This window comes from Trachypithecus francoisi, unplaced genomic scaffold (genome assembly GCF_009764315.1).
Source record: "Trachypithecus francoisi isolate TF-2019V2 unplaced genomic scaffold, Tfra_2.0 Lachesis_group21, whole genome shotgun sequence".
Taxonomy (NCBI): domain Eukaryota; kingdom Metazoa; phylum Chordata; class Mammalia; order Primates; family Cercopithecidae; genus Trachypithecus; species Trachypithecus francoisi.
Window position 1 is genome coordinate 45,124,969 of NW_022681467.1, and position 107,443 is coordinate 45,232,411.

The following is a 107,443-nucleotide window of genomic DNA, read 5'->3' on the forward strand; positions in this document are numbered from 1 at the left end:
ATCAAAATCAATGACTTTGGGCAAGACCTGTGAACTCTCAGAGCCTGTTTCTCCATCTGGGGAACAGGCAGGTAGGACATTGCCAGCTCCCTGTGAGTGGGGGCCACTTGTGGGAGGAGATGGCCCTGGTGGCCCATGTGATGAGCAACTTACTCCTCCTTCTGTCCCTGGAGAAGTTCAGGGAGATGCCAGTGTGACCTTAAGGCAATGCTAACACTTGCTTATCTCGTTTTGTAACAGAGAAGAGATAGCTCTCAGCCTTGGCCACACCAGCATGAAGCACCCCTCCCCAGTGAATTTATTTTTCTTTTTTATGGTCACTTTATATTTTTGGCAGTGAGTGATACATGTTATCCACTATTGGCAGCAATTGGGGAAAAAAAGTTCCTTTTAAAAATGAAGTTTAAAAAGCAAGTCTGTTTAAAGGAGAATATTCGGTAAACAACAATATTAAAATATAGCAAATAATAGTAATAATAATCACAGTGGTAAGGAAACACTTCATTAGGTCAGCTTAAGAGCATTTTATTCTTGGCCGGGCGCGGTGGCTCACACCTGTAATCCCAGCACTTTGGAAGACCCAGGCGGGCGGATCACAAGATCAGGAGATCGAGACCATCCTGGCTAATACGGTGAAACCCCATCTCTACTAAAAATACAAAAATTAGCCAGGCATGGTGGCGGGCACCTGTAGTCCCAGCTACTCGGGAGTCTGAGGCAGGAGAATGGCGTGAACCCGGGAGGCAGAGCTTGCAGTGAGCCGAGATCACTCCACTGCACTCCAGCCTGGGCGGCAGAGAGAGACTCTGTCTCAAAAAAAAAAAAAAAAAAAAAAAAAGAGTATTTCATTATTGCTACTGAGCTTAAAAAAGAAAGAAAGAAAGAAAGAAAAAGAAAGAAAGAAAGAGTATTCCTAACATATGTCCAGCAATTTTAATTCTTAAGCAAGGGATGAAGAAATGCAATGGCATCCAGGTACCATCCAGATGTAGCAGGTAGCTAACCCACTCATCTCTCCCTCTTTTCTTTATAGCTTCTATTTTTTTTAGGAAAAAAAAAAAAGAAAAAGAACGATTAAAACAAGGGTAGGTTTAAATCATCGTCTCCTGAGCTGCACTTCAGTATCTCAGGTAACAGCTGGAGCTGCCTGGTGGGAACACGTCTTTTCCTTGAGTGTAATTCACTAATGACTGTGGCTCCAAGGAGGTGTGACCTTTAAAGGGGATTGGCCCTTCTTTGAAGGCAGGTGAGAATCTAGTCTCAGTGACAACCCAGCCTGATTTGGAAAGGGGGAGTCATAAGGGTTTTCCCCCAGCACACCAGGGTTGCAGCCTGCGCAAGACCTTCCATAGCTATTTCTGCCAGCTTGCTTCCTTCCCTTCCCAGCCATGATGAGGTAACTGAGGGTTGCCAGGGAAACCGGCTCTGTCCTCCCACTGGAGGCTGCCAGCTCTGATTTCCCGCAGAGTTAAGGAGGAGGCGGCAGTGGGGGTCACCCAGGCGTGACGATGGGTTTCCCTGGGGATATCCCGCCTCCTGCCAATCACAGTGTCTCTCTGGGAATCCTGGGGGTGCCTGGAGGTTGAGGCCCAGGGAAGCCCCCAAACCCCAGTGCTCCTCTGAGAAGAGACAAGCCTCCGGGACATTCAGAGGTCTAGGGTTCTTTTCTCTTCCTTCAGCTAAAGCTCATTATGTGTCTTACGATATGTGCCCATGTTTAGGTGCCTCTGGCTCTGTCAGCTCTCTGAAGCCAGAAAGAATTGCACCATCACCAGCCCCCTTGAGCCCAAGGAACAGGAGTTGCCTATCCAGCATTTGCTCCTGGGACAGTGAATCTGCCTGCTGAGTTCTACAGCTTATGAATTATGTGGCCCCAGGCAAGTCACCTCACCTCTCGGTTTTCTCATCTATGAAGTGGGCACAACCCTCCTTCTCTTCACAGAGATGCTGTGAGGAGTAGAAATACTGTCTATGGGGCCTATCGCAGGCATTTAAAGGGCCTCAACAGACAGGACCTTATATTAATAAAACTAGGATCATAAAAAATGTTTGCAGGCCATTTTTCTCTTTAAGCTGTTTTTTATTTTAATTAATTAATTAATTAATTTATTTATTGAGACAGAGTCTTGCTCAGTTGCCCAGGCTGGAGTGTCGTGGCACAGTCTCAGCTCACTGCAACCTCCACCTCCTAGGTTCAAGCAATTCTGGTGCGTCAGCCTCCCGAGTAGCTGGGATTACAGGCGCCTACCACCACACCCAGCTAATTTCTGTATGTTTAGTAGAGACAGGGTTTCACCGTGTTGGCCAGGCTGGTCTTGAACTCTCGACCTCAAGTGATCTGCCCACCTTGGCCTCCCAAAGTGCTGGGATTATAGGCGTGAGCCACTGTGCCTGGTCTAGGCTTTTTGTTCTAAAGCTGGGGCAAAGGCAGATTTTCATCACTGATACATTTGTTCAAAGGGTGGTGCACTCAGGCTGGGTTGGACCAATTAGCTGGTCCCCACCACCTCTTACAATGTCACTTCTAAGAGTTAGAACAGGGTCTCACACTCAGATGCCTTCAGTGCCAGGAGGTGCTGTGAATGCAGTAACAGACCCGGTCAGAACTCTGGTGAAGCTGAGAGCACGTGTCCCATGTAAGGGAGGCAGCTGCCATTCAGGTCTGGCCAAGAGTTACCCTTGGGAATGTGAGCCCAGTGTGGTCAGATAAACCAAGTTTTCAAGAGACGTTTTGAATGAACTCTCCCAAAGATGATAACAACTAAGGTATTTTCTTTTAAGTGCAGTACAAATAAAACAGGTCTGCAGACTGGATTGTGACCACAGTTGGGGCTTCTGCACTAGAATGCATAAAATCGGCACCTTCTTTTTTAGCTTGACATGTCTAAGGAGTCCTGGCTGGTTCCTTCCAGCCATCTTGTCTGGGTTGTGTCTTCCTTAGCTCCCTACCTGAGTACTGACACTGAGAAAGCCCATCCCATCTGGTGCCTGTCACTCTAGAACAGAGAACTCCACTCCTCAGAGCCCAGGGTTTGGAGGGTGTCCCTGTTCTGTGCTGGGAACGCATCAGCCTTGGGGGAAGCTCTCCTACATTTCTCAGGTAGTGTGAGCAGTGGGGCAATCCGGCAAATGGGGCCCCCAGGGAAGCAGATCTTCTAAAGGACTCCTTTGGCTTTAGCTGGTTGAAGGATGATTGGGGGACTGACTGCTGAATGACATCAGTGGATAGACTGCTAGGTCCTGAATGGCCTTTCTGTGGCCAACATCTGCTTTGACTGGATAAGGCCTGGGCCATGCTAGCTGATAAGAACGGGGAAGGTGTCCCCTCCAGGAGTTGGGGACAGAGCAGTGAGGATTCCTAGTCCTGCCTTGTCTGAATAGCTTTTCTGGATATCACGAGGTGAGAGGAACGAGGTGAGTTGGGAACAGACAAAGCCTGATTTTGGAAAGAACTTTGCAGCGGATAATCCATAGAGCTTTCAATGTCTTTTCTTTGTTCACCCTCTCTTAACGTTTCCCTCCTCTGGACCCAGTCTTCTGGGAGAAAAGCAGGGAAGTGGTAATGCTAGCACCTGCACCCAAGCCAACTGTGCACACAGAAAGCTGGGAGGCTGGGGCAGGCTGAGCAGAGGCGAGCACGTGGATCCATCTGCTCCCTGTCATGGGCGGATGCGGTAGCGGATGGGCACGTCATGTTCTGGCTGCATCAGACCGAAGCCATACCTGCTGAGGTCAAACTCAGGGATCTCCACATCTGCATTGATCAGCTCCAGGTCCAAGTGCACCAGCACGAGGAACACAAATCTGCAGAGAGATGGCATGGAAGGTGTGAAGGAGAGGAGTAGAGCAGGGAATTATTGGGAATAAGGTAGGGGAGCCATGGCTGCCTCCTAAGTCTGACACCAACTTTGGGAAAAAGCAGAAGAAGAGAGGCGTGAGGAAGTTGAACAAACGCATTTGCTGCTCACCACATTTGCCAGCCCCCTGTAAGGTTAAGCAGACCCATGGATGAGTTCTGGTGAATGGGCTGTGTGCAGAAGTGGCCTGTGCCACCCCTGTGTCAAAGCATTCACGAGCCAGCGTGTGGCTCTCCAGCTGTCCCTCCTGCCTGGCAGCCATGCAGGCTTCATGTTGACGTGGTGGAGCTGAAAGAGGGAAAGAGCCTGGCCCGAGTCTCTGCACAGAGTGGGGAAGCCCCCCAAACCCACAGCTGATACCGTGTGAGTAGACCTACACCTCTGTTGGTAAAAGCCACTGAGACTCGGCAGGTGCAGAGCTGAGCCTATGCTGATTAATACAGCAACTCCTCTGGATCCTCCAGTCCACGCCCTTCCCTGCCTTTCTCCAAACTCCTGGAACCCTCACTGTCTATCTTGGCCAGGGCTGCTGCTAACCCTTAGATGTCTCTGTGAGATTAGATACAGGCATCGCTCTCTCAAGACATTTTACTGCCATCTCCGAGAAAATTGTCCTAAATAGACCAACTTTGCAAGAACAAGTGCTCTCTACTGCCATCTTCTGAGAAAACTGTCATACTAAACATTCGAAGCTGCCATGCCTATGATGTAATTAGTGCCCCCATAAACATGGAGCCAGCCCTACGGATGTCAACAATTGCTGCCTCCCTGCCTCATCTTACAATGCCCATGTTTGTAAGTGTCAGGAGAATGTCTCATAACTCTTTTCCCACCACTATCCCTACCCCAACCCAGGTGCCCAATGCAGGACTGAGCACATGGCGGGGATTCTTCTGTCTCACTGAAGGAGTGAAGAAGAGGGCAGAGGAGGAGAGAGGGGGGTTAACACTCTGGACAGAAGATCTGGGCTGTGCCGCTTATGGGAATGTGGCCCTCGCCAAGTTCTTTCCCACTCTGGGTCTCGGTTCTCCCATCTGGTCAAAGAGGGGAAAGGCAAGTTGAGTCTTTTCCAGCTCTGAGGCTGTAGGATACTAGAAGGTGAGTTTCTATGGGATGGCAGTTTTGTGCCCACCCCTGGATTTGAACCCCAGCACCTCCACTTTCTGGGAACACGGCAAATGATCTGACCTGTCTAGACTCAGTTTTAGATGGACCAGCAGGGTTGTCATGACAATTCAGTGAGATAAAAATAACAACAAATTAGCTAATTTATTGGAACACTGTGCGCTAGGCACCAGCTAAGCATTTAGTACCCGCTATCTCTTCATATCTGTCCAAAAAGTTGATGAGGTAGGAACGCCAATCGGTTCTGCTCTAACACTTGTTTTGAACAGGTGAATTTGTTCCAATAGGATTGATATATTAGGGCACCATTTGAATATAATGCAAGTTTCACATTTGCTCATGTGCAATTTCACTTGTGAGAAGCATGAAGTAAATGCAAAAAACTGCACTCAGCTGAACCTGGCTGTGCAGAAATCCATAAAACATACACGTGCACACAACTAAGCATCGATCTACAGCCACAATTATTACAGCACTTACATAGTTCTTAGCCATGAACATGTGTAAAACTTTACTACCATTTTTTACTGGGTTCTTCTCTCTTTTTTTATTTTTAATGTGTCACTGATGAGGTTTTTGAGTGTTGGGCCCCAGTCCCCCCTTTCCCCTAATCCCTGTAGGTTTTTCTTTTCTTTTTTTCTTTTCTTTTCTTTTTTTTTTTTAGATAGAATCTCACTCTGTCGCCCAGGCTAGAGTGCAATGGTGCGATCTTGGCTCACTGCAACCTCCACCTCCCAGGTTCAAGAGATTCTCCTGCCTCAGCCTCCTGAGTAGCTGAGATTACAGGCATGCTCTGCTATGCCCAGCCAATTTTTGTATTTTTAGTAGAGATGGGGTTTCACCATGTTGGCTAGGCTGGTCTCAAACTCCTGGCCTCAAATGATCCACCCACCTCGGCCTCCCAAAGTGCTGGGATTACAGGTATGAATTCCTGCAGTTTTTGTTGCGTGATTTCATACAGCAAGGTGATTTTTAGGAATGCATATGAGCTGTATTATGCTCATAATCAACTCCATTTTCTTGAGGAAACTGAGGCCAAAGGTCAATGTAACATTCCCGTTCACTTAGCATAATGCATGCATATTCATAATAATAATAATTATGATAATAATTAACATTTTTCAAATGCCTGCAATGAGCCAGGCAGTGGGTTAAGAACTTAGAAAGATCCAGCTCATTTATCCTGACACTCCTGGGGTGTAGTTATAATCAGAACCCTCATTTTACAGTTGAGGAAACAGAGGCTCAGAAGGTAACCCAGCTTATGATTGCACAGGGGCTGGACGGAGGACAGGGCAAATGTCATAACCCCGGTCCAATCTGTTTGTGATGCTGGTGGCCAAAGCTCCTGGAGTTCAAAGGAGATAATTTATGAGACTTTCGGCCCCACAGGCATTAAAATAACCAACTGGGAACAGTGAAGTTCGGCCAGTTCCTAACACAAAGTTCTGAACACGCAGCAGCAGCTGCAGACAGACAGCTATGGTCAGCTGAAAGGAATGTCCAGTATTTGGAATCCGGACACCAGTCTTGGAGGGAAGAACCTCCTGCCAGATCTGATTATTTCCAAAAGAAATCCGAAATCTGGCTTTTTTACATGAGCTCTTCTGATTTAAAGCACACAGTTGTGAAACCACAAATAAGAGATGGCTCACGGGCTGTCCGTGTGGAGCCTCTGCCAAATCATTCTCCTGGCTGAGCCTTCAGTCCCAGGAGAGAAGGGCGCGTATCAACCAGGGGATCAGGAGCCACCCTGGACCCGCCCTGGGCCCCACTCACTGTTTGATGCTGTTGACTGCGTAACTCCTCCCCAGACAGTGATTGTGCCCCGCTCCCCAGGGCATGTTGTAATTCTTCAGCCGTTTCCCATCCTTGTAAAAGTCTTTCTTCTCTGATCCGTCAGGGTTCAGGAATCGGTTGTATTTAAATACCTGAAATAGGAAGAAGGTCCTCTTCTGACCCCATTCCCAGAACAAGCCCACGCCAAGAAAAATGTTTGAGGATGTTCATGGCAGTCAGGTTTATAGGAGGGAAAATCTGGAAACCATATACAGGTCAATTGATAGGGGATTGGTTAAAAAATTATGGCAAAAGGTTTGTGTGTACTGACATGGAAAGAATTTCTACAATTGGTTGTTGAGTGAAAAAAGCAAGTTTCAGAATAGTATATATTGTATGATCCTATACACACACCAGTCTTTTCATGGTCTGTGAATGTGTTGTGTGTATGCCTGTAAAGCCATGAAAACAATTCACAAGGCACACTCCAAACCGTGGTTAGAGAACTCTGTAGAACTGGAGAAGAAGGGAAATATATATTTTTCACATTAAAGTATCTATTTCTCTGTATTTCTTTATACTCTATAATATATATTACTTCTGTAATGTAAAATAAAAGAAATTAAAATATTTTTAAAAGAAAATGCCAATTTCCTTTGGTTACACTGCACAGTGGTAAGGCAAGGTTGTACCTGAGCACAGAGCTTAGCATGAAGTAGCTGCTGACTGAAAGATGGGTGGAAGGATAGGTGAAGGAACCAGTGGATAGATTAAGAGATGGAAACATGGATGGAAAGATGAATGAATGGAGGGATGGATGGATGGATGGGTAGATGGGGTGGATGGACAGATGGGTAGATAGGTGAATGAATGGGTAGATTGATGGGTGGATGGATGAATACATGGATGAATGGACAAGTGGATGGATGGATGAGTAGATGGGTGGATGGGTGGATAAGTAGAAGAATGGGTGGACGGACATATGAGTGAGTGGGTGGATGGACGAATGGATGGGTGGATAAATGGATGAATGGGTGGGCGGATGAATGGATGAATGAGTAGATGGATGAATGGACAGATGGATGGATAGATGGGTGGATAGATGGATGGATTCATGGGTAGGTGGGTGGATGAAAGAGTAGCTTGGTGGGTGGATGGATGGATGGATGGGTGGGCGGATGGGTGGATGGATTAATGGATGGGTAGATGGGCGAGTGTGTGGACGGATGGATGGATGGATGGATGGATGGATGGATGGATGAATGGATGGACAGATAGATTAATGGATGGATGGGTGAGTTTGTGGATGGATGAATGGATGGATGGATGCATGGGTAGATGGGTGGCTGGATGGATAGATGAGTGGATGGGTGGCTGGATGGATAAATGAATTGGTAGATGGGTGAATGAAAGGGTAAATTGGGTGGGTGGATGGATGAATGGATGGGTGGATGGATAGATGAATGGATAGGTAGATAGGTGAGTGTGTGGCTGGGTGGATGAATAAATGGATAGACAGATGCATGAGTAGATGGGTAGATAGATGAATGAATGGATGGATGGGTGAGCATGTAGTTTAGGGTCTGACACACAGTAAGCACCCAATCTGTTAGCAATCGTGAAAGTTTACTTCTTCTCAAAGTCTGGGGAGAGGGAAAAGTGTTGAGAAACTGACACTATAACATTCTGAAATAAGGAAAATGGCTCAGCTATCACAAAGCACTCAGTGTGAATGAACATCCCCTCATGTCCTACCGTTCCTCAGAGACCCTTGAACATGAGGGGATCTGAGTCTGCCTCCAAGAGAAGCTGTGAAAAAAGGTAGGAGCCAGAGAGATATCAGAAGGCTGGGGAGAGAGTGGGGCCATCAATATCTACTTCTGCATGATCCCATTTAATCTTCCTATCAATCTTACAAGGCAGGTGCTATGACGAGGTCCATTTCACAGGTGAGGAAGCAAACACAGAGAGGTGAAGCAATCTAGGCCATGTCACATAGCAAACAAAGAGCAGAGCCAGGCTGCCACTCAGATCTGGCTCATCCCAAAGTCACTGATTTTCCTCCCACAGACCCCATATGACCAGGCACCCCTGCCATTTACCTCTGGGTCTGTGTAGATTTCTGGGTCTCTCTGGGGGCTCAGGAAGGGGAAGAGGAGAAGGCGGTCACCACGTCGCAGGTTGAATTCTCGCCCGTCTGCCATGGGCATGGCCAGGTCCACCACAACCTCGCGCGTGATGAAGGGGGCAGCTGTAAGCCTGAGGCTCTCACTCAGCACGCTGTCTGCATGGGGCAGGTGCAAGGAAGGGTCAGCAAGCTATCCCTTCACCTGCTCATATGCCACCCCCGACTCTTATTTTACAGAGGAAGATGAAGAGGCTCAGAGAGGGTGCCTGCCTCGTCCACACAGTCACACAGCAAGGTGAAAAAGGACACATGATGACATGTGGTCTCTGTGGTCCCTCAGAGACCCTTGAACATGAGGGTATCCAGGTCTGACCCCAAGGTAAGTTGTGAGGGAAAGTGGGAGCTAGGGAGATATCAGAAGGCTGGGGAGAGAGTAGGGCCATCAATCTCTGTTCCTGCCTTCCCGGCATATATTTCTCTTCTGAAAACGGGCCCCTGGTTTTCCTCTAGGGTCCACCCCTCTCTCACTCTCAGGGGTTAGACTGCTGATTCTATGCTCAACTCCTGGGATGAGGCTGTGACTGGCCAATCACAGCATCCCTCTGAGCCCTGTGATTGGTTCAGGATGGACACATGACCCAAAGAAAGCCAATGAGATACAGTCTTGGGACTCTTGGTGGGAACATTGTAAGAGATGCAGAGTCTCACAAAGCCAGGAGGAAGTCAGCCTTGAGCTGCCAACAGCTACTGCCAGCCTGAGACTGGGGTCAACCCAGTGGGATGACAGGTGGAGAGGAACTGAGTAGTCCTGACAATATTGTTAAAGTGCCTGGATCCACCTGTGCCTGAAGCCAGTCCTTTGGACTTTTTAGTGACATGTCTCAAAGTACCTTTTCACCTCAGTCAACTGAAGTTAGGCTTTCTGTCACTTGACCCCTAGCTGAGACTGGAGTATGGAGATGCCAGGTGTGTGAAGATAGGAGGCTCAGGGAGACCCTAGGTTGGAGGACACTGATGGACTCTGGAAGACAGGAGCCCATGTTGGGGAGGATTTTGGGGGTCCATGATGATGCAGTCTTAGGGGCTATCTTGGAGGGTGTGACCATCTCACCAAGCACAGGCGTGCCATCTAGAACCTTCTGTGGGAGGGTGGTCATCTGCGAGACAGGCTGCTCTGCTTGCCAAAGGATACTCTCGAGCTCTCCGCGGACAGCAGCCAGGGCTTCCGGATTCTTGAGAAGGAAGAGCAGGAGCCAGAAAGCAGCAGGACCCATATTCCCCTGCAAGGAGAAGGGCCCCTGTTATGTCATTATGAGGGCAGAGCTGACTCGTCTCTGCCAGGGACACGGCCCAGGCCAAGACAGAGGGGCCAGTAGACCTGGGTTCCCACTACTGCCAAACACCCGGGAATGACTAGTGTCTATCTCCAGCCTCAGCACATGGCCAAAACTACTCTGTGGCCCAGAATACCTACTTCAGGGCCACTCATGGTATCCCTGACTGTGTGCGAAGTCACTAATTCTAGGTCACACAGGGAATCTTCGTAGCTAATCAACAAAACGGTGTCAGTAGTAGGAACAGCGTGTATCAGTTAAGACTGTTCACAGCTGAGAATGATCACATTGTTGGCCCCAGTTCTTCACCAATCCCAGAATCCCCGCTCCTTACCATGTGACTTTGCTGTTCCTCCCATTCAAGAGCCAGAGTGTATTTTCCTTGTCCTTTGAATTTATGCTCAGCCGTGGACTTGCTTTGGCCAATAGAATGAGGTGGAATTGAAGGAACAGCCATTCTACGCCTAAGCCGCGAGAAACTTTGTGTTTCCACTTGCCTGACAAGCCCACTGATCCCAAGAGGAGGATGAGAGACTCATGGACAGAGCTGGGCTGCCCCACTGAGCCAGACCCACAGACCCGTGAGTTAAATAAATGCTGATGGGTGTATGCCACTGAGTTGCTGTGGATGTTTGTTAGGCAACAATAGCTAACTGGTGCGATATCTAAAGATTTGCTTCCAAATATAATCATTCTCGATGTAGTTTGGGATGCAAAAAGTTCTCCATATGCTATGCTTTGTATCTTAAAATTCTTTCAGTCACTTGAAGAATAAATGTGTGCGTGTTGTGTACATATAAAAGAAAGTGGCAATCATCATTGATGACTGAAAGCTATGAATAAAAATTATTTAAACTTCCCAATAGATAAACACTTAGGAAAATGAGTGGAATTTCTTGCTTCGAGGCTTCAGTCTTAGCTGAACATTTTCATACACATTTTAGCTTCAGCTCTTTGGTATGTGGCTAAAATGTCTATATGGCACCCTTTACTGATCCAGACATGGGTAGAATACCAACTAATTTCAATTTGGGGGAAGGTTTTTGTCTGCCATGACTATCCTATTCAATCATAATAATGGAATATTAAATCATCATTAAATATCATGTTTACCCAGTAATTTCATTACAGACATAATTGCACACGGGCAGAAGGACATATGCACAAAGATAATTATTGCAGTGCTAATGTAATAGAAAAAAGCTGGAAACAACCTCCATGTCTATCAATAGGAGATCAATGAGATAAATGAAGATCCAGCCATTGGATGATGATGCAGGAAGTCATTAAAAAGGAGCCGGCTCTGTGTGTACTGATGTGGGACTGTAGCCAAGACACACAGAAGCATGCAAACAGCAAGGTGCAGGATGGTGGCTCAGCATGCTGCCATTTGTGTGTTTGCTTAAAGAGAAATATACATGAAGAAGCACAGACCATCCCTTTTTTTGAGACAGGGTCTTGCTCTGTCACCCAGGCTGGAATGCAGTGGCACAATCATAGCTCACTGCAGCCTTGACCTCTTGGCTCAAGTGATCCTCCTGCCTTAGCCTCCCAAGGAGCTGGGGCCACAGGCACATGCTACCCAGCTAGGTTTTGTTGTTGTTGTTGTTGTTGTTTTGGTAGAGATGGAGGTCTCCCTATGTTTCCCAGGCTGATCTCAAACTCCTGACCTCGAGCAGTCCTCCTGCCACAGCCTCCCAAAGAAGCACAGACCATCGTTAAGAGATACCAGAAACTGGTAACTGAGGTTACCTTGGGACAGAAGCTGGGAAGACAAGAGGATAGGGAGGAAGGAGGCTGATTTTCCTTCCAAATACCCTTTTAAACTGTTCAAAATTTTTTAATGGACACACTAATTTTAAGTGCAACAGAAGGCACCCAGGCTGGAGTGCAGTGGCGTGATCATGGCTCACTGCAACCTCTACCTCCTGGGCTCAAGTGATCCTCCTACCTCAGCCTCTCAAGTAGCTGATACAAGCATGCACCACCATGCCCAGCTAATCTTTCTATTTTTTTGTAAAGATGAGGTCTCACTATGTTTCTCAGGCTGTATTCAAATGATTTCTATAGTGTTGTACAATGTCATGAGAAATGCTCATGTTACAGTATTAAACCAAATAGAAGGTTAGATTAAAACAGCTGCATGATCTTAATCACAGAAGAAAAACGTACTGGGAAAAGCTGGAAAGAAATGCACCATAGCATCAATGATGGTGAGATAGATTGTGCCTTCCTCTTTAGTGCCCATGAGGCCAGGAGGCACCACACTCCTCTGCTCAATACTTTCATCATGCAGGTGCCATTATTAGGCCTTACTGAAAAGGAAAACGAAGTACTCCCTGGTCGCTACCCACTGCCCAGCATATAGTGGAGGCTCACTGATATTTGTCAAATAAACATCTATGTACCTTTGGATCAGAGGTGGAGCTCCAAGACAGCCTGGGAGGTGGACTGGAAGATCCCTGGACTGAGAACAGGCAGAGGTGGGTTCAAATCCCAGCTCCCCACTTTCTGTGACTGTGGACAAGTCATGTCCCCCTTTGGGTCTCAACACTGGGGGTAACATTGCCACCTCCTGGGTGGTCGCAAGGGTCCAGTGAGGCTGAATGCAAGCAATCCCACACGTGTTGTGCCCAGAGTAGGTGCTCAGAAGTGGTTACCTCTCCCCCACTGGCCCCTCCCCTGGATTTCAGAACAAGTCAGTGGGGGCCTCCGGCCCTTTCTGAGAGTTCTGCCAGCACCTCAGGTCCAGCTGACACAGCGAGGTCACTTGCTGTCCATCACTTAAATAGCCAGGCGAATGTGGGTGATAAATAATTCAGCACTGGCTTAGCTCAGCGCCAAGGCCATTTTATCTGGCCCAGATGGTCAGATGGGGGCCACCGCTCATTAATTACCAAGCAGGAGTGGAACACATGGGCCCTTGGCTATCTCTGCTTGCAGGAAAAAGCTGTGGCAAGTTAGGGAGGTGACCGAGACCGCCTTCTACCCGACTGCACAGATGTGAGTGTGTGTGTGTGTGCACGCAACCATAAGAGATCCTGAATTTGCCACCCTGGAATTTCAGCTTTCACCCATGGAGACTTGCCTCCGTTTACTCAGGAAGACACTTCTCATTTGTCCTCATTCCCTCCTACTGCAGCCAAAGGCCATGACCCAGCAGTGCCACCCCCTGTTCTAGCTTTCCCGTGAATGGCGGCAGCTGACCTCTGGGGGGCACTGACTGCGGGCCAGACCACACCCTTGGGGATTCACATGCTCCTTCTTGTCGCCTCCTGACCACATGGCCCATCAGTGGGAGTGGAGGACTCCCACTGCCCGTGCCTGCCTGCATCCACTTCCTTGTCTGTGGGTAATAGCACCCCACTTTCCTTCGTAAAACCACCTCCTCATAAATCTAAGTCCGTGTAAGTCATCCAGGACTGACCCATCCTTCCAGACTTCAAGTGTGGGCATGGGACCCAGGCAGAGGTCCCATGAGTGATCCACGCAGAGGGGGGCATGTGACGTGGGCTGGGCCAGTGAGTATCAGGCTTGGGAGCTGTGCTAGAATTTAAGGGAAGGGACCCCTCCTCCACAGGATTGCTAAATTGCATGGAGCTGCTGGAGGCCATTGTAGCCACCCGCCAGGAGACCCTCTGAGGATGCAGCTCGGCAGAAGGAAGACCTGAGGGATGGGGGTTACATATTGTGTTTCTTTTAATTTTTGTGATTTAAAAGATTCCAACGGAATAAAAGAATATCCCAAGTGTGATAATGATGTGTTAGTGTAGGTCATAAATTGTAACAAATGTGCCACTCTGCTGAGGGACACTGGAGATGGAAAGGTGAGACACTGGGTCCTTGCACCTTTCCTTCAATTTTGCTGTGAACCTAAACCTGCTTTAAAAATAGAGTCTATTTAAAACAAACAAACAAAAGCCCTACGTGAATGTGGGATTGTGGATTGGCTCCTGGAAGAGAAAAAGGATATTAGTAGAAAAACTGGGGCAATGTGAATAAAGTTTAGTTACTAGCAATGTCCCAGTGCTAATTTCTTAGCACTTGATGAATGTATTGTAGTCATGTATGCAACATTAGGGAAAGCTGGGTGAAGAGTATTTGGGAACTCCCTGTACTATCTTTGCAACTCTTTTATAATCTAAAATTATTTCAAGATAAAACTACTGAAGACAAAACAAAAACAAAAACAAAAAAAAAAATCCAACCCTCTTTACAGATGGTGAAACTGAAGCCCAGAAAAGTGACTTGTTTGAGGCCACACAACTAGTTTAGTGGCAGAGCTGATATTCCACCCAAGTCTGTCTGACTCTTAATACTGTGGTTTTGCTTTCCACCCCATTGTCAAATGCTTCAAGGATTCTTCTCGATGATCATTATCTCAGTGGAGCTATCTGCAGGCCCAGCAGCTCCCGTGGCCCCCTCCCCTACCTCTCAGGACCACCCAGGAGTTTCCAGGGATGTGTGGCTCTGGCTGCTGAGGATGTGAGGGGGTAAAGGCCAAGCCAGATATGGGGAAGGAAGAGAAGGATCAGATGTGATGGATGGGGCTGAGGGACATCATGACAATCAGTGGTTTCAGTCCTGGCATTGCCAGAATCAGTGGGCTCAGAGCTGGGAGGGAAACCTGTCCTGTGTTTGCAAACTCTCCTCCATCTGCCCCCCACCACCCCACCCCACCTTCCCTTAGAGCCTCCTCTTCCCCCTGGCTGGACCTTAGGTCTCAGCCCACAGGGTCCTCCCTGGATGCCCAAGCCTCCCACTGCCCCTTCCATCACTCTCGATTCCAGGTTCAGGGGTTCTGGATTCATGAAGCTGTTGTGAGGATCCTATAAGATGATGTTTGCAAAGTGCTCAACAGGATGCTTGGCCCAGGATAAGTGCTCAGTATCTTTTGCGATTATTATTCCTGACTCATCATCTCCGACCTGACAGCAGCAATCACAGCTACCATTTTTCAGCCTCTCCGCAGCATCTGACCCAGCTTCCCACTCCCGGCTCTCCCCCCACCTTCCTGGCCCCTCCTCCTCACCTTTCCCACCACTGGAGAGCCCCAGGGACGCCCCCTTCTTCACCCATCCTTGCCTGCAGTATCTCTTCCAGTCCTGAGGCTTTAAACTCCTCTGTGCTGACAACTCCCAAGCCTGGACCTCAAACTTGAACTCCAGACTCTCTTCTCCAGGTGTCCACTCCCCAACCTCCATCTCAAATTCAGCATACCCAAAGCCAAACCCCCAATCTTCTCCCTGAAACTTCCTCCTCCCGCCATCTTCCTCATCTGCCCATGGCTCTGCCATCCCTCCTGTCACTCAAGCCCAAACCTGGAGTCATCCTTGATGGCCTCCCCCAAGGTCCTATCCAACAGTAGATCCTGTTGGCTTTACTTTGGAATGTGTTCAGATTCTAATCACCCCCGACCCTGGCCCAGCAGCACCCTCTCTTGCCTGGATCCTGCAATGGCCTCCTCCCTGCTCTTCCTGCCTCTGCTTCCCCACCCCCTACAGTCTCTTGTCAGCACTGCAGCCAGAATGATCCCTCTAATGCGTTAAGACAGGCCAGGATTTTCCTCTGCTCAGAGCTCTCAGCAGCACCTGTCTCACTCAAAGTAAAAGCCAAAGCCCTCCCCATGGCCTACAGGGACCTGTGTGGTCCTGCAGCTCTGCCTCCCCACCATGTCACCCTCAGTCCTGCCTCAGGGCCTTTGCACTTGCTGCTCCCTGCCTGGGAGCCTTCACTCTATATATTTGTATGGTTCACCCCTCACTTCCTTCAGTCTCTGCTCAGATGTCACCTTTCAGTTAGGCCTTCCTGTGCCTGCCTTCCTGCTGCATCTCTTCTCCATAGAACACATTCCCTCTAAAACTTTTTTTTTTTTATTTGAGACAGAGTCTTTTTTTTTGGAGACGGAGTCTCTCTTGTCGCCCAGGCTGGAGTGCAATGACGCGATCTCGGCTCACCGCAACCTCTACCTCCTGAGTTCAAGTGATTCTCATGCCTCAGCCTCCCAAGTAGCTGGGATTATGGGCCTGTGCCACCATGCCTGACTAATTTTTGTATTTTTAGTAGAGTCAGTGTTTCACCATGTTGGCCAGGCTGGTCTCAAACTCCTGATCTCAAGTGATCTGCCTGCCTCGGCCTCTCAAAGTGTTGAGATTACAGGCGTGAGCCACTGCGCCTGGCCTCTAACACATTTTAGATGCTTACTTGTTTGCTTGTTTATTTATTTATTTATTTTTTTTTTAGACAGGATCTTACTATGTCACCCACGATGGAGTGCAGTGGCACAATCATGGCTCATTTCAGCCTTGACCTCCTAGGTTCAAGCAATGCTCCTGCCTCAGCCTCCCAAGTAGCTGGGACTACAACTGTGCACCACCCCGCCCAGCTTTTCTGATGGGGTCTTGCTATATTGCCCAGACTGGTCTTGAACTCTGGGCCTCAAACGATGTTCCTGTCTAACCTCCCAAAGCACTGTGATTACAGCTTATGTGTTTATTAATTGTCTATCTTCTCCCACCAGAATGCCAGCTCCCTAAAGGTAGGGATTTTTGTCTGTTTTGCTCTCTGCTCTATCCCTAGCTTCTGGAATGGGGCCTGGTCCACAGCAGGCACTCTAAATATTTGCTGAAGATGTTTATTGAGCACTTGTTATCTGCAAGTCACAGTTACAAAGTTGCACATGTATTCCTGCCTCCTTTCATCTTCATAACCACATCTTAAAGCGAGTGCTACCATCTCCATTTTACAGATGAGCAAACTGAGGTGCTCAGAGGTTAAGTGACTGACTTGCCAAGAAGTGTCAAAGTCAGGATTCAAATCCAGGCAGGGAGGTCACAGAACCTGTGCCAGAAACTTCTAGACCAAGTACCTTCTTGGCTCTGCTCCCAAAAGGCTCTTGAAAAGTTTTCCCACCTGCTTGAATTCTGGACGCTGTCAACGACTCAACCTCAGAGGACATCTTGTCCCCAGCTCCTGCCCAGCTCTCCTGGCCCTGCCAAAGGCTGTTCCCTGGACTTTCTGCCACTCAAGCCCCTCAGCCAGCATCCAGTTTTGCTGACACAGGTCATTTCCACAAGGGTTCTGGGGACACTTTGGAGCTCCAAGTCATCTCTGCACATAAATATGTTATTAGGCATTGATGTGGGGGACAACTGCCAATTAATCCCAGCCCCCACCCCTTGCCAGTCTCTGCCTGCAAGGACAGTTAATGGCTCTGAGAGGAAACTAAAAATAAGCTGCAAGTCGATGGGAGAGGAATTACCCAGAAATGTCAGCCTATACAACTGTCACTGTCGAAGTGGGGCCAAGAGAAAGATGGGGAGCTTGGAGATCAGGAAAGAGGGCAGGATCCAGGCCTGGAGCCCTGCAGCATCAAAGGCCACCCTGTTTCTCTCACTCCAATATCTGGTCCATGACCAAATCCACTGGCTCTGTCTTCCTGAAATTTCCAAAATCAATCCACGTCCTCATCACCTCCATGGCCACCACCTGACCCTGCTACCACCTGACCCTGCCACCACCGTTTCCTCCTTGGTGCCCTTGCTTTTGCCCCCAAGATCCTGTCCCTCCTCTGCTCGGAACTCTCCTAGGTCCCCATGTCACCCCCCAAAAAAATCCCAAGTCCTCACTTATGAGGACCCACAAGGCCCTCAGTGACCTCTTCCCTTGGTCTCATGCTCCCTTCCTCACTCTGCTTCAGCTGTGTGATCCAACTCTACTCTGTGTGATCCAACCCCAGGGCCTTTGCACTTGCTGTTTCCATTATTGGAAGCTTCTATCCCCACATCTTCTCCAAGTCTCTGAATCTAGCTTTCTTATCATCCAGGGCTCAGCTCGAATATCTCAGGGAGGCCTCCCTGACCACCCTGGCTAGAGCAGACCCGAAAGTCTCTCTATTCACAGCCCTGTTTCATACTCTAAATATCATCATCTAAAACGCCTTGTATATGTTTCCTTGACTCTCTGCTCCCTGTCCCCCTGACCCCCCAAATGGTAATCAACACAACACAGAATCTTTGAGGTCTATGGTAAGTACTCAGTGGATTTTTTTAAAGAGGTGGGATCTCACTATGTTGCCCAGGCTCGTCTCGAACTCCTGGGCCCAAGCGATCCTCTTGCCTCACCCTCCCAAGTAACTGGGATTACAGGTGCACACTACCATGCCCAGCTTCTTAATGGAACTTCTAAACAATTCTTCAAAATAGCTGGTCTGCACACTTCAAAAAATGTAAAGGTCATGAGAAACAATGAAATGCACAGAAAATGTGACAGATTAAAGAAAACGGGTCGGGTGCAGTGGCTCACACCTGTAATCCCAGCACTTTGGGAGGCTGAGGCTGAGGCTGAGGTGGGCGGATCACAAGGTCAAAAGATTGAGACCATCCTGCCAACGTGGTGAAACCCCATCTCTACTAAAAATACAAAAAAATTAGCTGAACGTGGTACATGGTGGCAAGAGCCTGTAGTCCCAGCTATTCAGGAGGCTGAGACAGGAGAATCGCGTGAACTCAGGAGGTGGAGGTTGCAGTGAGATGAGATCGTGCCACTGCACTCCAGCCTGGCGACAGAGCGAGACTCCATCTCCAAAAAAAAAAAAAAAAAAAGAAAACTGAAGAGTCAGAATGACTAAATGCAACATGTGATTCTGGATTGGATGCTGGACCAAGATGAACCAAAAAGGACATTATTGAGACAACTGGCAAAACTGGAATACAGACTGTTTATTAGATAATGATCATGTATCTGGGCTCATTATCCTGAAATTGGTTATTGTGCTGTGGTCATGCAGGGGATGTTCTTGCTTACACTCAAGCAATTAGGGATAAAAAAGCATGATATCTGCAACTTATTCACAAATTATTTCAATAAAATAATCCCACTGGGGAAAAGAGAGCGTAAGAGAGAGACAGAGAGAAAGCAAAGGTGGTAAAATGTTTAAAATTGGGGAATCAAGGTGAAGCATATAGAGGAGTTCATTAAACTATTTATTAAACTTTTTAATAAATTTAACATTTTTCCAAATTAAAACAAAACAAAACAAAAAGAGGCTGGGCATGGTGGCACACACCTGTAATCCCAGCACTTCCAGAAGCTGAGGCAGGCAGATCACTTGAGGTCAAGAGTTTGAGACTAGCCTGGCCAACAGAGTGAAACTCCGTTTCTACTAAAAATACAAAAATTAGCCAGGCATGGTGGCAGGCAACTGTAGTCCCAGCTACTCAGGAGGCTGAGGCATGAGAATCACTTGAACCCGGGAGACGGAGGTTGCAGTGAGCTGAGATCGAGCCACTGCACTCCAGCCTGGACAACCAAGTGAGACTCTGTCTCAACAGAAAAAAAAGAAAAGAATACTGAGTGAATTATTCTGTTCATCATGCTGTTTGACAGTAAAGGAAGTCAGGGAACGGGGGTGGGCAATGGGTATGTGTGCACACACCCACACTCAACATCAGCACACACTCACAAAGGCACACCTACCTACACATGCACACACAGGTATAGTCATGTGCACACCTGAATACGTGCACAGACATGCACACCCCCATGCACACACACGCATTCATATCACAACCACACATGCATACCTGCACACACCCACTTGCACACTCACACCCACCTGTGTGGCCCAGAGCTGCAGCACCAGGGCCCGTGCCTGCATCTCCTCTGACACACCCATCTCCTCCAAGTGCAGCAGGTAACTCTCCAGCCATTTGCTCCTGTGGGCCCGTGTGGCCAGCCTGGCTGGGGACAGCAGCTTCCACAGGCGACTTTTGACACTGCACATGTGGTCCTTGTCCCCTGCAGGGATAGAGCACAGAGAGTAGGGGTTACAGATTCACCACCACACCCAGGGCTGACCGGGCATGACCTCCCATGAGGCCAAGGGTCTTCTGAATGTCACTCACTGAGGGTGGGGAGTTCCTGTGGGAAAGAAGCTGTAAGGACAGGCCCACGGCGGGAAGCTCTTTCACTACTGACTTGCTTATTATCTGTCTTACCCCCAGTAAAAAGAAGCAAGGGGTCTTGTCTCCTGCAGGTGGGATCCCAGTCACCTCTATGTCCCCAGCACCCGGCCCGTAGTAGGTGTTCAATAAATATGCATTGTACTAGTCTGTTTTCATGCTGCTGACAAAGACATACTCAAGACTGGGTAATTTTTTTTATTAAAAAAAAAAGAGGTTTCATGGACTCACAATTCCATGTGGCTGAGGAGGCCTCATAATCACGGTGGAAGGTGAAAGGAACGTCTTACATGGCGGCAAGCAAGAAAAAACGAAAGCCAAGCAAAAGGAGAAACCACTTATAAAATCATCCAATCTCGTGAGACTTATTCACTACAAGGAGAACAGTATGGGGGAAACCACCCCCCACGATTCAATTATCTCCCACCAGGTCCCTCCCACAACACATGGGAATTATGGGAGCTACAGTTCAAGATGAGATTTGGGTGGGGACACAGCCAAACCATATTAGGCATTAAATAAATGGCATTTCTTTCCAGAGCAGGAGAAGGAACACTAAACACTGAACAGCATTCTCCCTCCCCAGGGTCCAACCCCAGAGCAATGCCAGCCCATGTGCATGAGGAGGAGGGCACTGTGAGCAGGCTCAGCACAGCAGCAATCACAGAAAGACATCAGCAACAACCTAACTGACCATCCAGAGAGGGCAGATTGGGCTGGAGTCTCAAACTCAACTCACTCCAGAGAAGGCAGGCCAAGTAAAAGAGAGAGGAGGCCAGAAAGGGGCCATGGCACTTAGCCCACCGACCAGCCCCCGGCAGGAGAGAGAAACACCCCAGCGTGGCCAGAGGGCCTGTGCTTTCAAAGGAAGCTGAAAATTCACACAATTATGTATAACCGTCTGATATTTTTTAAGGTTAGCATCCAAGTAAAAAGTTTTTAATCACTGTGCAGACCACAGAAGCATTTCTGAAAGTCAACTTTGGCCCACAGATCACTAGCGTGCAATCACCATTAAACAGACAATGGTGTGTTTATGCTCTGGAAAAGCCATACAGCAGTGAAAGTGAATTAGTACATTTTACATACAGACACAGAGAGTTCCGAAGGGCAGACTGGTAAGAGGATAAAGCTGGGCACTGAAGAATGATACTATTTAGATATTGTTTTCTTTTCTCCTTCTTTTTTAAAAAAATATTTTCATGAACCATACATGAGACTTAATATATATTGTTTTAAAGCTCCAAGGTAATGCTATTTATATGCACAGATATAAAGTTTAAAACAAAAATATAAAATATAAGATTTGATATTCTCTGAAATCACCCCTTGGAAAACGGAGTCACCTTGGATTGCTCTGAAGTTTCAAAGTATTGGAAACTCCCTCACTGACTCTTCTGAACCACAAGCCATGTTTCAGGAAGACTCGCCCCAGCAGTGATTCTAAACCTGGCTGCACATCACAGGGTGTTTGAAAGGGTCAGAAATGTAGGCTATGTTTTTTTTTTTTTTAAGTACTTTGGCTTCATTTTCAAATAATATGCTGAATATGTTTAACTTTCAGACTTCAACTTGAGCTCATTGTTTTACATTGAAATGAATGTGTCACCATTTCGGGTGACATTTCAATGTAAAGCAATGAGCTTACGTGTTCAACTGAAATACATTATCGTCGTATGTTTCTCAACTTTTCAGGCTCCCTGAAGAATCACCTGGGAGCCCTTAAATCTCGGGATGCCCAGGTGCCAACCCCAGATTGATCATGTCAAAATCACATGGGTGGGAACTGGGCGTCCAGGGGTTTAGGTCTGCAGGGCACGGGCGTGTTAAAACCACCTCAGCTGATGCAAACTCTGGATACTTCTAAGCATCATCTGATGGGATGGCTAAAAAAAGAGGCAAAGAAATTTAACACAGCTTTAGAAATAACTGGCATTCTTTAAAGTCTGACCACACAACTGCAATCTTGAATATCACTGTAAACACGGCGTTTACAGATGACTTTTAAAAGCAAGGCAGGACCATTCTCCACTTTTCCCCTGTACCTAGAGCAGTTCTGAGTACATAGGAGGCACTCAATATTTGCACAATAAATGAATAATTAAGCAAAAAAGCTAATGCAGTTTGAAAAGACAGCTGACAGAATGTGAGAAAATATTTGCAAATAATATATCTGATAAGGGTCTAGCACCCAAAATACATAAAAGAACTCCTACAACTCAACAACAATAAAAAACAAACATCCTGATTCAAAAATTGGCAAAGGACTTGAATAGATATTTCTCCGAAGAAGAGCTACAAATGGCTGATAAACACATGAAAAGATGCTCAACACCATTAGTCATTAGAAAAATGCATATCAAAACCACTGTGTGATACCATTCACAACCATGAGAATGACTACTATTTAAAACACAGAAAATAAGGGATGGTGAGGATGTGGAGAAATTGAAACCCTTATGCATTGCTGGTGGGAATGTAAAATACTGCAGTTGCTATGAAAAAGAGTTTAGCAGTTCCTCAGAAAGTTAAAGAATTACCATATGATCCAGTAATTCTAGTTCTAGGTATATACCCCAAAGAACTGAAACCAGAGACTCAAACAGATACTCGTGCACCAATGTTTGTAGCAGCATTATTCACAGTAGCCAAAAGGTGGAAACCAGCCAAGTGTTGGTTGATAGGTGACTGGATAGATAGAATACAGTATATACATACAATGCATTCAGTCTTTAAAAGGCATGAAATTGGCCGGGCGCGGTGGCTCAAGCCTGTAATCCCAGCACTTTGGGAGGCCGAGACGGGCGGATCATGAGGTCAGGAGATCGAGACCCTCCTGGCTAATACAGTGAAACCCTGTCTCTACTAAAAATACAAAAACTAGCCGGGCGAGGTGGCGGGCGCCTGTAGTCCCAGCTACTCGGGAGGCTGAGGCAGGAGAATGGCGTAAACCGGGAGGCGGAGCTTGCAGTGAGCTGAGATCCGGCCACTGCACTCCAGCCTGGGCGACAGAGCGAGACTCCGCCTCAAAAAAAAAAAAAAAAAAAAGGCATGAAATTCTGACACATATGCTAGACGTGGTGGCTCATGCCTGCAATCCTAGCACCTTGGGAGGCCAAGATGGGCAGATTTCCTGAGCTCAAGAGTTAGAGACCAGCCTGGGCAACATGGTGAAACCCTGTCTCTACTAAAAATACAAAAAAAAAAAAAAAAAAAAAAAAATTAGCCAGACATGGTGGCATGTACCTGTAATCCCAGCTACTCAGGAAACTGAGGCACGAGAATAGCTTGAACCTGGGAGGCAGAGACTGTAGTGAGCAACACTGCACTCCAGCCTGGGTGACAGAGCAAGACTCTTGTCTCCAAAAAAAAAAAGCAAAAGAAATAGATATTCTGTCACATACTACAACATGGATGAACCTTGAAAATATTATGCTAAGCCAAATAAGCCAGACACAAAAGGACAAATATTGTATGATGCCACTTACATGAGATTCCTAGAACAGGAAATTCAGAGACAGAAAGTAGAATAGAAGATATGTCGGGCTGGGAGGAAAGGCAGGTGGGGAATTATTGTTTAATGGGCACAAAGCTTTTGTTTAGAATCATGAAAAGTTCTTGGAAATAGATAATGGCATGGTTATACAACACTGTGAATGTATTTACTGCCACTAAATTGTACAATTAAAATGGTTAAAATAGTATATTTTATGTTATATATTATTTTAGCACAGTTTTTTTAAAAAGGTATATGAAGATCACTTGGCAAAAATAAGTCAAAGATAGTGTTGTATAACAAAGAATTTGGATTCCAGCTGGGCGCGGTGACTCACGCTTGTAATCCCAATACTTTGGGAGGCCAAGGTGGGCAGATCACCTGAGGTCAGGAGTTTGAAGCCAGCCTGGCCAACATGGTGAAATCCCGTCTCTACTAAAAATATAAAAAAAATTAGCCAGGCGTGGTGGCGGGCAACTGTAATCCCAGTTACTCGGGAGGCTGAGGCAGGAGAATCGCTTGAACCCGGGAGGTGGAGGTTGCAGTGAGCTGAGATAGAGCCACTGCACTCCAGCCTGGGTGACAAAGCGATACTCAAAATACAAAATAATTTGAATTCCAAGGTTTCAGTCATCCATGGTCAATGATGGTCCAAAAATACTAAACGAAAAATTCTGGACATAAACAGTCATAAGTTTTACATTACATGCTGTTCTGAGTAGTGTGTTGAAATCTTGTGCCAGCCTGCTCTGTCCTGCCTGGCAAAAAACAAAGGATAAAAATATAGCAGTGGGCTGGGTGCAGTGGCTCACTCCTATAATCCCAGCACTTTGGGAGGCCAAGACGGGCAGATCACCTGAAGTTAGGAGTTCGAGACTAGCCTGGCCAACATGGTGAAACCCCATCTCTAACAAAAATACAAAAATACAAAAATTAACCAGGCATGGTCGTGGGCACCTGTAGTCCCAGCTACTCAGGAGGCTGGGGCAGGAGAATCACTTGAACCCAGGAAGGGGAGGCTGCAGTGAGCAGAGATTGCACCACTGCACTCCAGCCTGGACAACAGAGAAAGATTCTGTCTCAAAAACAAAATTATATATATATATATAGCAGTGATTGGATCACAAATCAAATCAGTTTACACTTGTATATCCCTTAGAGCAGTGCAGAGGACACACTAAACCTTACCTGAGAGTTATCTATTGCTATGATATGTTGTTAGCACAAAGCAAAGTGCCAGCAACCACATGTTTATTATGCATTTGTGGAAAAAAAGAAAAATAAGAATATAGTCACATTCACTTGCACTTGTCTGAAGGAACTCTAGAAGGATCCATTAGAAACAAATAAAACTAATCGATTATAAGCAGTGGGAATTGGTGGAAGGGGATGTGACAAGAAAAGGAAGGAGACTTACCACTGTTACTAATTTTTTTCCAGCCTTACTGAGGTATAATTGACAAATGAAAATTCTTATTTAAGTTGCACAACATGATGTTTTGATACACATACACGGTGTGAAATGATTGCCACAATCAAGCTAATTAGCATATCCATCACCTCACGTAATTACATGCATGCTCACATGTGCATGCATGGTGAGAAGACTTAAGATCCACTCTCTTAGCAAATTTCAAGTATACAATACATTGTTACTAACTACCATCACCATTCTGTATATTAGGTCTCCAGAACTCATTCGTCTTATAACTCAAAGTTTATACCCTCAACCAACACCTCCTGAGCCCCGGTAACCACTATTCCACTGTTCCTCTGAATTCAACTTTCTTAGCTCCCACATACAAATGACATCTTGCAGTATTTGATTTTCTGTGTCTGGCTTATTTCACTTACAATAATGTCTTCCAGGTTCATCCATATTGTTACAAATGGCAGGATTTCTCCCTTTTTATGGCTGAATAACATTCTATAGTGTATTTACATACACAGCAGTCCTGTCTTATCCACAGTTTCACTTTCCAAGGTTTCCGTTACCCATGGTCAACCATGGTCCAAGAATATTGAATGAAAAACTCCAGACATAAACAATCCCTAAGTTTGAAATCGCATGCCAGTCCGCGTAGCATGATGAACTCTTGTGCCATCCTGCTCTGTCTTACCTAGGACATGAATCATCCCTCTGTCCAGTGTATCCACGCTGCAGACCACACCTGCCCATTAGTCACTCAGGGGCCACTGTCTCGGTTATCACATCAACCGTCATGGTATGGTAGGATTTGTGTTCAAGTAACCCTTATTTTGTTTTTATTACAGTATATTGTTATAATTGGTTTCATTTTATTACTATGTTGTTAATCCCCTACTGTGCCTCATTTATAAATTGAACTCTATCAGGGCCGGGGGTGGTGGCTCACGCCTGTAATCCCAGCGTTTTGGGAGGCCAAGGCAGGCAGATGACCTAAGATCGGGAGTTCGAGACTAGCCTAACTAACATGGAGAAACCCCATCTCTACTAAAAATACAAAATTATCTGGGTGTGGTGGTGCATGCCTGTAATCCCAGCTACTCGGGAGGCTGAGGCAGGAGAATCGCTTGAACCTGGGAGGCGGAGGTTGTGGAGAGCCAAGATTGCACCATTGCACTCCAGCCTGGGTGACAAGAGCAAAAGTCCGTCTCAAAAAAAAAAATAATAATTAAATTCTGTCATAGTTCTCTATGACAAAGACAAAACAGTATAAAACAAAACAGTATATACAGGGTTCAGTACCACCTGTGGTTCCAGGCATCCACTGGGGGTCTTGGAACATATCCCCTGAGGTTGAGGGGGGCATTGTACCACTATCTCTGTATCTGTTCATCCACTGATGGACACTTAGTTTGTCTCCATGTCTCAGCTGTTGTGAATAACGCTGCAATGAAATGGAGGTGCAAGATATCTCTTCAAGATAGTGAGTTCGTTTCCTTTGAATATATACCTAAAAGAGAGATTGCTGGATGATGTGGTAGCTCTATTTTTGATTTTTTAGGAACCTCCCTACTGTTCTCCATGATGGCTATACCAATTTACATCCCACCAACAGTGCGAAAGAGTTCTCTTTTCTCCACATCCTTGCCAACACTTGTCATCTTCTGACATTTCTAACGGGTGTGTGGTGGTATCTCCTTGTGATTTAGATTTGCATTTTCCCAATGAGTAGTAATATTGAACACCTTTTCATACCTGTTGCCATTTGTTTTGTATGTCTTCTTCGGGAAAAATGCCTGTTCTGGTCCTTTGTCCATTTTGCAGTCAGGTTATTTGGACTTTTTTTTTTTTTTTTTTTTTTGAGGCGGATTCGTGCTCTGTCACCAGGCTGGAGTGCAGTGGTGTGATCTCGGCTCACTGCAACCTCCATCTGCCGGGTTCAAGCAGTTCTCCTGCCTCAGCCTCTGGAGTAGCTGGGACTACAGGCATGCACCACCACACCCAGCTAATTTTTATATTTTTTAGTAGAGACAGGGTTTCACCATGTTGGCCAGCATGGTCTCGATCTCTTGACCTCGTGATCCGCCCACCTCGACCTCCCAAAGTGCTGGGATTACAGGCGTGAGCCACTGCGCCCAGCTGTTATTTGGATTTTTTGGTATTGAGTTGTATGAGTTCCCTACATATTTCGGATTTTAACTCCGTATCGGGTATGTGGTTTATAATCTACTTTATATTTTTAATGTTTAAACCATGTGAAATAATTTTTAAAATAAAATAATAGAAAATCTGGCAAACCCTCAAAAAATAATTTCCAGTGAAACATCATATACTGTAGAGATTCAAGGAGTTCAGTGCATATGTGAGTGAGGAAGAGAAGATTCTGGAAAACTGAGCTTGGTGGCTCAACCTGGGGCCCTGCAGATGAGCCTTGGGCAACAGAGTGGCCATAAGCCCCAGGGGGTTATGGAGCATTTGAAATGGGGCTGGCTCAAATGCAGCCACGTTTAATATAAGGTAGGGTAGACACTGGATTCCAGAGTCAGCATGAGAAACAAAACATAAAATGCCATATTAACAATGTTTAACATTGGTTACATGCTGAAATACTAATAATGTTTTAGATATATTGGCTTAAATAAAATGTATTATTAAAATAGATTTCACCTCTATTTTTTCTTTTTTAATGTGTCTGATATAAACTTTTTTTTTTTTTTTTTCTGAGACGGAGTCTTGCTCTGCCGCCCAGGCTGGAGTGCAGTGGCCGGTTCTCAGCTCACTGCAAGCTCCGCCTCCCGGGTTTACGCCATTCTCCTGCCTCAGCCTCCCGAGTAGCTGGGACTACAGGCGCCCGCCTCGTCGCCCGGCTAGTTTTTTGTATTTTTTAGTAGAGACGGGGTTTCACCGTATTAGCCAGGATGGTCTCGATCTCCTGACCTCATGATCCACCCGTCTCGGCCTCCCAAAGTGCTGGGATTACAGGCTTGAGCCACCGCGCCCGGCTGATATAAACTTTTAAATTACAAATGTGATTCCTATTATATGTCTATGTACAGCACTGTTCTAGAAGGATAACACCAAACTGATAGCAATAGTTACCTAGGGATAGATTTAGAGGGAATGTGGTCAAAAAAGAATTTTCCTTTTTGTAATACGCAATTTTTTTTTTTACAAAAGTCAGGGGAGCCCAGTTAAGAGGCCCAGCTCTGTAGCAGAGTGCCTGACCTTGAACAAGTCACTTCACCTCTCAGCACCTCAGTTTTCTTGCCTGTAAATTGGGAGAATAAAAGTACCCACCACAGAGGGTTATACACAGATCAAATGTGTTAACATCTAAAGCACAGAGATGCCTGACACAGACCTAATAAGCAGCTATATTATTAAATAACAAATCTTACTGAATGTTAGCAGATTATTAGCCTAAGGAGACACATGTTCATGAATTGCTTCTATAATTAAGAAATAATAATAAATTGTGAAATACAGAGCACAAAGTTAGAAGAAGAGGGCACTGAAATCCCAGCTCTTCCCTTCCTAGCAAGATGGCCTTGGCCAAGTCACTTTGCATCTCACAGCCTCAATTTCCCCCATGTGTAAAATGGGGCCATCTAGCTCATAGAATGGTTAGGAGGATTCAGAAAGATCACACACAGAACACACTTGGTATCGGTAGAGGTTTGTAAAATGCTACTTGCTACATTCTCTCCATTATTATGAAGTATTTCTTATTGGTGCAATGACTTGATGCCATGAATCAGGGCTGCCAGGCCCACGGTGATTGGCAGCCCACCAATTTAAACCAGATTGGTGTATCTGGCTTAAATCCCAGAGTCCCCATGCTATGTAGCCTCGGCTAAGCCCCTGCCCATCTCTGGACCTCAGTCTCTTCATCAAAAAAAATGAGGATCCAGACTGGAGTACTTCTCAAGTTTTTTCTGAGAAACCCCTCTAGGTCCTCTAGATTTGGGGGCACAGTACAGAGAGGTCCCCAGGAGACACGTCTCTAAAGTCTTGTGTTTTACCTTTGAAATGCATCAGAGTTTTGCATCAGACTCTGATTCTTTGATATAAGAATGCCTTTTTCCCCAAAACAATGTTCAAATAAACAGCCCCCAAAGTAATCCAGTAAAATAAATGTTCCAGGCAGAAGCACTATGCTTAGCTTGGGGGCCTGTTTAACTGTCCCCTGCTCCCAACTCCCTACTGTATGAGAAACACCAGACTCAATGATGTAAGTGTCCTCAAAGGATTAACTTTCTTTTAAAATATATTTATACTTTAAAAGTGAAGGAAGAATAATGTATGCATACAGAAAAAAATAAGAAAAATAAAGAGTCTAAGAGTTCAAATCCACATATTGTAAAAAATTATTTTCTCTCTACCCCTTTTCAGCCTTCCCAAAGGCAAAAATCTATACATACTCCCACATTTTAAAAAATGGCCAGGTGTGGTGGCTTACACCTGTAATCCTAGCACTTTGGGAGGCTGAAGCAGGCAGATCAATTGAGGTCAGGAGTTCGAGACCAGCCTGGCCAACATGGCAAATCCCCATCTCTACTAAAAGCACAAAAACATTATCCAGGTGTGGTGGTGCATGCCTGTAATCCCAGCTACTCGGCAGACCGAGGCAGGAGAATTGCTTGAATCTGTATATATGGTGACATAGTATACTCTCTGCCTGCACCTTGCTCTTTTTTTGTGACAGTAGATTTCTTTCACTACCAGTATGTTCCACTCTGTTTTAGATGCATGGATGGCCTTTAAATGAATGCATAATTTATTTAGTCAGCCCTTACTGATGGACTTTAAATTGTTTCTAGCATTTGCAATTATAAGTAATGTGACAATGAATATGTTTGTGTACCTGTAGAAGTGTGCAAGCATTTCTGTAGGATAAATTCCTAGAAGTGGAAGTACAGGATCAAAGGAATGTGCATTTTATTTTATGTTTCAGCAGGTTCTGCCAAAAGAGGCTGCAATGCTTCAAGCACCCCATAGCAAGGTTTGGGGGCTGCTTTGCCCATATGCCTCTGGTGCCAACTAAGATGAGAAATCACCATCCCACATTGCCACCTGCTGCTCACATTGAGAAATGCATCCTTCCTATAGCCAACCCAGGGCTGCTCCCAGAGTAATGGGGGTAGTTCCTCTGTGTCTAACCAGACTCCTCTGGAGCATCTGTATGGAGGAAATGGTAATGGAGAAACCCAGTTTTTCCTGGGGAAACAATCAGTGCTAGGATGCAGCAGGTGCTTTAAGCACAGGATTTTGCAGCCAGACAGACCAAGTTTCCACCTACCAGCTACATGTCTATGACAAGTGATCTCACCTCTCTGAGCCTCAGTTTCCTTATCTGCAATATGGGTATGTTAATAACAACCTTCCAGCATGGATGGCAAGATTCGGTAAGATCAAATGAGTCCCTCTAAAAAGATAATAAAGGACACAAACAGCTGACTCATAAAGAAGGAATGCAAACGGCTACTGAAACACAAAAAAATACAAAAATCAGCCAGGCCCAGTGGCACGTGCTTATAGTCCCAGCTATTGGGAGGCTGAGTTGGGAGGATCGCTTGAGCCTGGGAGGTCAAGGTTGCAGTGAGCGAGATCTCGCCACTGCACTCCAGTCTGGGCAACAGAGTGAGACCCTGTTTCAAAAAAACAACAACAACAAAGAAAAAACCACACACACACAGAGATGTTTCATCACAGTAGTAAGAGATATGCCATATAGAGTCAGATGTCCTTTTTTCCATCAGATTGGCAATTATTTAAAGGCTGATAACTGCATATTGGCAAGGTTGTGGTAACATGCAAATTAAAACAATAAATTACCCACCTCTGCCCATCAGATTAGCAAACAAATGGAAAGACTGATGGCATCTGGTGGAGCAGATTTCTTCCCTTTATGTAGGTGGATGAATTGCTCTGTGGTTTTGGAAATGACGTGGCAGCAGCAGATAAAAATTCAATGTATAGGGCCTTTGACCTGGCAAAACCACTTCTAAGAAGTGGGCAGAGAGAAATGAAATCACCAGATGGTAGAATAGATACAAGTGCAATGAAATGGTACAAAAGCAAAAAGACAGACAGACAGAATATTGACATCTATCAGAGGGAAATGGCTAACTACTGAAACAGCCAAGTGAGGGCTAAAAAATGTCTTGGTTTTTTGTGTTTGTTTTTGTTTTGAGACAGAGTCTCACTCCGTCGCCCAGGCTGGAGTGCAGTGGCGCTATCTTGGCTCACTGTAACCTCCATCTCCCAGGCTCAAGTGATCCTCCCACCTCGGCCTCCCAAGTAGCTGAGATTACAGGCGTGTGCCACCATGCCTGGCTAATTTTTTTGTATCTTTGGTAGAGATGGGGTTTCGCCATGTTGGCCAGGCTGGTCGTAAACTCCTGACCTCAAGTGATCCACCTGTCTCGGCCTCCCAAAGTGCTGGGATTACAGGCATGAGCCACTGTGCTCAGCCAGATGTCTTGCATTTTTAATGTCAATTTCATATCCTTCTACTTTGCTGGATTCATTTATTGCTGGAGTTGTTTTATTATTGATTTTCTGGGGTTCTCCAGGTACAATATCAGATCATCTGCAAATAAGAATAGTTTTACTTCTTCTTTAACCATTCTGATGCCTATAATTGGTTTCTCTTGTTTAATTGCATCAGCTAGTATCTCTAAAAGATGTTTATAATAACAGAGAAGAATGTACAGCTATATTGTTAGGTTAAAAACAGGTTGCAAATAATGGATACAATTTTTCTTTGTAAACACAGAGACTGTAGATGTGTAGATGTGTATGTGTAGATGTATAGATGTGCATTTATCTCTAGTTGTAAGAACATACAAAACACCGTGAAGGGATAATATCATCATGTAACATTGGTTTCACAGGAAGCTGGGCTTGGAAGAAGGGGTATTATATTTTATACAACCTGTAACTCTGAATTGTTAACCACAAGATTATGTTTCTCTCATAATGTAAATAAAATCAATAATGTGTTAAAGTTTGGCTTTTAAAAATACATAAGCAAAAGGAAATGGGAGATGCAGTGTTTGAGCATTGACTATGACAAGGCTTAACCTCGTATCTGGCACATAGTAAGTGCTCAGCAAACAGTGCTTTTTCTTTTTCTTTTCTTTTTCTGTCGCCCAGGCTGGAATGCAGTGGCATAATCTTGGCTCAGTGCAACCTCCGCCCGCAGGGTTCTAGCAATTCTCCTACCTCAGCTTCCTGGGTAGCTGAGATTACAGATGCCCACCACCACGCCTGGCTAATTTTTTTGTATATCTAGTAGAGACGGTTTCGCCATGTTGGCCAGGCTGGTCTTGAACTCCTGACCTCAGGTGATCCACCTGCCATGGCCTCCCAAAGTGCTGGGATTACAGGCATGAGCCACCGCGCCCGGCCACAATGCTTTTTCTTGTTACCTCAGCCAATTCTAACAGCCGCCCTCTAGGAAGATCCTGCTGTTCCCCCTGTTTTACAGATGAGCTCACTGAGGCACAGAGAGAACACACAGATGCAGGGATGGGGAGCCGGTAAAGCTCTTCAAGCCCTCGCCACTCCCCTCCACAGTCCCTCCAGAGAAAGGAACTGAGGCAAGTAGAAGTAACTTGCTCCGAGTCACCAGCAAGGAAGCAGCAGCACAGGAATTCAAATCCAGGCCTCTGCTGCAAGTCTCTGAGCCCAGCACACACAGCACTTCCCAACCTTCTCAGGACACTTGTCAGGCATGCAGTTTTCCAGGCTGTCCCCTGGAAATCTGGATTCCTACGACCTGGATGGGGCTGAGGGACCTATGTTAGGAACAAGGGCCTGAGAGGATTCTGCTCATCAGGGAAGTTAGGGGCACATGGCCCAGGGAATGGCGCCGCCCAGTGGTTCCTACACACAGAATCAGCCAGGACACTCTACCAACACTGAGTCCACTCTGCAGCCACAAAAACAGCTGAGGTAGATTTTTACAAATCGATGTGAAAATACTGTACACAGGGAGTTGAGTGAAAGCTGTAAGTGGTAGAACAATTCTTCTAGAGCCAAGATTGCACCACTGCACTCCAGCCTGGGTGACAGAGTGAGACCCTGGTTCAGGAAAAAAAAAAAAAAAAGCATGGTGGCTCACTCCCATAATCTCAGCACTTTCGGGGTCCAAGGCAGGAGGATTGCTTGAGCCCAGGAATTCAAGACCAGTATAGGTAACATAGCAAGACCCCCATCTCAAAAAAAATTGTTTTTAAGACATAAATAAATAAATAAATACAAACTGGATTGTGGATCCATATAACAACCTGGATGAATCTCCCAACACTACGTTGAGTGAAATAAACCAGACATAAAAGGGCATATACTGTGTGATTCCATTTCTAGGAAGTTGAAGAACAGGCAAAACTAATTGGAGGTAAAAGAAACCAGTATAGTGGCTACCTCGGGGGGTGAATACTGGCTGGGAAAGAGCATAAAAAGTTTAGATCTACCTCTCAGTGCATTTATTTATTTATTTATTTATCTATCTATTTATTTATTTATTTGAGACAGAGTCTGGCTCTGTCATCTAGGTTGGAGTGCAGTGGCATGATTACAGCTCTGCAGGTCATTGCAACCTCCAGCTCCTAGGTTCAAGCTATTCTCCTGCCTCAGCCTCCCGAGTAGCTGGGATTGCAGGTGTCTGCCACCACGCCTGGCTAATTTTTGTATTTTTAGTAGAGATGGGGTTTCACTATGTTGACCAGGCTGATCTCGAACTCCTGGCCCCAAGTGATCTGCCCACCTCGGCCTCCCAAAGTGCTGGGATTATAGGCGTGAGCCACCACACCTGACCTCTCAGTGCATTTAGATGTGGGTGCTTTCCTGTATATAAATTATACCTCAGTAAAAAACATGAAGTTAAAAGCCTCAAAAATAAAAAACAATAACAATAACACACAACTGTGTGTGTGTTTAGAGAAAGTGCTCCCAGGATGTACTCCAAGCTAGTGATGGTGATTGCCTCTGTAGAGGGAAGTGGTGCGCTGAGGCTGGGGAGAAAGTGGAGTGCTCTTTTATTCTTCCCTCTAAATTATTCTATATGGCTTGAAGTTTTTGTAATCAGCACAAACTACTTGTAAAAACGTTTAAAGCAACTCAAACCTTAAAACAAAAAAAAGAACACACACACACACACACACAGAGATTCTCAGGCCCCACTCCAAATGTGCTGAATCAGAATTTCCACCAGGAACCCAAGCTCTCCTCCAAGCCCTGGCTCCCCACCATTGCGCTCTTGCATACCCCCAGGGCTGGGTTCTTACTGCCTCCCAGGGCATTGGATGTCCTTCTGCCTGTGTTGCCTCTGGTCCTTCACCTTGAGTTGGGCTCCCCCTCTGGGTCTTTCCATCTTCCCCATCACCCACTGGGGCCCCCATGGTGCTCACCTACTGACAGGGAGCCGCGGGCCAGTTTGGGGAGCAGCCGGTCGAGCTGGCGGAAGGTGTGGAAGACATCAGCTGAATGGACGCGGTCCTGGGCCTGGCTTTGATGGGTGCGTGGCAGCGCCTCGATTCCATAAAGAGTCAGGTAGCCGGCTCTGAGGGCAGCAGACAGAGGGTCAGGGGTCCTCCTGGGACACTCACACATAGCCACAGCTACTCACAGAAGCTTCGTTCATACACCCAAGAGCACCTACTAATCCTACTGTGCACCAGAGACCATTCTGGGCACTGAACAGTTGGCAGTGAAAAAAACAAAAATCCTTGTCCTCAAGGAGCTGACCTCTCAGCACACGGAGACAGACAACAGACCAGAGGATGAGTAAAATGAGTCATGTGCCAACTGGTGCCCCACGGCACTGTCAGACACAAAGCTGGGTAGCAGGATGCAAGGGCGGGGGCTGTGGTGTCAGATGCCAGGTGAGGGAGGGGCTGGCATTAAGCTGACAGCTGAAGACTGAGAAGGAGCCAGCCGTGGGCAGAGCAGAGGGAGGGGTCGGAAGCAGAGCAAGCACCAGGTGCGACGTCCTGGGGCAGGAGGGGGCCCGGTGCTGGGGAGCAGCGAGGAGGCTGATGAGGCTGCAGCAGAGAGCTCGAGAGGACGGGGCTGAAGTGGGGGCACAGAAAAGGGGAGGAGATGCCTGCTCCCGGGGAGGGATTCAGGGAAGACTTCCTAGAGGAGGGAAGATCTGAGCTGAGATCTGCAGGATGATCGGGGGAAGCAGAAGAGGAACGTGTTTAGGCAACAGGCACAGCCTGTGCAAAGGCCCAGAGCTGAGGGTGCAACCCTGCCTGGTGGGAGAGGTGCCAGGTGTGGCTGGTCCAGGCACTGGAGCTGGGGTGTGAGGCAGAGGGTGGGAGGGCCTGGGGCTGTCAGAGCTGGTCACGCAGGGCAGGGCATTTGCAACAGTAAGAAGGTTCTGCTTGACCTGAGGGGCTCTGGGAGGCCTGAGAAGGAGGTCAGGGCCTGGTCAGGTGTGAAAAAGAGTAAGACATGGGAGCTAGCATGTACTCTCACGAGGCACACTTTTGCGCATGCACACACAGGACGGCGCTCAGAGGACACGCCTTCACCTCCAGCCCCCTTTGGCTGCCCCGGGAGTCCAGCCCCAGCCCAGCCTGCTGACCTCAGTCCTGGGAGGGAAACTACAGGTTTTCATTTTGTCCTCAAGGGCTGCGGCCTCAGCAGAGAGTTGCAACAGAGATACGCAACCAAAGCCCCAAGGCCTTACCCTCTCACCCTCCCCTTGAGCTCCTGGGTCCCTGTGCAGACAAAGACCAGGGACCAGGATCTCTCAGGAGAGGGGTTTCCCCAGATGAAGAGAGAACAGAAGCAGGAATGAGGGTGGGTGGGGGCTGAGAGAGGCCTGCGTGGTCCGGGCTCTGTCCTTCACCTGCACAGTGGTGGCAGAAGTTGTAAAGGTGCAGCCCACACACTGGATTCAGTCCGCAAATGTGTTTTATCAAGGGAGCTCCTAAAAACAAACTAAACCTTCCTTCAGACATTTGGGGAAACTCACATAAAATCCGGACTTCCCACTCGCCTCATCTTGAAAAAGGAACCAGCTGACCTGCGGTCCCACCTGGAAACCTGGCAGGAGCAGAGTTGCAGCCGCCCCTTTTAGACAGACACGGGCTCGCCAGGCCGCCGCGATACTCCCAAGGCCCTGTGGTCTTGGTGACACTGCAGTTGACACTGGTCGTCATTTACCATCACACTTGCACTGTTGTTTTTTCCTAACTCAGAGAACCATTTCCCTGTACATGTATTTCTACCAAAACAGGGAATGAAAAATAAACCAAAAAAGTAAACTGGCCGGGAGGGGTGGCTCACGACGGTAATCCTAGCACTTTGGGAGGCCGAGGCTGGTATACCACCTGAGGTCAGGAGTTCGAGACCAGCCTGGCCAACATGGTGAAACCCTCTCTCTATGAAAAATACAAAAAATTAGCTGGATGTGGTGGCGGGTGCCTATAGTCCCAGCTACTCAGGAGGCTGAGGCAGGAAAATAGCTTGAATCTGGGAGGCAGAGGTTGCAGTGAGCAGAGATCGCGCCATTATTGCACTCCAGCCTGGGCAAAAGAGCGAAATTCCGTCTTAAAAATAAATAAAATAAAATAAAGGAAAAGAAAAGAAAAGAAAAGAAAAAGTAAACCCAGAGGACCACAAGGTTTTGCTCTGTGGAAGTGAAGCCGGCAGTTTCATATCAAAACAGCACGGCTGAAGACAGGATAATCCCATATGTAAACACACCCAAGACCCACAGGCGGCGCTAGAGTCATAAAGAAAAATAAAGCCGAACCGAGCGGGGTCACGGGAGAGAGCCATCACGAAAATGGGACTCAAGAAAGACCTCTCTGAGCAGGTGGTGCTCACGATGAGGCTTGAACGAAGTGGGGTGGGAGCCGCGCAGACATGTGGGGAACAGCATTCCCAGGCAAGGGAACAGAAACAGCAAAGGCCACAAAGAGAGAGCGTGCCCGACCTGCTCAACGGGCAGCAGAGAGGTAGGTGGGAGGAGGGGAGGCCAGGCCTACAAGGTGAGGGCAGAGGAGAACTCTGGATGTGACTCCGTGAGGCCAGGGCCAACACAGGCCAGGCTGGTGGGTATAAGAGGTGGCACCTCACAGTTCGGGCTGCCTGAACCTGCACCCCCTTCACCTCTGTGTCCCTGCCATCCAACTCACCCATTCCCTTTCTATTTCGGGGGCTGCCGATAGCAGTGGAAAGGCCTACAGCTGCCAAACCAGAAGGCAGGAGCTCCAGCCTAGGCCTCAGGCCCTAAAGACACAGTTACGGATTTACAGGTATGGATTTACATCTGATTCTCCCTGAGTTGATTCCCCCGTGCCTGCCTCCATGGAGCCTAGCCAGACCCAGCTGCCCCCCAGCCTGCCTCTCTGACTTCTTTGTCTGCACAGGGACCGGGAGCCAGGAGGCCTGGGAGGATCCCTACTGTGAACTTGCTGGGTAGTTTCAGCCGCCCTCTCTGGACCTCAGTCCCCATCATACAATGACAGGGTGGACCAGACAAGCATCACCCACACCAATTACAGCCCTTGACACTGTTTATACCACCCTAGGGTGAAACAAAAAGAATGGGAACGGTTAGTGTGCAGAGGGCTGTGGCTGAGGGTGCAGACTCCGGGGCCAGCCCTGTCCTGACCCCAACACAGGCCTCTGGGCAAATGACTCAGGCTCTCCAGGTCTGTTTTCTCATCTGTCAAATGGAGTATGTAAAGTCCTAGCCTCCTAGAGCAATTGTGAGCATTAAATGAGCTGAGACACACTGAGTCTACACATACGCACACACACGTCATAAATGTACCCACATGCCCGTATGTGTCAACGAATGGCTGCCCTTTATCCTAGAACTATGTTGCTCTAATTTCTTGGAGTGGTTGAAAGGTCCTTTTTAAAATTTAATTTAAATTAAATCAAATTCTGGTTGGTTAAGGGCACCACTAAAAATCAGGGAGCTGTCCTTAACACCACTCTATGCCTCCCGCCCACGCCCATACTCCCCCATCTCCGCTGCTGCCCCAGTCAAATCTTCCAGCAGAGCCAGTGAACTCTACCTCCAAAAGCTACCCAAATTCTCACCACCTCCCTGGGCCACCATCATTCTCTCACCTCGGTGACACCTGGCAGCCTTCTACTGGGTCCTCCTGCCTCCCTCTCCACCCCTCCCTACCCCTACAGTCCATCCTCTATCCAGCAGCCAGAGGGGCCTTTCAAACTAAGTCTAATCATGTCCTGCCCCTGTGCAAACCCCTCATGTCACCTGATCTTACTCAGCCTAATTTCCAAAGCCTTCCTTGGCCTTCCAATTGCCTGAGGCCTGTTTCTGCCCATTTCTCTGACCTCCTCTCCGCCTTCCCTCCTTGTTTAAGCTGTAGCCACACTGGACCTCTCGCTGAGCTTCCTCCCACCTCTGGGCCTTTGCACCTGCCGCTTCCCCTGCCTAGAGTCTTGGCATGGTGGGCACTTTGCAGTTAGGTCTTGGCTCAGAAGCCAGACCCCCAGAGTGTGACCCTGCCTTGTCAGTCGGCCTAAGAAAGCCCCCCAGATGCTGTCACCCCACCTATGGATCTCTGTCATTGTGTTTATCACTCTCTGACCTAACTCAATTCAGCCTCCCCCACTGGAGTGTCAGCCGAGTGAATTTGGGGACTTCATCTGTCCTGTTCCCTGCTGTATCCCCAGAGCCTGGAATAGTGCCTGGCACTGCTGAAAGAAGGAACGTTCGGTCATGTAGTTTTTAACATACATTTACAAGACCGGATAAAAGGTTAAGGTCCCAAGTTGATCTCCCAAACATTTTGTTTTCTGTTCTGTGAAATCCCGAAGTCTGGAAGCCACGGGACAAGACGGCCTCTGAAGTCTTGCTCTGCGACTTCCTCTCTGATGACCTGTAAGGTCCCATTTCCAGCCAGGGTTTCCTTTTACAGTTCATGAGCTAGGTCGGATGAACACCCGGGGCCCTGGTGCATGGCATCTTTCCTACAGTGCTTGCTTTGGGCGTCTCAAATTTCTTCCCCCACCGACAGAGTTCTCTCGGTTCCCTTGACCACTGCTCATGGCTGACACAGGTCAAAGTGCCGGGCCCTAGCAGGAGGGTGGGGGCTGCACAGCCTCACCTGAGCAGGGAGCTGTAGGAGAAGTCAAGGAGACCCATCTCATGCCAGCCACTGCCCGCTTCCGTAGCGTCACCCAACAGCACTGTGTGCAGGTTCGTATACATGGCTTCTGTGAGCGCCTGGAGCTCTCTATGGAGAAGAGTCCTAAGGCAGGAAACAAAAGCATGAAAATTCGGCTCCAAAGGGAAATACACACCTACAGGCACCTCCCTCCCCAAACCTCAGGGTCCCAGAGCTCAAGTTCCCCATTGGCAAAGAGGTCCTGCGGAAGAGTAGCTTAAATAAGAGAGTATTATCATGAATGTCATCGTCAACAATAGTCACCATCTGTTGTACTAAGCATAATGATCTCATTTCATCTTCTGACAAACCTGGGAATAAGAGTTACTATTATGACTCCATTTTACAGATGGAGAAACTCAGAAACAGAGAGGAGTGACTTGCCCAAGGTCACACAGCCAGTAGGTGATATAAGCGGGACTGAAATCCCTGGTCTGCCCAACTCCAGAGTCTGAATTCTTAACCAGGAGAGTCTGTCCCTCCCCAAGGCACACAGCTTGGATAAGGGACCCATAGCGTTCTGGAAGAGAAGGAATTGAAAAGCAACTCATCTCTCCCTGAAATCTAAAGACAGGAAGATCTGTTGGAATAGTTGTGGTGTTCCCTGACTCAGGTCTGTCAGTAAGATGTGACCCTGGCCAGGCATGGTGGCTCCCATCTGTAATCCCAGCACTCTGGGAGGCCGAGATGGGAGGATCGCTTGAGTCCAGGAGTTCAAGACCAACCTGGGCAACATAGTGAGACCCCCATCTCAACAAAAAATAAAATATTAGCCAGGGGTGGTGGCTTGCACCTGTAATCCCAGCTACTTGAGAGGCTGAGATGGGAGGATCGCCTGAGTCTAAGAGCTCAAGACCAGCCTGGGCAACATAGTGAGACCCTGCCTCTGCAAAAATAGAATAAATACATAAATAATAATTAGCCAGATGTGGTAGCAGGTGCCTGTAGTTCCAGCTACTCAGGAGGCTGAAGGGGGGAGGATTGCTTGAGTCCAGGAGTTCAAAGCTGCAGTGAGCTACGATCACACCATTACACTCCAGCCCGGGCAACATAGCAAGACTCTGTCTCTTAAAAACAGAAAAAGAAGGCTGGGTGCAGTGGCTCACGCCTGTAATCCCAGCACTTTGGGAGGCTGAGGCGGGCAGATCGCCTGAGGTCCGGAGTTCGAGACCAGCCTGGCCAGCAAAGTGAAACCCCGTCTCTATTAAAAATATAAAAATTAGCCAGGCATAGTGGCACGCGCCTGTAATCCCAGCTACTCGGGAAGATGAGGCAGGATAATTGCTTGAACCTGGGAGGCAGAGGTTGCAGTGAGCCAAGATCGCACCATTGCACTCCAGCCTGGGCAACAAGAGGAAAACTCCATCTCAAAAACAAAACAAAACAAAAAATTTAAAAAAAAAAAAGAAAAGAAAGAAAAAGAAAAGACATGACACAAGGAAAAAGGATGTGGGCTGGGGACCTGGTCTCATTGTATGGACCTGCACAGAGTGAGGAGATGTCTGGGACAGTGCACGGCAGAAGCTGGAAGCTCCCTTGTACTGAGCCTCCATGACACGAAGTCTACATTGAGTCACGACTGAGGATGTGATTAGAGGCCAAGAAAAGGAGATCCTGCATCTAAGTCTAAGGCCCCTCTGCTCCTTGCATAGGATCTAGACCAAAAAGGATATCCCTATAGCAAGTGAACCAGGGTGTCCATGGGAAGTAGGATGGACACCTTTAGACTGAGTAAGCCAGGAGTGCCTGGGTAATCCATCAGGGCGGAGTCTGCACAGGGTGTCCATGAACTCCCGGGTATGAAAAGGTTTGGGATGTTCAAGTTGGAACATAGTGGGGAAAACGACAGACAGGGCTCATGACTCATGTATGACAATGCATGTGAAGGGTTCTGCACGGTGCCTGGCACATCGTAAGTGCTCAATACATGGGATCTGGCCTTCAATGGACCCTGACCCAGTTGTTCTCCCCACCCCACTCCAAGCGCTGGTCCTCAGCAGAGACAGGCCTTCAACATATGTGGCTGCTGTGCCCAGAAGACATCACGCCAGCTTGTAAGAAATCCAGAAAATTCCTGAGGCAAACACTGGAGGAAACTGGGATCCTCCCTGGGTAGCAGGGGCAGATTCAGTGAGCTGTGGATTCCTGTTGCTAGTGGGATCCCCAGGGTCCCCCTGGAATGTCAGGACCCAAGACACTCAGGCTCCAAGCAGCTGCCTCCAGGCCAAGGTTCAGAGCAGGCATCACATCTCATCAACATCCACCTCATCATGCTGGCCTTGCTTCGACCTTAACTATCCTGCAAAACAGGTTCCTAGTTGCCCTTCCTAACCTCCACAGGATATTCTTCCTGGAGACAGATCACTGAAGACTGTCATTGGACTGCGTGAACTCTGCAGGGGCGGACACAGGGTCTTATCTGCCTTAGTATCGTAGATGAAGGAGAATGGGCTGTGAAGTCAGCGGACCTGGGTTCAAATCCCAGTCCTGCCACTTACTAGCAGTAGACTTTGAGCAAGTCACTTCACTCCTCTGAGCCTCTGTGTCCTCATCAGTAAAATAAGGATAAAAATGCCCACCTCTTGAGGCTAATGCACAGATATGAAAGTGAGCTTATCAGACACCTGGCCTATAATAGCTGCCTTCAAATGGTGGTTGGCATCATTCTGCACACCTTGCATCCAGGGCAATGACCAGGGTACAATGGGTCCTCAGATGTCTGCTGAATGAATGCAGAGCAAACATGTTCATCTGTTCTCTTATTGATATGATTACTCCATACGTGGCCGGGCACGGTGACTCACGCCTGTAATCCCAGCACTTTGGGAGGCTGAGGCGGGTGGACCACCTGCGGTCAGGAGTTCGAGACCGGCCTGGACAACATGATGAAACCCTGTCTCTACTAAAAATACAAAAATTAGCTGGGTGTGGCGGCGCGTGCCTATAATCCCAGCTTCCTGGGAGGCTGAGGCAGGAGAATCGCTTGAACCTGGGAGGCGGAAGTTGCAGTAAGCTGAGATCGCACCACTGCACTCCAGCCTGGGTGACAGCAAGAGATTCTGTCTCAAAAAAAAATAAATAAATAAAATAAAAATAAATAAAATAAAAAGATTCCTCCATATGTTTCAGGAGCTGTACCACTTCCAGCTATGTGGCCTAAGACAAGTCACTTATCTGAGCTCCAGTGGCTGCATCTATGAAATGGGGCTGTAAGTTACTTAGTCTCCAGCATTGTTGTGAAGACTAATGAGATAATGCACGCTGCCTGGCACAGAGTACGGACTCAGAAATATTCATCATCCCACCTCTCTCCTTCATTTTACAGAGGAGGAAACAGAGGGTCAGAGAGGGAAACAGGTTTGTCCAAAGTCACAAAGCTAGGGAGTGATGGGGCTGGGATTTGAATTTAGGTGTGGCTGACCCAAATCCTCTTACTAAAATCAGGGCTGCTTCCAAAAAAAAAGAAAAAAAAAAAAACAAAGATGAGAAACAAAGAGTTCTTCTTCCACCCAATTCTTTTGTGTTGTTTTTTGTTTTGTTTCTGTTTGTGTTCTCAAGATGAAATGTCTTTACTGGACACTTGCTTTGGAACCAAGCATGACTTGGGCCACATGGTAGAAGTGAGTCGCCCACCCTGGCCCACCCACAGGTGCCATCTCCAGCCACTCACGGTTTCATCCTGGCCTTTTCATCACTGGGGCTGTAATGTGGAAGCTGCACATCAAAAATCCTCTCCATGAGGAAGACAGCATAGGCGTGGAAGTCGAGCCTGGTGCGAGACTCCCACACCACCGCGTCGTAGGAGTGTGGGTCCAGGAGGACGGTGACATACCTGCCCCCAACCAGTATCTGTGGGAAGTTGCCAGGGATAGAGTGAAGAGTGTCACTGTGAACAGCAGCCACTCTCAGTGGTCAGGGCCTTACTATGTGCCAGGCACTGCCCCATTGAACAGTAACAGACTATGTTCTCTTATCTATACCTCACTACCACCTACCACCCTGTGAGGTAGGGACCATCACTCACCCATTTATAGCTGAAAAAGTGAGGCTTAGAAAGGAGATGAAATGTGCCCAAGAGCTCATAGCTGAGAAATGGCAGGGCTAGGAATGGAATTTGGGAATATTGGGGCTTTTTAAAAATCAAAGACTGTGTTCTTTACCACCTCACTCTTAAGCACCTGCCATGACTATCTTGGTTGTTGCCATATCTCCAGCAGCCAGGAGAGAAGGCAGCAGATGGATCCTGTGCACATCATGGATGGATGGATGGATGGATGGATGGATGGATGGATGGATAGATGGATGATGGATGGATGGATGGATGGATGGATAGATGGATGGATGGATCGATAAGTGGATGGATGAATGGATGGATGAATGAAAGAATGGATGCATGCATGGATGGATGGATGGATGGATGGAAGAATGAATGGATACATGGATGGATGGATGGATGGATGGATGGATGGATGGATGGATGCTGTTGGGTAAATTCCAGTGGGTGGATTGTAGAAGAGTAAATGGGCAGATGGATGGATGGGTGAATGGATAAATGAGTGGAAGGACGGAAGGAAGGAAGGAAGGAAGGAAGGAAGGAAGCTGCTGGGTAAATACCTGTGGACAGAATGTTACGTGGATAAATGGAAGGATAGATCAATGAGTCTATGTTGGATGGAAAGATGGATGAAAGGGCAGCTAGAGATTGGTTGGAAACCAAATGTACGAATAAATGTTGGGTACATGGATGAGAGAATGCTAGGTAGATACTGGGTAAAGTGAAGGATGAATGTTGATTGGATGGAAGTTGGAAGGATACATGGAAGGTGGATGGGTGGGTGGTGGTCATTTGAATAGATGTTGTAAGGATGGATGGATGAGATATAAATAGATGTATATCCAGTGGAGAGACACTGAATACTGAATATAGCTGAGTGTTGGGTGGATAGTGGCAGATGAATAGAAAGATGCATAGATAAATAGAAAAATGAAAATTGGTGGGAACTGACTAGTTATCCCTCGGTATCCATGGAGGATTGGTTCCAGGACCTCCTGCAGATACCAAAATCTATGGATGTCCTTGATGTAAAATGGCATAATATTTGCAAATAAGCTACATGCATCCTCCCATATATTTTAAGTCATCTCTAGATTACTTATAATATCTAACACAATGTAAATGCTATATAAATAGTTGTTATACTATACTTTTAGGGAAGAATTACAAGAAAAAAAGTCTATAAAAGTTTGGTACCAACACATTTTTCCCCAAATATTTTCAATTCATGGCTGGCTGAATCCAGTGATATAGAACCCACCCATGGATACAGAGGGCCAATTGTATACGGATGAACGTTGGATGAATGTTGGATCCATGAGTGGAAGAACGCTGGGTAGATCTGGGTAGAGAGATGAAGGTTTAGAAGATGGCTAAATGAATTGACAGATGTTGGGTGAATCTTTGGAAAGACTGATGGGTGAGTGGATAGACGGAGGTTGACAAATGAATGCTGGGTGGATATAAGGATGGAAGGATGCTTGGTAGACACCAGGTAGACAGGCAGAAGAATGGGATGGGAAGATGGATGTTGAACAGATGGAAATGGAATGGATGGATGGAAGTCAGCTGCAAGGATATACAAGTACTGGAAAGATATTGAGTGACTACATAACTCCACGCTGCGAAGAGCGAGAGGGAGACTGAAGGGATGATGTTAGGTCAGGGTTGGGTGTGCAGCTGGACAGGCAGCTGGATAGAGAGTTGGCTCAACCACTTGGATGGATGTTGGATGGGGGGTTGGCATAGGGACAGATGTTGAAGGAATCAGCAGAAACCAGATATGAGGCTCAGCTGCTCATCCCCATCCCTCCCCAGGCACAAGAGGCACTTACAGTAAATATGTCACCGTGCTTCTCCTTCATCCTTGTGAGGAAGCTGGCGGCATCTTTTCCAAAGTCCAAGGCATAGCCCAACCAGGGGATGCTCCCCAGGTCCAGCGGAGGCTCACCGGGTCGCCTACAGAAGCCATGGAACTTGTCACCATTTGATGAGGCAAGGAAGGGCATAAAGAGTGTAGGTTGTAGGGTCTGATTTTGAATGGAGCAGTCAGGGACGTAATTTGAATGGAGCAGTAGGGGACATAATTTGGCTCAGGTTTTTGCAGGATCTTTTTGGCTGTGGTACAGAGAATGGACTGTGGTGCATGGGAGCAGAGGCTGGGGGTCAGCTCATGTCTGGTACATGGCGTGGGTTCCATTAGAGGTGGTCATCTCTCTGTGGGTGAGGGGCCTCCCAGCACCCAACAGTGTAAGGACACAGAGTAGTCTGTGTGAGCCAACCTGGGCCAGGGTTTGGGTCACCCCACACTCCCTGTCTTGCCCACAGAGAAAGGATGCGACTGGAGGGCACAATTGGGTGGCAGAAGGCAGTGAAGGCACTGGCTTGATCACCACCCCGACCACCCCTCTTAGTTCAGAAGCTGAGGTTCTTCAGGTAGCAAAAGGCCAGGCTGTAGCCTGTGGAGATGTCCCCAGAGCACATGAGTAGGTCAGCACAGGGGGTGGGCTAGGTGCATATGTGATCATCAAGGTCAGGGTCATCTGTGAAAGCAGAGGAACTCCTCTGAGAACGTAAGAACAATATTTCCAGCTCACCGAGGTAGGCGGAACTCTACGATGACCCAGAGTGACCCACACCCTTGTATAATCCTCTCCACTGATTAGGGGATAGATGGTACAGTTCACTTTAAGAAAAAATTCTTCTCCTTAGTGGGCCTGACCTAACAGGTGGCAGGGGGCCGGGCTTAAAAGAGACAAGGCTCTTCCTGGCAAAAGAGATTGAAAGCATGAGAGGGACTCAACATACGGGAGAATCTCTCTACTGGTTTTGAAGATGGAAGAGGCAACGTGGCAAGGAATCCAGGTAGCCTCTAGAGCTATGAGGGGACCTTGGCTGACAGCAGGCAAGGAGACGGGGACCTCAGGACCTCAGTCCTACAACTACAGGCAAATGCATTCAGCCAGATTCCTCCCGAAGACTGCCCAGTAGGAAGACAGCCCAACAAATACCTTGATTTCAGCCTTGTAAGTTGAAGTGCTGTGGGGCTATCTCGGCTCCACATCTCGGTGCTATCTGCACCTCCGCCTTCTGGGTTCAAGTGATTCTCCTGCCTCAGCCTCCCATGTACTGGGATTATAGGCATGCGCCACCACGCCCTGCTAATTTTTTTTGTATATTTAGTAGAGACGGGGTTTTGCCATGTTGGCCAGGCTGATTTTGAACTCCTGAGCTCAAGTGATCCACCCGCCTCAGCTTCCCAAAATGCTGGGATTACATAACCAAAGAGCCCTGTCACCCGCGCTGGCCTTCTGATCCACCGAACTGAGAACTAGTAAGTGGGGACTGTTTGAGGCTGCTTCTTGTATGGCACCTTGTTATGCAGCAATGAACAACGAACGCATGCAAACTTCCAGCGTGCTTGTACCGCACACTGCCCCCAGCCAAGCCTTGTCTCATCCTTACCTACCACCCTGTGCGGGAGGGGATGTCAGTTCATGAGAGCTGCAGTCAGAGTCATCAGATGAGCCTCACGGTGTTCCAGGGCTGCTGCTCACGGTGGGTCTTTTAGAGGTCCCTAGACCCAGGTTATGATCCCTGTCAGAGCCACTGGGATGCAGAGAGCTCCCAGATACACCTCTTCTAAATGAATGAATGAATGAATGAATCATCACATCTCTTCTCACTATGGATTCATTCACTCATTCACCAAACATTAACTATGAAGCAGGAACTGTCCTGGGTATCAAAGATATAGCAGGGAACAGGGCAGACAAGATCCCTGACCTCATGGGGCTTAGCTACTAATAAGGGAAGCAGACAAAACATTTAAAAAGCAAAATCACATAAGAGAGTGAGAATTGTGGAAGAAAATAAAAGAGATACAGTCCAACGGTGAAAAGAGGAGTAACCTAGTTTTAAAATGCACAAGGAATTTGAATAGGCAGTTCTCCAAAGAATATACACAAATGGCCAGTAAGGCCAGACATGGTGGCTCATGCCTGTAGTCACAACATTTTGGGAGGATTGCCAAGGCAGGAGGATTGCTTGACACCAGGAGTTCAAGACCAACATAGTGAGATCCTGTCTCTACCAAAAAAAAAAAAAATTTAATTAGCTGGATGTGGTGGCACACACTTGTAGTCCTAGCTACATGGAAGGCTGAGGTGAGAGGATTGCTTGAGCCCAGGACTTGGAGACTGCAGTGAGCTGTGATCACACCACTGCACTCTAGCCTGAGCAACAGAGCAAGACCCTGTCTCTTTAAAAAAAAAAAAAAAAAGAAAAAAAGCTGGGGGCAGGGGGGCTAGGCCAGGCATGGTGGCTCACGCCTGTAATCCCAGCACTTTGGGAGACTGAGGAGAGCGGATCACCTGAGGTCAGGAGTTCGAGACCAGCCTGGCCAACATGGTGAAACCCCATCTCTACTAAAAATACAAAAGTTAGCCGGGTGTGGTGGTGGGCACCTGTAATCTTAGCTACTCAGGAGGCTGAGGCAGGAGAATCGCTTGAGCCTGAGAGGTGGAGGGCCACTGCAAGACTTCGTCTTAAAAAAAGAAGAGTAGGGGGTGTCAATAAGCACATGCAAAGATGCTCAATACTATTAGTCATGGGGGAAATGCAAATCAAAACACAATGAGGTATATGAAAGGAAAATAAAATCTCGGAACCCCAGTTCACTATGCCAAAAGGAACAAATTAAGCTAAAAGCTGAGTTGTGCAAGAAACTGTCTTTCCTTTTGTTCCTAAGCAGAGAGCTACAGATAAAAGGTTCATATCTCCACAGGCAGCTACTCACCTTATCTTACATAAAGTGCCCATTTACTGAGCGCGAGATGAATGCATCATTGACTACTGCCTCACCTGCTCCCTTTCTCTTGTAACATGTGGATGACCACACCCTCCCTCTTGCCCCTCCAGCCCACTTTTCCCCCTTTAAATACTGAAACCCTCAAAGTCATCTTTGAAGAAAGGCATAGACCACAGACTGTTTCTGCGATTCTGTGGTTTTTCTTCTCCCTGGCATTGTCCTTAACCTTGGTAAAATAAACATCTAAATTGATTGAGACCCAGCTTAGATAATTTTTAGTTCACAAATTGGCAACCATGAAGGGATTCCATGGAGGTGGTCCTGGCCTTTGACAAATCTCCCGTTGGTGTTTAGTAACGGCTTGGTATCTGTCTTCATTGGTCAAACCAGTAGGACAATTTGTTGAGGGCTGGGAGCTCCCCCCTGCAGAGAATCCCGGATCGCTGAAAATTTGAGATCTATGAGAGCTAAAATTTGAGAGCTAAGTTTTATTTTGTTGTACAACTTCTTTTCTGGACTTTCACTTGCTTTCAACAAGGAAGGCAACTTTTCCTGCCTCCATGACAATGGAGAGCAGGTAACTCCTTTCTGGAGTTTCAACTCACTTCCAACAGGGAAGGCAAGTTTGAAGTTTTTTTCCTGCTTCGTAGATGCTAAAGTGCAGGCCAGGCACAGTGGCTGAAGCCTGTAATCCCAGCACTTTGGAAGGCCAAGGCAGGTGAATCACTTGAGGCCAGGAGTTCAAGACCAGCCTGGCCATCATGGCAAAACCTCGTTTCTACTAAAAATACAAAAATTAGCCAAGCGTGGTGGTGCATACCCGTAGTCCCAGCCACTCGGGAGGCTGAGGCAGGAGAATCGCTTGAACCCAGGAGGAGGAGGAGGTTGCAGTGAGCCGAGATCGGTCAATTGCACTCCTGCCTGGGAGACAGAGGAAGACTCTGTCTCAAAAAAATAAAATAAAAAAAAAATAAAATTTAACCTGAAAGACTGGTTCAGGCCATGGTGGGAAGTGGGGGTTTGACATGACTCATTATACCCTGCGGCATTCATATCAAAGCAGATCTTAAGTCTGATAAGAAACCTTTACATCTATTCGCTTTGAAGCCTGCTACCTGGAGGCTTCGTCTGCATGAGAAAACTTTGGCCTTCACAACCTCTTACTATAACCCAGACATTTCTTTCTATTGATAATAACTCTTGCAACCAATTGCCAATCAGAAAGTTTTAAAATCCACCTATAACCTGGAAGCACCCCCCACATCAAGTTGTCCTGTCTTTCTGGACTGGACCAACGTATATCGTCAATGTATTTGATTGATATCTCATGTCTCCCTAAAATGTATAAGCCAAGCTGTGCCTCGACCACCTTGGGCGTGTGTTCTCAGGATCTCCTGAGGCTGTGTCATAGGCCATGGTCACTCATATTTGGCTCAGAATAAATCTCCTCAAATATTTTACAGAGTTAGACTCTTGTTGTCGACAGTGTTGATGTATGTATATGTGTGTTTATGTGTGTGTATGCATGTGTATGTGTGTGTATGCATGTGTGTATGTATCTGTGTGTGTATCTGTGTGTGTTTATGTGTGTATATTCATGTGTATGCATGTGTGTGTATGTGTGTGTGTATGTGTATGTATCTGTGTGTTTGTGTGTATGCATGTGTATGCATGTGTATGTGTGTGTATATGCATGTGTGTATGTATCTGTGTGTGTATGTGTGTGTGTTTATGTGTGTGTATGCATGTGTGTATGTATCTGTGTGTGTATGTGTGTGTGTTTATGTGTGTGTATGCATGTGTATGCATGTGTATGTGTGTGTATATGCATGTGTGTATGTATCTGTGTGTGTATCTGTGTGTGTATTCATGTGTATGCATGTGTATATGCATGTGTGTATGTATCTGTGTGTGTATGTGTGTGTGTTTATGTATGTGTGTATGCATGTGTATGCATGTGTATGTGTGTGTATGCATGTGTGTATGTATCTGTGTGTATATGTGTGTGTTTATGTGTGTATATTCATGTGTATGCATGTGTGTGTATGTGTGTGTATGTGTGTGTGCATGTGTATGTATCTGTGTGTTTATGTGTGTGTATGCATGTGTATGCATGTGTATGTGTGCGTATGCATGTGTGTATGTATCTGTGTGTTTATGTGTGTGTATGCATGTGTATGCATGTGTATGTGTGTGTATATGCATGTGTGTATGTATCTGTGTGTGTATGTGTGTGTGTTTATGTATGTGTGTATGCATGTGTATGTGTGTGTATGCATGTGTGTATGTATCTGTGTGTGTATCTGTGTGTGTTTATGTGTGTATATTCATGTGTATGCATGTGTGTGTATGTGTGTGTGCATGTGTATGTATCTGTGTGTTTATGTGTGTGTATGCATGTGTATGCATGTGTATGTGTGTGTATGCATGTGTGTATGTATCTGTGTGTGTATATGTGTGTGTTTATGTGTGTATATTCATGTGTATGCATGTGTGTGTATGTGTGTGTATGTGTGTGTGCATGTGTATGTATGTGTGTGTATCTGTGTGTGTATGCATGTGTATGTGTGTGTATGCATGTGTGTATGTATCTGTGTGTGTATCTGTGTGTGTATTCATGTGTATGCATGTGTATGTGTGTGTATATGCATGTGTGTATGTATCTGTGTGTGTATGTGTGTGTGTTTATGTATGTGTGTATTCATGTGTATGCATGTGTATGTGTGTGTATGCATGTGTGTATGTATCTGTGTGTGTATATGTGTGTGTTTATGTGTGTATATTCATGTGTATGCATGTGTGTGTATGTGTGTGTGCATGTGTATGTATCTGTGTGTTTATGTGTGTGTATGCATGTGTATGTATGTGTATGTGTGTGTATGCATGTGTGTATGTATCTGTGTGTGTATCTGTGTGTGTATGCATGTGTATGCATGTGTATGTGTGTGTATGTATCTGTGTGTGTATCTGTGTGTGTATTCATGTGTATGCATGTGTATGTGTGTGTATATGCATGTGTGTAGGTATCTTTGTGTGTATGTGTGTGTGTTTATGTATGTGTGTATGCATGTGTATGTGTGTGTATGTGTGTGTATGTATCTGTGTGTGTATCTGTGTGTGTATGTGTGTGTGTTTATGTATGTGTGTATGCATGTGTATGCATGTGTATGTGTGTGTATGTATCTGTGTGTGTATCTGTGTGTGTATTCATGTGTATGCATGTGTATGTGTGTGTATATGCATGTGTGTATGTATCTGTGTGTGTATGTGTGTGTGTTTATGTATGTGTGTATGCATGTGTATGCGTGTGTATATGTGTGTGTGTGTGTGTGTGTGTATGTATGCCTTTATGCTTTCTTTTTTCTCTCCTAGGTTCTTGTTTTTTGAGAAAAAAATTTTTTCTTCCCAGTCGACTGATTCTGTTTTCTCCATTTACTTCTGCCTGTCTCTCCTTCCTCTCGCCGCCCTCTGCTGCATGAGGGACCTAAAATAATTTCTAACAGCCTGGGATTCCTTAAAGAAAACAGAGAAGGCGCCAGACTCCTTCTGGGGAGAAACTTCTGTTTTTCCTTATGGAATCCTAAGAATGTAAAAAGACAAGTTCCTCTCAGATCTTAAAATGATTGTTTTTGTATTGCGTTATCTGATTTCTTTTCTTTTCTTTTCTTTTTTTTTACTAAAATAGTTATTACTACAGGGTCTACTCTTGTGTATTTAAGAGAGGGAGTGGTGTCTTTGTAACAAAGTGCACTGTGAAAGCATTACATGGCCTAGTCTCATGATATCTCTCTCCCTTTGGAGACCCAGGATTCAGTGTGGGCTCTGCCCAGAGCTCAGAGGTCCAGTTAAAAGACAGAGACTAAATTTAAAACTACCTATCTAAATAAAATTGGTCTCCTCATAAAATCCTACGGTAGATTCCTATAATTTTATGTGTGGTTTGTGGCTTGGCATCCATTTTTAATCTCCCTCTAACACATCCAGTCTCTCTCTCCTTCTCTCTGGCTCTCTCTGGCTCTCTCTCTCTCTCTCTTTAGAGATATACATTTCCCTATCTGATTTTCACCCGAGTTGTTCCTTTAGTATGTAAGTTTGGTTGACAATTGCCTAGGGTAATGAAACAGGTTATCACGAAATTGGAAGTCTAAGCTAGTTGTCCTTTTTAGACCCAGGAGTCAAACCCCTATAACTTAATAGTACCAGGACTTAAAAGCGATACAGAAAGTTACATGGATGTAATAACTTTTATTTAAAATTGTTTTATATCAGCTTTCCTAGGCAAATAAAAACACAAAACAACTTAGACATATTAAGAAAAGCCAGGAGCTTTATAATAGGAGAAAAAAGGGGTCTTATGAATTTTATCAGGTCTACTTCTGCCTGTCTAATATGTCTATGGATTTATATGTCCTGTATATAATGTCTCACTACACAAAAATACATAAAAGAGGTCCAATTGGCTTAAAGAAAAAAAATCAAATACTTTATCAGAAAAATAGAAACTTTAAGCCCAAATGGTTTTTCAAGCTCACATGACTTAAGTAAATCTTTAACAAATAAGCGGGTTTCTAAATTATTGGTAAAATAAAATTAGAAATGGTTTCAGCATTGTCAATATACATTATTTATTGTTTATATTTATTAGTCAAAGGGTTTTATATTTATCTCTGCTAGATATAGGTGACAAAATTTGGCATGAGGATTATGAAGCTATAAATCCAGCCCAAAAGAGAATTATCGTTGCATAACTTTTTGATAAATAAGGCATTTAATATTGTTCCTTTAATGAAAACTGTTAAATCCTGAGTTATTGGCAAAAAAAACAAAAACCACACATGTATTTAACTTTAAGGTTCTTACTTAAGTAAACATCTGAAATTCACAGCTATAAAAATGATTAACAGGGAAATAACTTTAAATAATGACTATCACAGTTTTCATAAGTAATCTAGGTAAACTATTTTTAAAAATAAACTAGGTAAATGTAATGAAATAAATGCTTATAAATAAATGTCATATAGTTCAGAATCTAAAGTGATATTAAATTAAATAATAGATACCCATTAAATGTCTGGGTCTTTTCCAATTTTTCCTTAAAAAATTATAGAAAAACATTTTTCTTAAAAAAGTGTTCTTATTAAAAGGAAATAGTTTTGTCTAATTCAAAGGTTGTTTATTAAACAAGATACAAGGTAGAAGTAAATAAGAGAGATGTAAAGAAAATTATAAAGGGGTATCTTTGGCAAGAAAGGTTAAAAGAAAAGTAATTACATATGGAAAGAATCCTGTAAAAATTTTTTGTCCTAAAATAAAATGATTGATCATTTACAAAAGAGAGATGTTTAGGATAAAACAGGAAGCATGTTGTAAATGGTTTGTGTAAGTCATAATAAGGTTTATAAAAAGAGAATTTATGAAAAAAACTTTATGTGATCAAGTTGACTATAATTAAAAGGAAATTATTTATAAGTCTTTCCAGAGTTTGGGTTTTGATATTAAAAATGCACTAATACCCTAAAGAATTGGTTAGAACAACATTTTCTTAAGGTGTTGCTTTACTCTTAATAAAGTTACATGAGATTTTAATTTTTTAACCCAAAAGTTCAACTTTTATTGCATCTTGCTATTTTCAGCTTTCTCTCTCCTTTGAGAAGGACTGAGAGAAGAATTCTCTCCTTCAACATTTTCTTCAGCTCATATAAATTTTTTCCCTCAGATCCTAACTGTTGTGGCCTGATGCTAAAAATGTTTGATCATAAAGGTCTAAAGGAAATGTTTTCGTCCAATATAACATTCTGTGCTCCTGGCATTTCTTAATATGTCCAAATTGTTCTGTGTTTTGATTTGCCTAGGAAAGCTGATATAAAAATTTTTTAATGAAGGTTATTACATCCATGTAACTTTCTGTAATGTTTTTAAAGTCCTGGTGCTGTTAAGTCAGAGGGCTTTGACTCCTGGGTCTAAAAAGGACACCGAGTCCTGCAAAATCTTAAACACTGATAGCGGTTAAAGCCTCATCTTCAGACCTGGGAGATGACATTCAAAATAAGCTGCATTTGTGAGACACGGAGCCAGAAATGAAAACTATTCAACCTCTCTAGGCCAGGGACTATCATGGAAGAGGTGGGCATATGAGATTGTAAGGGCTGATTTTGAGAGATTAAATTAGTTCAGAGTTTCTCTATTAATTAAACATTAACATCAAGGGCACACGGATGCAAGACCAGCATCTGGGCTCCTGTGTCAGATTAACAAGGTTTTCCTGAAGCATTATCCCACCCTGTAATTAAAAAATTATAAAAGTTTAGAAAACGGTTTATGGAAATTACATCTTAGGGTCAAGATGATTAAAATTTAATAGATTTGTTTATAAGATTTGAGAAACAGGATTTAATTGGCCTCATGCTGTCTTTATTAGAGCTTATTATTTGGGAAATTAAGTCTCCTCTCTCAAAGAATAAGGTTTTTAGGCCGGGTGTGGTGGCTCATGCCTGTAATCCCAGCACTTTGGGAAGCTGAGGCGGGTGGATCACTTGAGGTCAGGAGTTCAAGACCAGCCTGGCCAACATGGGGAAACCCTGTCTCTACTAAAAATACAAAAAAATTGGCTGGGTGTGGTGGCAGGTGCCTATAATCCCAGCTACTCGGGAGTCTGAGACACAAGAATTGCTTGAACCTGGGAGGTGGAGGTTGCAAAGAGCCAAGATAACACCACTACACTCCAGCCTTGGTGACAGAGTGAGAGTGTCTCGAAAACAAAAAAGAATAAAGGTTTTTGCCTTTTTTCTGAAATCTCTGAGTTATACTTTTGGCTAAATGAATGACTTATTTTATAATAACCTGTGATCCTATTTTGTGATATCAAGTGTTTTAAACTTTCTGTATTTGACAAACTTTCCAAAATAAAACAGTAAATTCACTAATTTGACCTCATCAATTTTTCAGCATTAGTCCTCTGAAGTCCAAAAAAGACACATTCGGCTTATTTGGTAAAATAAAATCATATAGGAAGCACTGTCAAATATGAAATGGTGTTTAATCTTCTTTGGATTATATTTATATAAATTAGTTGTTTATGTAAATGAGTATGTGTTCCAAAATTGTATGAGATTCCTGTGATTCTGATATGTCTTAGTATATATCCTCAGTAGTAATTATGATTATTATGTAAAACTATTGTATACCACAGAAGTAACCAAATTTCCTTGTCAATCGTGTCTTTATGGCTGTTCTAAGACTTCCGTCATCAACAATTGTTTTAGTTTCATCCTTTTATAGGTGATTTATAATCAGCTGTAGAACTCTGAAGAGTACTCTTTTTTTTTTTTTTTTTTTTTTTTTTTTTGAGACGGAGTCTCGCTCTGCCGCCCAGGCTGGAGTGCTGTGGCCGGATCTCAGCTCACTGCAAGCTCCGCCTCCCGGGTTCACGCCATTCTCCTGCCTCAGCCTCCCGAGTAGCTGGGACTACAGGCGCCCACCACCTCGCCCGGCTAATTTTTTTGTAGTTTTTAGTAGAGACGGGGTTTCACCATGTTAGCCAGGATGGTCTCGATCTCCTGACCTCGTGATCCGCCCGTCTCGGCCTCCCAAAGTGCTGGGAAGGAGTACTCTTAAATACTCTTCTGACAACCCTAATTGTGCCATTGGAATAGAGAGAAGAACTTCCTGGGCTGTCATGGAGAGCTGATGTATTCATGAGGATTGTTAATCCAGTCTTGAGCACAACAGGAGTTAATCGCATGAACTGAACTAACAGGAGATTGAAACAATCTTTTATGAGTTTTTGTTTAAAACATTTATTGATTCTTTTTGTTTTGTTTTACAGAGTCAAGAAAACTTTCTCTTCTAAGTTGTTTATAGCTTTTAGCAATTTTATTGCTAAAAGTTTATTGCTTTTATCAATTCAGTTAGCTGTTTATAGCTTTTAGCAATTTAGTAAAGTATACTCTCACGAGGAAAATTTAAAACAGAATTTCTTTCTCTTTACCTATTTTTCCAAAACTTGGAAACTATTTGTGAATATTCTTAATTTATGGCAATGTAGTTATTTGTGTAAGTTCAATAAGTATCTTTTTTCTTTTATAACAGGGTATAATTGAAGACACTGTTAATTTTACCAAGGCTTTAACTGGAATGACATATTTTCAGACTTCTTTGAGAAAATGAGGCTGAACTATAGAGCCAATAAAAGCCCCTTGGAAAAACTGGCTTCATATACCCTGTCCTTTACAGGGTCCTGACCTGTGGAAAGTAAAGAACGTCACTTTCTGAATTCACTCAATTCATACAGGTATCTGCAGGCACAGATAAATCCTTGGCTGGGTGTGAGGCTTTTAAAAAGGTCTCATCTTAGATTCCTTGCGGAAAAGCTTCCAGCAAAGCCAACTTTAAAAAGAGAGAGCCCATATGGCAAATGATTAGTCTTGCTTCACTTTATGCAAATAATCAAGCCAAGTGTAATAGAACTAAAATTTATTTTACAAATAAATTGGTCCTACTGTGATTTTGTCTTTAATAAAACTGGGGAATTGGAGAGAGAAAAGTCATGTTTCAAAATTAACTATTGTACACCTGTTATTAGATTCTAGCTTTGTCTAATGTTTTTCAATTTTTATTATTTTCTACAATTTGGACTGAATTCTAAAACTTCTCCTGGCTACAGTTCTCCAAAATAATGTTTCCAATGTTTTCCCTTCTTTCTTTTTTTTTCCCCCTCATTTTTTCTGATGTGAAATCACTGAAAGTTAAGCTGTGCTTTTCTTAAAGCCCTATAAGCTGAACTTAAACTTTGGAAGAAAATAAAAGCAATCTCTTTATATGCATAAATAATTTTCATACCTGCCTACTGATATATGGACTTGAGAGTAATATGGCCTCTATCAGTTTTCCAGGCTTGTTCTTTCTTTTTTGTTTATCTGCTTATTTCCTCCTTTTTCCCTGTTTTCTTTCTCTCCTCCTTCCCCTATATTTTCTTTGTGCAATGTGAGACTTCACAGCCTACTAAAAATGAGCTTTCCTAACAATGTGGGACCTATTTGTCTAGAAATAAACCATCCTAGACATGAGAGATCAGACAAAAACTAACACCAGACACTCATTTTCTTCTAAAATGCTTTCTCCAAAAGATCTTAAATAGAAAACGGGGGCAGGCATACATGGTGGTTCATGCCTGTAATCCCAGCACTTTGGGAGGCTGAGACAGGAGGATCACTTGAGCCCAGGAGTTCAAGACCAGCCTAGGAAACAGAGTGAGACCCCATCTCTACTTAAAATTTAAAAAATTAGCCCAGCATGGTAACACATGCCTGTAGTCCCAGCTACTAGGGAGGCTGAGGCAGGAGGATCGATTGAGTTTGGAAGGTTGATGCTGCAGAGCAAAAACCCTATAGGAAGAAAGAAAAGAAAAAAAAAAGAAGAAAAGAAAAGAAAACCAGGGAGAAAAGAAAAGAAAACCAGGGAGAAAGGAAAATAAAAACTCAGGACACCAATTCACTCTGCCATAAGGAAAAAATTAAGCTGAAAGCTGAGTCATGCAAGAAGCTGCCTTTCCTTTTGTTCCTAAGCAGATAGCTACAGATAAAAGGTTCAGTATCTCCATAGGCAGCTACTCTATGCTCACCGTATTTTATGTAAAGTGCTAATTTACTGTGCATGAGACGAATACATCATTGACTATGACCCTACCCGCTCCTTTTCTCTTGTGACATGTGGATTACCATACCCTCCCTCTTTCTCTTACAGCCCACCTTTCCCTCTTTAAATATTGAAACCCTCAAAGTTGTCTTTGGAGAAAGGCACAGACCTCTCGTCTGGGCATGTCCTTAACCTTGGAAAAATAAACATCTAAATTGATTAAGACCTGTCTCAGACACTTTTTCGTTCACAGGTACCACTTCACCCACCAGGATGGCCATAATAAAAATAAAAATTTTAAGAAAGGAAAATAAGGCTGAGCATGGTGGCTCAGGCCTATAATCCCAACACTCTGGGAGGCCAAAGTGGGAGGATCACTTGAGCCTAGGAGTTCAAGACCAGCCTGGGCAACATGGTGAGACCCTGTCTCTACAAAAAATACAAAAATTAGCCAGGTGTGGTGGTGTGCACCTGTAGTCCCAGCTACTCAGGAGGCTGAGGTTGGGGGATCACTTGAGCCTGGGAGATGGAGGCTATAATGAGCTGTGATTGCGCCACTTGACTACAACCTAAGCAAGAGAAAGAGACCCTGTCCCCACCACCAAAAAAAGGAAGAAAATAAGTGTTAGCAAGGATGTGGAGAAATGAGAACCCTCATACATTGCTGGTGGGAATGTAAAATCGTGCAGCTGCTTTGGAACGCAATCTGCCAGTTCCTCCAAACGTTAAGCATAGACTTACTACAAGACCCAGCAATATACCCCAAAGAATTAAAAACGTTTGATCTTATATAAATGTATACACTATTATTTGTAAGCAGTGTCAGAGGCGTTCAAACCAGAGCAACTCCATGTTGAATAGGAGCTGGGTAAAATGAGGCTGTGACCTGCTAGGCTGCAATCCCAGAAAGAAGTTGTGCATTCTTTTTTTTTTTTTTTTTTTTTTCTGAGATGGAGTTTTGCTCTTATTGCCCAGGCTGGAGTGCAATGGCACGGTCTCAGCTCACTACAACCTCCGCCTCCCACGTTCAAGTGATTGTACTGCCCCAGCCTCCCAAGTAGCTGGGATTATAGGCATGAGCCACCATGCCCAGCAAGTTTTGTATTTTTGGTATAGACAGGATTTCATCATGTTGGTCAGGCTGGTCTCGAACTCCTGATCTCAGGTGATCCACCAGCCTCCACTTCACCAAGTACTGGGATTACAGGCGTGAACCACCATGCTCAGCCAGGGAACTAGGCATTCTTAATCACAGGATGTTTACGATTAAGGGAACAGGTTAATAATGCTTACCTCACAGACCCAAGACTTAACAGATCCAGGACTTAACAGACCCAGGAAATGTTCTGATGTCCCGATATTTTATGAACAAAAGCCTTCTTAGTTTAAGAATACGTTTTGCTTTAAAGATAATAATATAGATTCTTATGGAAGACCGTAGGTAACAATCCTTTGTCACCAGCCCTTGTGGTAGAGCACATCTCTCTCATGATTTTTATCTTCTATATAAACAAGAAGAATTGTACCTAAGGCAGACACATTCCTCCTCTTGCCTTTGGGAACGTCCTGGTCTGTCTATGGTGTGGCCACTCTCGTTCCTTTACCTTCTTAATAAACTTGCTTTCACGTTACTCTGTGGACTCACTCTAAATTATCTCTTGCATGGGATCCAAGAACCCTCTCTTGGGGTCTGGATCAGGACCGCTTTTGGGTAACAGCAGCATTATTCATAATAGCTGAAAAGTGAAAACAACCCAAGTGTTCACCAAGTGACGAATGGATAAACAGAATGTGGTGTATCAATGCCATGGAACGTTACTCAGCCACAAAAAGGAACGAAGTACGGATTCATGCTGTGATGTGGGCGAACCTTAAAAACATTAAGCCCAGTGAAAGAAGCCAGACACAAAAGGCCACATATTGGATTAATCCATTTATATGAACTGTCCAGAATTGAGAAATCAATAGAGACAGAAAATAGATTAGCAGTTGCCCGGGACTGGAGGAGGGAGAAATGGGGAGTGACTGCTAATGGGTACATGGTTTCTTTTAGGGGTGATGAAGATATTCTAGAATTAGATGAGGGTGATGATTGCACAACCTGGTGGATATACTAGAAACCATTTAATTATATACTTTTTTTTTTTTTTTAGATGGGGTCTCGGTCTGTTGCCAAGGCTGGAGTGCAATGGCACGATCTTGGCTCACTGCAACCTTCACCTCCCAGGTTCAAGCAATTCTCTGCCTCAGCCTCCTGAGTAGCTGGGATTACAGGTGCCCACCACCAAGCCTGGCTAATGTTTTGTATTTTTAGTAGAAACGGGGTTTCACCATCTTGGCCAGGCTGGTCTTGAACTCCTGACCTCGTGATCCACCCACGATCTCAGCCTCCCAAAGTACTGGCATTACAGGTGTGAGCCACTGCACCCGGCCGAATTACACACTTCAAAAGGGTAGCTGGAGTGCAGTGGCATGATCATAGTTCACTATAACCTCAAACGTCTGGACTCACGCAATCCTCCAGCCTCAGCCTCCTGAGTAGCTGGCACTATAGGCACATGCCATCACACCTGACTTTTTTTTTCTATTGTTTATAGAGACAGGGTCTTGATGTGTTGCCTATGTTGATCTTGGGCTCAAGCACTCCCTGCTTGCCCTCCCATAGTGCTGGGATTACAGGCATGAGCCACTATGCCCAGTCCAAAAGGGTGAACTTAATGGGATATGAATTATATTCCATTAAAGAAAAAAGAAAGCAGAGTGGTGTGAGACAGTGAGGGGGGCCAGTTTACAGAAGGTGGTCAAGGAGGGCCTCCTCAGGAGATGCCATGTGAGCAAAGACCAGAAGGATGTAAAAGGAGTGCTCTGGGAGGGGCAGGGAGGACAGTGTTACAGGCAGAGGCAACAGCAAGTGCAAAGGCACTGGGGTGGGAGCATGCTCGCTGAGGTTTTCAAGACAGCAGGAGCCAGCATGGCTGGAGTGGAGAATGTGGAGGCGAGAGGTAGGCAGTGATGCCGGAGATGACCTTGGGACCACGAGGCCAAGGTGAGAATCTGGCTCCTCTGACACGTGGGACAGGGATCCACTGGAGGGTTTGAAGCAGGAGCCAGTAAGTGATGTGACCACACCTTTAAAAGGTCATACCAGAGAAAGACAAGAGGAAGGAAGGAGATGTGTCAGGGAACTACTGTGACCCCCCAGGACAGCAACATGGTGGAAGCAACGGCTATGGTCCCTGGGGAGCCAGACCTGACATCTGAGTCTCCCACTTTCAGCACAGGGGCTTTTGTTTCACACCCAGCAGTTCAGGGAAGCAGCCACTTCTCTTCCTCCTTTCCCCTTCCCTCTCTACCTCCTTCTGCCCCATCTCCTGCTCCCACTTTCCCTCTACCTGGCTGCTCCCAATATAACCCAAAGGGTGGGACAGGTGGTGGACAGGAACAAATGGCCAGATTTGAGGGCCAAGGCTGGGAAAGATGGGAGCAGAACCAAAGACGAAATGTGAGGGCCTAGGAAGTGCCTCTCCCAACCATTCCCTCCTCTCCTCAGCCCATCCCGGCTTCTCTAGTCAAAGAGGAGACTTGCAAATTTGGGCTCTATCAGTCTAAGGAGGTACAGGGCCTTTCCTTGCCCCTCATTTTCTTGTGAGCCCCTGGGCTGAGGCCACTTCTCCTGAAGCCTCCACGTGTCACGCTGCCCGAGTAGCCTTGGAATAACTGGTTCATGCCAGCCCCCTTCCAGCCCAGGTCAGAGCCTGGCAACCTGGACTCAGGAGCAGTCATTTTTCCATAAGAGGCAGGAGGGCATGGTCATGATGAGCCCGAACTTTAGCACCATACTTCCTGGCTTCAAATCCCAGCCACGCTTCTTGCTGGCTGTGTGACTTAGCTTCTCCATGCCTCTCTTTCCTCATCTATAAAATGGGAGCAACAATGCTACTGACAGCATCAGGCTGTGCCAAGAGTGAGGGGAGTTACAGAGCACCTGGCACCTGGCACCTGGTAGCTGCGGGGCAGCTGAGAAGCAGGAGCAGTAAGATTCCGGGGCACCATTTACCTAGTGCCAACTACACATCAGGTGCTATACTTGGCATTTTCCAAACATTTCCTTGCTTGGAAATAATGGCTAACATTTAATGAACCCTGATGGTGTGAGAGACACCACACTGAGGACTATCCCAGTGACTCAATGAATCCTCCCCTAACCTTATGAGGAAGCAATTATTACTGCCAGGCCCATTTTACAGAGGAGGAAACTGAGGTGCAGAGGGCTAAGTCACCTGCCAGAGGGCCCACCATAGAGGACTTGGGTTTCTAATCCAGGCAGGTCTGGCTGCAGTGCCCCACCTCTTGATACTACCCTGGCCCCCAGTCACCCTAAGTGGGCATTTTGCAGAGAGATTTCAGAGGCCTACTCAAATGCAGGCCCTGAAATTTTCTCCTAAATCATCTTTGCAGGTGGGAGCGGGCTTCCTTTCCCTGCCTTTCTCCTGGCCTGCGGCAGGAGCTCCCCAGTGAGCCAGGTGTTATTCCTGGCAGCTTTCCTCTTTCCCCAGAAAAGTCCCAAGGAGGCGTGAACAAAGGCAGGAAGCCCGGAGCCCAGGCGCCTGACCCCTGATGCTGGCTCTTCCAGCCTCGGGCCCTCAATCCAACTCAGGCTGTGGCCACATTCCAGGGTGACTCAGCCTGTGGCCAGTGGGGGCGAAGGAGGCTGTTTTGGGGCTGTGGGCTCTAGCCTCACCCACAGACACTTTCACTTTTTTAAAAAGGCACTGCCAGGCCCTGGCTGGCAGGGCGGTGGGCCCTGACCTTTCCGTCCCCGGCTCCTGCCCACACAGCCGGTTTCCTGCCCACCCTGGGTCAGATCCCAAGGCATCTTTTCTGACTCCCCACTGGAGCCCCATCATGTGGCTTCCTCAAAAAACTGCCCATTCCTCACTCACTGACCCCACGGCCACCCCTACCGTCTGCCCTGGATCTGTCTCCCACGTGACCCTTTGTGAATCAGGGAGAGGAGTCAAGGACGGGATGTCACCCGCCTCCGTGCTCCCTGAGGTATCGCATCTTCACTAGATGGAAGAGCCATGAAGGGAGGACGTGTTGTTTACTCCAGCACTCACAACAGTGCCTGGTCTGAATGAATCATGTATGCAGTCACTGTTCAATGGGCAGCACCTGCCTCCCACAGTTGCTGAGAGGGTTAAGAGAGCCAGTGCAGGTTAAGTGCCTGACACAGAGTCCATCTTCTAGATTGTCCAGAGCAGAGGTTGGCATGGTTCATCTGCGCAATGTTGGGTAGACTGCCCAACCTCTCTGTTCAATCATTTCAACTTAATTCAGGGCCTTAAGCTCTGGGAGGATTTGATGGGGAACAAAAGGGTTGCTCCAGCTCAGCTGTTAAACAAAATTCTGTTTAACCCGCTTAACCCATTCTTCCCCCAGGGCTCACCCACAGGCCTCCAGGGTTTTCAGTCTGCCATTAACATGGTTTCCCAGATGCTCTTCCATACCTGCCCTGCACTGCTACCACTGTGCAGAAAAAGCACATGGCCTAGCCCGAGTTTTTATTTTCTAGCTTTTGAAATAGATACAGATTCACAGAATTATTTCTCAGCATAGGAAACAACAGCAGAGGAAGTAGAGTGGTAACTAGAGTAGCTGCATGTTGGAGAGGCAACAGGGAGTAGTGGAGACTGTGGCAAGGTTTAGAGAGGGTGCTACCACTGAGTCCCAGGAAAGTATTGCTAGATCTTCCCATTTTTCACAATAAGTTGGAAATCTAGATTTTTGTGTATGGAATCCCCCCATTTTCTCCTCTTGTCCCACACAGCACAAACCTAGCCCAGGGCTGAATCCAGTCATGGACCACCTCTGGTCAGTGCATGTTGGAATGAGACAGATTTATTTGTGCCTATAAATTCTGCATCTTGCAAGGGCTCAGACCAGCCACTGGGCGACAGGGACCCTCACTTGATGCCACTATGCCTTCTGGACCCCCAGAAAAGGAGCCTCCCAACCAAGAGATCCCTCTCAATGCTCCCCGTGGTGGTCACACAAGCCCAAAGAAAGAGATGCAGTAGCCTGGTGACATGGCTGGGGCTTGAGAGACCACCTCCATGAGCCACCTCAAAGTACAGATAAACTGAGGCCTGGGAAGCAAGAAGAATGTTTCTGATACTCACAAAGCAAATCAATTAGCCTCAATGGGCCCACAAGCCATACTCCTAACTCTCAGCTCACCACCCTCATGTTCACTGAATGGGGCTTGAAAATTCTCGCTGTAATTGCAGAAATTTGAATTTAAACTGGTAACTAGATGATATTAAGAATTATCTTTTTATATTCTCAGGCAAGAAAATAGAATTGTAGTTGTCATTTTTTATGCATTCTGAAATATTCAAGGGTGGAATATCATGACATCTAATTTTTATTATTATTATTTTTGAGATGGAGTCTTGCTCTGCTGCCCAGGCTGGAGTTCAGTGGCACGATCTCGGCTCACTGCAAGCTCTGCCTCCTGGGTTCACGTCATTCTCCCACCTCAGCCTCCCGAGTAGCTGGGACTATAGGCTCCTGCCACTGCGCCTGGCTGATTTTTTGTATTTTTAGTAGAGATGGGGTTTCACCATGTTAGCCAGGATGGTCTTGATCTCCTGACTTTGTGATTGGCCCACCTTGGCCTCCCAAAGCACTGGAATTACAGGCCTGAGCCACCGCGCCTTGCCTACATCTAATATTTTTTAAACAATGTTAATGACTGTCAAATCAAGGTATCGGTACATGGGGGTTCTTACCGTATTCTTTTTCTTTTTCTGTATAGTTGAAATGTTTCCTAATTTAAAAGTTTTAAATTAAATTCTAGAGGTACAGATGGAGTTGCTCACTCCCAGAAGCAGTGGTTTCTTGCTGGGATGAGCATGAATGTTGGAGGGGCCTAGATGTGGAATACAATTTTTGTATGACCTTGGGAAAGTCACTTCATCTTTTTAAACCTCAGCTGTATGATAAAGGTGGTGGAAATTACCTCAAGCCTTGGTCAGGATAAAGAAATGAGACAAGGGAGCTGCAGAGCCTTGCTTATTTCAACCCAAACTGGATCACCATTCACAAGGCATCAGGGTCACCCACTTGTTCCACTTGTTTGTCCTTCTTTAAGAATCTTTTGCTTGTAGTTGCATCTCTTAGTATCTTAAGGTCACACAGTTCTAAGACTTTTAAGTGTTCAGATTACCAGTATAAAGTGTGGGAAGAATGAGAATTCATTCTTCCTGTGAATTAAAAATTCTTGCAAAGCCAGGCACAATGGCTCACACCTGTAATTCTAGCACTTTGGGAGGCTGCGGTGGGAGGATCACTTGAGCTGAATTTGAGACCATCCCGGACAACATAGCAAGATGCCATCTCTACAAAATATTAAAAATTAACTGGGCATGATGGCACACACCTGTAGTCCCAGCTACTGAGGAGGCTAAGATGAGAGGATCACCTGAGCCCAGGAGTTCAAGGCTCCAGTAAGCTATAATTGTACACTGCACTCCAGCCTGGGTGACAGTGTGAGATCCTATCTCTAAAAATAAAAGCTAAAAATTCTTATAGCCCAGAGTTTTAACCCAGACAGATCTTGAGCAAGTTGCTTAGCCTTTCTGAGCCTGTTTCCTCCTCTGTAAAATGGAGATAACCAGAGTGTCCCTAGCTAAGCTGGAAGGAGAAAGTGAGATTAGGGATCTAAACTGGGGTCCCCAGGGTCCATGCACCTGCCTTCAAGCTGCCAGTGACCCTCATTCCCACACTTCTCCCCACTACCCACTATTGACCCTTCCAAAGTGCCCACAGATATAAAAATCAAAGGCTCAGCAGGGCACAGTGGCTCACGCCTGTAATCCTAGCACCTTGGGAGGCCAAGGCAGGCTGATCACCTGAGGTCAGGAGTTCAAGACCAGCCTGGCTAACATGGCAAAACCCCATTTCTACTAAAAATACCAAAAAAATTAGTCGGGCATGGTGGCACGTGCCTGTAATCCCAGCTACTCGGGAGGCTGAGGCAGGAGAATCACTTGAACCCGGGAGGCAGAAGTTGCAGTGGGCCGAGATCACACCATTGCACTCCAGCTTGGGCGACAACAGCAAAACTCCATCTCAAAAATAAATAAATAAATAAATAAATAATAAATAACAATTTTAAAAAACCAAAGGCTCATCCCCAAAGATAAATTTGCTCTTCAGATTGATAGTTAGCAAGAACTAGCCAAAATAATTTAAACTGGCATTTCTTCTAACCCAGCGACCCCACTGTTAGCTACTATGATCATCATCTCCATTTTAAAGATTGGGAAACGGAGGCAGAGAACAGTTACTCAACTTGACCACATTTCCACAGGCTGAGAATTTTCATAGGTCAAGAATGCCGGGCTGGACACGGTATAGCTCACGCCTATAATCCCAGCACTTTGGGAGGCTGAGGCAGGCGAATTACTTGAGGTCAGGAGTTCAAGACCAGCCTGGCCAACGTGGCAAAACCCCTCTCTACTAATAATACGAAAATTAGCCAGGCATGGTGGTGTGCGCCTGTAATCCCAGCTACTCCAGAGGCCGAGGCAGGAGGATCGATTGAGCCTAGGAAGCAGAAGTTGCAGTGAGTGGAGGTCATGCCACTGTACTCCAGCCTGAGTGAGAACACAGCACATTGAAGTAGTAGAAACACTGGAAACAACCTAAGAGTCCATCAAAGGGACAAAAGAAGGCCAGACACCGTGGCTCACGCCTGTAATCCCAGAACTTTGGGAGAGCTGAGGCAGGCGGATCACCTGAGGTCAGGAGTTCAAGACCAGCCTGGCCAACAAGGAGAAACCCTGTCTCTACTAAAAATACAAAAATTAGCTGGGCATGGTGCCACATGCCTGTAATCCCAGCTATTGGGGAGGCTGAGGCAGGAGAATCGCTTGAACCCGGGAGGCGGAGGTTGCGGTGAGCCGAGATTATGCCACTGCACTCCAGCCTGGGCAACAAGAGCAAAGCTCCATCTCAAAAGAAAAAAAGAGCCCACAACTTATTCACATGATGGAAGACATTCTCACAGAGAGAATCAAAAGAATGGATTCGATCTCAATGTATCAAAAAGATCTGCTTGTAGCAAAAAGAACAGATGTCAAAACTAAAATCTGGAGTGAAAAGAGCAAGCATAATGTCTGCAAACATTTCTATACAGTGTATTGAGAAAGCCTGACAATTAGGAAAAATAATTCATTTCTTCACTGAGACATTTATTCACTGTCTTTTTGTCTTCTTTTTTTAAGGCAAATGATTGACTACATAGTTGTAAAGATGTCTGGAGTTTGAAGAAAAATACAGTGAGTTTATTGTTTGAATATTTAACTAACATATTGTTTAAAAATCAAAAAGTTCCCAAGGTTTCCGGAATTTTCAGACACAAATGTAAACTAACTCTCTCTTACGTGGCTCTGTATTAGCTGCAAGCTCATGTCTGTGTATGTAAGAGTAATTTTTAAAACATCCGGGAGACTGAGGAGGTATGAAGACTAAAGTCAATGTGATAACTTGGGGCCGGATCCTGGAACAAAAGAGGACGGTAATGGGAAAGGTGATAAATCTCGTAAAGTTTGAAGTTTAGTTAAGAGTAATGGACCAGTGTTGGTTTTTAGTTGCGACAAATGTCCCATAACAACGTAAGATGTTAACAATAGAGCAAACCGGGTGAGAGAAATATAGGAACTTTTTGCACGATCTTTGCAACTTTCTGTAAATCCCAAACTAGTGTAAAAGAAAAAGTATATATATTTTAAATATGGAAGGTTCTACCCAGACTGAGCATCAGGAGAGGCCCAGAAAGGGAGAGAGGACTGGACTTCAGGGGCTGGGGGAGGGTTAAGGGGCTTCGGTCTTATCTATAACAGGATAAATATCTGTTTTAAGTCAAATATATTCAGCTATACCTTGTGCAATTCAAGTTAATTTAAAAAATATTTTATAAAAAGGAGAACTACAGCTATCTCCTTGATTCGAGGCTGTCTTTACTTTTTTTCCTAAATCACAGATGCTCAATGGAGCTGGGAAACGTTTGGGACCAGGAGGCTGTGACATCTGGCCCTGGCTCCGTTCTGTCCAGGCTGTGGGACCTCAGGGGAAGGTAGAGCCCTTCACAGGCCTCAGTTTCTCCCTGGCAAATGAAATTACTAAGCCCACTGACCCCCCTCTTCCAGACAGGGAATCCGGGGAGGGTGATTCCAGGGCATGATCAGGACATCCCCCAGGGCTCTGCACTCTGCTGGCTCAACACTCCCATCTGTGTAATGGGTTGAGGAGCGAGGCCACCCCTACAGGACTGCGGAAAGCAAGGCAGGGTTTGACAGCGCGTGGGTGGGTGCCGGGTGCAGGCGGAGGCTGAAGAGTGGAGAGTGCTTCTTCCACCCGGGCCACGCCGAGGCTGTCCCCGCACCGCTCCCCGCCCACAAACCCTAGGTCCTCACCTGAAATCCCCTCCCAGGTCCCTGCCGTCGCACTGAGGGCCAGACCCGGACTTGCCGAGGTGGGTGATTCGCCCCGGGGGAACTACCGGACCCCGGACCTTCCCAACTTACACCTTCTTGGCAGGGGCCGCACTGCCTGGCCCCTCCCCCGGGTGCGGGGCCCCGGGATTCCCACTTCCAAGGGTCTCGCCCTGCCCGGGATACTGGAGTGGGACTCGGGCCGGGCTGGCGGCGGGCTCCGAGACCCCCGGGCTGCAGCCCGGGCGGGAGCCGCCCCCTTTGTCTGACGGGGCCGAGCGGAGCAGGACACTCACCGCGTGCGGCGGCGGCTCAGTAGCAGCAGCAGCAACAGAGCGGCCAGGAGGCCGAGCAGCGCGGCCCAAGTCATCGCGGGGCTGGCAGGGCTGGCGGGGCTGGCGGGGCTGGCGGCCTGGCCGACTCCCAGGTAAAGTTCCCCGCCCCCACCCGCCGCGCCCCTCCCACTCCGCCCACCCCGGCCCGCTTTGGGGCGGGATGGTGGGGCGGGATGGTGAGGCGGGGCGGGAGGATGGGGCCCTCCGAGGTCCGCAGGGGTCGGCCCAGGGCGCTCTGGGAGAACCCCTCTCCCCGCAACTCAGGCCGGGATGGAAAATGTGGGAGGGAGGGAAGAGGAAAAGGAGGAGGAGGGGGGCGGAGGCGATGTGGTGGGCTGGGGAGTGACCAAGGGGTAAGGAGATTGATGGGGGACAGAGGGGGAGGTGGTGGACTGGGGGGTGATGGAAGGGAGGGGAGAGAAAGAGGATGTACAGGAAGGAAGAAATTATATGTGGGGAGGGAAGAAGGATGGGGAAGATGAGAGAGGACTTTTGGGGAAGGGAAGGCGAGGGAATCTGGAAAGACGGAGGGGCGATGGGGAAATAGTGAAGGAGTGTGGGGAGGAGGGGGCAGAGTGGGAGAAGAAAATGTGGTGGGAGGGGACGAACATGGAGGAGGAGTGTAAGGGGGTCAGGAGGAGCTTTCCCACCACATTCCACAGTCCACCTAGACAGAGGGCATCCCCCCAAGGCTCCTCCTCACGCCAACCCCCACCCCAGGCGTGCTGGAGATCTGGAGTTTTCCATTGTGTGGTCTGGGCTGGGAGGGTTGGGTGGATTATATCGCACCCTATAGTATCTTCAGTAACTACTGGGCGGGGGATACAAGGGTGCCTCAGGGAGTCCCCTCATCCTCACCTGCTTTGGGGACAGATAGTGCCCATGAAGTATGCACCCTCTACCTGGTGCATGTTAGGGCCTCCGGATGTGGTGGCCATTGTCGCCGCTACCTGGTTCTTGGGGTGCCAGCCCCCTGTGCCCGCGGCTCTGCAAGGTACCACCCCAGGGTGCTGATGAGAACTGGGGCTCCAGGCTAGAATGCCTGGGGGTCAATCCAGCCTTGCTCCACGCTCCTGCCCCACCATCCCCATTCCCACCCTGGGAAGCCTTGGGCAGGTAGCTCAACCTCTCTGAGCCCACCTGGTTATCTGAAAGCAGAGAGGGCAGAGTTGTGCTTACCTCCGGGGTTGTGTGGAAGTGATGTGAGGAAGTGATGAGAGCTTGACAATAAAGGGAATCGCAATCTGTTGAGTGCTTGGCACACGTAAGTTTTATGAAACCATGGGCTGAACCTGGAACTCAGACCCAGGAGGTCTGGTTCTAGTCCTGTATCTGCCCATTCAGTGCCGGATGAGCTTAGGCATGTTTCATTCCACCTTCCCAGCAGAGCTCTGGAGAAGCTGTTGCTCTCCCTGGTCTCCTGGCTTCCATCCTTATCAGTCAGAGTCCTGAGAAGGCCCTTCAAGAACCAGCATGATCCGCCCCTCTCACCTTTACCTCCCTGACCCATGTCCCCGACTCTCTCCCTTACCCACTCTACTCCAGCCACACTGATCTCCCCATCTTTCCCTAGAGGTCCCACTACAGGGCCTTTGCATGTGCTGTTCCCTCTGCTTGGAGCATTCTTCACACAGCCCGCTCTTTCCACCACGTCCCCAGTCCCTCTGTGTCTGCTCAGCTGTCACTGCAGAGAAGCCGTCTTTGGCCACCTGCTCTAAGACAGTCATCCCCACCACACTATAGTGCCATGACCTGTTACTAACTTTTGTCTGTTTGTTTTTTTCGTATTTTTTTTTTTTTGGCAGTACTTCACATGTCCTGCTATCATATTCAAGATTCATTTATTTGCCTGCTTAATGTCGGCTGTCAAGGCAGCTGGATGACCCCCTCGTGGCCTCAGCAGATTCAGAACAGCAAGAGGCAAAAGGAGTTTCCTGAACCTCTTGTTTATTTTTCCAGCTTATCTGCCAGAGAAGCCAAAAATCCCAAAAAGGCTGCAGAATGGACGCAGAGGATTTTCTCCAAATTTGGGGAGCTCCATAGGGCTGTCTGCTAGCAGTGGGGTTCCCAGCCGGGCTTGGCCAATCCTTAACTTTGTGACCCCAGGCAGACTGCTCCACCTGCCCAAGCTGGGGTTCCTCGTTGACAGAATGGGGAAAAGAGAACCTCATGGAGTTGAGGTCAGGAACAGATGACCTAGTCCACGGGACACACCTATGTGAGTGCCTATCACACCAGGAGCACCAGGGAAAGTTAACCACCATTAATGCTTAGACCGGTCCCGCTGCTCTCCATTATCTGTGATCAGGCTTGGTCTCAGTTTTCTCATCTGAAAAATGGGAGGAACAGTTCCTTCCTTGTGGGGCTGCTATGATAACTGAATTAAATGAAAAGAGAATGAAATCACCCAACACAGAGTCTGGTTTACAATAGGTGCTCAATAAATATTAGCTCTTCTACTCCTCGCACCTGGCTTCAGTGCAGACCAATATCAATTCAGTACAAATTTCTCTCCCAGATACTCTCTTCCTTTCTCGAGCCATAGACAAAATCCTCCCAGGGAAGGAGAGGCAGCTGCTCACACACCAAAGGAAGATGAATGTGAGCCTCTGGTTCTCCCTGGATTTGTTCAGGAGTCGGCATGTATTTAGGAAGGTGGCCAGGCCCCCTTCCCAGAGAATGACCCGCTGTGGATCTGAGCCGGTCCAGGAAATCCACCTTTGCTAGTGATTTGTCCTGAGGTGGGCACCTTCCAGATATCTGTTGGAGGCTTCTAGAAAAATGTGTTTCCTTCATATTTGCCTTCTCTTCTGCTTTGGGGGCCATTGTGTGGGAAGGTGATTGGCTGGGGAGTTGAGGGGGGCTGTAGTGTTATGAGGGAAGGCCAAGAAAACTGCAGAGCCTCGAACTAGAGCTGCAGAATCACCATCCCTGGAACCACCCCCCGTCGATTTCTCATTTAATGAGCTAACCACATGTCTGTGCTAAGACACCATGAGTCAGATTTTTCTAATACTTGCAGCCGAAGACATTCCCAGCTGAGACGCCTTCTAGGTATGGCTGAGGGGAGGACCAAATGAGGTGATAATGCATCCAGAGCACCTCTGCAGGACTGGCCCATGCCAGAATTCAAAAATGTTGCTTTGTCTTATTATTTTTACTTTTCTTACTGTGTAGGTTTTCTGTGTTTATCAGGCTAATAGGACATCCAACCCTCTGGCTGTGGCATCTTGGAGGAACAGGCAGGCCTTGAAAAATAGCAGAAATTCCAAATTCCCCTGCCCCGGGAGAACTGAAAGGACCCTGCTGAGGACAGAGCTGATACGGCCTCAGAATGAAGATGAGGGAAGATCATCCCAAGGAAGATCACCCCTCTAGCCCATGGCGAAAGGGCCGGAATACACAAGGACTTGAAAAGCAAGTTTTGCTTTTCATCTAAACCTAAGCAAGTTGCTTAATCTGTGAGCCTCAACTACTTTACTTGTGCAATGGGCATGTTGCTGGTAGTGGTGATAGCAAGGAGCCACCCGCATGGCTTCCAACTCTGGCATGTAAGCATTCCTCTGGGGAAGGGAAGCTCATGTGTCAGCTGCACCCCTGGGGAAAATTTATTCTCCCAGGGTCGAACATTCAGACATTTCCCTGTAGGAGCCTCCGTGTGTTCAGATGTTCACTGTCCAGTAGAAACAAGACATCTAGGCAACTCTCCCATCTCACCAAGCCTCTGTTCCCTTCCCTGGCCACTGTGGGGTTGTAAGAGTAATGTCAAGACCCAGCCCAATTAGAACACAGGGAATTTTGCCTGGGAAAGGGGGCCCTTCTACCCTGCACCACTGCTTTCTCTCTTCCAAGGATCAGCTCTGATTCATGTCTGCATCCTAAAGGCTACAAATAAACTGTGTCGGGAAAGGAAAATATTATGCGTATTGCCTTCCTAAAGGCTAAAAACCAGTCCCTACAGAGAGGGGCAGTTTTAAAATTTTTTATGTAACATTAGCTCTAACTTTAGTTGGTAACATGCCATTTGAAACACTTTTTCATAATAATTTATTTATTCCCCCCAAAGAACCTATAAAATGCATAGTATTATTATTCTGAATTCACAGATGGTGAAATCGAGGTCCAGAAAGAGTCAGTTCACCCAAGGTCCCATAGTACTTCCTCTGATAAGCTAGAGCACAGGAATTTGGTGTCTTCTTAGGACAAACTAACTCACTCCCTGGTGCTGCAAACACAGCCTGGGCCTTCCCACCTCCACACCTTTGCTCATGCTGTTTACCTGCCTGGAAGCCCTCTCTTTCTCTACCTTTTGGTTTTTCCAACTCTGTTATGAGCAGGTCCTCCAGGAGAGCCAAGATGAGAAGAGTTACACTAAAGGCTTATTGAGGGAGTGCCAGGGAGTAAAATGAAGAGGGAGCCAGAGGGGGCTGGGAGAAAAGGACAGAAAGAAGGAGGACAAATGGAAGGAAGGGACAGAGGAAAGAAGGGACCGTGGGCTGCAGTGTACTCTTAGAAAGGTCAAGGCTGGCCGGGCACAGTGGCTCATGTCTGTAATCCCAGAACTTTGGGAGGCTGAGGTGGGTGGATCACTTCAGGTCAGAAGTTCATGGCCAGCCTGGCCAACATGATGAAAACCCTGTCTCTATTAAAAATACAAAAAATTAGCCAGGCATGGTGGCCAACACCTATAATCCCAGCAACTCGGGAGGCTGAGGCAGGAGAATTGCTTGAACCCAGGAGGCAGAGGTTGCAGGGTGCCGAGACCGCACCACTGCACTACACAGTGGGTGAAAGAGCGACTCTGTCTCAAAAAAAAAAGGAAAGAAAAAAAAGAAAGAAAGAAAGTTCAAGGCTAACAGGTTGTCCTTAAGCCTCATGAGGAGCCTTATGTCTCCCAAGAACAAGCCTGCTTCCCCCAGTGATTGGCTAGGAGCAAACCCTGGGAAGCAAGGCATATCTGTCAATCAGGCTCCCCCAAGGGAGGTCCGAGAGGTGTGTTTTCATGGCTGCTGCAGCCACGAAAGAAAGCACAGCTGCCATCTAAAATTGGAACAATGCAAGAATAAATTATTCCACTTATAGAAGCTAAGTGAGGTTGAGAGGTGGAGGGGAAGGAAAGACCCAAACTGCAACGTTTCTGGTGTTTTTGTGCTGCTAAAGAGAGACTGGTAAACTCAAGTCTTCGAGCAAGTATTGCAAATGAATGAAGTGAGCCCGAAATATCAGGACGGCAACAGGGAGGGATGGGAACAGTAGAAAACTAGAGAGGACTACCCCATCCAAAGAAAGCAGCTTCTATCAGTTCCAGCCAACTAAAGCCATGCAGAAATACATGCCCAGTGTGGCCAGGTCTCCAGACTCAAGAGAAGCCAGAAATAATGGCTCTGATTATTTTAAAACACTGCATAGACCAACAGCACACACCTGCCCACTGATTTTTCGCCGTGCAGTCTAGTTGTGCCAAGGGCCAGTGGTTTAAACATTTGGGATATGCAAAATAGGTTTGGAGTTGGGATGTTGAACAAAATTGTTCTGTAGAATTAGGGAAGGACAATAGAGTTTTAGGGGGCAGCCTGAAAGAGGGGGCAAAGACTAGGCCGACATGAGGGCAGATTGGGGGCCTGTCCCAGTGTGACATCCCCCCCATGGAATTAGGAGCCAATAAATGACCATTTCTACTGGTGATGTGTCACACTGAGTGTTTAGCTGTTTGCTGTCTTGGGCTGTGGAATAACAGCACACATACACTCATATACATACACACTCACACATACACACACACACTACTCTCACACACACACTCACATGTTGCCCCAGTTACCCCCAAATATTCAGAAACAATCTGCTACACACGTCAAGTGACCAACGCATCCTGGTTTGCCCAGACTTTCCCAGTTTTAGCACTGAGAGCCCCGCATCCTGGGAAACCTCCCGGTCCTGGGTAAACCAGGAAGGTTGGTCATGCTATTACCACACCTGGTAATAGTGGCCAGAGATTGGGTCAGAGCTGTGGCAGCCACCTTGGAGCCTAAGGAGAGTCTTTGCTAAGTCACGCAATTAATTAGCCAGCCCTGGCTAATTAGATTAAATCAGTCTCCAATTCTTACCCACTCCCTATATCAGAATTAGACACTCACACCCTTGGCTGCAGGGTTGTGGTGCCTCCCACTATGGGCGGAGAATAATATCTCCCTGACTCAGTGATGGTGGACTCGGGCCTGTGACTCAATTTAACCAGTGGAGGATGAAGAAATAACCAGTTGCCAGTTCTGAGTAGAGGTTTCACAAGGAATCACATATTTCCACTTGACCTTGGTTTCTGCTTTGAGCCATGACCCACAGAGCAAACCTGAGCTCAACCTGCAGCCTGAAGTAGAGAACCCCTAGCTGACCTGCAGAGGTCCGAGGAAGGAAAATGTACGTGTCGTTACAAGTTATGGAAGTTTTGAGATCTTCTTAAGCAAAAAGGATTGACTAATGTATACTTTATCTCCAAACTTTTTAGAATCCTTTTGGTTGAATGTTCTTTGTACCAGTTAAATTAGAATAGGCTGCTTTCTACTCTTGGAGCCTTGGTACATCTGTACAAGAGGATCGTGATGACAGGGCCCCCCTCCCATGGTGGTTGGACGAATTCAAGAAGATCTTGTGTCTAGTGCATGCAGTAGGCACTTAATAAAAGAGATGAAGCTATGCCGGGCGCAGCGGCTCACGCTTGTAATCCCAACACTTTGGGAGGCTGAGGCAGGTGGATCATGAGGTCAGGAGTTCGAGACCAGCCTGGCCAACATGGTGAAACACCGTCTCTACTAAAAAATACAAAAATTAGCTGGGTGTAGTGGCGGGCGCCTGTAATCCCAGCTACTCAGGAAGCTGAGGCAGGAGAATCACTTGAAACCAAAAGGCAGGGGTTGATCGCGCCACTGCACTTCAGCCTGGGCAAAAGAGAGAAAACTCTGTCTCAAAAAAAAAAAAAAAAACTAGAGAGAGAGAGAGAGATGAAGCAAGGCTGGGCGCAGTAGCTCAAGCCTGTAATCCCAGCACTTTGGGAGGCTGAGGTGGGTGGATCACTTGGGGTCAGGAGTTCAAGACAAGCCTGGCCAACATGGTGAAACCCCGTCTCTACTAAAAATACAAAAATTAGCCAGGAAAGGTGGCATGCACCTGTAATCCCAGCTACCAAGGAGGCTGAGGTGGGACAATTGCTTGAACCGGGAGGCAGAGGTTGCAGTGAGTCAAAATTGTGCCACTGCACTCCAGCCTGGGCGACAGAGTGATACCCTGTCTTAACAGCAGCAGCAGCAGCAACAAAAGAGATGAAGCATAATTCTTTCAGCACATATTACCAAGTATTTATTTGCAAGCACTGTGCAGGCCTCTTTATCAAGAATTTTACGGAAGAAATGAAAGACAGAAAACCTCTTCACTTGGTCTTTTTTATACAGGACGAGAAAGCATGTCTGAATCAGAGGCAGAGGGTTGGAAGAAATGACCTCTTTTCTGCCATCCAGGCCTTGCTGCTGACTGTCTCTAAGAATGGGCACATGCCTGAGCCTTTGGAGATTTGAAGGTCTCTAAAGTGCAAGGATGTCAGCTGCAGGGGAGCCATCCTCCAGCACCGTTCCCCAGGAAAGCCAGGATTATGTAGGGAATGTGCTTGGCTAAGAGCCCAGAGCCGGGGGTAGCTATCCAGATGCAAACACGGCTGGGCTAGGAGGCCTTTCGTTCAGCGTTCCCAGGCTAAGTCCACCTGGACCTCATCTTAGCCTGTGAGAGGATGTTCTGGAGCGGTCTTGCCCCTCTTCCCAGGCTATCTGCCAGAGGTGCTGGGTGCTACAGGAGAGGGACTCCAGCAAGCTTCTCATCCTTTGATTTTCCCAGGACAGGGGGACAGGTGGCCTTATGGCTCCCAACCAGCTGCCTTGGCACTTTGTAGTGGAAAAAATGGTGAAGCCAGACCTCAATCTCCTCAACGCCCTGCTATCCTGCCTGAGAGCCAGCATAGTATGGAAGACAAGGAGAAAAGAGACCCATGTTGATCCGTCATCCAGACAGACCCCAAGTGCTGGTCCTCCTGCCACTCTGAAGCACCCCAGGAGCCTCAGAACTTCTAGTTTCTCATATTGAAAATGGGATGGCAGTCATAGCTGCTTTGCTTATTATGTCTCAGAGTTACTAAAGAGAATCCAGTTAGATAATGGGGGTAGAAAAACGGCTGCTTAAGGCCACATTTACCCTCTCCTTCTAGAAATTATACCAGAGGATCAAGAAGAATGGAAAAACAAATAAACAAAACCAAACCACAAACTCCATTTTTAGCAAAGCCAGGAGAGACATATAATTCATTGGCTTCAGAGTATGTGTGAAGCAGCTAAGACAGGGCAGAAGCCACATGGGAGTAGTGAGTGGGCTCAGTGATAACAAATCTCAGAAAGCATCAGCAAAACTACACTTCTGAGGGATGAGGGCTTGCCCCGAGATGAAAGTTATGTTCCTTATTTATAAAAATGAATGTGGAAGCTTGGGTGAGTACTGTTAGCAGCAGAAGCTCTCCTGGATCTTGTTTGGTTCAGAGAAACAGAGGAGGTATAGCGAAGAATTACAGAGAGAAGACATATTTGCAGGAAGCAGTCTGTCTCTATGGCAGCAGAGGAGAACCACAGTTATGGAGCCCACGAAGCTACCCTAATTCTTTCTTACACCCACAGGAGCAATCAGCAAATAGCTGACCCAGGAAAACTAAGCCCTTCCAATGACAAGTTTTTGAAAAAGTGTAAAAGCCTTGATACAAAGACATTATGATAAATTATGCAGAAAAGAGCAGAAAAATCTACCAATAGATGGAAGTGTTAACACAAAATGGATGAAAATTTTATCCAAATCATATAGGCATAAATTCAAAAAAGAACTGAACAGAGGCTGGGTATGGTGGCTCACGCCTGTAATCCCAGCACTTTGGGAGGCTGAGGCAGGTGGATCACCTGAGGTCAGGAGTTCAAGGCCAGCCTGGTCAACATGGTGAAACCCCATCTCTACTAAAAATACAAAAAATTAGTTGAGTGTGGTGGCAGCTACCTGTAATCCCAGCTACTCTGGAGGCTGAGGCAGGAGATCACTTGAAATGGGAGGCAGAGGTTGCAGTGAGCCGAGATCTCGCCATTGCACTCCAGCCTGGGCGACTAGTGAAACTCCATCTCAAATTTAAAAAAAGAAAAAAAGAAAAAAACATCTTAGGAGAATGGAATGGAGCAACTATCTCTATGAAGGAGAACAATAAGGACATTGAAGAACTCAGACAGAAGAAGGCAGGCAAAAGGAGGAAATGGACATGAAGGGTTAGCACTCAGGAAAGAAGAAGAAAGAAAAAAAAAGTCTCAGAAATTAAGACAAATTGGAAGGGAAGGAAATAGGCCCTGCAGAAAATACAGCAAGGACATGGTTAACAGAAATGGAAAAAGACAAAAAAAATGAGACAGACAGAAAGAAAACATTAGAAAGACTAGAAAGAAAATTGGCTGGGCGCGGTGGCTCATGCCTATAATTCCAGCACTTTGGGAGGCTGAGGAGGGCAGATTGCCTGAGGTCAGGAGTTCAAGACTACCCTGGCCAACATAGCGATATCCCATCTTTATTAAAAGTACAAAAATTGGCCGGGCGCGGTGGCTCAAGCCTGTAATCCCAGCACTTTGGGAGGCTGAGACGGGCGGATCACAAGGTCAGGAGATCGAGACCATCCTGGCTAATACGGTGAAACCCCGTCTCTACTAAAAAATACAAAAAACTAGCTGGGCGAGGTGGCGGACGCCTGTAGTCCCAGCTACTCGGGAGGCTGAGGCAGGAGAATGGCGTAAACCCGGGGGGCGGAGCTTGCAGTGAGCTGAGATCTGGCCACTGCACTCCAGCCTGGGCGACAGAGCGAGACTCCATCTCAAAAAAAAAAAAAAAAAGTACAAAAATTAGCTGGGCATGGTGGCGCACACCTGTAATCCCAGCAACTCGGGAGGCTGAGGCAGGAGAATCACTTGAATCCCAGAGACAGAAGCTGCAGTGACCCGAGATTGCGCCACTGCACTCTAGCCTGGGCGACAGAGCAAAACTCTGCCTCAAATAAATAAATAAATATAAATAAATAAAGGTGTGAGCATCCATGCACCAGATAACCCAGCAACAGATAGTTATAGAGCAAGGACACTTTAAGTCACTTCTCTCAGCTCTTGAAATACCAAGAGAAAAAAAACAGGGAAACAGAAGGTCAAAATAACATGATGAACATTCACAAACACTGGCTACCTAGTAAGCCGCAAAGAACACTGCAATAATTTTTTTTAAAGCAGAATAAAAGTACAATAGTCTCAGATCACAATGCAACAAGCCTGTGTGACCCCCATTCCTCTCCCTCCCACCCCAGCACGTCCCCAGAGGGCAATAATCCCCCAGCCCCACTTCACCAGGCATCAGCTCCTGTATCTGTTCTATGTCATCTCACGTCAGATCTCACGTCGGCCGGGCGCGGTGGCTCACGCCTGTAATCCCAGCACTTTCGGAGGCTGAGGCGGGTGGATCACCTGAGGTCAGGAGTTCAAGACCAGCCTGGCATACATGGTGAAACCCCATCTCTACTAAAAATACAAAAATTAGCTGGGCATGGTGGCGGGCACCTGTAATCCCAGTTACTTGGGAGGCTGAGGCAGGAGAATCGCTTGAACCGGGAGGCAGAGGTTGAGTGAGCTAAGATGGCACCACTGGACTCCAGCCTGGGTAATAGAGTGAGACACTGTCTCAAAAAAAAAAAAAAAAAAAAAAAATCTCATCTCAAACACACAAACATTTCACTGCTTTAAACAAAAAAAAATGGAAATCTTTGGTGGGTGTTCAGCCATGCTCATGGTTCACATGGTCTGTGCATTCTGATGCACAGACCGTCACGTAGCCCCAATGTCTACATGTCCTGCATGTCCGCAGAGGGCTAGAGTGGGAGAGCCTGGGCTCCACGGCCAGACTACGTGAACTCAAAGCCTGGCATCCCCCCACTTAAAAGGCCTCAGATGGCCGGGCGCGGTGGCTCAAGCCTGTAATCCCAGCACTTTGGGAGGCCGAGACGGGTGGATCACGAGGTCAGGAGATCGAGACCATCCTGGTCTACACGGTGAAACCCCGTCTCTACTAAAAAATACAAAAAACTAGCCGGGCGAGATGGCGGGCGCCTGTAGTCCCAGCTACTCGGGAGGCTGAGGCAGGAGAATGGCGTAAACCCAGGAGGCGGAGCTTGCAGTGAGCGGAGATCGCGCCACTGCACTCCAGCCTGGGCGACAGAGCGAGACTCCGTCTCAAAAAAAAAAAAAAAAAAGGCCTCAGACATGTTGCTTATCTGTGCCTCTGTTTCCCCAGGTGTCAAAAGGAGTTGGTTGTGAGGATGAAAAGAGTTAATCTCCGGAAGTACGTAAAGCCTTAGATAAATGTGGGCTATTAGCATTATTATCACAGCCTCCCAACCTCCCTCCACTAATATCAGACACACAGAAGAGAAATGGAGAGAGTTCTCTCTCTCCCTCACCATTTATTTGGTGATCAGAAGGACCTCCTGCCTGTGATTTCTGACCTGGCAGGATACTGGGGGGCCACCTTTGCCTCTGCCTGGAGACAGCCTGTCTGAGAATGAAACCAACTTACAGGGCAGCAGAACCAAGAGACAGGGAAATACAATTTCTTGAGAAATCATTTGAACCCCCGGATTCAGCCACGCCTGAAGCCAGAATGCTTCTGACCACAAGAACTATTAAATTATTTTTGTTTGCTTGTTTGAGCCAATTTGGGTTGAGTTTCTGTCACTTGTAATAGAAGAAAGTTCTCCATTCTGAAGCGGAATAAAGTAGTATGTGAAGTACCTGTTTCGTACTTGGTGGTTAATGGATGAAACCTATTATATTATTACATTCTCATTTTGCAAACCTTCTCCAGGGCTTTGTGGGAGGCAACCAGATAAGAATTAGAGTGATACAGCTTTCCACTCCTTCCCCAGCCTGGACAAGATGCCACATTCACAGCAAGCTCTAGGCAGCTAGGGCCAGCTTCATGGGTATGCGACCTGGGCACTCACACAGGCTCCTGCACCTAGAGTGGCCTCATGCTCGGCTTAGCGCTCTCCTGTCACCAGCTTGAAATTCTTAATTATTTTTGAACAAGGGTCCCCATCATTTTACTTTGCTCTGGAACCCACAAAGTATATAGTTGGTCTTAATACCAGTATCACCTCCATTTTTCAGGTGAGGAAACTGAGGCCCAGAGAGGGGAAGCAAGCAGCCCAAGGTCACACAGCAAGAAAGGGGTGGAGCTGGGAATCAAATTCTGATTCGGAGGTCCAAGTTCATAACTGCCATGTGCCAGTGCCTGGACAATTCCTCATGTGTGGATGGCACTTTACAGATTCTACTCTAGTGCATAACATTTGACCCTCATACCAGCTTTAGAAGCAGAAATTGTCATGCTGGCATCAGGCAGAGTACTTGGGTTTCTTTAAGCCTCAGAAACCAACCCTGGCTAATTTAAGAAAAAGAAAAGGTAGGGACGAGGTATTGGAAGGAAAAGTTGACCAGCTGCGACTTGGAAAGGACGGGAACGAGCAGCTCCAGGAACATGGGGATCATGAGCCAGGGGTGGGGAGCGGGAACCAGCGGCCAGGTCTTTGGGGCTCCAGCTGTTTCCAATCTCAGCGTTGGTTCCCCTTCAGTTCCTGATTCTCCCACGAGCAAGTCTGATTGGCCATGTTTGGGTCACGTGCCCGCCCACAGCCCTTGATGGTCAACCAAACAAGGTAGGAAGGATGAGCCCCCAAAGGCGGGTCAGAAAGTGGGGTGGGAGGGTTGAAAGCTGGGCAGGGATGGCTTTGTGCCCATTTTACAGATGAGGAATGGGAAGCCCAGACAGAAGGCAAGGCCGCAGAACCGGGAATGGCAGAGTCTGGGCTCCAGTCAGAGGCCCAGGCTGCCTCTCCCCACTCCTGGGACTCCAGGCTGGCAGGGGAACAGGAGGTCATTGTTCTCCCTGTCGGAGTGAACGGGCCGCCTCTTGGGGAACCCAGGACCCGGATGGCGTCTCCCCAGGGCACAGGAAACCGCCTCAGACTAAGCTGTATTCAGGGGTGGAAGCCTCTTCCCCATCCTCCCTCTACAGTGGACAGACTCCCCCTTCAAATCCAACCTCACTGCTCAGCTTCAGCCCTATGGTTTTTAAGAGAAGCTAGTGGGGGAAAGGCTTATTTTTCCAATGTGCATTTTTCCAATATGTAAGACACTGTGTGGACCAAATAAAATATGTCCAGTCCTGGAAGCAGCCCAAGCATAGCTAGTTTATAAGTCCTGGAATGCTCCTTCCTGCACACAAAAATTAAGGGTCTGTTTACATAGATATGCTGGTGTGTTGGAGTTGAACTTTTCCTTACTCTGAACTCAGGTATGCAAAGAAACATGAGCCTTTTACATTTTTCATGGATGTCATCTAGTTCAGTGATTAGGAGCAAGAGACGTGCTGGAGCCAGAGGACCTGGATTTACATCTTGGCTTTGCCACTATGTGACCTCAGGCAGGTCACTTAACCTCTCCGAATCTCAGTTTCCTCTGAGGGACATAGGTACACATGTGTGTGGCATTTAATAAAAACAACAAAAGTCCCTGCTACTGTTCTGTGTCGCTGGTATGATGTCGGTCATGAGCCCTCACATTGGAAGAAATACAAAATCTTAAGCCAGGCTAATCATTTAAACTGTTTATTTAGGCAAGACAGTCTTCCCTTGGGGTGTTTCAGGGACAAACTCCATTGATCAGTTTCCCACCTTCCTCTGCTCCTCTTCAAGAAGCTTCTGCCTGAACACCATTTTGGTAACAGGGAACTGAGCTCCGAGGAGAGAGATTGAGGTTAGGAAATGCCATTTAGCGAGTGTCTCTTCTGCACTGAGCCATGTAGGTCCACACGCTCCTTCAATCCTCATAACCATTCTGGATGAAAAGAATCATGACTCCCTTAACCAACATCATGGAGCTTGCAAGTAATGGAGGCAGCACTAGATTCCAGGATGTTCAACTTCGAAGCCTGCTCTTATTAACTGTGTATTCCCATTCCTGGTCATAAGGCAAGAATTCAGAGGCATCTGTGCTTCAATTGACCATGGCGCTTGATCCCGAGAGGAAAATCTCTTTCTCTCTCTCTCTCTACCTGATTGACAATAATAATAATAATTTAATGGCTCAAGCAGGGAAAGTCCAATGGTGGGAAATCCTGGCTTCAGAGAACTGGGAAGAAAAACAGCTTCAGGTATGGAAGGATCCAGGGGCTCCATGGATGTTACCAGGACTCACTTCTCTCTCTTAGCAATGCTTTCCTTTGTATTGGCTTCTCCCTCAGTCAGCCTCTCCCTGTTTCGTGTCAAGATAGCCTTAGCAGTCCTTATGCCCTGGCAGCTTGGCAATGCCAGTGGAAGGAGATTCTGGGACTAACTCTGGTTGGCCTTATTAAAGTCAGGTGCAGATCCCTTTGCTTCTTTCTCTAGCTCATATCGGTCAGGCCTGCGTCGCCTTCCTACTTCTAGAGCTGGAGGTAGAAACTAGGGTAGTGTTTTCACATTGATGCTCTAATTAATGACCTTCCTGCACCCAAGCCCTTTGCAATGTGAGTTTATTTCCACATGATCTGAATCTGGGCTTGGCCTTGAGACTTGCTCTGACCACTGGAATCCAAGGGAAGTGATGCGGTGCCCGCTTCCAACCTAGGCCTCAAGAGTCTTCTTCATTTCTCCCCTCTCTGTTGGAACTCTGGATAGCCACCATGACAACAAACCTGGGCTAGCCAGCTGCAGGAGGAGAAACCATCTCAAGGAGAGCCTGGTCCCCCCAGCAAAGACTAACCTCAGCACAACAGTCAGCTGACCTACCAGAGTTTGTTTTTTGAGCAATCTTATCTACCTTCTTGCAGTACTAGGATTGACAGATGACAAAAAAACAAAAACAAAAACAAACAACAAGCAAACAAACAAAAGAACAGAGTAAGGCACATCTGTAAAGCTAGAAGTTGGAAGGCTGTTAGGGTTTGAATTCTGGCATGGCCATTTCTTAGCTGTTAGGCTTAGTTTCCTGCAGCTGTCATAACAAATTGCCACAAACTCGATGGCTCAAAACAACAGAAGTTTATTCTGACACAGTTCTGGAGGCCGGAGGGTGAACATCAGTTTCACTCAGCTGAAGTCAAGGTGTCAGCAGGCCATGCTCCCACAGGAGGCTCTGGGGGAGAAATCACTCCATGCCTCTTCCAGCTGCTGGTGGCTGCCAGCATTCCTTTGCTTGTAGCCACATCACTGCCATCTCTGCCTTGGTCTTCACATTGTCTTCTTCTTTTCTGTGTGTCTGTCCATCCTTCCTTGGCCTTCCTGTTATGAAGCATGTGACATGCATGCTTTTAATACATGTGATAACATTTAGAGCCCAGCAGGATAATCCCAGATAATATCCTTATCACAAAATCCTTAATTTGATCATATTTGCAAAGACTTTACCATATAAAGTAATATTTGCAGGCTCATTAGGAGAACCTGATTTCTTAGAGGCCCACTATTCAGCCCACTATACTACTAGCATGTGGCCCCAAGTGAGTGTCAACCTCACTATGCCTCAGTTTCCTTATCTGTAAAATGACAACAGCCATCTCACTGGGTAATTATAAAGATTTAATAAGTACTTAGAATGGTGACCAGCACATGATAAAAGCTTTGTAAATGTTAACCTTCAATAATATCAAGGGTCGGTCAGGCGCAGCGGCTCACACATGTAATTCCAGCACTGTGGGAGGCAGAGACGGGCGGATCACTTGAGCCCAGGAATTTGAGACCAGCCCGTGCAACATGACAAAACCCAGTCTCTACACACACACACACACACACACACACACACACACACAAACTTAGCCAAGCGTGGTGGCATGTGCCTGTAGTCTCAGCTACTTGGGGGGTTGAGGCACAAGAACCTCTTGAACCCGGGAGGTCGAGGCTGCAGTGAGCTGAGTTTGCACCACTGCATTCCAGCCTGGGGGGCAGAGAGATATTCTGTCTCTGAAAAAAGTAATAATAATAAGATTTGGCTGTGACTAAAATTCCAACAAGAACAAATCCCTTCTCTGTCCTGTTTGCTCACGCCTGTCTTCATAGCACCCACCGTGGAGACTTGCACATAGTAGGTGCTCAGTAAATATTAAATGCACACACGCCACTATGTAGCTGTGTGGCTTCAGGCAAGTTGTTTCTCCTCTCTGGTCCTCAGTTTCCTTCTCCCTTCATGAAGAGCTTCTGGTAGGGAAAGTCCATTTCTCTTTCTGGAAGGGTGTGTCCCCATCGGGGTAGAGGGTTCAGGGATCAGGAGCTGGCCACAGCTGCTATCTCCCTGAGTCACCAAATTTCTCAACTTGAGGCCAAGTGTCTCAATATTATGACTGAGCCAGTTAGAGATAAGATGTGGAAACATTGATTTGGCCCAAGCAGCTGCAGTCATGGCACTGGAGCTGGACCTCCCTGGATCTTCTCAGCAGCATGAGTGAGTGTTTAGCACCTGCCAGGAACACAGGCTGCTGACCTGCAAACAGATGGGGAGGCCCAGAGGCCTGGCTTTGGCAGCAAGAGCCTGCCTTTACCGTCTCTGTTTACACAGCCAGCATCCAGTCAAATCTCTGTGGCTCCAGTGGAGAAACTAAGGCCCAAAGAGAGTGAAGGATGTGTCCAGGGTTATGCTGGGAGACTGCTATCCCGTGAAGCTAAAACCCAGAAGTCCTAAGTCCCAGGCCAGCACCTGTGGGAACCCACCAGGCCCAGGGAGAAGGAAGGCTGGCAGGGTGTCACAGGCAGGGAGCGTGCCTAAGCAAAGGGGTGAGAGACCAGATGCAAGCTCAAACACTAGAGTGAATGGGAGAAAAGGCCACGTGCCCAGGACTTTGGACTTAATTCAGAGAAGAAAAGGGAACCATTGACGGTTTTAGGAAGAAGAGCAACAGGATCTGAGAGGCTTTTCCCAAGTGTGTTATAGACCACAAGCATCAGAATCGCCTACAACAGGAGCTGGGGGAGGTTGTCAAAATGTGGGTTCCTGGGGTCTACCCTGGATGTGGCTCCCCATTGTAACAGGCCCCCTCTGAGGGGATTCTGAAGCACACCCACTGTTTTAGTGAGTAGGAGATGCAGCTAACATCCTAGTTATAGGGTCTAATCTCAGACAAACCTGGTTTCAAATCCCAGCTCTGCCACTTACTTGCTCTGTGATTTTAGGTCAGTTACGGCACCTCTCTGAGTGTGTTTTCTCTCCTCCGTAATGAATAATCTTAGCATTTGCCTCAAAGGTTTGTTCTAAGGATTCAGTAAGAGAATGTAGGTAAAGTGCTCTACATAGATCCAGAGCCCTCCTAGTGCTCAAAAACACTGGTTTTGAGCGATTCCCTTGGGCAGCAGTGGGGAGAAAGCAATGGAGGAGGGCAGGCATGGAGACAGGGAGGCTAGTGAGGAGGCAGCTGAGGGTCTCCAGGTGGCTGGGGTGTGAACGTGGTGATGGGCAGAGTGGCTCCTTTGCACCGTGCCAGGTGGTGCCGATTTTGTATGCTTGATTGTGAAAGAAGCTCCCTGGAGTTGGTCTAAGGCAGGAGAGAAGAGCATGAGCAAAAAAACCAAAAGAGGTTGATCATAAAATCCACATTCGTAGTCACGGACTGTGTGCTTAGCGTGGGCCAAGCCCCGTGTTAGCTGCTTCCTGATCTTTATCCTCACAACTACCTGACAGTGTAGGTAGTGCTTCATCAGGGCTTGTCAACCCTGACACTAGTGACACTTGCACTGGATAATTCCTTCATTAAGGGGCTGTGCTGTGCACTGTCAAATATTTAGCAACACCCCTGGACTCGACCCACTAGATGACATTAACACTCCTGCCTTCCAGTTGTGACAAACAAAAATGTCTGCAGACATTACCAGAGGTTTCCCAGGAGGCAAAAATCACCCCTAGTTAAGAACCACTGCTTTATTCAACTTTTACAGGGAGGGAATTGCAGTCTCAGAGATCCAAAGCCCTTTGCCCACAGTCTCCCAGCTAAGAAGTGGTCGCATTTGAACTCAGGTCTGACTTAGAGCCCCGGATGTTAACCTCTGCTGTGAAGGAGGCAACATCTATGCAGTGGCAGGCCCAGATGGTCTACATGGGGGCCTTGGGGACAGCGGTCTTTTCCGAAAGGGCAGCTGGAAACACCTGCTAAGCAGATGGGCTGCATGAATGTTTATTGGGGATGGTTGGAGAAGCTATCATGGGGATTACGAGGGAGCCAAATTCCCCTCCATGGGCTACCACCACTTGCCCTGGACAGAGGGACCGAGGGAGATGGGCGTGGAGGGCAGGGCAGAAGGACCAAGGTGGCACTGTTAGGAGAAGCTGGGTGAGGTCAGCTATGCCTGGAGCCCCACTGCCAGGAGCCTCCCAAAAACACTCTCCAAGACCTTTGGGCTAAATATTTATCTTGTGAATGTTCTTTTCCTTCCTGCATGGGGAGTGGGGGCTTAGAGGTGGGTCCAAGAAATCTGGGGAGACAGAATCCAGAGAAAGAGGAAGGGGGCAGGCCAGAGGTCAGGGGAAAGTAGTCAGAGGCTGGGAATAAACGTTCATGCCCTAGGGGTTGGCATCTAAAGCCTTCCAGAGAGAGCCCCACTGCCCCCACAGCCATCTCCCTCAGGGAGGCGTAGAATGCAAAATATGTTTTTGTTTTCTTAAGAGACATAGGGAATAAAATTATGGTTTTTTGGTCCAGTCTTTTTTTTTTTTTTTCTTTTTTGAGACAGAGTCTCACTCTGTCGCCTAAGCTGGAGGACAGTGGCATGATCTCAGCTCACCGCAACCTCTGCCTCCTGGGTTCAAGCAATTCTTGTGCCTCGGTCTCCTGAGTAGCTGGGATTACAGGCACCCACCACCATGCCTGGCTAATTTTTGTATTTTTAATAGAGGCAAGGTTTCATCATGTTGGCCAGGCTGGTCTTTAACTCCTGACCTCAAATGATCTGCCTGCCTCGGTCTCCCAAAGTGCTGGGATTACAGGCATGAACCACTGTGCCTGGCCCCGTCTTGAGCTTTTTAAGCGAGGGAGTTGGAGGTGAAGGGGCAATTAAGTCAAAAAAATCTTACCCAGAGGCCAGGTGCGGTGACTCATGCCTGTAATCCCAGCACTTTGGGAGGCCAAGGCAGGCAGATCACCAGAGGTCAGGTGTTCAAGACCAGCCTGGCCAATGTGGTGAAATCCCATTACTACTGAAAATACAAAAACTAGCCGGATGTGGTGGTGGGCATCTATAATCCCAGCTACTCAGGAGGCTGAGGCAGGAGAATTGCTTGAACCCAGGAGGCGGAGGTTGCAGTGAGCTGAGATTGAGCCACTGTACTCCAGCCTGGATGACAGAGCAAGACTCTGTTTAAAAAAAAAAAAAAAGGGCCGGGCGCGGTGGCTCAAGCCTGTAATCCCAGCACTTTGGGAGGCCGAGACGGGCGGATCACAAGGTCAGGAGATCAAGACCATCCTGGCTAACACAGTGAAACCCCGTCTCTATTAAAAATACAAAAAAACTAGCCGGGCGAGGTGGCGGGCGCCTGTAGTCCCAGCTACTCGGGAGGCTGAGGCAGGAGAATGGCGTGAACCCGGGAGGCGGAGCTTGCAGTGAGCAGAGATCCGGCCACTGCACTCCAGCCTGGGCGGCAGAGCAAGACTCCGTCTCAAAAAAAAAAAAAAAAAAAAAAAGAAAAAGGCCGGGCACAGTGGCTCATGCCTGTAATCCCAGCACTTTGAGAGGCTGAGGAGGGTGGATCACCTGAGGTCAGGAGTTCGAGACCAGCCTGGACAACATGGTGAAACCTTCTCTCTACTAAAAATACAAAATTAGCTGGATGTAGTGGCGCACACCTGTAGTCCCAGCTACTTGGGAGGCTGAGACAGGAGAATTGCTTGAACCCGGGCGGCGGGGGCTGCAGTGAGTCAAGATTGCACCGCTGCACTCCAGCCTGGGTAACAAGAGCAAAACTCCATTAAAAAAAAAAAAAAATCTTATCCAGAGAAGAAGTCATTTTTTTAGACTCAAGAATACTTTGTTTATACAGATGGTTGCTATAAAAGGCCTGACTTTGCGCCGATAAAGAAGATGGATTTATGGTAAAGGCAGCCCCTGAATGAGCTCAGTAATCAAAGTCAAGATCCCACCAGGTTAAGCTGCAGCAGGCTCCACTCCCTATCAATCAAAAATGACAGACTCCGCCCCCTATCAAAAATGACAGGCTCCGCTCCGTCTGATGGGTTCTGCTCCAGATGATGGAACTAATAAGGGCATCATGCTGCCAAACAGTTTTACTACCGAGACTGTCCCTCATGTGTCCAAAGCATCGCATCTAACCCCTAGGCTACGATGACCTCCGAGCTTGCAAATCTTGGTGGGAGAATTGCATGGAGGATGAAGTATGTTTTTCATCGGAAATGGTGCTCATTAAAGAAATATGTGCCTGTTAGCCATCACTTGGATTGTACATGACATTGTTGATGTTGCTGCGTGTGTGTGTGTGTGTGTGTGTGTGCACGCATGCACTTGAGTGTTTACATTTTCTTTTCCTTCTTTGTTCCTCAACTAAAGCAGAAAAAGTGTTAGAAGATGTTTAAGAGAGATGTTAAAACAGAGAGAAATGCAGTTCCATCCACTCTTCTCTCTTGTAAGATAAAAAAATGTGTCTCTGGGTGTTTTTAAGCCAAAAGCCATTCTTCACCGGGAGGGCTTGTGGGAAAGCAGATTCTGACTCAGTAGGTCTGGGGTGAAGCCTGGGATGCTACTTCTCCAATGCACTTCCAGGCAATGCTGCGGCCACCGGTCTGGGAGCCATGCCTGGGAGTGGCGGGGCCTTAGCACACTGTGTGTGTCCCTGTCTCTGGACGACTCCTGCCGTCCCTGCTCTTCCCTCCCGCTGCTAAGTCTCGCCCTGGTCTCCCTGCCTTCTTAGAGACGGCGCTTCCTTTAGCAAGTGTTTGCTCCACTTAAGGATTCAGGGAACATCCGGGCTGGAGAGATGCTGGAGACCATCTCGTTCAACTCTCTTCAGTTCTTAGGTGCTTTTGTGGCAAGAGCTAAAAACCCACCTCAACCCACACACATTTATATAGACGTGTGGGAAATACAAAGGGCTTTTTTTTTTGGTGTGTTTTAAAATATAAATGGTATCATATTGTATGCGTCATTCTGTGCCTGTTTTTCTCCCTTAGTAACCAATCTTGGATGTTTTCTAGGTCAGCAGAGGCAAACCTCCATATTAATAGCAGCACAACATTCCAGGATCTAAACTAACAACAGTCTTGACATTACTGACATTTACGGCTGGACAATTCTTTGCTAAGGGGCTGTCCTATGCATTACAGGACGGTTAGCAATGTCCCTAGCCTCTACCAGCAAGATTCCAGTAGCACCCCCCCGCCTCCATCAGTTGTGACAACCAAAATGTCATCAGACATTGCTAAATGTGTCCTGAGAGGCAAAGCTGCCCTGGTTGAGAACCATGGGGATAAGATGTAGAAAAGCAAATTTCAAAGAGGTAAGATGAGTTACTTCGTGGGGCATAAGGAAGGACTGGAATGGGGATTGAGAGTTCTCATTCATTATGACTTCATTCATTCATCCATTTCATACATATTTATTAAGCACCTGCTATGTGCTAGACACCATGCCAGGTGCTAGGGATGCAGCAGGGAAGAAAACAAGCCAATATCCTTCCTATTGTGGCTCTCCTATTCTCCTTGGGGAGACAGACATGAAACAAACAAGTAAGACATCAATACGGAAGATGTGCTAAGAACTATGGGAGAAAGTAGGGCAGGGGGGCGGGCTGGGAGTGCTGGAGCCCAGGTGGGGACTTTGTAGCCTCATGTATGATGTTTTAATGTATTAAAAGGAGAATATCTCCATGAGTTATTTGGATGATTAAAATTTTTTTTATTACTTGAGTCTAGGAGTTCAAGACCAGCCTAGGCAACAGAGCAAGACCCCTCTCTACAAACATGTTTTTTTAATTAGCCAGGTGTGGTGGTTGCACATCTGTAGTCCCAAGTAAATGGGAGGCTGGGGTGGGAGGATCACTTGAGCCTGGGAGGTGGAGGCTACAGTGAGCCATGATGGTGCCACTGCACTCCAGCCTGGGCAACAGAGAGAGACCTTGACTCAAAAAAAAAATTTTTTTTAAGATGGGTGGGCTGAGCCAGTCCCAGCCTGGCTCCCTGCAGCAAGGAGATCTTTCAAGGGGCTGAACCCTGGTGCCTGGGCAGCAGCTGGCCTCAACCCCCCATTCCTTCCTTCAAATCCCCTTGCTTAGGACAATAAAGTCCTCAAGAGGTACCCTCAGCTGCACTTGCACGGAGCCGCACCCTCATCCCAAGAGGTCATGGCGTGCTCCTAAGGCACCCTCTTTCCACCTATGTGGGTTCCTCCAGTCCATTGTTAAAAGATAATAGTAATGTCTAACATTCCTGTAAAAAAATAATCCCCATGTTTCTCGAGGCCCTAGGTTTCTGGTCCCTGCTCCCTCTCTGACTTTTTCTCCTCCCACTCTCCCCCAACTCACTCAGCTCCAGCCACACTGACTTTCTTTCTGCTCCTCAAGCGTTCAGGCTGGGTCCTGCCACTAGGCCTTTGCACCTGCTGTTCCTAATGCCAGCAGGCTTTCACTATGGTCTCCCCACAGCCAGCTTCTTATCAACCAAGTACCAGCTCAAATGTCGCCTCCGCAAAGAGGACATGACTGACCAACCTAGGCAAAGGAGGCCTTTTCTCCAAATCTCCTTACATGTCTCTCTTACAGGTATGTTTCTGTTACGGTTTGAATCTGTGTCCCTGCCCGAATCTCCTGTTTAATTGTAATCCCCAATGTTGGAGGTGGTGCCTGGTGGGAGGTGATTGGATCATAAGGGTGGTTTCTCATGGTTTCACACCATCCCCCTTGGAGCTGTCATCGCAATAGTGAGTTCTCATGCGATCTGCTTGTTTAAAAGTGTGCGGCACTTCCCCTCTCTCTTTCTTCTTCCTGCACCAGCCATGCGAAGATGCCTGTTTCCCCTTCACCTTCTGCCAGGAGTAAAAGCTCCCGGAGGCCTCCCCGGAAGCAGATGCCACCATGCTTCCTGTAGAGCCAGCAGAGCCATGAGTCAATTATACCTCTTCTCTTTATAAATTATCCAGCCTCAGGTATTTCTTTATAGCAGTGCAAGAACAGACTCATAGTTTCCTTCATTGTATTTGTGACTTAATGAAATGATTCTGTTTGACTTTTTGCTGGGTTGTCGTCAGCTCCATAGGAAGAGGACCTTATCTTGTTCTCTGTGGACAAACACACAGTAGGTGCTCCATAAGTACTTGTTGAACAGACATGTAAATGAATGAATGAATGAGAGCCAGTGGGATTTGGATGACTGCGTGCATGTGCTAAGTAAACTTCTTTCCATTATCTCTGGGGTTTTGTGTGTCTGTGTGTGTGTGTGTGTGTGTGTGTGTGTGTTCAGTCTGGGTTTTGCCACATCTTTATACCCTCTGTTCTATTACAACTTAGCATTTTTCTTTTTATATAAAGCAACTTATTTAAAGGAATCTTGACAATGTCACTAGAAACAGAAAGCCAGTATCTGCACATACTTGCTATAAATAGCCAAAAAAAAAAAAAAAAAAAAGGAAGAAGAAGAAGAAAGAAAACCCTATACAGATAAAATTCTGTGAAGACATGAAAAAGTCATCAAATTCTCACAGGTTACGATGACTCCTGTAGATTCTAAACCTGGGGCTTTAGGAAATTGATACTCTCTTGAAAAAAAAATTTTAAGCCTGAGGCGGTTGTGTCTTTCTTAAAAAGGAGATTGGCAGGTGCCAGAGAGGTGTTCAAGACAAGCTAACCCCAATCTGAGGCTTTCTCAATGATCTTTCTCCAATTCATCCTGACACCCACTTGCAGCAGACCTTGTGGATGGCCCCAGATCCAACCTCCCTTCCTGCCCCAGGAATCTCTAGGGAGACTTCCTTCCAGTTGAGCCATCCAAGGGCTCCTCCCCAGCCCTTATCTGTGGAATGGAAAAAATACTAGCCCACACCTCATAGATTAAGAGAATCAAATGAGCTCATTTGTAGAAAGTACATGGAACAATGACAAGCATGAAATAATAGTCACTGATGTTTACTGAGACTCACAGCATGTCACGCCCAGTGCAAAATGCCTCACGTCATCCCACAGAGTCTTCATAACAACCTTTAGCTCATGGGAGTACTATTTTTACCCTATTTGGCCAATGAAAAAGCAGAGACCCAGGAAGGTGAAGTAACTTGCCCAAGTTCACACAGCAAGGAGGCAATGGAGCTGGGATTTGTACCCAGGTTGCCTGACTCTAGGGCTGTACACAGCCAGATACTATAGAGGCTGGGGTTATTGTTCGTCCAGACCTACGTTCCCACAGGTCCTCTCATCCCTTACCTGCTCCCTTTGCACCTTGTACTTCTATCATCCTGCTCTGAGGAGATTCCTGTCCCTGGAGATCCTTGGGCTTGAGGGAACCAGGAGGAGAGGAGGTGAAGTTGGCCTGGATGACTCTGTGGTCAGGATCCTAATGACCCAGTAATTTCCTCCAAGTCCAGTATTCTCAGGATTAAGTTCTAATCATCCATCTACCCACTCACCCACCCATTCATCCATCTGTCCATCCATCTATCCATCCATCCATCCATTCATCCACTCACACATCCACTCATTTATCCACCCATTTCATCCATTCTTCCATCTACCCATCTATCTATCTATCCACTCACCCATCTATCAGTCCATCCATCCGTTCATCCAGCCATCCATTCACCCTCCCACCCATTCGTTCATCCATCAGTCCACTCATCCATCCACTCATTTACTCACTGATTCATCTATTCTCCCATCCACCCATTCATCCACTCACCCACCATCCATCTGTCCATCCATCCATCTATCCACGCATCCATCCATCCATCCATCCATCTGTCCATCCGTCCATCCGTCCATCTATCCATCCACCCACCCATCTACTCATTTACTCATTTCACCTATTCTTCCATCCACCCATGTATTCATCCACCCACTCACCCATCTACTCATTCACTCACCCATTCATCTATTCTCCCATCTACCCCCATTCACCCACCAGTCCATCCATCCATCCATCCATCCATCCATTTAACATTTACTGAAGGCTCACTACCTGCCTGCAAGGTTCAGGTGAGGGACAGAGCAGGACTGTACAGGCCTCTCTCAGCCTCCACCCTCCCTCATTCCTGCTTCCATCCTCTTCTGATCTGGGAAAATTCCTCTCCTGGGAGATCCAGGGATGAGGGGGAGCAAAAGGCGGTGGGGTGAGGGGTCGGGGCTTCGGTGGTGCCTCTCTACTGAGGCCCCAGTCCCTTCTCCACATGGACAAAATGGAAACTTGTGGTTTTTCTTCCTGCATTGAACCAGCAGGCTGAGCTGGGGCTGGACTCCTAGGACATTAAAAGGGGGTCAGAGATGAAGATGCATCCTCTAAGCGAGATCCTGTGGGTGGGGTGTGTTTGCGTGTGTGTGTGTGTGTGTGTGTGTGTGTGTGTGTCTATGAGATGAGATGGAGGCCTGTGCCTAGATGCCCCCAGGCTGGCCGCGTTCACCAGAGGATAGAGGACCACATACTAATCCCAGCCTCCAGTGGAGGCTAGTCCCACCCTTCACCGAAGTGGAAAATTCCTGCAGTTAGAGTCAGCGGTGGGTTCAAGTCCCACCATTATCCATGAGATCGGACCACACAGCACACACGGCCGCTTTTTTTTTTTTTTTTTACCTACCACATGTCCCACATCTCCCACAGTCCTTTAATCCCTGACCAGTCCTACAGGGGATGGATGCACTGCGACCCTCGTAGCCTCTCCCCTCTCCTCAGGGATCACAGCTCACTGTAGATCACAGCCCAATGTCCCAGGTGACTCACTTACTAGAATTCGTAATTCACTTCATCTTGCCACCAGTGCCCCTGTGAGCTAGACACTCAAATTGATTCCATTTTACAGATTTGGCGACTGAGGTCTGGAAAGATTAAGTCCCAGTCTGAGGTCGCATGGTGGATGAGCAGCAGACACCCTGGCGGGCAGCCTGGCTCCTGAGCCATGCGTCACCACCATCTTAGTGGAAAATCAGCCACAAGGAGGGATTCCCCTCCCAGTCTCCTGACCCTTGCCAAAGGATCCACACTAGACACGAGAGGAGGAAGGGAGTCCACCCGACTCCGGCCTCAAACCCTCATTCCTTAGGAAACTGCGCTAATGTTGCCCTCTCCCTCCCTGTGACCACCCCAGGTTGTATCTGCACCTTCCCAGCTAGCCCCGGTGTCATCACGTATTTATCTGTTGATCACTTGGCTCTGGGGACTGCCATATCAGCCCAGGAAGGCAGGACCTTGTCTGTCTGGTTAGGGGCTGTGGTCTGACACTGGGCACATAGTCAGTATTCAATAAATTTTGGCTAAAGCCCTTTTCATCGATCGTCTGTTGTCAGTGTGGCTCAGATGCAGCCCCTGCCACTGATTGTGTGGCTCTGGCAGGTCACAGCCCGTCTCTGAGCCTCCCTTCCATCATCTGTAAAACAGACTTGTCTCTGAGTCCTACACATGTTAAACACTCAAAGGATTTCTGTTGCATGAATTAGTGAAATCCGAGCCGGAAGGGCCTTTAGAACCCAGGATTGCAAACTCAAAGACTCCAAGAGCCAGGCAGGAACCAGAAACCACCAAGGGAGCTGGGTGGGGACCGAGGCAGCTGCTACTCAGCTCTAGTCACCAGCACTGCCAGATCTTCTGGTTTCTCAAGAAAAGCCAGAAATCTAGAGATTTACAAGAAGTTTCCCAATGTATAAGTATTGGCAACTAATTTAAAACATTTAAACACATCTGTGGACGCGATGTGGCTGCAGGCCATTTCTTTGCGACTCGTGATTCATCTAACTGCTCATGGCACAGATGAGATTGAAGCCCAGAGAGGGTGAGCCACGAGCCCTAGGTCACAGAGCACAGGAAGTGAAGAGGACACAGCGATCTTTCTCCTTCGGCTGCAGCCCTGCTGCCCAAGCTCAAGGCAACGGCTGAGTCCTGATCCCGAGGGAGGCAGTGCCGCCTTTTTCTCTAGGCCTGGCAGTTCCAGGGTGAGAGGAAGGTCACGATATCTCTGTTTGGGTGCACTGCAACGTCCGCTTCCTGCCTGGACCAGGCTGTATCAGGCACTGGGATGAAGAGAACATTCCAAGCAATGGAATGGCCTAGGAGGTAAGAGCTGGTAGCGGAGAGGGGCTGGGCACACCCCTTCCTTACTTCAGGGACGTGCAAACCCCTTCAGCAGGCCTGGGCAGAGCTGGGGCAGTTCAAGCCCTGCTTCTGGAGAAACATGCTCTGCCATTGAGGCTGGGAGCTCTGTGCCCGCATGGCTCTCAGGACCTGGGAATGCATTTGTCCAGCAGCTTCTATATACCAGGCCCTCATCTGACCCGCGCTCCCACAACCTCGATGGCCACTCCTCCCTCTGTCCCCTCTTGCTCTCTCTACCCAGGCACAGTGGTGCCTGCTCTGCCCTGAACACAGCAGCCCTGCTCTTACCTCAGGGCCTTTGCACACGCTGTTCCCTCTGCCTGGTTCACTTCATCCATTACGCAGATGGCTCATTGTAGAACTCTACCTGAATGTCACCTTCTCGGTGAGGCCCTCCCTACCTGTTCACTCTGTTTAAAATTGCAAACATCCCCCACACTCCTTAGCCTCCATCTGGCTTTCCTCTACCCTGCAGCACTTAGAACCGTGGGACACGCGTATGTTACATGTGTTTATTCGTGTTTCCCTTTCCTGTTGCTGCTGTAACAAATCGCCACGAACTTGGGAGTTGGAAATAACACGAATGTGTGAGATTACAGTTCTGGAGGACTGAAGCCCACAGTTGGTCTCAGCAGGTTAAAATCAAGGTGTGGACAGGGCCACGTTCCTTCTACAGGCTCACAGGGATAATCCATTTCTCCAGCTTCTCAAGGCCGCCTGCATTCCTGGGGTCACGGCTCCATCCTCCATCTTCAAAGCCAGCAACAGCGAGGCCATCTTTCCCGTGCTGCATCCCTCTGCCTGCAATGCCCCTACTTCCCTCCTGCACTGATAAGGCCCCTTGTGATTACATTAGATCACAATGTCATCAGTTGGGTAATCCAGGGTCATCCCCCCCAGCTCAAGGTCAGCTGCTCAGCAGCCTCCATTACCCTTGGCTGTGTAACCTCGCACATTCACAGGTTTCAGGATGAGGACGTCTTGGGGAAGGGCGCATGAGTCTGCCGACCACACACTCAAACACACCAGGCGTCAGCTCCGGGAAGGCACATGGTTTGCTGTTTGATGTACGCCCAGTGCCTGGTGCACAGCCGGTGCTCGGTAGACCCTTGGTGACTGCATGGGTGCTGGAGTAGAATGTGGCTGCCAAAGGAAAGGCAGGCAGGAAAGGTGACTCAGCTACCCCAGGGGTCCTCCCTGTCTTACTGATGAGGAGCCTCAGGGAGACCTGACATGCCAAGGGCTGAGGAACTGTGACTTAGCCCCTACCCTTCCACACCCATCCTGTGCCCACAAAGAGGGGTGAGCCCTGGGCTGTGTCAGGGAGCCCCAAAGAGAAGGCCTGAAGTCCGGCAACTTTAAAGGGGACAGTCCAGGCCCTGAGCCCCTGAGCGCCCCTCCCAACCCCTACAAGCTCCCCTCCCAAGGCTGGGCCAGCAGTGCCTGTGGGGGGCTGCCCAGGCATGGTCCTGCCATGTAGGACTGACTGTGTGGCCTGGCGGGACCCAGATTAGTCATGGGACAGCTGGGGTGCCCTCCCTCCAGCTCCACATGTCTCCCTGGCTTCAAAGGAAACCGACTCAGGGTCCAAGTTTCTTCACGACTGAAAAATGTTCCACCCCAAAGGACATGAGCAACAGCTCGCCGAGAAAGAAAGAGAAATGAAGTAAGTAGCTTTTCAGCATTGGGAGAGATGCTTGGCCACGCACAGCTACAGGCAGAGATCTGGGAAACAGAATGCCAGGGAAAGCAAGTGAGGAACAGGAGAACTCTGCAAATCAGGACACTCCTCATAAAATAACTCTGTTTGTTTCACAAGGACACATATACATCCAGGGACATACATCATGGGCCCCGGTATGGACGCTCAAGGAGAAAATAGTTATTTTCTATTAAATATATATAAATATATATTTATATATAATATTTTAAATAATATCTATATATAATATATAAATATATACTTATATATTTATATATTATATATTTTTTATATTTTGTTTATATACATAAATATATATTTATATTCTATTAAATATATTTAATAAATTATTACTATTTGAGATGGAGTCTCACTCTTGTTGTCCAGGCTGGAGTGCAATGGCGTGATCTCGGCTCACTGCAACCTCCACCTCCCGGGTTCAAGCAATTCTCCTGCCTCAGCTTCCCAAGTAGCTGGGATTACAGGCGCTCACCACCATGCCTGGCTAATTTTTGTATTTTTAGTAGAGATGGGGTTTCACTATGTTGGCCAGGCTGGTCTTGAACTCCCGACCTCAGGCGATCCACCCGCCTCAGCCTGCCAAAGTGCTGGGATTACAGGCATGAGCCACCGCACCTGGCCTAAATTATTATTATATGTTTATTTTGTTTTAAATTATTTTTATATTTTACAATGGAGCTTCCTGACATGTGACAAAGATGCTATGGTTTTTTGTTGCTGTTTTTTGTTTGTTTGTTTTGAGTTGGAGTCTCTCTCCATCATCCAGGCTGGAGTGCAGTGGCACGATCTCGTCTCACTGCAGCCTCCACCTCCCACATTCAAGCGATTCTCCTGCCTCAGACTCCCGAGTAGCTGGGAGAACAGGTACCCACCACCACGCCTGCCTAATTTTTTGTATTTTTAGTAGAGACAGAGTTTTGCTACGTTGGCCAGACTGGTCTCAAACTCCTGACCTCAGGTGATTCGCCCACCTCGGCCTCCCAAAGTGCTGGTATTACAGACGTGAGCCACTGTGCCCGGCCAATGATACTATGCTTCACTCAACAAGCAAAAGGTACTCTGCTTCACTCTTCATTTAAAAATAGAAATTGAAACCATACTGAGACACCTGCTTCCATCTATTAGAGTGACAAAAACATCAGAAAGTTCACACATGATACTGACAAAGCTGTGGGGAAACAGGCACCCTCACATGTTGGTGAGAGAATAAATTGGTACCAAAGTGCAGTTTAGTCACATGGATCAAAACGTAAAATGCACAAATCTGTTATAAAATCTGACTTCCAGAGACTTTTGCCCACAGATACATTCGCGCGCACACACACTACGTACAAAGACAGTCACCGCAGTATTGTTTGTAGTTGTTGCTGTTTTGAGACAGGGCCTTACTCTGTCAGGCTGGAGTGCAGTGGTACAATCACAGCCCACAGCAGCCTTAACCTCCTGGGCTCGGTGACCCTCCCACCTTAGCCTCTTGAATAGCTGGGACCACAGGCATGCACCACCACAACCAGCTAATTATCTTTATGTTGCTGTGGCTGGTCTCAAACTCCTGGGCTCAAACAATCCTCCAGCCTCAGCCTCCCAAAGTGCTGGGATTATAGGCGTGAGCTACTGTGCCTGGCCCACAGTATTGCTTTATAACAGAAAAGGCTGGAAACAACCTAAAAGGCCATCAGTAAGAAAACAACTATTAATAAATATGGTCCAGCCATGCAGTAGAATACTATGCAGCTGTGAAAAAAAACAACACAGGTATGTGTGATGAATTAGAAAGAATGACAAGTATGTTAGGTTAAAAAAAGCAAGCTGCAAGACACTGGGTATAACATACATCTATCTATGTAAATAAAGAGTGCGTACAATCATGTGTGTTTTTGTACATACAGACTTTCAGTAGCAGAGTCCGTGGGAAACTGGAGGCAGGGCTGCTTCAGGAAAGTGAAATCTGGGGGTTAAGGGTGGGGAGAGACACTCGTTTTCATTGGATACGTTTTTGTGCCATTGAATTTTTTCCCACTTACATGTATTACCTATGTTTTAAGCATAATTTTTAAAATACAAAAGCAATGCTCACTTGTCACAAAATTTAAACAATAAAATGCAAAAAATATGAAACCAGTTGTCCCTAACCACTTCCCTGAAATCTACTATTAACATCTTTCCAGAGTTAACAAAAGGTCTTAAGTTTAGATATGCTTCTATATTGCTTGAACTTGTGCAACAGCTGTGTGATTTGAAATTAAACACAAAGGCCAGGCACAGTGGCTCATGCTTGGAATCCCAGCACTTCGGGTGGCCAAGGCAGGCGAATCGCTTGAATCTAGGAGTTCGAGACCAGCCCAGGTGACATGGTGAAACCTCATCTCTAAAAATAATAAATAAATAAATAAATAAATAAAGGAAATTGAACACAAAACCTTCCTTTTGAGTCAAAGATTATCAAGGAGGTTGTTACAGCTGCAGAGGTGTCCTGGACAGAGTGGTGACCATAGAGACAGAGAAGTGGCCAGTTGTAGGAGGCAAACGTCACAGGTTGAACTGACAGGGTGAGACGCACAGGCAGGGAGAAACAGGAGGGAAGACATGCCGTTGAGTTCCCTTGTCTAGGCCCACACTGAGGTGACACGGGCCAAGTGCCCCAGCCAGACAGGGTAGACTGGGATCAGGGTCAGGAACTCAGTGAGGCGGGTCCTGGAGCACTGGGAGCAGGTACGAAGGTCTCAGATATTTGGGGCTGGGACCCTCGAGATCATAGCAAGATAAGTGGATGACATACTCAGTTTCAAGAGTTAAACCCCAGATTTACATGGCTGCCTGGAGTCTGGATTCACGGGTGTGAAATTTGAAGGGAGATGACGATAGTAAGAATACTAACACTAACAGTAACAATAACTATAATAAGAACAGAGGCCAACACTCTGTAGCACTTACTAGAGACCAAGTGCTATACACGTGTTAACTCATTTAATCCCACCATCACCCTCTAGATATAGGTGGGTATAAAGAAGCATGCCCCCATTTCACAGATGAGAAAACTAAGGCCCAGAGAGGTGAAGTAACTTGCCTACAGTCACACAGCCTGCATGGGATAGAGAAGGGCAGGGCGTATCACTGAACCAAATGGAGGTCCCTTTACCCCAGAGTTGCAAACCCAGCCTCCCTCACTCCCACTACCCCTCTGGGCCTCACTGCATGGATGGACAATGGCAACAAGCCCTGCTGGGCCTCCCTGACTCTGCCCTCATGCACCTTCCCCCCAACAGTCCCTTCTCTATTCAGTGGCCAGAACCATCTTCCTAAAGTTCTAATCTCACCTTCCCTTGGTCTGCTCTCAGGCAGGGCCAGGCATTAGCTTTGGCCAGCAGGTGCCCGGACACAATGTCAGGAGACCCCACTCTCAGGTGAGCCCCTGCTCTGGCCTGATTCACAGCGAGGCCTCCTTATGTTTTGAACACTCAGTGTCCCTCTTGCACAGACGGGAACAGTCTCTGGAATCCCCCCAAAGCCACGTTTGAAGTTTCTTTCCAGGCAGACAGGGCCTGTACAGGCAGATGGCTTCTTCAGTCCAGATGAGGGCGGAGGCCTGGGGATCTGGCAGCTCTGGGCTGGTGGGACCATGTCCAGGGGAGAGGTTTCTGCTTTCCTGCCATGGTTCTCCGGCCTATGCTGGCTGGATGGGGGTGTTGGTAAATCCTCCAGCTTCCTGGGGCCTGGGGAGGAGCAACCCTGAAGTGGACTCTGCACCCGCTCCCAGAGGCCCCAGCACGACAGAGCCCCAGTTGCCCAAGTGATAACCTGCTTATCAAGACACTCAGCAGTACCAGCTGCCCCCTCCCCTCTCCTCTCAGAGCTTCCTGGGATCAGCTCCCCACTAAGCTCCCTGCCCTTGGACCCTCTAAGTGTCTGCTTCTGGAGGAGGCCCAAGCCAGACCCAGGAGACAGGTCAGTGGCCCAGGGCTCTGTGGCTCATGATATCTGCAGTATTCTCTCTGGGGCCTGGGTCTTCCTGTCTTCTGGGTGATCCTGGGTGATGAGCAGGTCAAGAAGTCAGTGGGTGACTGTGCGTGGTGGCTCACGCCTGTAATCCCAGCACTTTGGGAGGCTGAGGCGGGTGGATCACTTGAAGTCAGGAGTTTGAGACCAGCCTGGCCAACATTGTGAAACCCCATCTCTACTAAAAATACAAAAATTAGCCGGGTGTAGTAGTGGGAGCCTGTAATCCCAGTTACTTGGGAGGCTGAGGCAGGAGAATTGCTTGAACCCAGGAGGTGGAGGTTGCAGTGAGCTGAGATTGAGCCACTGTGCTCCAGCCTGGGCAACAGAGCAAGACTCTGTCCCAAAAAAGTCAGTGGGTCACTAAACCCTCACCCTAAGGAGGTTGGTGTTGACGGGTGATCTGTGGGCGTTCACTTGTCAAGCTCTCACTGCACGTGAACTGCAGGGCAAACCAGGAACAGCCAGGTGAAGTCACTTCACGAATAATGAGACTGATACCCAGAGAGGGCCTGTCAGCCCAAGGTCACCCGGCCAGTAAGTGGCAGAGCCAGAAGCTGAACCTAGATCTGCCTGACTCTAGCCCAGTGCTCCAAACACATGTTGTACACCTTATCACACATGGGCACCCACTGTGTGCCTGCCCTGTGCCCTGAAACCTCCACCACACAGAGGAGAATGGGGCCCCCAAGGAGCTCTGAAGAGCTGTGGTGGGGATGATAAAACAATCACACTATCACTCCTTCTAGAGCACCTACTCTGTGACAGGCTCTAGAGCACCTACTCTGTGCCAGACTCTAGAGTACCTACTCTGTGCCAGGCTCTAGAGCACCTACTCTGTGCCAGGCTCTACAGTACCTACTCTGTGCCAGGCTCTAGAGCACCTACTCTGTGCCAGGTTTGGTCCATGTGCCTTGCCTATGTTGTCTCGTATGTTCTTCCTTTGTCAGCTGAATTTTCCAGAGAGAAAATTAGGACTCAAGGAAGGTGGCTGGGCACGGTGGCTCATGCCTGTAATCCCAGAACTTTGGGAGACAGAGGCAGGTGGATCATCCAAGGTCAGAAGTTCCAGACCAGCCAGCCTGACCAACATGGTGAAACCCCGTCTCTACTAAAAATACAAAATTAGCCGGGCGTGGTGACACACACCTGTAATCTCAGCTACCCGGGAAGCTGAGGCAGGAGAATAGCTTGAACCCCGGAGCGAGAGGTTGCAGTGAGCCAAGATTGTGCCATTGCACTCCAGCCTGGGCAACAAGAGTGAAACTTTGTCTCAAAAAAAAAAAAAGAAAGAAAGAAAGAAAAGAAAAGAAACAAGCCAAGGAAGTTCCAAAGCCCATACAGTGGGTATCTTAGGCAGGGCTCTATCAGATGAAAAATACAGCAGAACCCTGATTCAAATTGGCTGATGCCATGAGAATTTATGTCAACTCTATCTGGTAAAAGCAGGAGTAGAGGTAGGCTTCAGGCATGGTTGGATCCAGATGTTAGGTCAATATCTACCAATATGTACTACCTCTGGCTCTCATCTCTTTCATTCCACACAGACTCCCTAGGTCATGATGAAACCAAGGTTGCCCCTAGCCACTCCCAGCTTTTTTCTCACCAGCTCAACAACCCCAGAGAAAAGGCAGCATGAATTTCCAATTGTTTCAAAACAAGGTGTATGGCAATGTTGCTCACACTTGAATGTGCCCATGTTCACTCTGGGGACTGGGGACCATGATAAAATGCAGATTCTGGCTCATAGGTCTGGGGTGGGGACTCAGATGCTGCATTTGCTGCATTTTTTTTTTTTTAAGATAGAGTCTTGCACTATTGCCCAGGCTGGAGTACAGTGGCATGATCACAGGTTACTGCAACCTCCACTCCCGGACTCAAGTAATCCTCCTGCCTCAGCCTCCCAAGTAGCTGGGACTTCAGGTGCATGCCACTATACTTTTTTTTGTAGTTAATTTCTGTATTTTTTGTAGAGACCTGGTCTTGCTGTGTCACCCAGGCTGGTCTTGAACTCCTGAGCTCAACTGATCTACCCACCTCAGCCCCCCAAAGTGCTGAGATTACAGGTGTGAGCCACCACACCCAGCCCAGATGCTGCGTTTCTAACAAGATCTCAGGTGCTCCTCATGCTGCTGATCTGGAACCATTCTTTGAGTAGGGAAGTCTTTGCATGATGCCATTCCTCTCAGTTAAAAGCACATTGTAGGCTAGGCATGGTGGTTCACACCTATAATCCCAGCACTTTGGGAGGCCAAGGTGGGTGGATCACCTGAGATCAGGAGTTTGAGACCAGCTCAGCTAACATGGTGAAACTCTGTCTCTACTAAAAATACAAAAATTAGCTGAACATGGTTGTGGGCGCCTGTAATCCCAGCTACTCTGGAGGCTGAGGCAGTAGAATCACTTGAACCTGGGAGGCGGAGGTTGCAGTGAGCCGAGATTGCAGCATTGCACTCCAGCCTGGGTGATAAGAGCAAACCTCCATCTCAAAAAAAAAAAAAAAAAGCATATTGTATACATATGCAGAATATGCATCTAAAGGAAAATTGTAATCAACATTAAAAAGTAAAAGCACATTGTGCACACACATGAAACTATTGCCACATCCCAAGTGTCCTGCCTGAAGTAACTGATGAACTGGTCACAAGGACGTTAGAGGTGACTCTGCTCCCATTACCCCATTTCTCCACAAGGCCCAGACACATTCCCAAGGCTGCACAGCTGGGAAGCAGCAAAGCTCAGATTTGACCCCAAGTAATGGATTCTCCAGATGGAAGAACCAAGGGCCCTGCTGATGGCCCTTAAAGCTCTTTCCAATCCTTCCCCATTACAAAAACACCATGCTGAGCAACCCCACAGGTGCATGTGTTTGTAAGAATGCACTAGTAGGTTTTGCTGTATCAAAAGACGATGTACGGTTCTATTATTGTTAGGGGCTGCCAGAAGAGAAAGAGACTGCCCGTTTCCCCACATCCATGCCAGAACTGCATGTTCTTGTTTTTGCTACCCTGGTGAGAGGCGCCTTCCTCATGGCCCTAGGAAGGTAGTGAAGTTATGTCCCAGCCCCAGGTGGGCAGCCTCCTTCCTGTAAGGGATCATCCAGGAAGCACCCTGTGCCAGCCCACCTCTGGGCATCCTGTTGTCGTGGAAATATTTCAGGTCCTGCTTTTGTCCTGAATAGCAACTTCAGTGGAAAGAGAAGGTCTCTGTTATGGGCTAATTTGTGTGTTCCCTCAAAATTTGTATGTTGAAGTCCCAACCCCCAAGACCTCAAAATATGACTGCATTTAGAGATGGGGTCTTTTTTTTTTTTTTTTTTTTTTTTTGTTGAGACGGAGTCTCTCTCTGTCGCCCAGGCTGGAGTGCAGTGGCCGGATCTCAGCTCACTGCAAGCTCCGCCTCCCGGGTTTACGCCATTCTCCTGCCTCAGGCTCCCGAGTAGCTGGGACTACAGGCGCCCGCCACCTCACCCGGCTAGTTTTTTGTATTTTTAGTAGAGACGGGGTTTCACCGTGTTAGCCAGGATGGTCTCGATCTCCTGACCTCGTGATCCGCCCGTCTCGGCCTCCCAAAGTGCTGGGATTACAGGCTTGAGCCACCGCGCCCGGCCTAGAGATGGGGGTCTTTAAAGAGGTGGTTAAGTTAAAATGAGGTTGTTAGGGTGGGCCCTAATCCAGTCTGCCTGGTGTCCTTATAAGAACAGACCCCAGGAGTGCTCCTGCACAGAGGGATGGTTGTGTGCAGGGGCAGCAAGAGGGCCGCCATCTGCAGGCCAAAGAGAGAGGCATGGACGGAAACTAATCCTGACAGTTGGCATCTCGAGCTTGGACTTCCAGCCTCCAGCGCTGTGAGAAAACAACTGTGATGATTAAGCCACCCAGTCTGTGGTCTTTTGCTATGGCAGTGCTAGCAAACAAATATAGCCTCTTTCCCTGCACACCTGGAAGAGTTCCTGGGAAGATGCCCATATGTCTGGCTTAGGTCACTTCCCATCTGTTACCAATTGCTGTGGCCACCAGATGCTGAGCTCTAACTGGCTAGGCCTTGGCCAAGTGCTCATCCCTGGAGCTAGGGATGGGCTCAGCCCGCCAACCTGGGTTCACTTCTCCTTGTTTGATTAAAAATTTTAATTTAGGCCGGGCGCGGTGGTTCAAGCCTGTAATCCCAGCACTTTGGGAGGCCGAGGCGGGTGGATCACGAGGTCAGGAGATCGTGACCCTCCTGGCTAACACGGTGAAACTCCGTCTCTACTAAAAATACAAAAAACTAGCCGGGCGAGGTGGCGGGCGCCTGTAGTCCCAGCTACTTGGGAGGCTGAGGCGGGAGAATGGCGGGAACCCGGGAGGCGAAGCTTGCAGTGAGCCGAGATCAGGCCACTGCACTCCAGCCTGGGAGACACAGCGAGACTCCTCCTCAAAAAAAAAAAAAAAATTTTAATTTAAAGCAAGTGAGGGCTGGATGCAATGGCTCACTTCTATAATTCCAACCCTTTGGGAGGCTGAGGTGGGAGGATCACTTCAGTCCAGGAGTTCGAGACCAGCCCGGGCAACATAGCAAAACCTCATCTCTACAAAAAATATTTAAAAATTAACCAGGTGTGGTGGCACGTACCTGTGGTCCCAGCCACTTGGGAAGCTGAGGTGAGAAGATCACGCGAGCCTGGGAGATCAAAGATGCAGTGAGCTGTGATTGCGCCACTGCACTATAGCCTGGGCAACACAGCGAGACCCTGTCTTAAAAAAAAAAAAAAAAAAGAAGAAAGTGAGGTCAAACCTGTGGCTAACAAGGGGATAATTTACATGTCTGAGCTCGAGTTCAGATGTAGAAGTTGGATTCTCTTTACTTTTTTTTTCTTTTCTTTTTTTGGGGGTGGGGACAGAGTCTCACTCTGTTGCCCAGGCTGGAGTGCAGTGGCGTGATCTCGGCTCACTGCAACCTCCGCTTCCTGGTTTCAAGCAATTCTCCTGCCTCAGCCTCCCGAGTAGCTGGGATTACAGGCACCTGCCACCATGCCCAGCTAAGTTTTGTATTTTCAGTAGAGATGGGGTTTCACCATGTTGGCCAGTCTGATGAGGCACGTGATCCACCCGCCTCGGCCTTCCAAAGTGCTGGGATTACAGACGTGAGCCACTGCGCCCAGCCATCAAAGTTAGAAATCCTTTTAAAAGTCCCTTTGATCCCACCCATGGTAGGCAAACCCTACCTCAGGCATTGGGTCAGGCTGCAATTTCCAACTCATATCTGCTTTTAGGCCCTGGAGATTTCACTTAAATCCTGTGAGCTCAGCCATCTATCCCCAAGATGCAGCTCCTCCAAGATACCTGGCAGGTATCCTGGCAGGAGGGTGTCACGGTTCTCTAACCTGGCTGACTGCTGAGCCTCTGGGCTCCATGAGGACAGGCTGTCTCTCTCACTTGCTGCTACCCAGTCCCTGGCACAACCTTGGGGCTTGGCAAATATTTGTTGAATGAATGAAAAGGCTGTGGCTTATAAGCTGGTTCAGGTTCCAGCTCCCCATTCACTCCTCATGGAAGAACCACTTCAGTCCTCCAAGCCTCCCTTTCTTCATCTGCATGAGGGATATTTTGTTGTTATTGTTGTTTTTTAAACTTGGGATTTTTTTGAAAAGTAGAACAGATACAGATACAAAAACCACACAGCATAAGCATGTACCTTAACGATTAATTATAAGGCAAATGAACACCCT

The 107,443-nt window shown here is 47.1% G+C and overlaps 1 protein-coding gene and 1 long non-coding RNA gene across 3 annotated transcripts; one reads left to right on the forward strand and one right to left on the reverse strand.

The window, feature by feature from the left end:
- Nucleotides 1-2,278: 2,278 nt before the first annotated feature.
- PTGIS (prostaglandin I2 synthase) lies at nucleotides 2,279-69,113 on the reverse strand. The gene is made up of 10 exons (XM_033186698.1): nucleotides 68,574-69,113; nucleotides 45,168-45,291; nucleotides 42,949-43,127; nucleotides 39,219-39,362; nucleotides 34,524-34,675; nucleotides 19,840-20,021; nucleotides 10,001-10,169; nucleotides 8,864-9,045; nucleotides 6,762-6,913; nucleotides 2,279-3,804 (listed from the first exon to the last, which is right to left on the reverse strand). The coding sequence occupies exons 1-10, from the start codon at nucleotides 68,645-68,647 to the stop codon at nucleotides 3,660-3,662; spliced, it is 1,503 nt and encodes a 500-aa protein (XP_033042589.1). The 5' UTR covers nucleotides 68,648-69,113; the 3' UTR covers nucleotides 2,279-3,659.
- On the forward strand, nucleotides 67,268-72,527 carry LOC117068898. 2 transcript variants are annotated; one of them, XR_004431285.1, is made up of 4 exons: nucleotides 67,268-67,373; nucleotides 67,827-68,704; nucleotides 71,131-71,353; nucleotides 71,808-72,527. It is a non-coding gene; the product is annotated as an uncharacterized LOC117068898 (long non-coding RNA). The 2 variants fall into 2 exon arrangements; XR_004431284.1 differs by lacking the exon at nucleotides 71,131-71,353 and having other exon boundaries at nucleotides 67,287-67,373.
- Nucleotides 72,528-107,443: the final 34,916 nt, after the last annotated feature.

What these genes read in the sequence shown, in the direction of transcription:
- PTGIS (XM_033186698.1), bottom strand. Translation starts at nt 68,647, where the DNA reads ATGACTTGGGCCGCGCTGCTCGGCCTCCTGGCCGCTCTGTTGCTGCTG. An exon ending in GAAAAGGCCAGGATGAAACC is followed by an intron (nt 39,363 to 42,948) that starts GTGAGTGGCTGG and finishes TTCCTGCCTTAG; the next exon opens with GACTCTTCTCCATAGAGAGC. An exon ending in TCCTACAGCTCCCTGCTCAG is followed by an intron (nt 34,676 to 39,218) that starts GTGAGGCTGTGC and finishes TGCTGCCCTCAG; the next exon opens with AGCCGGCTACCTGACTCTTT.